The sequence below is a fragment of the Oncorhynchus masou genome, chromosome 3 (genome assembly GCF_036934945.1).
Source record: "Oncorhynchus masou masou isolate Uvic2021 chromosome 3, UVic_Omas_1.1, whole genome shotgun sequence".
In the NCBI taxonomy this organism is placed as follows: domain Eukaryota; kingdom Metazoa; phylum Chordata; class Actinopteri; order Salmoniformes; family Salmonidae; genus Oncorhynchus; species Oncorhynchus masou.
In genome coordinates, this window is record NC_088214.1 from 43,917,935 (window position 1) to 44,062,113 (window position 144,179).

The 144,179-nt window shown below is 43.3% G+C and overlaps 2 protein-coding genes across 4 annotated transcripts; one reads left to right on the forward strand and one right to left on the reverse strand.

The window, feature by feature from the left end:
- The first annotated feature begins 2,962 nt into the window (after positions 1–2,962).
- On the forward strand, positions 2,963–70,751 carry gng12a (guanine nucleotide binding protein (G protein), gamma 12a). 3 transcript variants are annotated; one of them, XM_064942266.1, is made up of 4 exons: positions 2,963–3,274; positions 67,328–67,375; positions 67,481–67,589; positions 67,823–70,751. In XM_064942266.1, the coding sequence occupies exons 3-4, from the start codon at positions 67,497–67,499 to the stop codon at positions 67,946–67,948; spliced, it is 219 nt and encodes a 72-aa protein (XP_064798338.1). In that variant the 5' UTR covers positions 2,963–3,274; positions 67,328–67,375; positions 67,481–67,496; the 3' UTR covers positions 67,949–70,751. The 3 variants fall into 3 exon arrangements, with proteins under 3 accessions (XP_064798338.1, XP_064798348.1, XP_064798356.1); XM_064942276.1 differs by lacking the exon at positions 2,963–3,274 and adding an exon at positions 9,255–9,276; XM_064942284.1 differs by lacking the exon at positions 2,963–3,274 and adding an exon at positions 64,436–64,596.
- A 2,683-nt stretch (positions 70,752–73,434) lies between these two features.
- gadd45aa (growth arrest and DNA-damage-inducible, alpha, a) lies at positions 73,435–75,972 on the reverse strand. Its single transcript, XM_064942296.1, has 4 exons — positions 75,796–75,972; positions 74,985–75,086; positions 74,628–74,841; positions 73,435–74,323 (listed from the first exon to the last, which is right to left on the reverse strand). Exons 1-4 carry the CDS (start codon positions 75,843–75,845, stop codon positions 74,210–74,212), a joined length of 480 nt encoding a protein of 159 aa, XP_064798368.1. The 5' UTR covers positions 75,846–75,972; the 3' UTR covers positions 73,435–74,209.
- Between the last annotated feature and the right edge of the window lie 68,207 nt (positions 75,973–144,179).

A 144,179-nucleotide genomic window follows, 5' to 3' on the forward strand; every position in this document is an offset into this window, starting at 1 on the left:
AAAGTTTCCAACACCTTGTAGAATGCCCCGAATAATCCAGGTTGTTCTGGAGGCAAAGGCGGTTCCGACCTGATTCTAAATGGGTGTACCTAATAAACTGTCCGTTGAGTTGGGTGGTTTATTTATTTGTTATTTCACCTTCATTTAACCAGGTAGGCTAGTTGAGAACAAGCTCTCATTTACAACTGCGACCTGACCAAGATAAAGCAAAGTGGTGTGACACAGACAACAACAGAGTTACACATGGAGTAAACAATAAACAAACCAATAACACACAAAACAAGTCAATGACACAGTAGAAAAAGAAAGAAAGTGTATATACAGTGTGTGCAAAAGGCATGAGGAAGTTGGCAATAAATAGGCCATAGGAGCGAATAATTACAATTTAGCAGATTAGCACTGGAGTGATAAATGAGCAGATGATGACGTGCAAGTAGAGATACGGGTGTGCAAAAGAGCAGAAATGTAAATAAAATAAGAACAGTATGGGGATGAGGTAGGTAGATTGGGTGGGCTATTTACAGGTGGACTATGTACAGCTGCAACGAACGGTTAGCTGCTCAGATAGCTGATGTTTAAAGTTGGTGAGGGAGATAAGTTTCAATTCAGCAATGTTGAAATGTAGGCATGTTGAATTTCACATTTGATTAGACATGTTATTTGACCTTGTTTCAATGTTGAAATGTAGGCATGTTGAATTTCACATTTGATTAGACATGTTATTTGACCTTGTTTCAATGTTGATAGTAAAATGGTGTTTGAATAAACGTCATTGTTTCAACGTCATGCCGTCAACCTAAATAGAGGTATATTGAAATAAAATGTAAAGCCACGGTCCAATGATTCCTGCCTGAACAGTGACTCCTGGTATACTGCGCAAAAAAATAAAGGGAACACTAAAATAACACATCCTAGATCTGAATGAATGAAATATTCTTATTAAATACTAGTTGAATGTGCTGACAACAAAATGACAAACATTATCAATGGAAATCAAATTTATCAACCCATGGAGGTCTGGATTTGGAGTGACACTCAAAATTAAAGTGGAAAACCACACTACAGGCTGATCCAACTTTGATGTAATGTCCTTAAAACAAGTCAAAATGAGGCTCGGTAGTGTGTGTGGCCTCCACGTGCCTGTATGACATCCCTACAACGCTTGGACATGCTCCTAATGAGGTGGCGGATGGTCTCCTGAGGGATCTCCTCCCAGGCCTGGACTAAAGCATCTGCCAACTCCTGGACAGTCAGTGGTGCAACGTGGCATTGGTGGATGGAGCGAGACATGATGTCCCAGATGTGCTCAATTGGATTCAGGTCTGGGGAACGGGCGGGCCAGTCCATAGCATCAATGCCTTCCTCTTGCAGGAACTGCTGACACACTCCAGGCACATGAGTTCTAGCATTGTCTTGCATTAGGAGGAACCCAGGGCCAACCACACCAGCATATGGTCTCACAAGGGGTCTGAGGATCTCATCTTGGTACCTAATGGCAGTCAGGCTACCTCTGGCGAGCACATGGAGGGCTGTGCGGCACCCAAAGAAATGCCACACCACACCATGACTGACCCACCGCCAAACCGGTCATGCTGGAGGATGTTGCAGGCAGCAGAACGTTCTCCACGGCGTCTAAAGACTCTGTCACGTCTGTCACGTGCTCAGTGTGAACCTGCTTTAATCTGTGAAGAGCACAGAGAGCCAGTGGCGAATTTGCCAATCTTGGTGTTCTCTGGCAAATGCCAAATGTTCTGCACGGTGTTGGGCTGTAAGCACAACCCCCACCTGTGGACGTCAGGCCCTCATACCACCCTCATGGAGTCTGTTTCTGACCGTTTGAGCAGACACATGTACATTTGTGGCCTGCTAGAGGTCATTTTGCAGGGCTCTGGCAGTGCTCCTCCTTGCACAAAGGCAGAGGTAGCGGTCCTGCTGCTGGGTTGTTGCCCTCCTACAGCCTCCTCCACGTCTCCTGATGTACTGGCCTGTCTCCTGGTATTGCATCCATGCTCTGGACACTACGCTTACAGACACAGCAAACCTTCTTGCCACAGCTCGCAGTGATGTGCCATCCTGGATGAGCTGCACTACCTGAGCCATTTGTGTGGGTTGTAGACTCCGTCTCATGCTACCACTAGAGTGAAAGCACCGCCAGCATTCAAAAGTGACTAAAACATCAGCCAGAAAGCATAGGAACTGAGAAGTGGTCTGCGGTCACCACCTGCAGAACCACTCCTTTATCGGGGGTGTCTTGCTAATTGCCTATAATTTCCACCTGTTGTCTATTCCATTTGCACAACAGCATGTGAAATGTATTGTCAATCAGTGTTGCTTCCTAAGTGGACAGTTGATTTCACAGAAGTGTGATTGACTTGGAGTTACATTGTGTTGTTTAAGTGTTCCCTTTATTTCTTTGAGCAGTGTATATGAGGGGTAATGCACTTACTTGAGAACAAGTTGACCATCCAGTAGCCTAACTCTTATGTACCCTGCTTAGCCTTGGAAAAAAGTTGTTCAGCTGAGCTATCATGTCAACACATTGAGACATTGATGAGCTTCCATACTCACTTTTTTACACACCTAAATAGCAGTTAATATTTTAAATTAACTCCTATAACTTTTCTTACACAAGCTGTGTGTGAAAGTTAATTCGCCAGGAGTAAGGTTGGGTTTATGTAGGCTACATTGACATCTGATTTGCCCAAAGGACATCATTTTAACGTGAAGCTAGGTATACTATCCTTTGTCTATGGTTGATTGGCTCTTTGGAAGTTTAGAAGTAGTTGCCATTAGCCTTATAAATAAGATTCCAACCAGCCATTAGTGCTTAAAAAAGATGATATTGCTCTCTAAAGCCTTGGTAAACACTCTGTGTAAGAAACGCTATTGCACAGACAGAGGGCGCATAAGAGGCGGCAATAAATAAAGGAGCAGAGACCGCAAAACATAACATTCTCAAACATCCACTATGTTCCTTCCCACTATTCTGTGAATCTCCATTTCTCCACCCGTCACGGTTCGTTTGTTTTCCTCGCGACGCGGAGGAGAGCGTATTCCTACGCGCAAATAGGTGGAGAAAATAAAAAGTGAACGATATTGACTATAAGCGACAGCCAACACAGTGTGAAAGTGGCACCAGTTGGCATTCCCAAAGACCGTCGTTTGATCTGCTTTTCATAGCTGTCCCCATAGAGGGCTGTTACTGAGGGAGGTGTCCTCCTAGTTGGTGACGGTTACAGTAGGCGACACGGAGCCTGTACGTTGTCCTGGCCAGGTAAGTGTGTCGTGTCAGTCTACCTTGGAAGTCATAAGGGTTTATCAATAGGCCTATAACATTTACAGTTTTACGCGCTACAAAACGTTCAGAAAGATAACTGTTGCCATTCAAATGTTAGTCTTCATTTGTACTCCTGCGTCACCCATATTGACAACATAAAATATTGACATTGTTGCCAATTATGCGTGCATTCAGACATTGTGTCACATTTCTAGCGTGCGTAATATGCGCATAAGTTATTGCCGTGAGAATGGCATGCTATGATTTTGGGCGTCGACAGTAATCGCACTTCTGACCAAGAACGAGTTGCAATAGTCTAATTGTGTAATAGACACTGTACATTGTGCGGTTCATCTTTCCAATTCGTCTTTCGACAGACCATGCGGGGCGACTTGTTAGCGAACCATTGTTAATCATATGCATACAGTAGATCATCAGATCTCCTGTGAAAAGGCAATACATAGCCTACTGTACTAAACCAGTTAGCCGAGCAACCATTACATGGCATTAGTCGACTAAATTCAACTCCAAGAGTTACGATGGAGTTGAGCGGCGGCTAGTCTGGGCGGACTGGAGCTCCGACATCACATACCATTTATTTTGATCGATTACTATGGATTTCAGCACCCAAAGAATAACATGCAATATTGTCCAATTTACAGTCAGCACACACTAGTTGCAGCTCAACAACATCATTAATCGTGGAGTTGAGGTTAGTCGCTAACATGGCACATGACAGCTCTATGACGAATTCCACATTTTTAACCCATTAAAAAAAGTGCACGATTGCATGCTCTTGGCTTCCTAAGGTAAGTTTGACAGACCTGTGAGCTCAGTTCTGTCCAATGTGTATCTTATCATCACAACAACAGCACTGACTTTGCAGCCTGGTCTCATAGACGAGGCGGAACATAGTAACGGTAAATGCGTGCCTCTGAAATTAGTATGATATGTTACATTTGGTATGGTTACATAAGACAGATGGTTATTTATCTCAAAAAGGAAATAGGACGGCTGGTCGGGGTGGATGAGTGGGCGTATAACACAAACATGCAAGTTCAAATCTCATATGGACAACTTTAGCATTTTAGGTAATTAACAACTTTTCAGCTACTTTCTAATTTTTAGCTACTTTGCAACTACTTTCATTGTTAGCTAACCCTTCCCGGAACCTTAACCCTTTTAGCTAACCCTAACCGGTTAACCGAACTCCTAAACTCAACCTTAAGCCTAAACCCTAGCCTAGCTAGTTAGCCAGCTAGGCAGCGTTAACCACCTAGCTAGAATTCTTAACATACTGTATCATACGTTTTTCAAATTCATAAAATATTATACGTTTGCACATTCTTAACATAAAATACGAATTGTAATTCGTGAGACATCATACGAAATGGGTGATAGACATCCACAAATGAATACATACCATATGAAACGTAGCATATCATACTAAATGGAGTGTCTCAGATTTACATAGAGAATAATACGAAATGCTCTGAGACCAGTTTGGACTCTGAGATGGATGATGCAGCTGAATTATGGCCAGCACTGGAGCTCCTCTGCCAAGGCGTTTATACACAAACAATAACCCACTCTGTGTTCTCTCGCCCATCAAAGAGTGAACACAGGCACAGCATTGATCAGTGTTTAAGTTGAGGATGTATAGGCCTACATTATATCCTCTCACTCTGTGCCAGAAGACCAATGAGACCAACACATCAGTGTCATCTGTAATCACGCCCGACAGATTATCTCTCGAGGACGACATGTGAACAGTTTAATTCCAAAACGCTATTTATCCATTTTCAGAAATGTTAGTAAATTAGATTTTTTTGTCTTTCAAGAATTTATGAAAGAGACTTTTTTTTCTTTCTCATCTAATCATGGCATTGGGTTGTTCAATGACAGGCATGTACAGTTGAAGTTGGAGGTTTACATACACCTTAGGCAAGTACATTTAAACTCAGTTTTTTACAATTCTTGACATTTAATCTGAGTAAAAAGTCCCTGTTTTACTTCAGTTAGGATCACCATTTTATTTTAGGAATGTGAAATGTCAGAATAATAGTAGAGAGAATGATTTATTTCAGCTTCTATTTCTTTCATCACATTCCCAGTGGGTCAGAAGTTTACATACACTCAATTAGTATTTGGTAGCATTGCATTTCAATTGTTTAACTTGGGTCAAACATTTCGGGTAGCCTTCCCCAAGCTTCCCGCAATATGTTGGGTGAATTTTGGCCCATTCCTCCTGACAGAGCTGGTGTAACTGAGTCAGGTTTGTAGTTCTCCTTGCTCACAAACGCTTTTTCAGTTCTGCCCACAAATTTTCTATAGGATTGAGGTCAGGGCTCTGTGATGGCCACTCCAATACCTTGACTTTGTTGTCCTTACGCCATTATGCCACAACTTTGGAAGTATGCTTGGGGTCATTGTCCATTTGGAAGACCCATTTGTGACCAAGCTTTAACTTCCTGACTGATGTCACGAGATGTTGCTTCAATATATCCACATCATTTTAATTCCTCATGGTGCCATCTATTTTGTGAATTGCACCAGTCCCTAGTGCAGAAAATCACCCCCACAACATGATGCTGCCACCCCCGTGCTTCACGGTTGGGATGGTGTTCTTCTGCTTGCAAGCCTCCCCCTGTTTCCTCCAAACATAACAATGGTCATTATGGCCAAACAGTTCTATTTTTGTTTCATCAGACCAGAAGACATTTCTCCAAAAAGTACGATCTTTGTCCCCATGTGCAGTTGCAAACCGAAGTCTGGCTTTTTTTTATGCCGGTTTTGGAGCAGTGGCTTCTTCCTTGCTGAGCGGCTTTTCAGGTTATGTCGATATAGGACTCGTTTTACTGTGAATATAGATACTTTTGTACCGGTTTCCTCCAGAATCTTCACACGGTCCTCTGCGGTTGTTCTGGGATTGATTTGCACTTTTCGCACCAAAGTACGTTCGTCTCTAGGAGACAGAACGCGTCTCCTTCCTGAGCGAGATGACGGCTGCGTGGTCCCATGGTGTTTATACTTGCGTACTATTGTTTGTACAGACGAACGTGGTACCTTCAGTCATTTGGAAATTGCTCCCAAGGATGAACCAGACTTGTGGAGGTCTACATTTTTTTTCTGAAGTTTTGGCTGATTTCTTTAGATTTTCCCATGATGTCAAGCAAAGAGGCACTGGGTTTGAAGGTAGGCCTTGAAATACATCCACAGGTACACCTCCAATTGATTCAAACAATGTCAATTAGCCTATCAGAAGCTTCAAAAGCCACGACATCGTTTTCTGGAATTTTCCAAGTTGTTTAAAGGCACAGTCAAGTTAGTGTATGTAAACTTCTGACCCACTGGAATTGTGATACAGTGAATTATAAGTGAAATAATCTATCTGTAAACAATTGTTGGAAAAATTACTTGTTTCATGCACAAAGTAGATGTCCTAACCGACTTGCCTAAACTGTAGTTTGTTAACAAGACATTTGTGGATTGGTTGAAAAATGAGTTTTAATGACTCCAACCTAAGTGTATGTAAACTTCCGACTTCAACTGTATATCTTTTTTAGTTAACCTTTATTTAACTAGGCAAGTCAGTTAAGTACAAATTCTTATTTACAATGACGGCCTACACCGGCCAAACCCGGACGGCGGTTGGTCAATTGTGGGACTCCCAATCATAGCCAGTTGTGATACAGCCTGTATTCAAACCAGGGTGACACTTCAAGCACTGAGATGCAGTGCTTTAGACCGCTGCGCCACTCTGGAGCCTTGAGTAAGCCTTGAGGTGGTACCACCCAGCACATCTAGAAGTGAGTGTATTTCATACCGAACCCCACCCTTGAGATGACATAGAGGCACCTGATTTGAACCGCTAGGGGAAAATGGACAGATTTACTAAAAAATACCAAAATATATAACTTTTTCAACGAACTCTCAAAATGAAGACTAGAATTTCCGTTTCACTATAATATTTGGTTTTTGACGAAAATCCTGTTTTTTTTAAATATACAGGATAAGAACATTCCATTCCAGGTAAACAATGGATATATAGCATTTTGCATCAAAACACACGATTATTTTACACAGACATAAAGTAACCATAAATATTAATTTCTTGAAAATTGGTGGATATAGTGTTTTTGAAATAAACTCTTCATGTGCTCATCTGTGGCCAGAAAAAGTCCCACAAGATAAAATAATCTTATCTTGACCCTCAATCGGGAACAGACAGGCTGTCGCTGTTGGCATTGCCGCTGGCATAATTGTTTTTCTATGAATGAGGACGCTCTTCAGGGAAGGCTGTCTAGTCAAACCATGGCTTGTCTTGTCATAAGGCTCCCCAGCCTGTTCTTGGAATATCGGTCCAGTTACTGATAAAACAATTATTCTAAGAATGCTTCATTGTCATTCTAAGAATTTCCTGTAACTTCCAATTTGAGGTATTTATGACTACGTACAGTGGGGAGAACAAGTATTTGATACACTGCCAATTTTGTAGATTTTCCTACTTACAAAGCATGTAGAGGTCTGTAATTTTTATCATAGGTACACTTCAACTGTGAGAGACAGAATCTAAAACAAAAATCCAGAAAATCACATTGTATGATTTTTAAGTAATACATTTGCATTTTATTGCATGACATAAGTATTTGATACATCAGAAAAGCAGAACTTAATATTTGGTACAGAAACCTTTGTTTGCAATTACAGAGATCACACGTTTCCTGTAGTTCTTGACCAGGTTTGCACACACTGCAGCAGGGATTTTGGCCCACTCCTCCACACAGACCTTCTCCAGATCCTTCGGGTTTCGGGGCTGTCGCTGGGCAATATGGACTTTCAGCTCCCTCCAAAGATGTTCTATTGGGTTCAGGTCTGGAGACTGGCTAGGCCACTCCAGGACCTTGAGATGCTTCTTACGGAGCCACTCCTTAGTTGCCCTGGCTGTGTGTTTCGGGTCGTTGTCATGCTGGAAGACCCAGCCACGACCCATCTTCAATGCTCTTACGGAGGGAAGGAGGTTGTTGGCCAAGATCTCGCGATACATGGCCCCATCCATCCTCCCCTCAATACGGTGCAGTCGTCCTGTCCCCTTTGCAGAAAAGCATCCCCAAAGAATGATGTTTCCACCTCCATGCTTCACGGTTGGGATGATGTTCTTGGGGTTGTACTCATCCTTCTTCTTCCTCCAAACACGGCGAGTGGAGTTTAGACCAAAACGCTCTATTTTTGTCTCATCAGACCACATGACCTTCTCCCATTCCTCCTCTGGATCATCCAGATGGTCATTGGCAAACTTCAGACGGGCCTGGGCATGCGCTGGCTTGAGCAGGGGGACCTTGCGTGCACTGCAGGATTTTAATCCATGACGGCGTAGTGTGTTACTAATGGTTTTCTTTGAGACTGTGGTCCCAGCTCTCTTCAGGTCATTGACCAGGTCCTACCGTGTAGTTCTGGGCTGATCCCTCACCTTCCTAATGATCATTGATGCCCCACGAGGTGAGATCTTGCATGGAGCCCCAGACCAAGGGAGATTGACTGTCATCTTGAACTTCTTCCATTTTCTAATAATTGCGCCAACAGTTGTTGCCTTCTCACCAAGCTGCTTGCCTATTGTCCTGTAGCCCATCCCAGTCTTGTGCAGATCTACAATTGTTTATCCTTGATGTCCTTACACAGCTATCTGGTCTTGGCCTTTGTGGAGAAGTTGGAGTCTGTTTGATTGAGTGTGTCTTTTATACAGGTAACGAGTTCAAACAGGTGCAGTGAATACAGGTAATGAGTGGAGAACAGGGGGGCTTCTTAAAGAAAAACTAACAGGTCTGTGAGAGCCGGAAGTCTTACTGGTCGATAGGTGATCAAATACTTATGTCATGCAATAAAATGCAAATTAATTACTTAAAAATCATACAATGTGATTTTCTGGATTTTTGTTTTAGATTCCGTCTCTCACAGTTGAAGTGTACCTATGATAAAGATTACAGACCTCTACATGCTTTGTAAGTAGGAAAACCTGCAAAATCGGCAGTGTATCAAATACTTGTTCTCCCCACTGTACATAAGCTTTCATTGTAGCTTTAATTTTAAAACTACTAGTAGTAATTTAATTGTAAAACTAGTATTAGTAGTTTTATTTTAAAAGTAGTAATTTCATTTTCAAACTAGTGGTAGTAATTTCACATTGAAACTAGTGGTAGTAATTTCACTTTGAAACTAGTGGTAGTAGTTTCACTTTGAAACTAGTGGTAGTAATTTCACTTTGAAACTAGCGGAAGTCATTTCACTTTGAAACTAGCGGAAGTCATTTCACTTTGAAACTAATGGGAGTAATTTCACTTTGAAACTAGTGGTAGTAGTTTCACTTTGAAACAAGTGGTAGTAGTTTCACTTTGAAACTAGTGGGAGTAATTTCACTTTGAAACTAGTGGGAGTAATTTCACTTTGAAACTAGTGGTAGTAGTTTCACTTTGAAACTAGTGGTAGTCATTTCACTTTGAAACTAGTGGTAGTCATTTCACTTTGAAACTAGTGGTAGTAATTTCACTTTGAAACTAGTGGGAGTAATTTCACTTTGAAACTAGTGGTAGTAGTTTCACTTTGAAACTAGTGGGAGTCATTTCTTTGAAACTAGTGGGAGTCATTTCTTTGAAACTAGTGGTAGTCATTTCTTTGAAACTAGTGGTAGTCATTTCTTTGAAACTAGTGGTAGTAATTTCACTTTGAAACTAGTGGGAATAATTTCTTTGAAACTAGTAGTAGTAATTTCACTTTGAAACTCGTGGGAGTCATTTCTTTGAAACTAGTGGTAGTAATTTCACTTTGAAACTAGTGGGAGTCATTTCTTTGAAACTAGTGGTAGTAATTTCACTTTGAAACTAGTGGGAGTCATTTCTGTGAAACTAGTGGTAGTCATTTCACTTTGAAACTAGTGGTCGTAGTTTCACTTTGAAACTAGTAGTAGTAATTTCACTTTGAAACTAGTGGTAGTCATTTCACTTTGAAACTAGTGGTAGTCATTTCACTTTGAAACTAGTGGTAGTAATTTCACTTTGAAACTAGTGGGAGTAATTTCACTTTGAAACTAGTGGTAGTAGTTTCACTTTGAAACTAGCGGTAGTAATTTCACTTTGAAACTAGCGGAAGTCATTTCACTTTGAAACTAGCAGAAGTCATTTCACTTTGAAACTAGTGGGAGTAATTTCACTTTGAAACTAGTGGTAGTAGTTTCACTTTGAAACAAGTGGTAGTAGTTTCACTTTGAAACTAGTGGGAGTAATTTCACTTTGAAACTAGTGGGAGTAATTTCACTTTGAAACTAGTGGTAGTCATTTCTTTGAAACTAGTGGTAGTAGTTTCACTTTGAAACTAGTGGTAGTCATTTCTTTGAAACTAGTGGTAGTAATTTCCCTTTGAAACTAGTGGTAGTAAGGTAGTAATTTCACTTTGTAACTAGTGGTAGTAGTTTCACTTTGAAACTAGTGGGAGTCATTTCTTTGAAACTAGTGGTAGTAATTTCACTTTGAAACTAGTGGGAGTCATTTCTTTGAAACTAGTGGTAGTAATTTCACTTTGAAACTAGTGGTCGTAGTTTCACTTTGAAACTAGTAGTAGTAATTTCACTTTGAAACTAGTAGTAGTAATTTCACTTTGAAACTAGTGGTAGTCATTTCACTTTGAAACTAGTGGTAGTAATTTCACTTTGAAACTAGTGGTAGTAATTTCACTTTGAAACTAGTGGGAGTAATTTCACTTTGAAACTAGTGGTAGTAGTTTCACTTTGAAACTAGTGGTAGTAATTTCACTTTGAAACTAGTGGTAGTCATTTCTTTGAAACTAGTGGTAGTAGTTTCACTTTGAAACTAGTGGTAGTAGTTTCACTTTGAAACTAGTGGGAGTCATTTCTTTGAAACTAGTGGTAGTCATTTCTTTGAAACTAGTGGTAGTCATTTCTTTGAAACTAGTGGTAGTAGTTTCACTTTGAAACTAGTGGTAGTAGTTTCACTTTGAAACTAGTGGTAGTAGTTTCACTTTGAAACTAGTGGTAGTAATTTCACTTTGAAACTAGTGGGAGTAATTTCACTTTGAAACTAGTGGTAGTAGTTTCACTTTGAAACTAGTGGTAGTAGTTTCACTTTGAAACTAGTGGGAGTCATTTCTTTGAAACTAGTGGGAGTCATTTCTTTGAAACTAGTGGTAGTCATTTCTTTGAAACTAGTGGTAGTAGTTTCACTTTGAAACTAGTGGTAGTAGTTTCACTTTGAAACTAGTGGTAGTAATTTCACTTTGAAACTAGTGGGAGTAATTTCACTTTGAAACTAGTGGTAGTAGTTTCACTTTGAAACTAGTGGTAGTAATTTCACTTTGAAACTAGTGGAAGTAGTTTCACTTTGAAACTAGTGGTAGTAATTTCACTTTGAAACTAGTGGTAGTAGTTTCACTTTGAAACTAGTGGGAGTCATTTCTTTGAAACTAGTGGTAGTCATTTCTTTGAAACTAGTGGTAGTCATTTCTTTGAAACTAGTGGTAGTAGTTTCACTTTGAAACTAGTGGTAGTAGTTTCACTTTGAAACTAGTGGTAGTAATTTCACTTTGAAACTAGTGGGAGTAATTTCACTTTGAAACTAGTGGTAGTAGTTTCACTTTGAAACTAGTGGTAGTAATTTCACTTTGAAACTAGTGGAAGTAGTTTCACTTTGAAACTAGTGGTAGTAGTTTCACTTTGAAACTAGTGGTAGTAGTTTCACTTTGAAACTAGTGGGAGTCATTTCTTTGAAACTAGTGGTAGTCATTTCTTTGAAACTAGTGGTAGTCATTTCTTTGAAACTAGTGGTAGTCATTTCTTTGAAACTAGTGGTAGTAATTTCCCATTGAAACTAGTGGTAGTAATTTCACTTTGAAACTAGTGGTCGTAGTTTCACTTTGAAACTAGTGGGAGTCATTTCTTTGAAACTAGTGGTAGTCATTTCTTTGAAACTAGTGGTAGTCATTTCTTTGAAACTAGTGGTAGTAGTTTCACTTTGAAACTAGTGGTAGTAGTTTCACTTTGAAACTAGTGGTAGTAGTTTCACTTTGAAACTAGTGGTAGTAATTTCACTTTGAAACTAGTGGGAGTAATTTCACTTTGAAACTAGTGGTAGTAGTTTCACTTTGAAACTAGTGGTAGTAGTTTCACTTTGAAACTAGTGGTACTAGTTTCACTTTGAAACTAGTGGGAGTCATTTCTTTGAAACTAGTGGTAGTCATTTCTTTGAAACTAGTGGTAGTAGTTTCACTTTGAAACTAGTGGTAGTAGTTTCACTTTGAAACTAGTGGTAGTAGTTTCACTTTGAAACTAGTGGTAGTAGTTTCACTTTGAAACTAGTGGTAGTAGTTTCACTTTGAAACTAGTGGTAGTAATTTCACTTTGAAACTAGTGGTAGTAGTTTCACTTTGAAACTAGTGGTAGTAGTTTCACTTTGAAACTAGTGGTAGTAATTTCACTTTGAAACTAGTGGAAGTAGTTTCACTTTGAAACTAGTGGTAGTAATTTCACTTTGAAACTAGTGGTAGTAGTTTCACTTTGAAACTAGTGGGAGTCATTTCTTTGAAACTAGTGGTAGTCATTTCTTTGAAACTAGTGGTAGTCATTTCTTTGAAACTAGTGGTAGTAGTTTCACTTTGAAACTAGTGGTAGTAGTTTCACTTTGAAACTAGTGGTAGTAATTTCACTTTGAAACTAGTGGGAGTAATTTCACTTTGAAACTAGTGTTAGTAGTTTCACTTTGAAACTAGTGGTAGTAATTTCACTTTGAAACTAGTGGAAGTAGTTTCACTTTGAAACTAGTGGTAGTAGTTTCACTTTGAAACTAGTGGTAGTAATTTCACTTTGAATCTAGTGCTAGTACTTTCACTTTGAAACTAGTGGGAGTCATTTCACTTTGAAACTAGTGGTAGTAATTTCACTTTGAAACTAGTGGTAGTAGTTTCACTTTGAAACTAGTGGGAGTCATTTCTTTGAAACTAGTGGTAGTCATTTCTTTGAAACTAGTGGTAGTCATTTCTTTGAAACTAGTGGTAGTAATTTCCCATTGAAACTAGTGGTAGTAAGGTAGTAATTTCACTTTGAAACTAGTGGGAGTCATTTCTTTGAAACTAGGAGTAGTAATTTCACTTTGAAACATTTACATTACATTTAAGTCATTTAGCAGACGCTCTTATCCAGAGCGACTTACAAATTGGTGAATTCACCTTCTGACATCCAGTGGAACAGCCACTTTACAATAGTGCATCTAAATCATTAAGGGGGGGTGGTGAGAAGGATTACTTATCCTATCCTAGGTATTCCTTGAAGAGGTGGGGTTTCAGGTGTCTCCGGAAGGTGGTGATTGACTCCGCTGTCCTGGCGTCGTGAGAGAGTTTGTTCCACCATTGGGGGGCCAGAGCAGCGAACAGTTTTGACTGGGCTGAGCGGGAACTGTACTTCCTCAATGGTAGGGAGGCGAGCAGGCCAGAGGTGGATGAACGCAGTGCCCTTGCTTGGGTGTAGGGCCTGATCAGAGCCTGGAGGTACTGCGGTGCCGTTCCCCTCACAGCTCCGTAGGCAAGCACCATGGTCTTGTAGCGGATGCGAGCTTCAACTGGAAGCCAGTGGAGAGAGCGGAGGAGCGGGGTGACGTGAGAGAACTTGGGAAGGTTGAACACCAGACGGGCTGCGGCGTTCTGGATGAGTTGTAGGGGTTTAATGGCACAGGCAGGGAGCCCAGCCAACAGCGAGTTGCAGTAATCCAGACGGGAGATGACAAGTGCCTGGATTAGGACCTGCGCCGCTTCCTGTGTGAGGCAGGGTCGTACTCTGCGGATGTTGTAGAGCATGAACCTACAGGAACGGGCCACCGCCATGATGTTGGTTGAGAACGACAGGGTGTTGTCCAGGATCACGCCAAGGTTCTTAGCGCTCTGGGAGGAGGACACAATGGAGTTGTCAACCGTGATGGCGAGATCATGGAACGGGCAGTCCTTCCCCGGGAGGAAGAGCAGCTCCGTCTTGCCGAGGTTCAGCTTGAGGTGGTGATCCGTCATCCACACTGATATGTCTGCCAGACATGCAGAGATGCGATTCGCCACCTGGTCATCAGAAGGGGGAAAGGAGAAGATTAATTGTGTGTCGTCTGCAAAGCAATGATAGGAGAGACCATGTGAGGTTATGACAGAGCCAAGTGACTTGGTGTATAGCGAGAATAGGAGAGGGCCTAGAACAGAGCCCTGGGGGACACCAGTGGTGAGAGCGCGTGGCGAGGAGACAGATTCTCGCCACGCCACCTGGTAGGAGCGACCTGTCAGGTAGGACGCAATCCAAGCGTGGGCCGCGCCGGAGATGCCCAACTCGGAGAGGGTGGAGAGGAGGATCTGATGGTTCACAGTATCGAAGGCAGCCGATAGGTCTAGAAGGATGAGAGCAGAGGAGAGAGAGTTAGCTTTAGCAGTGCGGAGCGCCTCCGTGATGCAGAGAAGAGCAGTCTCAGTTGAATGACTAGTCTTGTAACCTGACTGATTTGGATCAAGAAGGTCATTCTGAGAGAGATAGCGGGAGAGCTGGCCAAGGACGGCACGTTCAAGAGTTTTGGAGAGAAAAGAAAGAAGGGATACTGGTCTGTAGTTGTTGACATCGGAGGGATCGAGTGTAGGTTTTTTCAGAAGGGGTGCAACTCTCGCTCTCTTGAAGACGGAAGGGACGTAGCCAGCGGTCAGGGATGAGTTGATGAGCGAGGTGAGGTAAGGGAGAAGGTCCCCGGAAATGGTCTGGAGAAGAGAGGAGGGGATAGGGTCAAGCGGGCAGGTTGTTGGGCGGCCGGCCGTCACAAGAAGCGAGATTTCATCTGGAGAGAGAGGGGAGAAAGAGGTCAGAGCACAGGGTAGGGCAGTGTGAGCAGAGCCAGCGGTGTCGTTTGACTTAGCAAACGAGGATCGGATGTCGTCGACCTTCTTTTCAAAATGGTTGACGAAGTCATCTGCAGAGAGGGAGGAGGGGGGGGGAGGGGGAGGAGGATTCAGGAGGGAGGAGAAGGTGGCAAAGAGCTTCCTAGGGTTGGAGGCAGATGCTTGGAATTTAGAGTGGTAGAAAGTGGCTTTAGCAGCAGAGACAGAGGAGGAAAATGTAGAGAGGAGGGAGTGAAAGGATGCCAGGTCCGCAGGGAGGCGAGTTTTCCTCCATTTCCGCTCGGCTGCCCGGAGCTCTGTTCTGTGAGCTCGCAATGAGTCATCGAGCCACGGAGCGGGAGGGGAGGACCGAGCCGGCCTGGAGGATAGGGGAAACTAGTGGGAGTCATTTCTTTGAAACTAGTGGTAGTAGTTTCACTTTGAAACTAGTGGGAGTCATTTCTTTGAAACTAGTAGTAGTAATTTCTCTTTGAAACTAGTGGGAGTCATTTCTTTGAAACTAGTAGTAGTAATTTCACTTTGAAACTAGTGGGAGTCATTTCTTTGAAACTAGTGGGAGTCATTTCTTTGAAACTAGTAGTAGTAATTTCACTTTGAAACTCGTGGGAGTCATTTCTTTGAAACTAGTGGTAGTAGTTTCACTTTGAAACTAGTGGGAGTCATTTCTTTGAAACTAGTAGTAGTAATTTCTCTTTGAAACTAGTGGGAGTCATTTCTTTGAAACTAGTAGTAGTAATTTCACTTTGAAACTAGTGGGAGTCATTTCTTTGAAACTAGTGGGAGTCATTTCTTTGAAACTAGTAGTAGTAATTTCACTTTGAAACTCGTGGGAGTCATTTCTTTGAAACTAGTGGTAGTAGTTTCACTTTGAAACTAGTGGTAGTAGTTTCACTTTGAAACTAGTGGTAGTAGTTTCACTTTGAAACTAGTGGTAGTAGTTTCACTTTGAAACTAGTGGTAGTCATTTCACTTTGAAACTAGTGCTAGTAATTTCACTTTGAATCTAGTGCTAGTACTTTCACTTTGAAACTAGTGGGAGTCATTTCACTTTGAAACTAGTGGAAGTAGTTTCACTTTGAAACTAGTGGTAGTAATTTCACTTTGAAACTAGTGGTAGTAGTTTCACTTTGAAACTAGTGGTAGTAATTTCACTTTGAATCTAGTGGTAGTAATTTCTTTGAAACTAGTGGTAGTAGTTTCACTTTGAAACTAGTGGTAGTAATTTCACTTTGAAACTAGTGGTAGTCATTTCTTTGAAACTAGTGGTAGTAGTTTCACTTTGAAACTAGTGGTAGTAATTTCACTTTGAAACTAGTGGTAGTAGTTTCACTTTGAAACTAGTGGTAGTAGTTTCACTTTGAAACTAGTGGTAGTAGTTTCACTTTGAAACTAGTGGTAGTCATTTCACTTTGAAACTAGTGCTAGTAATTTCACTTTGAATCTAGTGGTAGTACTTTCACTTTGAAACTAGTGGGAGTCATTTCACTTTGAAACTAGTGGAAGTAGTTTCACTTTGAAACTAGTGGTAGTAATTTCACTTTGAAACTAGTGGTAGTAGTTTCACTTTGAAACTAGTGGTAGTAATTTCACTTTGAATCTAGTGGTAGTAATTTCTTTGAAACTAGTGGTAGTAGTTTCACTTTGAAACTAGTGGTAGTAATTTCACTTTGAAACTAGTGGTAGTCATTTCTTTGAAACTAGTGGTAGTAGTTTCACTTTGAAACTAGTGGTAGTAATTTCACTTTGAAACTAGTGGTAGTAATTTCACTTTGAAACTAGTGGTAGTAATTTCACTTTGAAACTATTCTGTCTTCCTACCTTCCCGTTTTGGGCTGAAACTCTCAGGTTTGTGTACGAGGAAGGCCGAGCTTAGAGAATTAAACATCGTTTAGGGTTAGGCTATGTTTCTTCATACTGCAATGGATGCCATGCAATATTTGCTCGGTTGTTTGTGTGTGTTCTGCTTGCGAGTTCTCGTTGATTCAGTTTAATATTAACAGTCTTGCCAGTGATTCAAACGTGTGTGAACACACTCTCTCCAACTCACTTCCTCTCTTCCTCTCTTCCAGTCAGTCCACGTTTATGTGGGTGATTGATTAACCTTCTTTAGTATTTAAATCTCTCTACCACGTATCTAGTATTAGTCAGAGGATATGACTGCTCACTCCACAGCCTAATGCAATCCGCCAACTCTTGTCCCGAAGACAATATCATAATGCTGTGGAACATCAATAGCACCTTTTCAGTTGAGTTTAAAGTTTAAGTTTAAACTCAATTCAATAAATCCGACAATAGATTATTCGCCTTTATTAGTGCTTGCAAATCCAGAGTCACATTTCGTCTCACCCAAAACGATAGATTTGCCTAAGGAAATCAGTCAATTCAAATACATTAAGCAGGGCCTTATCTATAGATTTCAGATGAATGGGATACAGATATGCATCTGTCGGTCACAGATACAGTATCAATGCCTAAGGAATCAATGCACCAACAGGGTGCAGACAAAATTGTGTTATAACAACCTTTGTGCCCTGAGAGTTGTTTCTTTTTAGCCCCCCCCCCCCCCCCTCAATTTTATAAAGAACTACATATTACTTCACAGGAAATGACATATAATAGATAAACACATCGTCCTCTCTGCAGGATGCAGGAAGTGTGTCTGGACTGATATTTTAATCTGATTTGAATGAAGACCAAACGCGGGCTGCACTAACTGAGGGGTTGTCGTAGCAACTATCTGAGATGGGTAGAAGCCGACTTCATTTTTCCTCCTAATTTGTGTAGTCATCATCTCCGGCGTTTTGTAACATGTTGTGTTTCGTCCTTATAACCCCTGTGTGACACTGTCTAGTCTAATGTATTCTTCTTCCCTTCCTTTCTAACAATTTCTCTCGCTATTTCCATCAGCGACATGGGTAATACTCAGTTTTGGTCATGCAGTTTTGGTCATGTATTCTACACTGAACAAAAATATAAAAGCAACATGTAAATTGTTGGTCCCATGTTTCATAAAAATATAAAAGCAACATGTAAATTGTTGGTACCATGTTTCATGAGCTGAAATAAAATGTCCCAGAAATGTTCCACATGCGCAAAAAGCTTATTTTACTCAATTTTACTCTGTACATCCCTGTTCGTGAGTATTACTAATTTGCCAAGATAATTCACCCATTACATTACATTTAACCTCTTGAAACTCCCCATCCCGGATCCGGGATTGTGACTAAGCCTCAGGCTCATTAGCATAACGCAACGTTAACGATTTCTGAAAATCGCAAATAAAATTAAAATAATGCGTTTGCTCTCAAGCTTAGCCTTTTCTTAACAACACTGTCATCTCAGATTTTCAAAATATGCTTTTGAACCATAGAAATTGACTAATTTGTGTAAGAGTATGCAAAGCTAGCATAGCATTTTGTGTAGCATGTAGCACGCAACATTTTCACAAAAGCCAGATAACCAAATAAATAAAATCATTTACCTTTGAAGAGCTTCTGATGTTTTCAATGAGGAGACTCCCAGCCACATACCAAATGCGCAGTGTTTCCTGAAAGCGTCTGTGTGTAGGAGAAATCGTTCCGTTTTCTACATTGCGCCTGGCTACCGAAACGAACCGAAATGCAGTCACCTACAACGTGAAACTTTTTCCGGATTAACTACATAATATCGACCGAAACATGGCAAACGTTGTTTGGAATCAATCCTCAAGGTGTTTTTTCACATATCTCTTCATTGACATGCAGTTCGTGGAAGCTTGCTTCTCTCTCTGTGCCCCATGGAAAAATACTGGCAGGTGACTTTTGCGCACCAATTTCGGCGCAGGACACCGGGCGGACACGTGGTAAATGTGGTCTCTTATGGTCAATCTTCCAACGATCTGCCTACAAATACGTCACAATGCTGCAGACACCTTGGGGAAACGACAGAAAGGGCAGACTCATTCCTCTTGCGTTCACAGCCATATAAGGAGATCATGAAAGACAGAGCCTCAAAAATCCTTGTCATTTCCTGGATGCCAAGTCATCTTGGTTTTGCCTGAAGCTCACGTTAAAGGGCACGCACAGAGAAGATATTTGTATTTCTGGACACGTCAGAGTGTTTTCTTTCGAACAGTAGCAATTATATGCATAGTCGAGCATCTTTTTGTGACAAAATATCTTGTTTAAAACGGGAACGTTTTTCTTCCAAAAATGAAATAGCGCCACCATAAGTGTAAGAGGTTAAGTCATTTGGCAGACGCTCTTATCCAGAGCGACTTACAAATTGGTGAATTCACCTTATGACATCCAGTGGAACAGCCACTTTACAATAGTGCATCTAAAACCCACCTGACAGGTGTGGCTTATCAAGCAGCTGATGAAACTGCATGATCATTACACAGGTGCACCTTGTGCTGGGGACAATAAAAGGCCACTCTATAATGTGCAGTTGTGTCACACAACACAGTCTTGAAGAAGCGTCCACTAGAGCTGTTGCCAGAGAATTTAATGTCTCTACCATAAGCTGCCCAACGTCGTTTTAGAGAATTTGGCAGTACGTCCAACCGGCCTCACAATCGCAGACCACATGTAACCACGCCAGCCCAGGACCTCCACATCAGTCTGACGGAGGGCTGAGGAGTATTTTTGTCTGTAATAAAGACATATTCTGATTGTCTGGTTCAGGTTCTGGCTGACTTACAGTTCATATCAGAAAATCAGTTAAGCTTTTTGTGCGTATGTAAAATTCTGTAATCTTTTATTTCAGCTCATGAAACATGGGACCAACACTTCACATGTTGCGTTTCTATTTTTGTTTAGTGTAAAATACCCTTCAAAAGTAATTCTAAGATGTCCGTTAGAAAGGGGATGAGAGGATTGATGAGAAGACAACAAAGAACAGCGGGATAAGAAAAGGGGCTATTTTTGGATGCATGCAGCATTGTGCCACGTGCCGTAGCCGTGACCACGTGAGTGGTTGCCATGTAGGAGCTGTCCCATGCAGAGACCTTTTCAGTGGACGAGCTTTGTCTCCACCTGGTGCTCTCTCTCCCCCTCTCTTTCACGTACTGTACTTATGGTGAAGGAATGGGTCTCAATGAATTTACACATGCACTGACGCCACACACACACACACACACACACACACACACACACACACACACACACACACACACACACACACACACACACACACACACACACACACACACACACACACACACACACACACACACACACACACACACACACAGCTGTTATGAAACAATGGCATTTTCATTTAATTGAAGGCAGTCTATGGGAAGCTCAGATCAATCCCTGGGCACTCATAGCTTGGCCTTTTGAATGCATCCGAGTGAGGTGAGCAGCTGTGGATACTGAGGGTAACGCCAATGATAACTGATTGCTTGTCCAAATCCAGGGAGGGTGTCTTATTAATCATTATTAACTGGGTGGTTTGAGCCATGAATGCTTATTGGCTGAAAGCCGTGGAATATGGTCTGATATACCACGGCTTTCAGTCATTCAGCATTCAGGGTATGACAGAACATTTATTTATTTTAAATAAAAAATATATACAGTTGAAGTTGGAAGTTTACGTACACTTATGTTGGAGTCATTAAAACTTGTTTTTCAAACACTCCACAAATGTCTTGTTAACAAACTATAGTTTTGACAAGTCGGTTAGGAAATCTACTTTGTGCATGACAAGTAATTTTTCCAACAGTTGTTTACAGACAGATTATTTCACTTATAATTCACTGAATCACAATCCCAGTGGGTCAGAAGTTTACATACACTAAGTTGACTGTGCCTTTAAACAGCTTGGAAAATTCCGGAAAATGATGTCATGGCTTTAGAAGCCTCATAATTTGAGTCGATTGGAGGTGTACCTGTAGATGTATTTCAAGGCCTACCTTCAAACTCAGGTTCCTCTTTGCGTGACATCATGGGAAAATCAAAAGAAATCAGCCAAGACCTCAGAAAAATAATTGTAGAATTGTAGTCTGGTTCATCCTTGGGAGCACTTTCCAAATGCCTGAAGGTACCACGTTCATCTGTACAAACAATAGTACACAGGTATAAACACCATGGGACCACGCAGCCATCATACCGCTCAGGAAGGAGACGCGTTCTGTCTCCTAGAGATGAACGCACTTTGGTGTGAAAAGTGCAAATCAATCCCAGAACAACAGCAGAGGACCCTATGAAGATGCTGGAGGAAACAAGTACAAAAGTTTCTACATCCACAGTAAAACGAGTCCTATATCGACATAACCTGAATGGCCGCTCAGAAAGGAAAAAGCCACTGCTCCAAAACCTCAAAAGAAAGCTGCACATGAGGACAAAGATCTTACTTTTTGGAGAAATGTCTTCTGGTCTGATGAAACAAACATAGAACTGTTTGGCCATAATTACCATTGTTATATTTGGAGGAAAAAGGGGGAGGCTTACAAGCTGAAGAACACCATCCCAACCGTGAAGCACGGGGGTGTCAGCATCATGTTGTGGGGGCGCTTTGCTGCAGGAGGGACTGGTGCAATTCACAAAATAGATGGCATCATGAGAAGGAAATTTCTGTGGATATATTGAAGCAACGTCTCAAGACATCAGTCAGGAAGTTAAAGCTTGGTCACAAATGGATCTTCCAAATGGACAATGACCCCAAGCATACTTCTAAAGTTGTGGCAAAATGACTTAAGGACAACAAAGTCAAGGTATTGGAGTGGCCATCACAGAGCCCTGACCTCAATCCTATAGAAAATGTGTGGGCAGAACTGAAAAAGCATGTGCAAGCAAGGAGGCCTACAAACCTGACTCAGTTACAGCAGCTCTGTCAGGAGGAATGGGCCAAAATTCACCCAACTTATTGTGGGAAGCTTGTGGAAGGCTACCTGAAAAGTTTGACCCAAGTTAAACAATTGAAAGGCAATGCTACCAAATACTAATTGAGTGTATGTAAACTTCTGACCCACTGAGAATGTGATGAAAAAAATAAAAGCTGAAATAAATCATTCTCTCTACTATTATTCTGACATTTCATACTCGTAAAATAAAGTGGGGATCCTAACTGACCTAATACAGGGAATTTGTACTAAATTAAATGACAGGAATTGTGAAAAACTGAGTTTAAATGTACTTGGCTAAGATGTATGTAATCTTCCGACTACAACTGTACGTTGGTAACCAACTTAAATTAGCAATAAGGCACCGCTGGGGTTTGTGGTATATTGAAATATATATATATATATACCATATGTTGCATCGTGCTGAAGAACAGCCCTTAGTCATGGTATATTGGCCATATACCATACCCCCTCGGGCCTTATTGCTTCAATATAATACTATACTATTGATCACATAGTTAGCCCATAGGTTGTTGTTATTCAATTCAAAGACAAAAGTACAGTAAGCAGTGAAAACTCAGCCAAGATGCTCTATCCACTTAGACAATATGGTTTATAAGGACTTATAAACTGGGTGGTTTGAGCCCGAGCTATTTCAGTGGATGTTGCACACATTTCTACCAGCAAATGTGTTCAATTATATCCATGGTATGAAAGGGATAATTAACAAGGGGCTATGCATTCTATGCAAAATTTTCCATAGGATGCATAGCCCCTCCTTGATTATCCCTTCTCTGACACCATTTTGTAGGATTGTGAGAAGACTAGAATTAGCTAAGAGAGTGAAGGGTGGCTGTTTGACATAGCCTGCAGTCCATTTCCTTATTGTGCTATCTGGCAGTGTTTGTATAGTGATTTAGAACCACTGAGGTTGATACAGTGGATCCAATCCAAACCAAGGATCTCAGGAAGTGTGATATTCATTCCCTAAAGGCAGATATGTTAAACCAGTCTGAGGGAGATACAATATTGCTTCTTAATTTGTGGCTCCTGTCATAACAGTTGAGTCTCTCCTCCGGTGAGCGGCTCAGGCTAATGCCAAGCTAACGTCAACATCCTTCTGTGGTTGATATGGAGCTCTGGGCTCAGACCACGACAAGTGTCCTCGTCACTGTTCTAATGCTTCTTCTTCATCATGTTGGAAGACTAGGGCCAGGATTCAATATGAGGCGCGTTATAGAGCAACGCATTGCTCTCGACTTTGAAAGGTAATTTACGCTGAAATAAATGCGCAGCGTTTATCATGAATGCGATTTCGGAACCTCCTTGCTGTTTCGGCCTAGAAGTAGTGTTGCACCACAAGTTGCCAGGATAGGGCAGAGCCAATGTAGACTTGAACTGGGTACAAAGATAAATAAGTATGGTAGATTTCTAGTGAATACACAGCATTCCGGTTAGGATCAGTGGATATGCAGCAAACTAGCACAGCAAACATGAGGATGCCACACAAAAGTTCAAGTTAATCGCAATTTATTTAAAGAAATGTATATCTAACTAGGCAAGTCAGTTAAGAATAAATTCTTACTTCCAATGATGGCCTACACCGGCCAAACCCGGACGACGCTGGGCTAATTGTGCACCGCTTTATGGGTCTCCCAATCACGGCCAGTTGGAATATAGACTGGATTCAAACCAGGTTGTCTGTAGTGTCGCCTCGAGCACTGAGATGCAGTGCCTTAAACTGCTGTACCACTCAGGAGCAATAAGTACAACTACAGTCGTGACCAAAAGTTTTGAGAATGACGCAAATATAAATTTTCACAAAGTCTGCTGCCTCAGTGTCTTTAGATATTTTTGTTAGATGTTACTATGGAATACTGAAGTATAATTACAAGCATTTCATAAGTGTCAAAGGCTTTTATTGACAATTACATGAAGTTGATGCAAAGAGTCAATATTGCAGTGTTGACCCTTCTTTTTCAAGACTTCTGCAATCTGCCCTGGCATGCTGTCAATTAATTCTGGGCCACATCCTGACTGATGGCAGCCCATTTTTGCATAATCAATGCTTGAAGTTAGAATTTGTGGGTTTTTGTTGGTCCACCCGCCTCTTGAGGATTGACCACAAGTTCTCAATGGGATTACGGACTGGGGAGTTTCCTGAACATGGACCCAAAATATCGATGTTTTGTTTCCCGAGCTACTTAGTTATCACTTTTGCCTTATGGCAAGGTGCTCCATCATGCTGGAATAAGACATTGTTCGTCATCAAACAGTTCCTGGATAGTTGAGAGAAGTTGCTCTCGGAGGATGTGTTGGTACCATTCTTTATTCATGGCTGTGTTCTTAGGCAAAATTTTGAGTGAGCCCACTTCCTTGGCTGAGAAGCAACCCCACACATGAATGGTCTCAGGATGCTTTACTGTTGGCATGACACAGGACTGATGGTAGCGCTCACCTTGCCTTCTCCGGACAAGCTTTTTTCCGGATGTCCCAAACAATCGGAAAGGGGATTCATCAGAGAAAATGACTTCACCCCAGTCCTCAGCAGTCCAATCCCTGTACCTTTTGCAGAATATTAGCCTGTCCCTAATGTTTTTTTTTCCTTGGAGAGAAGTGGCTTCTTTACTGCCCTTCTTGACACCAAGCCATCCTTCAAAAGTCTTCTCCTCACTGTGCATGCAGATGCACTCACACCTGCCTGCTGACATTCCTAAGCAAGCTCTGTACTGGTGGTGTTTCGATCCCACAGCTGAATCAACTTTAGGAGACGATCCTGGCACTTGCCGGACTTTTTTGGGTGCCCTGAAGCCTTCTTCACAGCAATTGAACTGCTCTTCTTGGTGAGCTAATAAATGGTTGATTTATGTGCAATATTACTGGCTGCAATATCCTTGCCTGTGAAGCCCTTTTTGTGCAAAGCAATGATAACAGCACTTGTTTAATTGCAGGTAACCATGGATGACAGAGGAAGAACAATGATTCCAAGCACCACCCTCCTTCTGAAGCTTCCAGTCTGTTATTCGAACTCAATCAGCATGACAGAGTGATCTCCAGCCTTGTCCTCATCAACACTCACACCTGTGTTAACATGATGTCAGCTGGTCCTTTTGTGGCAGGGCTGAAATGAAGTGGAAATGTTTTTTGGGGATTCAGTTCATTTGGATGGCAAAGAGAGACTTTGCATTTAATTACAATTCATCGTATCACTCTTCATAACATTCTGGAGTATATGCAAATTCCCATCATACAAACTGAGGCAGCAGACTTTGTGAAAATTAATATTTGTGTCATTCTCAACTTTTGGCCTTGACTGTACTAAATATTATGGCTCTAGGCAAATGTAGAATGTTCACAGCATGAAATGCAATAAAAACTCTGCGCTTTACCTGGTTGTTCTCCAAGTTGCCAAGCAACAGCCAATAGTCTTTACCTTAATTTCACTTTAACAATGAAGCTCAATAAGAACACTAAAAGTCGCCCTTGCGGGAGAGTGGCATGGCAGCTTGGATCCCGACCGCTGGTTTCGTCTCCCTATCTACCTATCAGCCCCCGGAGCACACCATGTGTTCCTCTTTTAAAGGGAGCTCAATTACGGTGCATTCCTAAAGTATTCAGACCCCTTGACTTTTTCCAGATTTTGTCATTTTATAACCTTGTTCTAAAATTGATTAAATAATACATTTCCCTCATAAATCTACACACAATCTCCACAATGACAAAGCGAAAACAGGTATTTAGAAATGTTTGCAAATGTATTAATAATAAAAAACAGATACCTTATTTACATAAGTTAAAAAAATGTATTTCACCTTTATTTAACCAGGTAGGCTAGTTGATCAAGTTCTCATTTACAACTGCGACCTGGCCAAGATAAAGCAAAACAGTGCGACACAAACAACAACACAGAGTTACACATGGAATAAACAAATGTACAGTTAATAACACAATAGAAAAAAGTCTATATACAGTGTGTGCAAATGAGGTAAGATTAGGGAGGTAAGGCAATAAATAGGCCGTAGTGGCGAAGTAATTACAATTTAGCAATACACACTGGAGTGATAATTGTGCAGAAGATGAATGTGCAAGGAGAGATACTGGGGTGCAAAGGACCAAAAATAAATAAATAACAATATGGGGATGAGGTAGTTGGATTGGCTATTTACAGATGGGCTATGTACAGGTGCATTGATCTGTAAGCTGCTCTGACAGCTGGTGCTTAAAGTTAGTGAGGGAGATATGAGCTTCAGTGATTTTTGCAATTCGTTCCAGTCATTGGCAGCAGAGAACTGGAAGGAAAGGCGGCCAAAGGAGAAATTGTCTTTGGGGGTGACCAGTGAAATATACCTGCTGGAGCGCGTGCTACGGGTGGGTGCTGCTATGTTGACCAGTGATGGTGGTGACAGTGCTTCCTAGCCTCAGTGCAGCAGGCAGCTGGGAGGAGATGCTCTTTTTCTCCATGGACTTAAGTGTCCCAGAACCTTTTGGAGTTTGTGCCACAGGATGCAAATTTCTGTTTGCTTTCCTAACTGCCTGAGTATATCGGTTCCTAACTTCCCTGAAAAGTTGCATATCACGGGGCTATTCGATGTTAATGCAGTACGCCACAGGATGTTTTTGTGCTGGTCAAGGGCAGTCAGGTCTGGAGTGAACCAAGGGCTATATCTGTTTCTGGTTCTACATTGTTTGAATGGGGTATGCTTATTTAAGATGGTTAGAAATAAAGAATAACCAGGCATCCTCTACTGACAGAATGAGGTCAATATCCTTCCAGGATACCCGGGCCAGGTCAATTAGAAAGGCCTGCTCGCTGAAGTGATTTAGGGAGTGTTTGACAGTGATGAGGGGTGTTCATTTGACCGCAGACCCATTACGGACGCAGGCAATGAGGCAGTGATCGCTGACATCCTGGTTGAAGACAGCAGAGGTATATTTAGAGGGCAGGTTAGTCAGGATGATATCTATGAATGTGCCCGTGTTTACGGATTTGGTGTTGTACCTGGTAGGTTCATTGATAATTTGTGTGAGATTGAGGGCATCTAGCTTAGATTGTAGGATGGCCAGGGTTTTAAGCATGTCCCAGTTTAGGTCACTAAACTGTACGAGTTCTGAAAATAGATGGGCGGAAATCAATTCACATATGGTGTCCAGGGCACAGCTGGGGGCAACGGTGATAGACTTGTTTCTGGAAAGTTGAATTTTTTAAAGTAGAAACATGAATTATTTGGGCACAGACCTGGATAGTATGACAGAACTCTGCAGGCTATCTCTGCAGTAGATTGCAACTCCACCTCCTTTGGCAGTTATATCTTGTCAGAAAATGTTATAGTTAGGGATGGAAATTTCAGGATTTTTGGTAGCCTTCCTAAGACAGAATTCAGACATGGCTAGGACATCCGGGTTGGCAGAGTGTGCTAAAGCAGCGAATAAAGCAAACTTAGGAAGGAGGCTTCTCATGTTAACATGCATGAAACCAAGGCTTTTACGGCTACAGAAGTCAACAAATGAGATCACCTGGGCAATGGGAGTAGAGCTAGACTCTGCGGGGCCTGGATTGACCTCTACAGGGTAATGCTAAAGGCTATAAGAACTGGTCGTCTGGTGCATTCGAAACCGAGAGTAAAATTAGCAGGTTTCTGGGCGCGGAAGAATAGATTCAAGGCATAATGTACAAACAAGGGTATGGTAGCATGTGAATAGGGTGGAGGTAAACCTAGGCATTGAGTGACAATGAGAGAGGTTTTGTCTCTAGAGACACCATTTAAACCAGGTGAGGTCACCACATGTGTGGGAGGTGGAACAAAAGGGCTAGCTAAGACATATTAAGCAGGGCTGGAGGCTCTGCAGTGAAATAAGACAATAATCACTGACCAAAACAGCCATGGACAAGGCATATTGACATTAGGGAGAGGCATGCGTAGCCGAGTGATCATAGGGTCCAGAGAGTAGCTAGGTGAGCCGGAGACACGGTGATTCAGACCGCTAGCAGGCCCGGGGCTAGTATTCAGACCTTTTGCTATGAGACTCCAAATTGAGCTCAGGTGCATCCAGTTTCCATTGACCATCCTTGAGGTGTTTCTACAACTTGGAGTCCACCTGTGGTAAATTCAATTGATTGGACATGATTTGGAAAGGGCAACTGTCTATATAAGATCCCACATTTGAAAGTGAATGTCAGAGGAAAAACCAAGCCATGAGGTTGAAGGAATTCCAAGACAGGATTGTGTCGAGGCACAGATCTGTGGAAGGGTACCAAAATATTTGTCTGCAGCATTGAAGGTCCCTAAGAACACAGGGGCCTCCATCATTCTTAACTGGAAGAAGTTTTGAAACCACCAATACTCTTCCTAGAGCTTGCCGCCCGGCCAAACTGAGCAATCGGGGCAGCAGGGCCTTGGTCAGGGAGGTGAACAAGAACTCGATGGTCACTCTGACAGAGCTATAGAGTTTCTATGTGGAGATGGGAGAACCTTTAAGGAAGGACAACCATCACCACAGCACTCCACCAATCAGGACTTTATGGTAGAATGGCCAGACGGGTGCCACTCCTGAGTAAAAGGCACTCAGGACGATGATGGCCCCTGACAGAGGGCTGCCTTGCTTCTAGTCCTTAGGAAATTTTGCAGTTTTTCATTTTTTTAATTGTATTATTTCTTACATTGTTAGCCCAGAAAATCTTAAGTGTTATTACATACAGCCGGGAAGAACTATTGGATATCAGAGCGACGTCAGCTTATCAGCACTACGACCAGAATACGACTTTCCTGAAGCGGATCCTTTGTCCGCAGCACCCAGGCCGACCCAAAACTACGCCACCGGAGAAGAGGAAGACATATTATCTCCCAAGAGAATTATCTTTTGTTATTGTCACAGCCGTGTATATCCCCCCTCAAGCTGATACCACGATGGCCCTCAAGGAACTTCACTGGACTTTATGCAAACTGGAAACCATATATCCTAAGGCTGCATTAATTGTAGCTGGGGACTTTAACAAAGCTAATTTGAGAACAAGGCAACCTAAATTCTATCAGCATATTGATTGTAGCACTCGTGAAGGCAATACACTGGATCACTGCTACTCTAACTTTCGCGATGCATACAAGGCCCTCCCCCGCCCTCCTTTCTGCAAATCTGACCATGACTCCATTTTGCTCCTCCTGTCCTATAGGCAGAAACTCAAACAGGAAGTACCCGTGCTAAGGACTATTCATCGCTGGTCTGACTAATTGGAATCCACGTTTCAAGATTGTTTTGATCACGTGGACTGGGATATGTTCCGGGTAGCCTCAGAGAATAATGTAGACATATACGCTGATTCGGTGAGTGAGTTTATAAGGAAGTGTATAGGAAATGTTTTACCCACTGTGACTATTAAAACCTACCCTAACCAGAAACTGTGGATAGATGGCGGCATTCGTGCGAAAACTGAAAGCGTGACCCACCACATTTAATCATGGAAAGGTGACTGGGAATATGGCCAAATACAAACAGTGTAGTTATTCCCTCCGCAAGGCAATCAAACAAGCAACATGTGAGAATAGAGAGACAAAGTGGAGTCGCAATTCAATGGCTCAGACACGAGACATATGTGGCAGGGTCTACAGATTCTCACGGACTACAAAAGGAAAACCAGCCACGCCACGGACACCGGTGTCTTGCTTCCAGACAAATTAAACACATTCTTTGCCCGCTTTGAGGATAATACAGTGCCACCGACGTGGCCCGCTACCAAGGACTGTGGGCTCTCCTTCTCTGTGGCCCCGTGGCCGACGTGACTAAGACATTTTAAACGTGTTAACCCTCGCAAGGCTGCTGGCCCAGACGGCATCCCTATCTGTGTCCTCAGAGCATGCGCAGGCCAGCTGGCTGGTATGTTTACGGACATATTCAACTCTCACTATCCCAGTCTGTTGTCCCCACATGCTTCAAGATGGTCACCATTGTTCCTGTACCCAATAATGCAAAGGTAACTGAACTAAATGACTATCGCCCCGTAGCGCTCACTTCTGTCATCATGAAGAGCTTTGAGAGGCTAGTTAAGGATCATATCACCTCCACCTTACCTGTCACCTTAGACCCACTTCAATTTGCTTACCGCCCCAATAGGTCCATCGACGATGCAGTCACCATCACACTCCACACTGCCCTATCCCATCTGTACAAGAGGAATACCTATGTAAGAATGCTGTTCATTGACTACAGCTCAGCATTCAACACCATTGTACCCTCCAAGCTCATCATTAAGCTTGAGGCTCTGGGTCTCAACCCCGCCCTGTGCAATTGGGTCCTGGACTTCCTGATGGGCCGCCCCCCAGGTCATGAAGGTAGGAAACAACATCTCCACTTCGCTGATCCTCAACACTGGGGTGCATGCTCAGCCCCCTCCTGTACTTCCTGTTCACCCATGACTGTGTGGCCATGCACGCCTCCAACTCAATCATCAAGTTTGCAGACGACACAACAGTAGTAAGCTTGATTACCAACAACGACTAGACAGCCTACAGGGAGGAGGTGAGCTCTAGGAGTGTGGTGTCAGGAAAACAACCTCTCACTCAACGCCAACAAAACAAAGGAGATGATCGTGGACTTCAGGAAACAGCAGAGCGAGCACCCCCCTATCCACATCAACGGGACAGCAGTGGAGGTGGAAAGTTTTAAGTTCCCCGGCGTACGCATCACGGACAAACTGAAATGGTCCACATAGACAGTGTGGTGAAGAAGGCCGGGGCGAAGGTTCACCTTCCAACAGGACACCCACTCTAAGCACACAGCCAAGACAACTCAGGAGTTGCTTCGGGAGAAGTCTCTGAGTGTCCTTGAGTGGCCCAGTCACAGCCCAGACTTGAACCCGATTGAACATCTCTAGAGAGACCTGACGGAGCTTGAGAGGATCTGCAGAGATGAATAGGAGAAACTCCCCAAATACAGGTGTGCCAAGAAGACTTGAGGTTGTAATCGCTGCCAAAGGTGCTTCAACAAAGTACTGAGTAAAGGGTCTGAAATACTTAAGTAAACATAATATTTCCCCACAAACAAAACGAAACTGTTTTTTTGCTGCGTCATTATGGAGTATTTTGTTTAGATTGATGAGGGAGAAAAACATTTTAATACATTTCAGAATAAGGCTGTAACTTAACAAAATGTGGGAAAAAATCAAGGGGTCTGAATGCTTTCTGAATGCACTGTACCTTTAAAACCTGTAAGCAGGAAGACCAACATAGTCAATCACAGAGCACATTCAAAACAAATGCTAAACTGTATGTGTATTTTGCTAAGTATGCAAAATATGTGTGCAATACAATGTGTTAGTCATTGTATTAAATTAAGTAATTAATATGTTGGTGGTGCTGTCTATAAATAATTGCCCTGGTCAAAGGCACTTGTGTAGATCTGAAAAGATAGGATAGGTATAATTAATATGGCAGAAGTTCCACTTGGTGGGCAAAATGGGGGCAAAATGTAGCTTTTACCGTTATTGCTTCAAAGCCATCATCATTTTTGTCAGTGACATTTCATCCCTGTATACAGCCCTCGAAAGGGCCGCTTTCTCAAAGGTATCACTTCTTTAAAACATTGTCCTAACATTACTTTAAGAGAAAAATAGGTAATAATTAAATGAACACTTTATTTTCTTGAAGGTCCATTGCAGCCATTTATATCTCGATATCAAATCATTTCTGGGTAAAAATGAAGTACTGTGTTTTAAATTAAAATGGTTAAAAAAAGACAGAAATAGCTTCTTAGCAAAGAGCAATTCTCAAGCAAGAATTTAGCTTCGGCTGTCTGGGAGTGTTGAGGGGAAAGTTTGTGACGTCACCAGGCAAAACGCCATCCCACCAAAACAGGGATTTCAGACGGTGTTTTCAAACAGCTTACACTAAAATGGCATTATCATACATTTCACAATTCCACTATATTATTCCAACCTCAATATATATAAAACATACAAATATCATGTTTTTTGACTGCACTGGGCCTTTACAATCAGCCGGAATTAGCATTTTTTAGGTTAGTGTTGGCATGGCTCATATGAGGCAATTCCTCTTTATGGCCACTTAATGGCGCAGTAGACCACATTCCCACCCGTCTCACATTATCTGTGCAATGAGGCAGTATAAAACTTTCCTGCTGCAGTGCAATGTACCTTGCTTATAGTGAGATATAATATTTGGATAATACATACATCACTCTGATGTTGTGCTTATGTGAGGATTTGCTGCCTTAGATAACTGTCTCGTGTGCGTAAATGTGGATTAAAGAATGTAAATACATTAAAATCACACCTTAGACTAAATAAATACCGGAGGTAGGACCAGGTCCCTATTATTCGACTCACAAGCAAGTCACAAGATCCGACTATCAATTCGAGTCCCGACTAGAATGGGGTCGAGTCTCAAGTCAAGGCCAAGCCGAACTCGACCTAAACAATGGAATTGCCATGGAAATGCAAGGAGGAAAGGGCTGTCCAAAGTCTCCTCATTGCCCTTAGCAAAATTAGCATTTAGGCTATTGTTTATATGTGAATTTCACACTGATGTTGAGGTAAAAATCGGAGTATAACGCTTGTATCGATGTCGACCCCGATACGTGTTCAAGTCATCATCACCAATCAACTGCATTACAGTTAAAAACAACTTTGACTTCCACCACTGATTTATGTATGCTAGCTATGCTAACCAGTTTATATGAACATGAGTTAGCATTTAGCAGTCACTTCTAGACCTGAAAAGGGACAACTTCTTCATGTTATGCAGCGAAAACAGCCAAATAAACTCAGCAAAAAAATAAACGTCCCTTTTTCAGGACCCTGTCTTTCAAAGATAATTCGTAAAAATCTAAATAACTTCACAGATCTTCATTGTAAAGGGTTTAAACACTGTGTCCCATGCTTGTTCAATGTACCATAAACAATTAATGAACATGCACCTGTGGAACGGTCGTTAAGACAATAACAACTTACAGACGGTAGGCAATTAAGGTCACAGTTATGAAAACTTAGGACACTAAAGAGGCCTTTCTACTGACTCTGAAAAACACCAAAAGAAAGATGCCCAGGGTCCCTGCTCATCTGTGTGAACGTGCCTTAGGTATGCTGCAAGGAGGCATGAGGACTGCAGATGTGGCCAGGGCAATAAATTGCAATGTCCGTACTGAGACGCCTAAGACAGCTCTACAGGGAGACAGGACGGACAGCAGATCGTCTTCCACGTGTAACAACACCTGCACAGGATCGGTACATCCGAACACCACACCTGCGGGACAGGTACAGGATGGCAACAACAACAGCCCGAGTTACACCAGAAACGCACAATCCCTGCATCAGTGCTCCGACTGTCCGCAATAGGCTGAGAGAGGTCCTTACCAGAAATCACCGGCAACATCACCTATGGGCACAAACCCACCGTCGCTGTACCAGACAGGACTGGCAAAAAGTGCTCTTCACTGACGAGTTGCAGTTTGGTCTCTCCAGGGGTTATGGTCGATTTTCGCATTTATCGTCGAAGGAATGAGCATTACACCGAGGCCTGTACTCTGGAGCGGGATCGATTTGTAGGTGGAGGGTCTGTCATGGTCTGGCGCGGTGTGTCACAGCATCATCGGACTGAGCGTGTTGTCATTGCAGGCGGTCTCAACGCTGTGTGTTACAGGGAAGACATCCTCCTCCCTCATGTGGTATCCTTCCTGCAGGCTCATCCTGACATAACCCTCCAGCATGACAATGTCATCAGCTATACTGCTCGTTCTGTGAGTGATTAGCTGCAAGACAGAAATGTCAGTGTTGTGGCATGGCCAGCAAAGAGCCTGGATCTCAATCCCATTGAGCACGGGACCTGTTGGATCGGAGGGTGAGGGCTTGGGCCATTCCCCACAGAAATGTCCGGGAACTTGCAGGAGCCTTGGTGGAAGAGTGGGGTAACATCTCACAGCAAGAACTGGCAAATCAGGTGCAGTCCATGAGGAGGAGATGCACTGCAGTACTTAATCCAGATACTGACTGTTACTTTTGATTTTGACCCCCCCCCCCCCCCCTTGTTCAGGGACATATTATTCAATTTCTGTTTGTCACATGTCCGTGGAACTTGTTCAGTTTATGTCTTAGTAGTTGAATCTTATGTTCATAGAAATATTTACACATGTTTAGTTCATAAACTCACTTGAAAGTGAGAGGACGTTTCTTAATTTTGCTGAATTTATATCCAAATCGGACTTAGTAACCACATTCATGACGGATTTGACAAATATTCACTTTGCTACATCAGATTTGTTGAATGTGAGCCAATATGGTCAATGGAATGTCTGCTTTCCATTGACTCCTTTACCACATCTATAGGACACATGCCGCTTTCAAAACTCCAATCTCTGATTAAGTGCATTCAAAACAACTGGGAACACGTGACAACATGAGTTTTGACTGGGAAAAATTGTTTTGAACGGTCATCCAATGTGGAATTCCAAGTCAGAAACTTGGGCATCTTCCAAAACTAGAGCTTCTACTTCCCGACCTGAAGATCACTGATGTCATCATTTGACCTTGTTTTTCCCCGAGTTCCCAGTTGTCTTGAAAGCGCTAAAAGACACAAACCTGGATTATTCTCCTTTTTAATTTAACTAGTCAGTTAAGAACAAATCCTTATTTACAATGACGGCCAAACCCAGACAACACTGGACCAATTGAACACCGTCCTATGGGACTCACAAACACAGTCGGATGTGATACAGCCTGGATTTGAACCAGGGACGCTTCTTGCACTGAGATTGCACTGCGCCAATCTGGAGCAATATGGACAAAAGTTCTACCTCGAGTCTTGAGAATATTTATGTGAACAATAAACATCACGCCCACTGAGGGCGTGAAACAGAAATGTCTAAGTGTTGCGGTAAATGGTACGGGAATGATGAAACGCTAGCAATTATTGTAGGATTAGATGGAATATAGATTTCCCACATATGCATTTAAACGTGTGAATGCAACAGCAAGCGTTTCAACAAGAGAACAACGGGGTCTCCACAGGGGAGAGTTTCGAGAGCATAAGTGGAGACGCGTTTACGGCAAGCTTCATAAGTAAATGATCAATTGCAAGCAATTTTGACATACCAAAAGACCAGTAGGCCAAAGGTAGTAATTATTGGTTGACGCCCCTATGCTGGTGAGTTTGCAAAGTAAACAGTTAATATTCTAGATCACCAACATTTTTTGGAGCTGCATATTTATTTATGGCAATCCTCTCTCCCTACAATTTGACATTTGCGCTGCACCCAATCAGTTAGCTGTACAGCAACTCAGTAATCCGTTTGCTAACTCCTGTGTGGATTGACAGGTCCAATCAGATGGCCAAGTGTGCTTTTCACTAGCTAATCTGTTGCACTTTTTTTTTTTTGCAAAGGCGCTGCTGCAGCTACTGTCGCTGGCTGCGTGGAGAGTAATCCAGAGAGAATCTGTGCCACCAAATGAGTAACAAAACCTCGCCAGATAATTTTAAATCGTCAAATACGAGTCTTGAAGCTCCATGTCAAGTCTCTCAAGTTATTTTATTTTCTGTCAAGTCAAATTTGTGACTCAAATCCATGTCATTGTAATTCGAGTCCACAACTCTGCTAAATTTCCTATTCTTGAAACTAGGTTGCTTTGTTTGGTAGAGGACAACGTTATGTTAATGTGCGTTAAGTTCAATGCACTTAGTCAGTAGGGTAATAGGGTCCTCATTTGCAGGTGCATAGTTCCCTGTTAGCTAACGATGCAGTCAGGATGGGAAGTTGTGCATTGTGGATTTCGTTAACCCCACGTCACGTGTTACTATGGAAACAGGGACGAGGGGCTTTACTACATGGTCCAGGTGTCCTGACAATCCTTCTCTCCCTCCCTCCTCCTTCTGCCCAACTTGGCATTGCCAGGTGGGCTAACTTCAACCTTTACTGAGTATACTCATCCACTGCCCTTTCATACTGTTTTCTCTCTTATCCTCTCTCAAACACACACACACGGTAGAGTAGTGTGTGTCTGTGTATTATACAAACGACAGTTGGGCCACTGAGGTAAAGTTTACGCTGTCTGGATATCCGTGCGGCCTGGCGCCATTGAAGCCGCCCTGTGGAGTGTGTATGTGTCTCTCGCTTATTGATCCCACTATGCTGTCACCAGCTCTGATAACACTGTGGGTTGCTGGTGGATCAAACAGTGTGTCGTTTACTCTAAGAAAACATGTGTACACTGAATAGCAAGCCTATTGCTTCGTGGTTTGCTTGATAAAACACTGGCAGGTGTTATTTTCTATTCTAGAACTCAGACTGCCAATGATAACTTTCTCATGAAATGTGTTAGGCTACTGGCATTTTCCATTTTCTCTCTGTGATTTGAGATGTTTTGCGAGTGTTAAATTTAGCAGAAACAAATTGCATTTACCTGCGATTACCACTAGCAAATTTCCTGTCAGTTTGCAATTCGCCCTTTTTTGGATCCATATATTTTGATGGTTTATAGGTCTCCTTTGTGTAGGCTGTGTCAGAGTTGCATAAAAGGCTTCCTGTGATCTGTATCTTTGGGCCAAGAGTTATGTAGACTCCTGTCAGGGCGACACAGGAAGACACACCTTTCATAAAGACATCAACTCTCTCTAACATGCACAAATATTAGTATTGACACTGGCCTGTACACTACAGTATTTCTTAACCCGGTTTTCCTTATATGGGCATTTCCCCTAAGGGGCGGAACCTTTAGTGGGCCACATCAACTTCCTGCCAGAAAGGTAAATGTCATAGAGTATATATGTCTTCACCTGGGATGGGCCGATAAGGAGGAAGTGGTATAAATAATGCATTTTTTTTGATGACATTCAAATACAGGAAGTGCAAGAGTACATAGGGTGGCAGGTAGCCTAGCAGTTAAGAGTGTTTGGCCAGTAACCAAAAGGTTGCTGGTTTGAATCCCTGATCCCACTAGGTGAAAAAGTTGTTTTAACCCTAATTGCTCTGGATAAGAGGGTCGGCTGAAGTGACTCAAATGCACATGACAGGCAGTCAAGTTGATAAAAGCATGGGCAATGAAAGTGATACAATAATGTGCTGAAATTGAAGTGTTTCTTGTGCTGCCAATCTGCAGCGCCATCTTCTGTAAACTACTCTCTTTGTGGAGCTCAGGCTTCAGAATGTTCAGAATTGATATCAGTTTGAATTATTTAATTTCTTCAGAGTCTTTAAGGATGTTGACTGGCAACCCAAAATACATGAAAGGATAGTGGGTAATTTGTGGGTCCTTGTTCAGGCCTACTCAGTGGCCTTGTGGTTATGGCATCTGCCCTGAGTTTGGAAGGTTGTGAGTTCAATCCCTGGCAAAGTCATATTAAAGACTGTAAAAAAAAAATGGGCCCTGAGTAGTCTTTGCTTGACACTGAGCATTAAGGAGATGGATTGGGGCTAAGGACCTGTGCTAGCGTACTGTCCAGAGAGTGTACTTCTACATCAAGCTCCTGGCTTATGAGCTGTTTCAGCTCATGCAAGGCTACTTATGTTCAGGCCTGGGATGGTTTTCAGCATTCTGTGTCTAAGGTAAGAACTGAAACGGAGGTTTGTGTGAGAGAAGTGCCACTACCCTTTGTGCTCATTGGGCCCCAAAGTTGTCTCTTGTTCTGTGTTTGAGGTACAGAGGTGTCAGAGATGCAGACACTGATGTCCATCTCATCCTACACAAGTCAGGCACTGCATAGACATTCAGCCGCATTCAAAGTGCACAAAACTTTATTTGCAACTCATTTAACAGCCTAATAGAGTCCACTCTGCTGCCTTTGAGTGTGCTTGTACACTAGCACCTTATATTGGCCCAGTGTTAGTAAGTACATTTACATTACATTTAAGTCATTTAGCAGACGCTCTTATCCAGAGCGACTTACAAATTGGTGAATTCACCTTCTGACATCCAGTGGAACAGCCACTTTACAATAGTGAAGTAGACACTCACTTTCTGTGAAGGTGACCATCTTTAAACAAAACTTGCTCCATCTTTATGGTAGTGTGAAAGGTGCAGCCTTGACCACAGCCTCATGTAGTGGTGCAGAGAACAGACGAGAGCAAAGGGTTAGGGGATGTAAAGGGCATCATTGTGACAGATATCAGGGTGGTCTCTCCAGGAAGTGACCTCAGTTTGACCCCATGCTGTCCATCCCCACTCCCTTGGATCCCTGACATCACCGCAGGGGGGTGTTAGGAGTTGGGTTTGTAAGGCCTTTAGGTTGGATAGGAAGGATGGCAATATAGAAGGGAAATATTAGGTACACATTACAAAAACGATGCATGAAATCCTAGTAGTGCCAGGTGAATATGGGCTTAACATGAACTCTGAACTGAGGAATACCAACATAATTAGAACAAAGGAGCCATAGCATTTCGCCTTAATAGCAAACTGAGGGCATGGCTATAAGGGCATGGCTACAACAAATATCAACAACAATTTCAAAGATTACTTTGTTCATATGAGGAAGTCAGTCAATGGAAATAAATTAGGCACTAATCTATGGATTTCACATGACTGGGAGTACAGATATGCATCTGAGCATGCATGCATTTCTGTGCATTCAAATAGCCATTGCTAAAATGCAATGGTGTTTATTGCCCGTAGCTTATGCCTGCCCATGCCATAACCCCACCACAGGGCATTCTTCATAACGTTGACGTCGAACCGCTCAGCCACACAACACCATGCACGTGGTCTGCGGTTGTGAGGCAAGTTGGACATACTGCCAAACTTCCTAGAATGACATTGGAGGTGGCTTATGGTAGACATGAATATTAAATTCTCTGGCAACAGCTCTGGTAGACAGTCCTGCAGTCATCATACCAACTGTACACTCTCTCAAAACTTGAGACATGCTCCCGGGTGGCGCAGTGGTCTAGGACACTGCATTGCAGTGCTAGCTGTGCCACCAGAGACTCTGGGTTTGTGCCCTGTCGCGGCTCTGTCGCAGCCGGCTGCTCTGTCGCAGCCGGGAGGTCCATGGTGCGGCGCACAATTGGCCTAGCGTTGTCCGGGTTAGGGAGGGTTTGGCCGGAAGGGATATCCTTGTCTCATCGCGCACCAGTGACTCCTGTGGAGGGCTGCGCACAGTGCGTGCTAACCAGGTTGCCAGGTGCACAGTGTTTCCTCCGCTGTGTTAAGAAGCAGTGCGGCTTGGTTGGGTTGTGTTTCGGGGGAAGCATGGCTTTCGTCTCTCGAGCCCATACGGGAGTTGTAGCGATGAGACAAGATAACAATTTCATTGGATACCATGAAAAGGGGGTAAAAAAACTTTAAACATTGTGTTGCAAAACTGCAGTGGCCTGTCAGTGGCCCCTCTTTCTTCCCCCTCGCTCAAGTCTGAAAAGCAAATCCAAAAGCCTTCATCTTCCTTCCTCTGTGTCTCTTGTCCTCCATCTCAATGTCTGAAAAGCAAAATCTAAAGATTGTTTTCTATAATTCTGTAATATCTGTGTGATTTTGAGCAGGTGATGATACATTGGAAACTTCATGTGAAATCCACTTGAAAATGTCTTGACACATTGGTTGGCATTCCTAGGCCTACATTCTTGTTCTGTTACATTCTTCTCCTTTCACTCTCTGTTTTCCCTTAGTCAGATGTTACTGGGTTGAACTCTCATGACCTGGCCCTGCCCATTCCCGCTCTTAGATTCAAACAGTCCCTGGCCTTTCCTTGAACCTGTCATAAAATCATAAAATCAGAAACATGCCTTTAGCGTAGCAGCTGTGTAGTATCATATGACTACAAATGCAATGACGACATGATATTGCAGCAAATGCAATAGGGCTGCTCTTATATTACATTTCTACCTTTTCTTCATTGTGTTGACTTTGTCAGTGTTTCGCCTAGACGTTTGCATAGAGGCAAAGGCCCCTGGAGGCCCCTGAAGCAACTTTCATGGCTGCCATGCCAATAACCCAATTGTATTTTTTTAATAGGTGGGGGAAACTGTAATGGTAGGGGAAACACTTCTCGGAGTGACACTGTTTTCATGTTACACTAATAACTGGGGATTTACATTGATTAGGTCACAGTACACGCATGTCCTACAGTAACTCTTGAGTTATGACTCTTTCCTTTCATGGGATCCTCCTTGAACAATCCCTTTGCCAGTTAGAGCATGGCGCTACAATGTATATTGTTACGGGCTCCTGACCTATTTTTATTTTTTTTGCGCTGCTCTTCATGATACACTATGCAGAAATCGCGCCGCCATTTCTTGGCTGCTACAATTCTAATGATTTACCTCATTTCAGTTTGTGTGACAACTAGCAAGTATAGTGTAGAGAATCATTGTACCATTTACACCGTTGTGAAATATCTTTTCCATAACCAAAAATATTGTATTTTAAACTGTTTGAAGCTGGTGTACAAAACCGAATGTAAAAGAAAATAAAACTTAAGAGCGGGAACATGGAAATAGAGCACATAGAACAGATCTACCGCTTCTTAGAATTTGGTTGGGTTGCCCAATAAGTTACATATTGCAGCTTAAACCTTTTTTTCTACGTAATGTTTCCGCCATCGTTTCCTGTGACTAAAAAAACAGCGATCACCTTGACTTGGATAAAGATTTCTACTTCATTGAGTCGGAGGCTCAGGACAAACTGCTCAACCTGGATAAGGCCCTACTGCTCAACCTGGATAAGGCCCTAATCCCCTCGAAAAAGAAAAAGGCGGCGTAATAGAGGCTGACGTGCGGGCACCCTGACGAAACTACATCTGGGATAACATAAGCCGCCTCTACCCTCTGTTTTATTGGCAAAAGTACAATCACTGAAGAACGTACTGGACGAGCTCCGTTCGAGGCTAGTCTATCGACGGGAACCGAAGAAGTGTAATATCCTATGTTTCTCGGAGTCATCGCTGACCAAGGATATGGATAATAATAATACAGTACATCTAGCTGGTTTTTCTATGCACCAGCAGGACAGAATGGCAGTTTCGGGTAAGCTCAAAGGAGGAGGTGTGTGTCTCTTTGTTAACAACAGCTGCTGCATGATCTTTAATATTAAGGAAAGCTCGAGGTCCTGCTAACTTGAGTTAGAATACCTCATTATAAACTGAAGACCATACTATTTACCAAGAGTTTTTATCTATATTTTTCGTAGCTGTCTATTTACCACCACAAACCGATGCTGGCACTAAGACCACACACAACGAGCTATATAGACAAACAAACAAGAAAAATATCCAGAAGCGGCATTCCAGAAGCGGCCGGTGATTTTAATACAGGAGAAACAAAATTCATTTTACCTCATTTCTACCAGCATGTCACCTGTGCAACTAGAGGCAAAATAAACTCTAGATCACCTTTACTCCACACACAGAAATGCATACAAAACTCTCCCTTGCCCTCTATTTGGGAAATCTGACCATAACTCTATCTTACCGATTCTCGCTTACAAGCAAAAACTCAAACAGGAAGTACCAGTGACGTGGTCCAATGAAGTGGATGCTAAGCGACAGGACTGTTTCGCTAGCACAGATTGGAATATGTTCCGGGATTCATCCCATTCATCCGCATTAATGAGTTTAATCAGTCACCTGCTTCATTAATAAGTGCATTGACGACGATGTCCCCACAGTGATTGCATGTACATATCCCAACCAGAAGCCATGGATTACAGGTAACATCCACACTGAGCTAAAGGCAGGAGCTGCCACTTTCAAAGAGCGGGACACTAATCCGGATGCTAATCCGGATTCCGCCACGCTTTTCGACAAACCATCAAACAGACAAAGGGTCAATACAGGACTAAGATCGAATCCTACTGCACCGGCTCTGACGCTCGTCGGGTGTGGTAGAGCCTGCAAATTTTCACAGATTACAAAGGGAAACAGCCACGAGCAGCCCAGTGATTGGAATTTACGAGACGAGCTAAATGCCTTCTATGATCACTTTTCGAGGCAAGCAACACTGAACCATGCATGAGAGCACCAGATTTTCTGGAAGTCTGTGATCACTCTCTCCGTAGCCAATGTGAGTGAGACCTTTAAACAGGTTAGCATTCACAAGGCCTCAGGGCCAGACGGATTACCAGGGCGCATACTCAGAGCATGCGCTGACTAGCTGGCAAGCTTCTTCACTGATATTTTCAAACTCTCCCTGACCCAGTCTGTAATACATATGTTTCAAGTAGACCACCATAGTATCTGTGCCCAGGAACGCAAAGGTAACCTGTCTAAATGACAATCACCCGGTAGCACTCACATTTGTAGCCATGAAATGCTTTAAAAGGCTGGTCTTGGCTCACATCAACACCTAGACACCTTGGACCCACTCCAATTCGCTTACCGCCCCAACAGATCCACAGAGGACGCAATCTCTATTGCACTACACAATCTCTATTGCACCCTTTCTCACCTGGACAAGAGGAACACCTATGTAAGAATGCTGTTCATTGACTACAACTCAGCGTTTAACACCATAGTGCCCTCCAAGCTCATTACTAAACTATGGACCCTGGGACTGAACACCTTCTGCAACTGGATCCTGGACTTCCTGATGGGCCGCCCCCCAGTTGATGAGGGTAGGCAATAACACATCTTCCACGCTGACCCTCAACACCGGGGCCCCTCAGGGGTGCGTGCTTCATCCCCTCCTGTACTCCCTGTTCCCCCATGACTGCGTGGCCGACAAGATTTGGCACGGGCCCTCAGATTCTCAGAAGGTTATACAGCTGCACCGTTGAGAGCATCTTGACTGGCTGCATTCCGCATTCTGGTATGGCAAATGCTTGGCCTCCTACCACAATGCACTACGGAGGGTAATGCGTATGGCCCAGTACATCACGGGGCCGAGCTCCCTGCCATCCTGGACCTGACACCAGGCGGTGTCAGAGGAAGGCCCTAAAAATTGTCAAAGACTCCTGCCACCAAAGTCAAAGACTGCTCTCTTTGCTACCGCATGGCAAGTGGTACCGATGCACGAAGTCTGGAACCAACCGTACCCTGAAAAGCTTCTGCTGGAGCACGTAGCACACAAACCTAAGTTCACCATGCGCAATGTCAAGCGTCGGCTGGAGTGGTGTAAATCTTGCCGACATTGGGCTCTGGAGCAATGAAAACGCGTTCTCTGGAGTGATGAATCACGTGTCACCATCTGGCAATCTGACGGCCAAATCTGGGCATGAGAACGCTACCTGTCTGAATGCATAGTGCTAACTGTAAAGTTTGGTGGAGGAATAATAATGGTATGGGGTTGTTTTTTTATGGTTCGTGCTAGGCCCCTTAGTTCCAGTGAAGGGAAATCTTAACGCTACAGCATACCAAGACATTCTAGATGATTCTGCGCTTCCAACTTTGTGGTGCCAGAGGGCGGCAGAGACGGCCCTAGAGACTATTATTACACTCAGGTGTTTTCTATTTCCTTATTATGATTTCCCCCTTTAAAAGATGTGTGTTTTCTGTTCTTTCTGCAAAAGCTTGATTTCGGTTGCCCTGTGTGGTCGTCCCCTGAGTGAGTTTCTAGTTCTGGTGTTTGTTGTGTTACTGTGATCCTTATGTTATCTTTTCTCAGTAAAGTATTGCATTTATCCTTAATCATTGATTCCTTGTCTGGTCCATTCTTTGTACCTGGGTCCAACTTCACCACGTCAAGGTTCATACAGAAGTGATTTGTTGAGATTGTGTGGATGAATTTGAATGTCCCTAACTTCAAATCCATCGAAACACCTTTGGAATGAATTGGTACGCCGACTGCGATCCAGGCCTAATCGCCCAACATCAGTGCCCGACCGCACGAGCCAGTCCCCACAGCAATGTTCCAACATACAGTAGAAAGCCTTCACAGAAGAGTTAAAGCTGTTATAGCAGCAAAGGGGGGACCAACTCCATATTAATGCCCATGATTTTGGAATGAGATGTTTGACTTGCAGGTGTCCACATAACTTTAGTCATGTGGTGCATCTGCCTCAATTACCTTGTACCCCTGCGCATCGACTCGGTACTGGTACCCTGTGCATATAGTCAAGTTATCATTACTCATTGTGTATTTAATATTACTTTTATTACGTGTTTTACTTTTCTATTTCTTTCTCTCTGCATTGTTGGGAAGGGCCTGTAAGTAAGCATTTCACTGTTAGTCTAAACCTGTTGTTTATAAAGCATGTGATGAATCACATTTGATTTAGAAGATTTGATGTGTGGCGGAAGGCTACCTGACTCATTCAGAAAACTCCTCGAACTCTCATCACTTGTGTAATTCTTTCCAGCGTCCGCATGGCAGTTTTCTTTGTTCAGGCCCGCTTGGATATGTCGAAGCCGACAGATAATGGTGGATGATTCAGTCCATTTCGATCTTCAGTACCTGAGTACGCACAGAGAGCCGAACCCTGTCTCGCTATTGTCAACACACTTATTGAAATTGTTGCCTTTCTTCCTGCCTTTTTTTGTTTGTTGTTGTCTTTCCTTGAGTTTGTTGTAAAAGTGTATGAGATACTTTCCTTGTTTTAAAAAGTGTTGAAAGCAGCATCCCCTTCACTCCACACTCAGCAGCATCCCCTTCACTTTTAAAGCTAGGACTAGGAGGAAGCTTTACATACAGAACCTAACAGTCTAACGTTCTATTAGTGTGAGTTCGTTGAGTGTCTCTTCTGCTTTGATCCTTGCCACTTCCAGTGGTTTCAGAACATGACAGGTGGCAGAAAACAGATATCTAGTCTGCCTAAAGAGTTGAACTCTGAGCTGCAGGGGCAAAGGTCAACATACTATTGACACAGTTGATACAGATGTAGTATGTGCATGTTCTCAAACGTTCCTTGATTTAACGATGCCATTAACTCATGGTGGCAGTGCTGTAGTTTGAGGCATGACACATGTGCACTCTCTCACACATGCATACTGCTCACATGCACACACACATACTTACACAGCACACACGCATTCTGCAAATTTGTAAATAGGTAAATTAATTTGCTGCTTGCAGAGGAAATGGTGCCAACATGGAAATGTGTGCTTTTTGTTTTTGACCACCATTTGCCCTTTCATAGAGTGATGTTTGTTACTTTATCACTTTTCATTGTGAGTTTAGTGGCCCAGTGGTGTGCTTAGTGCACGTCTATTGATCTTATAATGATTGTTCTTGGCAGAGGCTGCAGCTGATGTTGTCTCATAAAAGGTGATGTGGACAGGCTACACTCTCTCTCTTTCATGTCCATCTGTAGTGAATGGTTTAATGGTTCCTTTATAAACATGTGCGAAAATGATAATGCACAAGAGGCTGTGGCATATCATGAATTTGGCAGGGGTTATGTTGTCAGGCAGAATGTTGTCACTAATTGAATGTTCCTGCTTGCTGATTGGCCAGGAGTGAAATATCAAAGACCCATATGGTGTGCTGATGTGCACTGAAGTCCTTTGTTGGCTAGCTCCTACTGTATTCCTGTCTGTCTTCTCCTCCCCTCTCAAACCTGTTCCAACTTTCTACTAAGCCAACTTCCTCTCAACATGGAAAATAAACCCGATTTTTATGACGCTCCCTTTGTTGTCCTCTGCTTGGTATGACGTGCGTATGCCATTATTCCTGTCCCTGCTCCCTCGCTCTCTCACCCCTAAACCTGCCCCGGATGGAGGGAGGAGGAGGGAGAGGGCGGAATGCAGGGTGCACCGTGGACCTTTAGCCTTGTGAATGCCACCTACTCTCTTTGGAAACAGTAATGTACATGAAGCTGGACTAGCTCTGGGAGTGGACAGAAAGAATACTTTGTTTATTGTTCCATACAGTCAGGGCTCTCTTGGGGCGAGAGATGGAGATTGGTGTTGAATTGTGAAGTATCACTCCGCCTGCATCATGAATAGCAGTATTCAGTAGAGGAGAGGCGAGAGCAAGAGGACACAATAGCTTTAAGTTTTATGGTGCTACTGTTGCTGGAGCAGATTTTGGCACGGAGCCTATGGCATCACGCATACAGCTCTAGTGCTTGCTTTCCCCCTCTGAACTCTATCTCTCTCTCTGCTCACTCTGTTTCAAACTCTCCCTCGCTCTTTCTCTGCTTCTCTCTTTCTGTCTTCACACTTATTCTATTTTTCACAGTCTCTACTTTGTTCTCTCCCACCTCCACCTCCCACTTTCCTTTCCCTCCCCTCTTTCTATCACTTAATCTCCTCTTCTCTCAAATTCCTCAGGTGTTATTTCTCCAGTCCTAACAACTTTCCCTGTTTTCACAAAAAAATATATATATATTATGATCATCTCAACTATTTGCTCCATTTTCCTGGTTTATAAGGCCTAGTTCTGTATATGCCTAGTTTTCAAAACAATGCCATTTGTTTTCCAAAGGGCTGTTTGGCATTGCTTTTGCCACTTGGCCACCGTGGCTCCTGCCTGTCACCCTCTTGCGTCTGTGGTGACGTCTTAGGGACATTATCTCCCATAAAGCCTCTGTTTGTTTTGGCTGCCTGGGACCTGATAATGGCCCCATTACTGGAGAATTAGGGCTCCTGTGCACTTCGCTGGAAGACCCACTGTCTGGAATCTGGATCCTACCCAGCTGGCAACTCCTCCTGTTCCCTGCTTACTCCACGGTCGCTAGCCAGTGTTCCTCTGGCCAGGCTATTTTTAGGACTGCTGCATGAGGCTATTGGTGCTTATGTTGTCATCACATTGGCTGGGTTCCCTTTCAGTCAGTCAACTTCGGTACAACATACTATGGGGAGTCACACTGTTGCGACTTCGCTTGAAGGATCTACAATCGCGCTTGACAAGACCAATGAAAACTACGCCTCGTTGGTAGCCCCACCTTTCACGGGCGATAAGCGTGAGGCTCGGATTCATTCGTTCAGTTATTCCGCTCTTCACCTCGGTGTGAACAGGAATGATTCACCCTACTTAAACAAACAATTGGAAAACTCGATGGTCTTATATTGCGCCAATTAAACTATCCCATAGTGGTAGAGCGTGCTCACTCCCTGGATGTTGTGTGCTGAAGTTTGTATTTGCTTCCTTATCAAGAACAATTAGTTATTCTTCAATTTGCTGGAGGAATGAGTAAGCTGGCTAAGAAAACAACCAAGATGACGATGGCTAAGCCGGGTTCAGTGTCGAGAACATGCCCCCAGTTATGCTGTTATACTAGTTCTCTGAAAGATATTCATGATTTGTGTATAGTTTCTCTTACCTTGGAACCCGCTTAGGTGGCCCTCACTCTAACCAGTCTGTGGACGCATTGCCATGTACTGCTTGCAAACTCCCTGAAAAGACTAGCAATGTTGACGAAGCTTGGAGTTACCAATAGTGACTTTCCTTTTTCCGGATGTCTGTGCCTTGGCTGGGACCGAGGTGCAGGAAGCGGTGAGGGAATTGGGGCAATGTTCAGAACAGGTGGAACTAGCATCCCAGCAGGGAGATAGTGACCCGGCTAGTTAAATAGAGGGCCCAGGTTCGGAAGATGACTTGGTGTCTCTGGACAGCTCCGGGGGTTTCTCGGGTGATGAAGAGCTTAGTTCCGGGGCAGCCTCATCTTCACGCTACGGGATATAGAGGGGGCAGGGCTGGTGCACACGCCTCTGGTGTATGGCAAGCTATCTGGTTACCTAGCCCTGTACCTAGCCCATGGCAATGCATATTCTATGCTCCCTAACAAGCACTGTCACTTTTTGGCTGCTCAGCTGGATAAGGTGTATTGTGCAGAGGGGGTGGCTGCCCGATCACTGTCATCTGTCACTGTGCTGCAGGTTTACCAGACAGAATTGCTGGAGGAGCTGGGCACGGCTTTGGCCAAAGGTAAGCCCCACACAGAGCTCCTGGATGAGATCCATTCTGCGCATGTCCTGGTGCACCGCTCTGGCCCTCGGGAAGAGCATGGGCGCTACTGTGGTGGCACAGCATCATCATTGGCTGACACTTTCGGAGGTGCCATAGAGGGACAGACAGATGTAGCACGATTAGCCGATTGCTCCCATTGGGTTGTTCGGCCCTGGAGACTATGCAGGGGCACCTTCCAGAAGGCCGACAGGCAGAGCTCCGCCGGCCAATCGGGATACGTCACGGATGGTCGAAGCCCCTGAATCCAGAGTGGATGAGGATTCAGGCGAACGTTTGCATCTAAATACATTGTTTCAACCCAATTGTTTTCGAGTTCAACATGTGAGTTCAATAAAACATTTCCCCAGAAACAAGGTTATAGAGAATGGTGCCGATTTTAAATAAAAATACATTTAAATGATTTCACACAGTCCACGAGAGGGCATCATGCCCCCTCAGATGTCACTTTATGGGAGACTCACTGCCTGCTCCGACCAATGGCGCGCCTGTGTAGTGTCACCCTGGGTAATGCTAACAATGATGTCGGGTTGGAGGCTACAATTCAGGATGGCTGGTACAGTCTGTATTTCCCAAAAGGGACGGGGTTATGCGCCCCATTCTAGATATGCGTGCCCTGAACAAGCATCTCAGAGTTTGTAAGTTTAAAATGCTCACAAACCGGCGGCTGTTACGGTCCATGTGTCCCGGCATTGGTTCACCACCTTCGACCTAAAGGATGCCTGTGCCCATGTACCCCAGTCACATAAAGTTCCTGAGGTTCCATTACGAAGTGATAGCTTGTCCCTCGTGTCTTTTCAAAGGTGGTGGAGGAGGCTCTGGCACCTATGAAGGGCCAGGGGCTGAGTGTGTCTGGACGATTGGCTGAGAGCAGCAAGGGAATCAAGCAGTGTTACACACATCCAGGCTGGTGTTCCATGTTCAGTCTCTAGGTATTATTGTAAACCAGCTGTCTAACCCCATTGCAGCGCATTCCATTCCTGCGTCTCAAGAAAGACCTATGCGTAAACCACGCTTTTCTATGAACGGACAGTATGTCCGGTTTCCAGCTCTGCTTGGCCCAATTTTGATTGGGGTGCACAGGAAGTTTTTGCAGGTTCCTGCTTCTACTGGGGATGATGGCTTTCCCCTGGGACTGTTATTGATGTGGCTGTTCCAGTGTTGGGGTGTTAACAACATGCTTGGATGCATCTCACCACCTAAACCGGTTGATTTCAGATGTCCCCGACATGTCTTCGATAATGGCCTAGTGGAGGGATCCCTGGCTACTGTCTCAAGGGGTTCTCATTGGCCAGGTGTTGTCCTGCAAGGTGGTCATGACAGATGTGTCCCCCTAAGGCTGAGGTATGCTGTTCGAGGGTTACTCAATTCGGGGAGTATGGATGTACCATCAACAAGCAGGAGGGGACTCGGTCCCTCCCCCTTCTCACATTGGCTCACTTCCCATTGCTGTTGCTGTGGAGCAGTGTGCATTTCCTCTCAATTTGAGCAATGCATGTTCCTGGTTGGCTCTACTTGGGTATGGATCTGCTATCTGCGGGGGGTTGGTATCTTTCTCAGCAGTGGAGGCTACATCCCTGAGTAGATGCCCAGATATGGAGAAGGTCCGGCAGGGCCGACATAGATCTTTACGCATAGCGAGAAGACATGCAGTGTCATCTATTTTCCTCAATGAAGGACCCGAGTGCCCGGGTGGGAAAGTACACTCTGGTTCACCAGTGGCCTCGGACCCTCTACTCATTTCTGCCAATGGTTCTTATTCAGCCCACATTGTAAAGGGTGCACCCGGAGGGCTTGTCATTGATTCTTGCAGCTTCCTGTTCACAGAGATCATTTTGCATTTTAGATGGGGACCCGTGGCAACTTCAGTTGTGCAGGGACCTGTTGCCCCAGGCGCACTGGCAGGTTTGGCACGCAAGGCCAGAGATTTGGTTCCTATGGGCCCCGAGAGGGCCAATCTGATGGCTAGAAGTTTACAATGTTATGCAATGTTATGCTACCATTCAGTCTGCAAAGGCACCCTCCAGAAGAGAGCTGTCTCCAAATAAGTGGCACGTGTTTGAACTCTCGGGACAGGATTTGAACCTTGAGTTCAGTGCTCTGAGAGGGGCATCCTATGTTCCTACAGGAGCTTTTCGAGCAGGGTGGGAATTCTCCACACTAAAAGTGTACATGGCCTCTATCTCATCCTTTCATGTGGGAGTTTACAGAGTCTCCCTGGGGGCTCACACCCTGGTTGTGTGATTTCTGAAAGGTGTACAACGTTTCAGACCAGTCTTTTAACCTATTTTGCCCACGAGGGACTTGGCACTGGTTTTGGAGGCACTCTGTGCAGGTCCCTTTGAGCCTCTGGAGTTGGTTGCATCTGACGATCCTCCCCTACAAAACCTCCATGCTCATGGCTTTGGCCTCGGCTAAACGTGGGACATCCACCCGTTATCCGTACACCTTTCCTGTACTCAGTTCGCCCCGGGCAACTCTAAGGTGATGTTGTGTCCAAATGCGGCCTTCGCACCGAAAGTCATGGCTACGTCCTACACGTCCTTCGTCTTTGAGCTATTTCCCTTTTCACCTCCTCCTTTTGCTTCAGAAGAGCAACAAAGGTTACATGCCTTGTGTCCGGTGCGAGCATTACGCACGTACGCTGAACAGACACAGGGTATCCGGTTGTGTGACCAGCCTTTTGTCTGTTTTGCTAATCCAGCTCGCGGAAGGCTGCTCGCTAAGCAGCATCTCCCCCACTGGATTGTGGCCGCTTGCTGCTATCTCCCTGGCATATAGCAGCAAGCGGCAAGTGTTACCTAGTGGTGTACGCACCCACTCCACCAGGGGTCTGGGACACCGCCAGTGATGCGGAGACTCACTTTTTCACTTTAAAATGTATGCCAAGCAAAAACCATTGAATGCAAAGTGTATTCAGACCCCTTCACTTTTTCCAAATGTTACGTTACAGCCTTATTCTAAAATGTATTAAATTGTTTTTATTCCTCATCAATCTACACACAATACCCCATAATGACAAAGCAAAAACAGGTTGTTAGAAAGGTTTGCAAAAACTCAAATGGAAATGTGACATTTACATAAGTATTCAGAACCTTTACTCAGTGCTTTGGTGAAGCACCTTTAGCAGCGATTACAGCCTTGAGTCTTCTTGGGTATGAGGCTACCAGCTTGGCACACCTGTATTTGTGGAGTTTCTCTCATTGTTCTCTGCAGATTCTCTCAAGCTCTGTCAGGTTGGATGGGGAGCGTCGCTGCACAGCTATTTTCAGGTCTCTCCAGAGATGTTCGATCAAGTTCTGCCTGGGCCACTCAAGGACATTGAGACTTGTCCCAAAGCTACTCCTGCATTGTCTTGGCTGTGGGCTTAGGGTCGTTGTCCTATTGGAAGGTGAACCTTCGCCCCAGTCTGAGGTCCTGATCACTCTGGAGCAGATTTCATCAAGGATCTCTCTGTACTTTGCGACGTTCATCTTATCGTTCCTGACTAGTCTGCCAGTCCCTGCAGCTGAAAAATCACCACAGCATGATGCTACCATCACCATGCTTCACCGTAGGGATAGAATTGGCCAGGTGATGAGTGGTGTCAGGTTTCCTCTAGATGTGACGTTTTGCATTCAGGCCAGTTCAATCTTGGTTTTATTAGACCAGATAATCTTGTTTCTCATAGTCTGAGAGTCCTTTAGGTGCCGTTTGGCAAACTCCAAGTAGGCTGTCATGTGCCTTTTACCAAGGAGTGGCTTCCATCTGGACACTGTACCATAAAGGCCTTATTGGTGTATTGCTACAGAGATGGTCTGGTGGCCACTTCTAGGAAGTGGTGGTTCCAAACTTCAATTTAAGTATGATGGCAGCCATTGTGTTCTTGGGGACCATCAATGCTGCAGAAATGTTTTGGTACCCTTCCCCAGATCTGTGCCTCAACACAATCCTGTCCCGGCGCTCTATGGACAATTCCTTCGACCTCATGACTTGGCTTTTGGTTTTTGCTCTGACATGCACTGTCAACTATGGGGCCTTATATAGACAGGTATGTGCCTTTTCAAATAATTTCTAACCAATTGAATTTACCACAGGTGGACTCCAATCAAGTTGTAGAAACATCTCTTGGATGATTAATGGAAACACAGCCAAGGGTCTGTATACTTATGTAAATAAGGTATTTCAGTTTTTTAAATTTGCAAACATTTCTAACAACCTGTTTTCGCTTCATCATTATGGGGTATTGTGTGTAGATTGATGATTTATTTATTTTTTAAATCAATTTGAGAATAAGGCTGTAATGTAACAAAATGTGGGGAAAGCGAAGGTGTCTGAATACTTTCAAATGCAGGGTCAGTCAGTTCCAATAGCATATTTACAATGTGCAGGGATACTGGAGTAATGGAGGTATAGGGGTAAGGTGAATAGGCATCAGGATATATAATAAACATTCTGTCCTTTCCTCCTTGTGATTATGGTCTTGTGATGTGGGGCAGGTGCCTGCATTCCCCTTCACTGAGGTCATGGAGAAGAAACTGTCAGTTGACACAAGCTATTTATAACTCAATTCCGTACATGGTTCAATGGGGAAATTCCATTAGGTTTACCCCCAACACTGAAGCAGAATTCTAGTGCAATGATTCAATGGCCTTAAATACCCCTTCTCCACACTCAGGGAAAAATGATTCTGCATATAAATGTAGTTCTTGTGGAAGACCATGACAACAGTGTGTGTACGGTCTCTAGTGCCCTGTTAAAATATTAAACAATGCACTTCCTTTCTTGAAGAAATCACTGGCTGGAATGATGAAAGGTCAGAACTGTTTGCATTTATAAGATGCTTAGGCCTACATCAAGTAAAGGGTGAACAAGGATACATTTTTTACAAGTGGGTAGTGCTGAGCAATTCACCATGTATGTCAGTTATTTTTTTGTTTTTTAACAACTAATTGAATTCCATTTCGTTACGTTTTCTTCTGTGAGCTCAATGCGCACATGCGCTGCAGTTTATCCTGAGATAAATCAGATCATGCCAGTACTGTGCGATGTAGTAGGGAGATGTAGTTTCCAACAGGCTACTGTGTTCTACTGTGTTTCTTTTACGCCCGCTACATAAGAGACAGAAGATTGCTTGATCAAGATGGGATACATGGAGAGCAGTTGCTTCGCGATGTATTGGTATTCAACAGCCATAAAAGTACATTATAAGTTGGCGATTCCACCATTCCAATATTTTTGGTATCTCATTGTTCTGGCAATTCTAACATAGGAACTTCATTGGGTGGAAGGACATTTAAAATGCTGAAATTGGAAAATGTAGCCCCCTTTTAGAACTACAGATGAAGTTGGAAGTTTACATATACCTGAGCCAAATACATTTAGACTCAATTTTTCACAATTCCTGACATTTAATCCTAGTAACAATTCCCTGTCTTAGGTCAGTTAGGATCACCACTTTATTTTAAGAATGTGAAATGTCAGAATAATAATAGAGTGATTTATTTCAGCTTTTATTTCTTTATTTTTTCTTTATTTCATCACATTCCCAGTGGGTGAGAAGTTTACATACACTCAATTAGTATTTGGTAGCATTGCATTTAAATGGTGTAACTTGGGTCAAACATTTCGGGTAGCCTTCCACAAGCTTCCCACAATAAGTTGGGTGAATTTTGGTCCATTCCTCCTGACAGAGCTGGTGTAACTGAGTCAGGTTTGTAGTTCTCCTTGCTCGCACACACTTTTTCAGGTCTGCCCACAAATCTTCTATAGGATTGAGGTTAGGAATTTGTGATGGTCACTCCAATACCTTGACTTTGTTGTCCTTACGCCAAGCATGCTTGGGGTCATTGTCCATTTGGAAGACCCATTTGCGACAAAGCTTTAACTTCCTGACTGATGTCTTGAGATATTGCTACAATATATCCACATAATTTTCTTTCCTCTTGATGCCATCTATTTTGTGAAGTGTACCAGTCCCTCCTGCAGCAAAGCACCCCCACAACATGATGCTGCCACCCCCGTGCTTCACGGTTGGGATGGTGTTCTACGGCTTGCAAGCCTCACCCTTTTTCCTCCAAACGTAACGGTGGTATTATGGCCAAACAGTTCTATTTTTGTTTCATCAGACCAGAGAACATTTCTCCAAATAGTATGATCTTTGTCCACATGTGCAGTTGCAAACCGTAGTCTTGGTTTTTGGCGGTTTCGGAGCAGTGGATTTCTTGCTGAGCGGCCTTTCAGGTTATGTCAATATAGGACTCGTTTTACTGTGGATATAGATACTTTTGTACCTGTTTCCTCCAGCATCTTCACAAGGTCCTTTGCTGTTGTTCTGGGATTGATTTGCACTTTTCGCACCAAAGTACGTTCATCTCTAGGAGGCAGAACGTGTCTCCTTCCTGAGCGGTATGACGGCTGCGTGGTCCCATGGTGTTCATGATTGCATACGATTGTTTGTACAGATGAACGTGCTACCGTCAGGCGTTTGGAAATTGCACCCAAGGATGAACCAGACTTGTGGAGGTCTACAATTATTATTTTTTTTGGAGGTCTTGGCTGATTTCTTTAGATTTCCCCATGATGTCAAGCAAAGAGGCACTGAGTTTGATGGTAGGCCTTGAAATACATCCACAGGTACACCTCCAATTCACTCAAATGCTGTCAATTAGCCTATCAGAGGCTTCTAAAACCATTAAATTTCCTGGAATTTTCCAAGCAGTTTAAAGGCACAGTATGTAAACTTCTGACCCACTGGAATTGTGATACATTGAATTATAAGTGAAAAATTCTGTCTGTTAACAATTGTTGGAAAAAAGTCTTATGTCATGCACAAAGTATATGCCCTAAAAGACTTGCTAAAACTATAGTTTGTTAACAATAAATTTGTGGAGTGGTTGAAAAACGGGTTTAAATGACTCCAACCTCAGTGTATGTAAACTTCCGACTTCAACAGTATAATGTACATGTCTCCTGTAAGATCATGTGATCTGTGAACCGTACATGATACAGATAACATCTTGGTGTCATTATACTCGTTATAGTTTTCTCTCAATTATGAAGTAAGATTCTAGATTCTGAAATAAAAAACATGTTCATTTATTCAACATGCAAAATATAAATATCTCAAAAGTACTCTTTTTGATTATGCTCATTTTAGACATCTTATTTGTAGAATATACTCTTCAAACACCGCAAATGTCCAGAGTGGCTCTCAATCATGGGTTGTAGGTATCATTGCATACGAGAACATTATATTTTCTCAAATGCGTATATTGTTTTGGATCATAGTTGTAGATTTTATAAACAGAGTTCACAAGGATCAGAGCTCAGTAAATGTGTTTTTTAAAAGTAGTTGCCTTCCTAAAACATAAATACATTCATACTAATTATATTTTACAGTCAAAATTGCAAATAGATTTGTCAAAAGAACTAGACTGCCTGCAAAAGATTAATGTAACCCTACTTTTCTCTTGAGTCCAAGCAGACAAAAGAAAAAGTAAGTCTGGCTTTAATAATCCCAGTCGATGATACATTTTCTTTACAGTCAGTAGATCATGCTGATCAAACTTGGAATTACAAACAATTTCATGCACATCAAATGAAATATATTTTTTCAAGCACATTGCGTGCAGGATTATTTCCTCAGTATCATAACAATCCAATGACATGTATTCAATACAAAGGCTGGTTTGCTCATTGTTTTGAAGACTTTCCAATGGTGCACAGAAACACAATCCACAACAGAAGTAAGGGAAGGTGAATACAATGGAGAGAAACAACTGATATGAATGTATAGGCTTCAATCTACACCAAAGCTCTATAATGGCTAGGTTTCCATCCAATTGCTGACATGTTTTCGTGCAAATATTCTTAAATCCCGTTTTTCGCTTGTTTTCATGTACTGAATAAATATCTAAAGTCTCAATCATGGGTTGTTGGTATTATTGCATATGAGAACATTAGAGTTTCTCAAACACGTAAAACATTTTGGAACAATGTTTTAGATTTTCTAAACAGAGTTCACAAGATCCCGCCATGTCGAGTTTCCATCACATTTTCAACTCTACTGTTTTGGGACACAAAAGCTGTTGTGTTATTAGTAAATGTGACCACTCTGGTCTTGACACCTGTGCTCTAGCCAACAGCTCACAGATACAGTACAGAAAAGCTGTGCGGGTAGGAGGTTATTATGGATAATATGTTTATTTGTCAAACGACAGTCAAGCATCGATCATAATGTCACCAGAATCAGACTCTCAATATTTATTGGAAAGGAGCATCAAGATCAACGTTCACCACCCTGTGAAGTTCATCGTCAGTAATTAAATGTAGCCTAATAAACTGCATGATTTCCTGAGTCGTAGTGGGAGGACCACACACCAGATCATCGCGTGACATATCAATATTTGCGCTGCTTCTTAACACACTGCTCGCTTAACCTGAAACCCTGCCTGCACCAATGTGTCGGAGGAAACAAAGTTCCACTAACGACCGAAGTCAGCTTGCAGGTGCCCGGCCCGCCACAAGGAGACGTTAGAGCTCCTAAAGCCCCCCCGGCCAAACCCGAACGGAGCTGGGACAATTGTGCTCCGCCAGGCCGTGGGTCCCCCAGGCACAGCCGGCTGGGATCGAACCCCCGGCTGTAGTGGCAACTCAGCGCTGCGATGCAGTGCCTTAGACCACTGCACCAGTGGGAGGTCACGTTATACATTTTGCCGACATTAAAAGATCCCACCATGTCAAACAAACAAATTATCTGTCGGCGTTTGTAAAATTATACAGAAGCTTCCTGTTTCCGTCAATGATGTCCTAAATTATTTTTTTTAGTCAGTATGACTTAACTGGCATAAAATTGTGGATGAAAATGTGGTTAGTATCGAGGATGATGTCTTATGAGTTACCTAAAGTGACTTAAAAGTACTGATTGCCGGAAACAGGGAACACAATTGCACACATTTCTCTTCTGAGGGAAACAACGTATTCAATTCTGTGAACAAAACACTAAACAGTGAATTTTGTATTCACTGATGACATTTTTATTTAAAGTTTTGCATAAGTTGTTATAAGATATGCAAGTCAGGTAATTAGGCAAGAAAATTATCATTAGTTCTGGAAATGTATTTAAGCATTTGATCATTGCTGTTCTGCTAAACATGTTTCCACACAAAAATTGCTTGTATGCGACTGAGAAACTGTATTCAGCACATGTGAAAAAGAACATTTGATTTGATTTATTCGCCTACGAGATATCGTCATGCCGAAGATTCTACGACAGCAATGTTGAATGCAGAAATAGTCCAGCTAACAGGATAACATTTCTTCCCAGAGGTGGGCATTCTATCTCTAGAGGACACTTTTATGGCTGCTCTGTCAGTAAAGACTCAACATGGGTTGAAGAGTGCATGGAGCAGAAATGAGCCTAAAGCAATTACATGGGAATTTGGGATTTGTCGACTCTTCTGAAATGAGTTCAGTCTAGAGGCAGCTGTCTAGACAGGGCTGTGTTGTGCTGTTGGACCAGAGCTTGCTGAGCATTGGGTGAAACCTCTAAAAGCAACACGACTGTTTTTTAATAAAGAGCGCCTGTGTGCATGTATGTCTGGAGGTATGTGTGGACAAGGAAATGACTATATGAGTACAGTACTGGACAAGTGTCTTTTGTGTGTGTGAAACAGAAATATATCAAGTAATCTTCCGTAGTCGGTGGAGGTAGTTCGCTGGCATAGCTTTGCATGACGAGCCACCTGGTCTGAGACCTGAATACTTGTGGTGTGTTATGGTGGCTTCCAGAGATAATATCAGGACTTAAGGTCAGCAGGCTAACATGGTCTTGGTGTGGCTGTACCAAGAACACAGGCCCTTAATGATTACCTTTGACTCTCATTTGCCACCAATGCTAATACCAGACTGGGTGGGGTCACCCAAGCTAAGTTGTCTCTGGAACCATGCCCTCTTCTTTGGGTGGTGCACTTTTTCCTCATCTTTTACCCCAGAACTGACGTCACCAATGTCTCACCCCTGCAGCTTTTTCTCTGTGAACTACTAATGGTACAGCTCAAATAACCACTAGGTTTATGAAGTTACTGAACTCTCACTGCACTACATTCTTCCAAACACTGGAACCTTGTGACTTGTCTGCATGATCTAATCTTTCTATTTCTAACATCCACCGACTACTGTTCGAGTTGTCCGAGCTATTCGATTGGCCTAGGTGTCAAAAGGGATCCAACAGAAAGACTGGACCAGTGCAGTCTCAACCAGTGTGCATGACAACAGTTGCTTGGCAAGCTAAAGGCTGAACAACTCCGAGCAGTTTTTCTGGTGGGAATGGAATGATGTCATCCTCTCTAGCTCCTCAGTGCCTCGATGTTTCTCACACTTCAACAAACACAAGCTCCTACCATCAGCAGCTTTTCTGTTTCTCTCTCTCATCGACTCGTAAAACTATCCTACTTTACTCAGCAAAACCAATGGTCTTTTATGGTGTTCGGTAAACTGGGTAACGAAGTGAACACAACAGAGTGTTTACTGTAAACAAGTGATTGCCAGCGGGGCTGCTCTTCTATGAACCACAATGATGGTGTTGTAGGAGAAAACGATTTTATTTTATTCACAGACTCAGCTGGAAAATGCTCATACTGGCAAAAGAGCACGGCTCGACTGGTGTGAACAGCTACTTTGAGCTTTTCCCCTGCAGACAAGGGAACTCCTGCAGCAAACATACAGCTGTAGGATCTTAATTTGAGACAAACTTGCTACAGCAGGAAAACAACACTGCAGCAACAGAAAATGTGAATTATTATGTGGATTAGCATTAATTAACCATTTTTTGTAGGGGTTGATACATTTTTAGTAAGGGAAAATCAAGTTTGAAATTTCAAATAGGAAATTATAAACTTCAGAGGCACTTTTAAACCTCAAGTACAGTACCTGTTTTAAGTGTCCTGCATTGTAGGAAAGTTCACATTCAGATCTCACATCTGTGGAGTGAAACTGAAGGTATTTCTCACCCTTTGCCTTGATGACAGCTTTGCACACTCTTGGCATTCTCTCAAGTGTGCCTTGTTAAAAGTGAATTTGTGGAATTTCTTTCCTCAATGTGTTTGAGCCAATCAGTTGTGTTGTGACAAGGTAGGGGTGGTATACAGAAGATAAGGTAAAAAGTGCAGTTGGACTTTCAAGTGCAGTCGCAGAAACCATCAAGCGCTTTCTCACAACCAGCTTCATAAGGTAGTCATCTGGAATGCATTCCAATGAACAAGTGCAGTCGCAGAAACCATCAAGAGCTATGATGACACTGGCTCTCATGAGGACCGCCACAGGAAAGGAAGACCCAGAGTTACCTCTGCTGCAGAGCATAATTTCATTAGAGTTACCAGACTCAGAAATCAGTAATTAACTGCACCTCAAATTGCACCTCGCAGAGTTCAAGTAACAGACATCTCAACATCAACTGTTCAGAGGAGACTTTGTGAATCAGGCCTTCATGGTTGAATTGCTGCAAAGAAAACCACTACTAAAGGACACCAATAAGAAGAGGAAACTTGCTTGGGCCAAGAAACACGAGCAATGGACATTAGACTGGTGTAAATTTGTCCTTAGGTCTGATGAGTCCAAATTTGCGATTTTTGGTTCCAACTGCCGTGTCTTTGTGAGACGCAGAGTAGGTGAATAGCTGATCTCCGCATGTATGGTTCCCACCATGAAGCTTGGAGGAGGTGGTGTGATGTGTGGGGGTTCTTTGCTGGTGACACTGTCTGTGATTGATTTAGAATCCAAGGCACACTTAACCAGCATGGCTACCACAGCATTCTGCAGCGATATGCCATCCCATCTGGTTTACGCTTAGTGGGACTATCATTTGTTATTCATCATGACAATGACCCAACACACTTCCAGGCTGTGTAAGGGCTATTTGACCAAGAAGGAGAGTGATGGAATGCTGCATCATATGACCTGGCCTCCACAACCACCTGACCTCAACCAATTGACATGGTTTGGGATGGGTTCGACCGCGGAGTGAAGGAAAAGCAGCCAACAAGTGCTCAGCATATGTGGAAACTCTTTCAAGACAGCATTCCTCATGAAGCTGGTTGAGAGAATACCAAGAGTGTGCAAAGCTGTCATCAAGGCAAATGGTTGCTACTTTGAAGAATCTAAAAACACTTTTTTGGTTACTACTTGACTCAATATGTGTTATTTCATTGTTTTGATGTCTTCGCTATTATTCTACAGTGTAGGAAATAGTAAAAATATAGAAAAACCCTTGAATTTATGTGTCTAAACTTTTGACTGATACTGTATTTAATTTTTTATATGCCATCACTATTAAATCAAGAGTAGTCTGATGGGTGACAATATTAGCCTATCACTTGTGAATGATGCCCAGCTTAAGGCAAGAAACAGTACATGCCTTTTTTTAGCGATAAAAAAAAAATCTTAGTCGCACAACTCATATAGCCTAGCCCATAGGCCTATTTGTATTTGATAAGGTTTGTATCACAACTAAAGTGGCCAAATAACTTCACAAAATGAAGCACATTAATCCGCACCGAGTGAGTTCCAAGTTTGGGGAAGATAATTTTCACCATAAAAATGCACCTTTTATAATAAAAGCATTACATTAATAATCACATTTGCGGTCACTTTTGAGAAGGGTGTTGTCCTGCTAATGGCATTTGCGGTTATACCCACAACTGTCCCAGACTTTGCTTGGAATATTTATTTCTTGCACAGAATAGAATAGGTCAACCTTTGTATTATGGGGGATAGTAGGTTGACATAGGCTAGTGTTTTTGCTGTTTGTTAGTCCTAATCATATTGTTGGCTGACGAAAAGTGAATGTGGACAGTTCTTCCAATATCTTCAATATGCACCTCGGAATTGGATAAGGAAGCTTGCAGTTGCATCCCTGATGTGTCTGTCTTCACTTGCAGCCTGTGAGAAAGACCCGATCACATGATGGATAGTCATGTGAGTGAGAGGTGCTTCGTAGCACGCAGCCGGAGAAGGGAATTCTAATTATTATATTCAGCCCAAGGGCACAACGGCCGCTGGCCACAAAAGGCATGGGTGTATTTAGGGCCACACAAAGGGCATGGGTGTATTTAGGGCCACACAAAGGGGATGGGTTTATTTAGGGCCACACAAAGGGCATGGGTGTATTTAGGGCCACACAAAGGGCATGGGTGTATTTAGGGCCACACAAAGGGCATGGGTGTATTTAGGGCCACACAAAGGGCATGGGTGTATTTAGGGCCACACAAAGGGCATGGGTGTATTTAGGGCCACACAAAGGGCATGGGTGTATTTAGGGCCACACAAAGGGCATGGGTGTATTTAGGGCCACACAAAGGGCATGGGTGTATTTAGGGCCACACAAAGGGCATGGGTGTATTTAGGGCCACACAAAGGGGATGGGTGTATTTAGGGCCACACAAAGGGGATGGGTTTATTTAGGGCCACACAAAGGGGATGGGTGTATTTAGGGCCACACAAAGGGGATGGGTTTATTTAGGGCCACACAAAGGGGATGGGTGTATTTAGGGCCACACAAAGGGGATGGGTTTATTTAGGGCCACACAAAGGGGATGGGTGTATTTAGGGCCACACAAAGGGGATGGGTGTATTTAGGGCCACACAAAGGGGATGGGTTTATTTAGGGCCACACAAAGGGGATGGGTGTATTTAGGGCCACACAAAGGGCATGGGTGTATTTAGGGCCACACAAAGGGGATGGGTTTATTTAGGGCCACACAAAGGGGATGGGTGTATTTAGGGCCACACAAAAGGCATGGGTGTATTTAGGGCCACACAAAGGGGATGGGTGTATTTAGGGCCACACAAAAGGCATGGGTGTATTTAGGGCCACACAAAAGGCATGGGTGTATTTAGGGCCACACAAAGGGGATGCTGCTGGGAAATGCGATGCATTATCAAGTGCTTGTCAACTTGTGAATGAGATACTGATGAATCGTGTACAGCCTGCGCAAATAACAAAGCAGAGATCACGCCGTTCATGCAATGCTTTTCAAATCATCGTTAGTGTCGCATCATGCAGCCTTCAATGTATTATTAATTTAAACATATAGCTCAATGTTTGTATCACAACTAAAGTTACATAAATAACTCTAAATTCAGCATATAGGAGTACCTGTTTCTTTGTTAAACACTCAACACAGAATAGCCACATGTGCACACTCCCTCAAATAATTTGGAGGAAATATAATTTGTATTTTACTCAGCTATGTTCATTTTACTCAGGTACGTTCAATTGTATTCTTCATACGATAAAATAATATTAAATAATGCCAAATAATGCCAAATGCCAAAAATGTCTGCTAAATGAACTAGTGTAGCCCATAGCCATATATGCTATTCTGTTCTTCTGAAATAGACCACATTTTACTGTCAATTAACAGTTATTTGCTTGACAATCACAGGCTGACCACATTTCATGACCGCCACAGCCCTATCTACTGCCAATGTTTGTCTGTCGATTGCATGACTGTGTGCTCGACGTTATACACCTGTCAGCAACGGGTGTGGCTGAAATAGCCAAATCCACTAATTTGAAGGGGTGTCCACATACGTTTGCCATGTGTAGATAATCCTCTAAGAAAATGAACCTCATGTCTCTATCATAATCTGTTCAAAATTTATTGGAGTTTTACCCTTGTATGATGGCCAAAATTTGTGTGACTAAATCAAAAATAAGGAAAATTGCACAGCATCGCATCAGCTAGGCTGGATGCTGTGCGAGAATGAACTACCTAACAGGCTCGTTTTCCCGTTCAACTCGTCATCCTTCTTCTCAAAGACTTCTCACAAAAACAAGCATGTCTCTGTGAAATGTCAACGGAGCATTGAGCGTACCGCAAGCTTTTTATCTTCAAAGCTTTTTAGATTTAATTCAGCTCGTCATGCAAATGTTGCATTTTGCGACCTGCAGGAATAACTTTGAAGACTCCCCTTACTTGCTCTGACTTTGCTGATATCTACTTTATTGAGAAAATGTGTACTTACTATGAATGTGATAAGTGGTTGTCCCACTTAGCTATCTTCAGATGAATGCACTAGGTCGCTCTGGATAAGAGCGTCGGCTAAATTACAAAAATGTAATGTAAAAAAAAAGTGTTTTATAATGTAAGGAAGTGATATTTCATCACCAACGACAACCTAATATATGTGAATCGTAATACTCTAGCTAGCCAGCTTGTTTAATAGCAAAAAATCACCTAAAACTAATGTTATCAAGCTAGGTGACTAACTGTCAATTCTTCATGGCTAGCTTGCTAGCTAGTTAGCCCTACTGACTTGATCTATGCACAAGCCCATAGTAAGAGAATTGTAGGCAGGTAAACATGCCAAAATTAACACAGTATATATTTAATAGCATATCAAATATTGTAGTAAGGCAACGTATGAGCTGTGAGAGTTTATTTTATTTAGTTTAAGCAAAAAATAATGGGTAGATGGGATACAGCTTTTGTCAGATTTGACTTTTTGTAGCAGTTTAGGAGAATTTACACAGCAGGATAGGTGCTCCGTTTCGGATAGTTTGATTTGGACTCATTCTCCGACCCTCCTGTGCTCCAATGTGCGTGTTCGGAGCACGGTAATATGCATATTGAAAAACACCCTGTGTGTGTGAGGGAGAGACCGATTTTGGCTCGCAGCCCAGGGCTTTGAACTCAAAAAAAGTTCAAAGAGACAGACTTCTGTCTAGACTCCAAATATCGCGCCATTACACTGTTTCCATGCAAAAGAGGAAACTTTGGCGTCACCACTTGTTTGGCAGACGCCCATAGCCTCACACGATGTCTTTAGACAACTTAAATGAACACATTTCAATAAGCCATAGCCTTCTATAGATATAATCATGATGACGTTAAATGATTTTTTTAAAACTCCTGCAAAAATGTTTGTTTATAAGTGCTGGCGTCAGGCAAAGCTGTACAGCTGCACACATATTGTCAGAGGTGTCAAGTAATATGCTGAATATAATATAAGTAATTTAGCAGATGCTTTTATCCAAAGGGACTTACAGTCATGCATGCATTTTACATATGGGTGTTTCCGGGAATCAAACCCACTATTGTGGCGTTGCAAGTGATATGCTCTATCAACTGAGCTACAGAGCCTATTCAGAGCAAACTCTATTCTTTCTAGTGACTCACAAGGACTCCCAAGCATTGTGCTTGGAATGTAATGTTAATTAATAGCGTGTGTGTGTGTGTGTGTGTGTGTGTGTGTGTGTGTGTGTGTGTGTGTGTGTGTGTGTGTGTGTGTGTGTGTGTGTGTGTGTGTGTGTGTGTGTGTGTGTGTGTGTGTGTGTGTGTGTGTGTGTGTGTGTGTGTGTGTGTGTGTGTGTGTGTGTGTGTAAGGTACAGTAGAATAGTGGGCCTGCTCTATTCTGTGCTGTTGGTGGTCCTGTTGAGGTTTACATATGAGGGCTGGAGGGTGGTGTTGGGGGGACGATGGGGTGGGCTATGTTATGGGGTGGTCCTCTCTCTGATCCTAGACGGTAGAACTACTGTATGATGAAGCCTGTGTGGCCCCATGCCTTGGAGTTACTGCAGGGGGATGGGGGTGCCCTCCCAAAGTCAATTAGGATGGTGGTGTTGGTTGGCGTCAGATTAGAGGCTTGCCAACCTGACTCACTTGGGCAGGTCTGAAAACTCCCTTTCACTACAGGCTGGTTGAACTGGTCTTTCGAAGCCACAGAAGAGTTTCTATGGTTCGGGGGCGACAGTTAATTCAGGTACCATCGCTGTACGAGGATTCAGTATCCAAGACCAGCTTACCTCTGCTACACAGCCATTTGGTAAGCTGGTCCTGTATATCATATTCTGTTCTTTGTAAGCATGCACTGTGAACTTCTAGGAATTTCAGGTTGAATTTAAATATTGCCAAGTGACAGCCAACATCAACTGACTGCAGCTCTATCAGAATCAGCAGAACCCTGTTCGACCTAGGTAATGCAAGCACTGTCTTCCTTTAGGGACAACAGAACACAATTAGCTAAACTGCTCTGGCCTACATTTCCTTCTTTCCAAGAACAGGAAATAAATATCTGGACGCTGTTTACTGCTTCCAGGAGGGGTCTTTACTTTCGCCAGTGATACCCTAACGGTGTTCTTTAACTTGTTGACTGTGAATAGGTTGCTCTGAATATTACACAATGAGTCTCTCATTGTGGTTTCTAAGGAGACCAAGGATGCTGGAGTAATTGATTTTTTACAAGGAATAGCTAGTCATTTATTACCAGAATATGTCACAAAATATGGTATCACGCTTTTGTCCGAGGAGGATGCAACATACTTTTCTCCTCTGGTCATTGACTGTTCAACTCTGTTAGCTTGGGTCATTATGTCAGTTAAACACCAGGAAATGACCCAGCAAAAAACATTAGGTGGGAAAAGGGAGTTTTTACCGCTCAGAACTCTTGGCCAGAAGAGTCTCCGGAAGAGTTAATAAGAAACAAAAGTGCATAGTTTTTTTGTTGGTTTCAGATGGATTTATCTTCACTGGTATGCGGGGTTGGCAGAGATTGAACTTGTGGCATTGACTTTTTTTTTTTACATTGGTTGTATTGTACACGGAAAGCTACATCAAGAAAGTAATTGATAGTATCTGACATATTTATTGCAGCAACAAAAGCTTTGAAGTTCTATCCTTATTGTCTCCCGCTTTTTCCAATGAGCTATTTATGCTCCGGAGCGTCATGCTTTAATCAGTCAGGCCAGGAAACAAGAGTCCTCCCTCCTTCCTGGACACTAAGAGAGATACAGTGGACTCCTGTTGTAGCATCAAAGCCCTCAGAAGAGACCACATCCTGTTGGGCACAGGGGTCAAACAAAACAACCCAATCACTCTAACCAATGGAGGAACAGGAGAGCTTGACTCCCAGCTCTGGTCCTGTGCACACTTTTGTATTTTGATTGTTACGTTGTGTGTATTTGCATTCAAATCCTTTACTTATTCTATGCATTTCTTTACAAACTCTCCTATGACATTCTGAAGACTGCACTGATTGCAGACGTTTAGTTCTTACATTTCAGTCTGCAGTAATTCCTCGACAGTGTGTTTGGAATAGGAACACACTGTAGGACTGTTAACGTTGGATGCTGATTGGCTTAGTTGAGGATTTGAGTAACACCAACGGTCTCAGCTTATAGAGCACTTGGAATGAGGCAGACCTTTTTTTAATGGAGGTAGTGCTCCATTTATGTGGGCCTCTTTATTGCACATGTGATGTTTCTGTTTATTACACAATATATTCTGCCGAAAGGTTTCCTGTCTCTGGCAGTAAAATATAAAGTGTGTGTGTGTGTGTGTGTGTGTGTGTGTGTGTGTGTGTGTGTGTGTGTGTGTGTGTGTGTGTGTGTGTGTGTGTGTGTGGGGGGGGGGGGGGGGGTGAAAAAGACACCGAAACCAGAGATCCCAGGAAGCCGAGTAGAGGATGTGTCCAGGCGTGTTCCCATCGTCCCTGTAAATGATTATCAGGAAGTGGAATTATAGCTCAGAGAGAATGTCTCCTCCTAACCAACTGTGAACTTCACCCCACTGTTCACGACCACTCAGGACTATGCTCTCTACTTTAGATCCGCTGCTCTACTTTGGTGCAATTAAACTGCCTTCTCTTATGTAAAGGGTGCCGAACAGAGCAAAAATATATTTTGCTCAGTTTGGCAGTTTCCACCACCTTACTTTGGGGCAGCTGCTCTCGGCTTGTGTGTGTGTGTGTGTGTGTGTGTGTGTGTGTGTGTGTGTGTGTGTGTGTGTGTGTGTGTGTGTGTGTGTGTGTGTTTGTCTTAATGGTTTGTACTACCGACTCTGGCGTTGTGTGTCTCTGTGCACAATGAGGAAGCCCTTGTGATGTTATTTATGGGAAAAAGCCTAAGAAGAGAAAGTGTGTGAGCAGAAGCCGTTAACCCTCATGTTTAGCCTTGTTGCAATCAGCTGCTGTGCCTCTTTAATGTCTCCTACCACTGAAACATGGGTATATCATGCAAAGACATAATGGAGAACTGATTGACATCACGCTTTGTTGACACAACAGTAACCCTCCTCCACAAAAGCCACCATCTCACTGTGCTCTTTCGTTCTATTATTTGTTTACTGTTATGGTCCCTTTGCCGACATATGATTGCTTTGTTTTGACATGCTCTACCGTACGGTGATTTTTCAAGTGGCTGGCAAAGTGTCATAACTGCTTCTCATGTGTCAAAGATGTGTTGGTCTTTACCGTCCGATTTGTAATCTGGGGCAAGATGGAGGGCGGAAATGTTTTGTCCCAATGCTTGCTTCAAAGAGAGTGGTCATGCTTTTAATGAAATGATTGCAGGTTGATTTAGGGCCCTATTCAGTCCATATAGCAGAAGTCCAGCACTAAAGCCCAATTGAAATTGAAAGGCCATGTTCCCGCGTTCAGGGTAAACGCTGCATACGTCGGTTCAAGCGGAAATTACCTTTACATTCCTATCGCGCAATCTGTCATGCTTCAGCCATACAGATTGAAAAGAGCCCTTAATCAGTTTTTTTTGTGTGTGCAGGTTTTTTTCCCAAGACTCAATAAGGTTGGATTTCAAGTCTTTGACTAGGTAAGTGTTGTCCAATTTGTCTATATATTTTCAGTACTTATATTTGTGTTTTTTCATTATACGTTCTATTCTATGAGGCACTTTTGTTATACTTAATGCATATAGTGGTGTGGAGGCCAAGATGTCATCGAAGATGCCAAGCTCTAACAACATAGCCCAAGCCAGGAGGACAGTACAACAGCTGAGGATAGAGGCCAGTATTGAGAGGATAAAGGTATGGTATGCTGAAAGTTAGACTGAGTGGAAAGCAGTGTTGAGTAACAATGAAGTACATTTTCTGGTCCTTACCTAATTGTCTCCCTAAATGGACACCAACTTGCAGCTAAGGATGATCTGTTGTCAGTGAGTGTCTGTGTACGCGTGCTTGTGGGATGGGTGTGTATGTGTGAGACTCCTGTGTCGGCAGAAACCCTCCCATTCACACTCTCATGTCTCTCTGTCCTGTAGGTATCCAAAGCCTCTGCGGACATCATGCACTACTGTGGCGAACACGCCAAGTACGACCCTCTGCTCATGGGCATACCTGCCTCAGAGAACCCCTTCAAGGACAAAAAGCCCTGCACCATATTGTAGTGAAGACTTTTTATTTATCTGTTTGCTTCTTAATGTTGCCTGTATTTTATTTTCCGGGGAGAATTGGGATCTAAAACCACTGCTCATCCATCAATCTTGCCTTAAAGCCTGTAACATTTCCCTTTAATGAAAAATGCTGTATTTTATCACTCAATCTGAACTTGCCATAGTTACATACATAACATACAGTAAACAGTTAGAATATACACTACCATTCAAAAGTTTGGGGTCACTTAGAAATGGTACATTAAAATAACATCAAATTGAACTGAAATACAGTGGAGACATTGTTAATGTTGTAAATGACCATTGTAACTGGAAATGGACGATTTTTAATGGAATATCTATATTAGCGTACAGAGGCCCATTATCAGCAACCATCAGTCCTGTGTTGCAATGGCACGTTGTGTTAGTTAATCCAAGTTGATCATTTTAAATGTCTAATTGATCATTAGAAAACCCTTTTGCAATTATGTTAGCACAGCAGAAAACTGTTGTTTTGATTAAAGAAGCAAATAAACTGGCATTCTTTAGACTAGTTCAGTATCTGGAGCATCAGCATTTGTGGGTTCGATTCCAGAAACAAAGAACTTTCTTCTGAAACTCGTCAGTCTATTCTTGTTCTGATAAAGTAAGGCAATTCCATATTAGAAATTGCCAGGAAACTGAAGATCTCGAACAACGCTGTGTACTACTCCCTTCACAGAACAGAACAAACTAGCTCTAGAAAGAGGAGTTGGAGGCCCCGGTGCACAACATGGTGTTTATACTTGCTTACTATTGTTTGTACAGATGAACGTGGTATCTTCAGGCGATTTGGAAATTGCTCCCAAGAATGAACCAGACTTGTGGAGGTCTACAATTTTTCTTCTGAGGTTTTGGCTGATTTCTTTAGATTTCCCCATGATGTCAAGCAAAGAGGCACTGGGTTTGAAGGTAGGCCTTGAAATACATCCACAGGTACATCTCCAATTGACTCATATTTTGTCAATTAGCCTATCAGAAGCTTCTAAAGCCATGACATAATTTTCTGGAATTTTCCAAGCTGTTTAAAGGCACAGTCAACTTAGTGTATGTAAACTTCTGGACCCACTAGAATTGTGATACAGTGAATTATTAGTGAAATAATCTGTCTGTAAACAATTGTTGGAAAAACGACTTGTGTCATGCACAAAGTAGATGTCCTAACCGACTTGCCAAACTATAGTTTGTTAACAAGAAATTTGTGGAGTGGTTGAAAAACAAGTTGTAATGACTCCAACCTAGGTGTATGTAAACTTCCGACTTCAACTGTAAATATTCCTTTAAAAATCAGCCGTTTCCAGCCACAATAGTCATTTACAACATTAACCATGTCTACACTGTATTTCTGATCAATTTGATGTTATTGGAATGGACAGAAAAATGCCCTTTCTTTCAAAAACAATGCAATTTCTAAGTAACCCCAAACTTTTGAACGGCAGTGTACATTGGGACATTGACTGTTAGAGTCTGTCTGATTTAGCTCAGTGGATTTAGCCATGGTGTCCATCCATCACTTTAACAAGTCTGTTATTTGTCTTCAATCGTATCTGCTGTCATGTCTGTTACAATGACCGTATATAATGTATTTTAGGCTTTGGAGTCAGGGTTGGGAAATTTGACTGTATTATCTTCTCCCCATTGACTCATGCTGTTTATTAATAACTTCCTGGTTTAGCAGGGAGTCACCTGGGTTGTCAGTGACCAATGGAGGAAGTAGACATCATCAGAGCCGTCTATTAATGTAAAGAGCAGAAGTGTTTGGTTAGTGCAGAGCATATGTCAACTCAATGCCAATTGTCGGATAGGAAACTGCAATGTATTGCTGAGGCAGGTCATTCACCTAGACAACCTTAGTATACAGCACTCCTCCCAGCCATTAAACCAGGTGTTACATAACCTAACACTGTGAGCCAAGTCGCCTTACATATTATTTATGATAGAGATCATATAATTAATGTATAGTTTGGTATTTTAAAGAGGTACAAGTATTCCGTTGGGAGAGACCATAGAAGATGCATCAGCTGGGCGTGTGGGTTGTAATTAACAATGTAATAAATGATTTTCACTCCAACCATGTGCACTATATCATGTATTCAAGGCTGACCCCAAAGTCCAGAGATAAGTGTCCTGTTGAACAGTAAGGAATAGAATGTGCTGTATGTCTATCAGCTGTTGGGAACATGTCCCCCGTGACAAATCTACATGAAACTAACCAGCTGTATCTGTGTAGTTAGCACCTACGGGCTGGAAAGTACAATTATCTTTTGGGAACAATGAATCTTTCTGTGCTGAATTGCAGTGATTTCTAACTGAATCGTGCCATCGTTATGTCTACGCCTTGTCACTAGTAAAAGAGAAACAAAAACATGTCTGATTGTACTTACCTGGTGCTACTGTTTGTATTGTTGGTGTTTGCCTCCCTCCTCTAAAAGGTACTTCATTAGTCATAAAGGTCTTGAAATCAGAGACAAGGAAACCCAGTAATCCATTACGAATTCTTCAGCAATGACAATTGTATCTCGACTATGTTTCTCTCTAACAATGGGTTTTAATTGCCACAAACTTAGTACGCTAAATCAGGCTACCGTTAATTTATGTGCCATCACCAGATAATTCTGATTCAACCAGCATACCAGAAATGGCCTTAATGTACCTTTTGGGAGACTCTTACGTGACCCTTGTGAATCTGGTGGATTAAAGACATCTGTATGTAGCTTTATTCTCTCTCTGCCGTAGTACAGTTGCTCCTACTGTTATTAAACATGGTTCTATCATTGCACCTTGTTTTGTCTGCCTCTTTGTTGCTTTCTCGCGTAACATGCTAGCTTCCCTCAGGGAAGTATTTTTTCATTATGAGTCTGACGATTTGTACTACCTCATGTGCAAGAGTACATTGTGCCCATTTACGTTAAGATAATCTAACAATGAATCTCAGAAAGCGTAATATTTAAATGTAGCATCCAATGTCACTCAGATCAGAAGGGAATAACATTCAAATTAAAAGGGGATGCAGACCAAGCTCATCTATAGGACTCCCACCCACTCAGCAGTTTGGCTCAGCTCCAGTCATGTGGCCTAAAGAGAGCTACTGCAAGTTATCTATGGCCTAGCCTTGCTTCCTCCCATTGCGTGGGTTCTAGCGGACATGTATTTATACCTTACCATGAAGAGAATAGAATAGGTCTTGGCTCATGGCCATCTGGGCCCAGTGAACAGGAGAGAGCTAAACATAGAATGTAACGAAACCCTTGTTTCCGCTCTCCGAGAGAGGAGGAGCTATTTTGGGGATTTGTCAGCATAGCCTGAAGCTTGTTGCCCTTGATTTTCTGTCCTTATCTTTGGGCAGCTGGTGGGGAAACATGTTGTTTTTCCACTATGAGGAAAATGGTGGATGGCAACCAAAAGAGACATCTTAGCTATGGTTCCCTCTTGCAGCTTGGAAAGCTAGGCACAGTTTTACCATCTCACAGTGGAAGCCTTATGGCACAGTGTCGTGCACAAGCCTGGCTGCACAGTAGCAGTGTATTGATATCAGCTCGAAGCAGACATATCAGCCATGAAGCACACAGTGTAATCCTGGTGAGCACAATATCATTGTGTTCCAGGGCGACCCTGGTGTGCACATTGCTTAGGCCTGGCAGGCCGACTGACCGCGGGCCTCCCTCTGTGAAAGCTTGGCAGTTACAGTGTCAGTGTGTTGGAATGTGCTGATGTGGGGGATGCGGGGAGGGGCGGGGCAGTGTCAATCCAATCTCTGCACTGTTGGCAGTCCCCCCCCTCCGTGCCAACCATGGCATCAAATCTACTGGCTACTACCAACCAGTGCACCCTCATGGTATTATAACACTGTTGTTACACAAGTTATTCAACTTTTGTGCTTGGTTTGTTATTTTTCTATAGAGATCTACACTGTTATTATTGTATTAGTAGTGTTCTTTGTTGCGTAAGTGTAACACGTTGAGTGTCCTGTAGATGTAAAACATTGTCTCAAGACCTCCCCCCCAGATACTTTGAGTGGAAAATATGAGTCTGATGAATATGAAATCTGTCATTACCTGAGTCTTTATTGCCTTATACAACCTTCTAAAATGTGTGTTGATTGTGATAACCTGAATGCACAGGGGTACCCAAGGAGCAGGTTGGGTAGATACTAAAGCATGGAGATTGTCAAATCCTTTGCTTGAACTCCTCCAGTAACAGCATAACACTTACATCAACCCTACCCTAATTATATATAATAAAAAAATAACCTTTCCCCTACACCAACACAATACCACATGACATCAGTGTTAGAATCCTCCACCGGTCGGTCACAAACATAAGTTACATCAAGGTAATCTTCAACACAGTGTGGTCGGGAAGGTCTACCCAATACGGTGTTATTACTATATAATATACAATATTATTAATAAAAATATAGTAGAATCCATTTAAAACTTATTTTTAGTTTGTGCTACAAAAATAAAACTATATAAAAAATAAAAAAAATCATTGAGCTATGGAAATATCTAGAGTTGTTTTATATTTTTTAACAGTATTCCAAAAGGTTCTTAAAGCCAATTACAATGAACACACAACAGCGAAATATCCTTCTCATGTGGAAAGAAACTGGGTTGTGTTCTGCAAAGGTGACAAGCTCTTCTCGTGATCATAATGAAACGGGGGTAAGCCTGCCTTACATGAGCTCTGACATCATCCACACTCGACGCCAGCGTCACATGTGAGCATGTCACTCAATAGCAAGTGGAGGAAGGAGTGGGTGGTTTACACAATCTGCACCCACTGCATTCTCCCTTACAAAGCTTTACAAAGACTTCCAGTCATGTGTCCTCTAACACACCTTCCCTGTGAAAGACGAACCGGCTCAAAAAGCCTTGCTTTTGCATGAGTTTACACTATTACCTACCCCAGCAGAGGTGTTGTAATATGTTGCATTGTATGTAATATGTCCCCACTGGCCCATACACTATTAGTTGAAGCCGTGAACTTTGTTCCTGTTTCCATTCTTCCTTTATTCACCTGAGCACTCACTATTGTCTAATTCAATAGCTAGTTTTGCATGCAAGTGAAAAATCAAAGCATTTGTACCGAGCAGAATCCCGGATTGTCAAATGTGCTGCAAATGTGCGTGCAGTACTTTTCCTAGTGAGGCGGCAGGCAGACGTAATGCATTCAAAGAGGTATGCAGAAAGGGCACTCAGCTCAATCATGGGCTGAACTCAGGACGGGTGAAAACCGTTCGGGATGAATGAGCTCGGCCTTGCTGACCCAAGCAGAACAAAGAGTGGAGTGGAGGGGGGCTATTGTCACCCAGGGATGAGGATGTCACAGAGTCCATAGAGGCCAGTGTGACCTCCATGATCCACACGTGATTCCCTATACAACTGTCAGAGGGGTCAAAGCTCAACTAGCTTGGTTACATTTCCAGAAATGAAGAAAAAAAATGAATGAGGACCATCAAGTTCTGGCTCCAAAAATACTTTTTATTGACAACAATAATATACCTGTGTCTTTACAGACAATTGCAGAGAGATAATGGTATAAAAATTGTAAACATAAATACATTTAAATATCATAAGAAATAACTTAACTGTAAAAAAATAACTATTCACTTGTGTAAAAAACTGTTGGCAATGGAAACACTGACTGAATGCATAGTATCTTCACTGTTCATTGGATATTTAGCCCTTCCCTTTTTAAATAATTATATAACAATAGTAAAGACAACATCAACATTGTGAATACAAAAATACAACAAGTCCAGTGTTTCTACAAGTGCTCTGTTTCGGCAAAAAGAGAGGCCTTGGTTGTCTTAACAACAGTGGCTACAGAAGAGCTCATCTTTTTGTTTCTCTCAATCTTTTAAGTCCCCACAAGGTGAAGTGCTCTGCCATACATGATTTTATCTTTCTGTACAGTGTGTCCATCTTCCGTTAAAAAGCACAGACGTCGGTTTCGGTCTCGTGACTGAACATAAAAAGTGCCTCGTCATTTCGCCCTGACTGCCATAGCTGATAGTTCAACTCCACCAGACCCAGTGGAAATCCACCCCATTTTGTATCCCATCTAGATGGCTGGATCTGATCTTCTTTTTTTCTTCTCAAAATGCTTTATTTTGTGGTTGTTTGTCTTCTTTTTCCTCCATCAGGAATTTTCCCAGGGTAGTGTGTCCATCAGGGATCACTCTACTCCCGTACAGAGAGAGGCCTTCACAGGTCTTGCTGTTGTGGGGACCCTTCATCGCTCAGGGAGGTTAATGATGGGTACCCACTGGTCCATGCACCGGCTCTCCCTGCAGAAGCGGTTCACTTTGCTCAGGGCTGGGTCTTTCCAGGAGGAGGAGTGTGGGCTCTGCAAAGACAAGAGAAAAAGAGAGAGAGTCAATAGTTGCAAAAGTATCCTAATGCTTGATTTTATGGCCTGCAATAAAATAGATAAACACCTGGGAGTTTCAAGACGATGAGCAATTCAAGTTATTTCCCCTCAATGAAAATTCCACAGAAGTCATTAGTAGCAAGAGTTGTTCGGTTACAGGACACAAGGAGTGAGTAATTAGTGGGTGTGGGAATGTTCTGGCATGTCCAGAGAGTGTCTCATGTGCCCCAGTAAAAGAAAATAACTATATAAGATGAATAAAATGGAAATAGATACTTACAGTGACCAGGACACAGTGCAGATCCATGGGCTCTCCCCCCTGTGTCCCTCCGCCGAGGATCTCTGCCAGACGCCTGGTGTTGTTCACACGCAGGATGCTGATGTCATTCTCACAGCAGAATGCCTGGATCAGGGTGAAGTGGATCTGAAGGGCCACGTCCTTTACATCCTCGTCATCTGTTGCCAGGATGCACAGAACCACATTATCTGGATCTCTAATGATGAAAGTAACAGATATGTGGTTAGTAACACAGTAACAGAACATGAAATTGCAGACATTCTAAACAAGCATGCATAGACAAAAACTACATCATTGGAACTTTGAACTCTCATTGGTTTTAAAGCGTAGCCTACTTACACATTCAGTGATTTTGCTGCTTCATAGACCCCTACTGTAATGCATCCTTGGGGTAATGCTGATGAGAGAACCTCTTCCAAGGCTTTTGTCACTGTATCCATCCTAAAACAGAGAAAATAGTGTATTATTAAAACGAACATCAAACTCACATCAACTTTCACATATGCATGGGCAAAGCTCAACTTATTGAAAAGGAGGGTATGCCAGGGCTCGTCTATCTGACCTGGCAGACGAACGTTACTGCCAAGCGCAGGAGCTGGCTATCGTGTCCTTACGAGGATTAACGTTAGCTAGCTAGCTAGCGTAGGTAGTTCTGTACCTTGACCTAGCTGCGAGGCCAACTGACTGATTTGCAAGTTCAAACTCTGACACCGCGTTTGTTTTTCGGTGCATGTCACTCCATAATTGACAAAACTCCTAATTGTATGATGAGTACAAAGATAGTCAATTACACTGAAGTTTTAAGTTCAGGTCAAAAGTGTTTCCCTAAAATTACCTGACACCGGCGTTACAGTGTTAGGCTAACTGCAGATTGGCTGGCCGGAACGCGTCTCGTGAGCTCAACAGAAAAGCTGGCGTTACATATTCGAATACTGCAAATACTTCAACAAAGCCAACTAACCAAGTCATAGCAACGTTGTCAAATGACTTAGACAACATTACAGAAGTTAAATATCTGAATAACAATACACCGAAGTTTTCAGCATTCATTTTGAAATGTTAATGCTTGCATTGCTTGCCAAGTTCAAGTGAAAAGAGAGCCATTTGCAAGTTGCACTGGCATTGACGAAAGCGCTTTAAAGTAGTTTACCTTTCTGCAGAGTAATCCCCACTTAGTTCCTCAAATGTCATTTTGCACATGAAATCAAAATCGAGACAACAATATTTCTTGCTGATATGTCACTGTTAGTGCGGGTGAAGTTTTGACACTGAAGCTACTCTGTTTATCGCTGTTGGAAATGAGACAACAACCGGTGTCCACAGATAATATCGCAAGAACAATGCAAGTGCATAGGATAATGTCAAATATTTGCATACTTAACATCATTGGCCACATGCTAATTTACTAAGATCCTTTCTGGGTGGGGAATGGCTGTAAATTGAGTGGCAACAGTAATGAGATAATCTGATTGGAAGACGATTTTAGAGAGGCGTGGTTTCTCTCCAGCTGTTGCAGCTACAATATGTGAGGTGCTGTGCCTCGTTAGGAAACCGGTCAAAATGTGTTATTCAAGGTCAATTTAGTTATTCAAAAAATGAATGAAAAAATACATTTCAAAAGTTTGAAAGAAATGCTTTGACTGTATCGCTATCTGTCAGTGCATTTGTGCATTTTGTAACAAGCACACAACACACACATACACAAACGTATCCAAAGGGTCTAAAGAACGATGACAAGTAAAAGAGAGCGGTAATCAAGTGACAAGTTCTCCAAAGTTGCCCTGAACTACTAGGCTACTCTGTATGCTAAACCATCATAGAATGATATACCATGTCTGTCGAGAAGTCAACTTCATAAACCAGAAAAAAATACGTTTATCAATTGTATTATCGAAAATGGAAATGGTCTCCATATGATGACCTGATCACCTGTATTTTGCAAGGGAAATTATGCAACCTCACCTGTTATGAGAAAGAGCCGGGTATGGAGACAAAGCAACGAGACGCTACCGGTTTCTGATTGGACAGTCGGCAGAGCGTGCAAAACCGCTGCTCCTGGAGGGGAAAGTACAAACGCATGGCGCGAGAATGGTGACAAAGACTTTGCGAGGTAAGTAGGCTGGCCTATGCAAGCACGAAGAAAAATATGAGTCAAGGAATATGAGGCCTACATTTCAGAGGCCCATCTTCAAATAGGAAAGGTGAAAAAAGTATATTATTCGGACTATTTTATCTTTAACTAAGATGAGCTGGGAATTATGGTTGTCAATATTAATATATCGGTAATCTTTGGTATGATGGCAATATAAATACAATTTACCTTTCAGGATCAAATGCAGTGCTTCTTCTCGTTGACTACTTTCTCCCTATGGGAGTGTTGGCTTACGGCCTCTGACAAGAGATGTTATGCCCTCTGACAAGAGGTCGTGCCTTATGGCAGAGGTGACAGTGCACACGTTCCATTACTACATAGTTGCTGGTTCCCTCCTCAATCACCATATAGGTGGCAACAGTGGGATAATGGCCAGTGGTCTCTCAGGCTTTTGTTTCTCAAGACACAGTGGAATAGTATTTCTTCTATGTATGTGGGTGTCCAGTCTAGACATCTGCTTGTAGGTCTGGACTGTTATGTCACAGGTAGTAGAATCCCGCTCCTTTCCTCTTCACAGCATCTTTACACATTTGTATCTACATTTGGCATAACCAGCTTCTTTTATGCTTTTTAGACAAATGCATGCCTGGAAAAATTAGTTCCAGTGGTACCAAATGTAATTTCATTGCCCTCTGCTGAGTTTTCAGGGGTATTTCTCTCCTCCAAACTCGGTTCCTCTACGGAGCTGACAAGAAAAATCTGTCGTTCTGACCCTGAACAAGGCCCACTGTTCCAAGGCCTTAATTAACTGACTTTCCTCGATAAATAAAGATCAAATAAAATAAACATGGCGCCAAGGAAGCTCAGAGGGCTGAACAAAACTTGAAGGTGAGTTAAAACACGATCTTAAAGGGGCAATCTGCAGTTGCTACAGTGCCTTGCGAAAGTATTCGGCCCCCTTGAATTTTGCGACCTTTTGCCACATTTCAGGCTTCAAACATAAAGATATAAAACTGTATTTTTTTGTGAAGAATCAACAACAAGTGGGACACAATCATGAAGTGGAACGACATTTATTGGATATTTCAAACGTTTTTAACAAATCAAAAACTGAAAAATTGGGCGTGCAAAATTATTCAGCCCCCTTAAGTTAATACTTTGTAGCGCCACCTTTTGCTGCGATTACAGCTGTAAGTCGCTTGGGGTATGTCTCTATCAGTTTTGCACATCGAGAGACTGAAATTTTTTCCCATTCCTCCTTGCAAAACAGCTCGAGCTCAGTGAGGTTGGATGGAGAGCATTTGTGAACAGCAGTTTTCAGTTCTTTCCACAGATTCTCGATTGGATTCAGGTCTGGACTTTGACTTGGCTATTCTAACACCTGGATATGTTTATTTTTGAACCATTCCATTGTAGATTTTGCATTATGTTTTGGATCATTGTCTTGTTGGAAGACAAATCTCCGTCCCAGTCTCAGGTCTTTTGCAGACTCCATCAGGTTTTCTTCCAGAATGGTCCTGTATTTGGCTCCATCCATCTTCCCATCAATTTTAACCATCTTCCCTGTCCCTGCTGAAGAAAAGCAGGCCCAAACCATGATGCTGCCACCACCATGTTTGACAGTGGGGATGGTGTGGTCAGGGTGATGTGCTGTGTTGCTTTTACGCCAAACATAACATTTTGCATAGTTGCCAAAAAGTTCAATTTTGGTTTCATCTGACCAGAGCACCTTCTTCCACATGTTTGGTGTGTCTCCCAGGTGGCTTGTGGCAAACTTTAAACGACACTTTTTATGGATATCTTTAAGAAATGGCTTTCTTCTTGCCACTCTTACATAAAGGCCAGATTTGTGCAATATACGACTGATTGTTGTCCTATGGACAGAGTCTCCCACCTCAGCTGTAGATCTCTGCAGTTCATCCAGAGTGATCATGGGCCTCTTGGCTGCATCTCTGATCAGTCTTCTCCTTGTATGAGCTGAAAGTTTAGAGGGACGGCCAGGTCTTGGTAGATTTGCAGTGGTCTGATACTCCTTCCATTTCAATATTATCGCTTGCACAGTGCTCCTTGGGATGTTTAAAGCTTGGGAAATCTTTCTGTGTCCAAATCCGGCTTTAAACTTCTTCACAACAGTATCTCGGACCTGCCTGGTGTGTTCCTTGTTCTTCATGATGCTCTCTGCGCTTTTAACGGACCTAAGAGACTATCACAGTGCAGGTGTATTTATACGGAGACTTGATTACACACAGGTGGATTGTATTTATCATCATTAGTCATTTAGGTCAACATTGGATCATTCAGAGATCCTCACTGAACTTCTGGAGAGAGTTTGCTGCACTGAAAGTAAAGGGGCTGAATAATTTTGCACGCCCAATTTTTCAGTTTTTGATTTGTTAAAAAAGTTTGAAATATCCAATAAATGTCGTTCCACTTCATGATTGTGTCCCACTTGTTGTTGATTCTTCACAAAAAATACAGTTTTATATCTTTATGTTTGAAGCCTGAAATGTGGCAAAAGTTCGCTAAGTTCAAGGGGGCCGAATACTTTCGCAAGGCACTGTATATACAGTAATGTTGATTTATACATTAATTATATGTACCCGTTGATTCAATCTGTATCGTTGAATTTACAGATTGTGCGATAGAAATGTAAAGGTAATTCAACGGTTACGGTGAATACAGTCTCCACTAACGTGGGAACGTTGCCTCTACATTTCAATCACGCTAGAACGCTGTATTTCTGCAATATGCATTGAATAGAGTCCTTGCAGAATATAACTTAGAAATGTCTCATGAATTTAGTTCAACTGTCGACTCGTACCGCATCAGAACCCAAAATATAAGCTTGTTTGTAAACAAAATAAATGTAAACTATTATAGCCTCAAAATATGGTTAAAAATTCAATTTTGATATCACGGATTGATGGTCAGTTTCTCCATCCATCGCTGTCTATGAATCTGAGAGTGGTTACATTTATAGCCCCCCATCCCTCAGGTTCTTACCGAAACATGGCAGGGATTACGCTGTGTTATTTTTTAAACTGCTTTCATGGTTTTTTGTTGGACTTTAGTATCTTGGTCACTTGGTGTACAAAGCAATATGATGACAGTTTAGATTTTTTGTTTTAGAATTAAATGTATTTTCTTCTAGATCGACAAATGTATAGTCCTTGAAAGTTGGATCCTTTCATTTAATGTCCCTTTTTATACTCCAGGGGGAGATAGAGCTTCATTGATCATAGATCAGCATGGAGCTCAGTTCTAGAAAACAACTTTGATTTTGGCCTTTTGATGCCATTAGTTTGTCTCAGAGAATATTCAGCACTACGCTTCAAGCCTGTCTATACTTTAATATCAGGTAGCATTAGGTTACACATTTACACATGACTGTTTTATCTACTATATCAAGAAAAATATATATATTTAAAAAAAAGTATTTTACCAAGTCATGTTACCCGTAGACTGTGTAGGTTAATAATATTATACCTATAATAGTATTTTTAATAAATATGAATTATTATGCTTTTTTTCTAATGCCGTCCCACTAGAAATGGTAAAACATTTGATATTTTCCAAAAATTCACACCCTAGAGTCGTGTATACAGTCAGTGTTTATTTTGTGACTGCCATTGTGGGATATTGAGCTGCCCTTATTTTACATGTGAAATGCATACAATCAAAATATGACAGTATATCATATTAATGTAATTACTGAAGGGAGCCCATGCAAGCTATATCAAACTTAAAGCTTTTATGAGTCTAATGAAAAAAATAACCCCAGGGAGTGTTTTGTAATGGGCAAAAGCTCAAAGCTCCTCTCTCTAAGCAGGGAGCAGTAGTAGCTACAGTACCCTTGAGGAGCCAGCGGCCCCATTCTTACTTTATTCTCTCCTCCAGCCCGCAGCCTGGAACAAGGGCAAGGTTAACGCTGTGGCCTGGAGCCTACACCAGTCCACACCGGAGAGAGGGAGCCTAATGTACTTCCATACAGGACCATCAGATGATAAATCACTATTGTACAGCACAACCGCTTCCGCCTCAACTTGTGTTATATTAGTGGTCGGCTTAGACTACTCCTGAAATGGTGTTTTAAGGGCTTCATAAAATTAGAGACGAAATTAAGTTAGGGAAACTTTAAAAACAATTAAATCAACTAATTCAGCCGAGGAGTCACATACAAAGGTATGTAAAAGCAACACAAAAAAACGCTAAACAAACACAAAAACCTATTTCTCCAATTAGAGCTGCTTGTACAAAACAAATGAAAGGTGACATGCTCAAGTGATACTGTATAAGCACATTATTAAGTATACATACATCAAGAGAAACAAATAAAGATGGGTTTAGGCCTCAATCAAGAAAAATACAAGATGAAACATTTATCTGTGAATTATGTGTCTAAAAATGACCTCAACATAATTTGATCAACTATGGCTTTAATACAAATCGAATTCAAACATTGTAACTCCATTCAGCAGTAATAAACTTCCTTTTTGTTGCATTAGTAAGATGGTGCCACACAGAGGAAAATGGAGCGCGGCGCGGAAGTTGAAGGGGATAGGTTTGGGTGACACCCATGATAAATGCATCAGGTGCTGACACCACTATCGAAAATAAAAAAAATATACCTTTGTCTTGTCACAGTAATCCTAATCTGTTTGGTGATAGGGGTACATTAAAACGATAAGCGAGAGGAGGGGGAAAACACATAAAAGAATGGGACCGCCAGTCGAGGATGATAAATGTGGTCTCGGCGAGAGAGAATCCGTGTACGACATTTCCTTCTAATGGCCTGATTGCTCAATTAATTCCATAGCTGGTTCTTTTGCAGCCCTCTTTAATGTGTAAACAGTCATATTTCCTCCCAGATTAGTATAGATACAGGCTGACAGTCTGCACTGCTCAAGGTATTTGGGAGGCATAATTCATTCATAATGCCACAATACGCCCCATCTATCATCTCAGGTTTTTTCTCCGCCACCTCGCTCCCTCTTCTCATTCCCAGCTCCTGGCTCTTTGGTAAGGAGGGGCCCGGCCTGGGCCCCGTGTGTGTGTGAGGTTGGAAAGTGGGGTGTGTGTGTGTGTGTGTGAGGTGGTGTGTGTGAGGTAAGAGTGTGTGGGCGGTGGTGCGTGTGCATTTTGTAGGGTGGGGGGGGGGTGTAGAGAAGGCTGGGAGGTCGGCAGCTTCTCTCCCACTGATGTATTAGCTGGCATATGCAAGCGATGAATTACCAGGCGAAGGGAGTCAATTATCCACTGTAAAAGAACTAGTGACTGGTCGCCCCGGTGGCCCCAGGGCCCCTTTTCCAATTCAAGGAATGATTTCCCAAAGAGTGGGAGAGGAGAGGAAGGAGCATGTGAGGGGGAGGAAGAGGAGGAAGAAGGAGGGAAAAGAAACGACCCGCGTCCCCTACTCCACTTTCTTCACCCTTCGTTCTCTCCACTCAAATCCAGAACACGGGAAGCTGTGTGAAAATGCTATATGCTATTATCACCCCTTCGGAGTACATAAACCCTCACTTATGATGGATGTGTATGGGATTTGGAATGGATTTAGTCAAACAGCAGCCATTACCCCCTCTTACCTATTTCTCTCTTCTTCGTTGTATTGAAATTGGGCCCCTAGTTGATCTGGCCTGGCTATTAAAGTAGAATATTTGAGTAGTCACACACACACTGTCCCTCGTCACCTTGCCATGTAATGTTTGGTTGGCCACTGATTTCTCTAACCTCTTTTTAGAGGCGAGAGGAATGGAGGGTAGGGAGCGTTACTCCATCCGGACCCTTTTTGGATGTACGCCAGTGCAAGAGTCCCTGCCGCTGACTGACACAGGTGACACTTAGGGAAATGAGGTCATTAGCTGGATTTACAGGGGGTTTTGATAGCTGGGTAATGGGTTTTAATGATAGAATTGAACATACAGAGCCACCTGGGACAGACAGCGTGTACAGGCAGACAGGTCGTTTAATAAAGTGAGAGAGGAACAGAGTGTGGAGGAGAGAGATCAGGATGGAGAGAAGAGAAAAGGAGAGAGAGAGAGAGACTGTGTTTGTGAGAGTATGAATAAGGAATGTGGAACAATCCTCAGCACTGAGCTCTGTATCAGAAGAAGAGGAATTGTGATTGACTTTCCAAGTCAGATAACCGCCTTCATTTTCAGATCCCCCATCTGTAAAATAAATTGACTTTGTACAGTATGTGTAATGGTCAAATGTGCACACCATCGGCAGTAGGCATATTCAAACACACAACAAACCGTGAAGTTTTATACGTGTCATGAGTGTCTAAATTACAGTACAGAATATGCATTACTTTACCATGCCGTTGAGGTACTCTTCACCAAAAGTAAACCACTTGTTGATAAGGATGGGTATGACTTCCTTTATCAATTGTATTATGAACAGTAGGGCATTCAAAGAAACTCAACTCATTTAAGAGAAAAGAACACAAGCCCAGAGTCTGCAAACGCAGCCAAGTCCTAGAGTTTTAAGTCTTCAAGTTAAAACATTTCAAATGGAAACAGATAATAACAAAAGATTCTTAAGTTATAAGAGAGGATGCGGCCATAAGCCTGACCAGAATTGCAAATGAGTTAAACAAACAAGTGACAGATATAATACTAAAACAAAGGAGACTGGTATCCAGTATTTAAGCTGCATAAAAGCTGCCAGTTGGGGTGGGTATTAGTGCTGTAACACTTTATTTGAACTACATTATGTGTACAAAAGACAGCAGAGTTATATAATACACAACCGTGTAACTATCCATGAAAGTTAAAAACATTTACTTTCAATGCCATGAAGTATGTTTACTATCAAACAGAAAACTTGGGTACAAAGTTGTCCAACATACATTTGCATTAGATTTGGAAAAGAGGTCATGTCATTTTCATTCACATTAGTGTATGAAAGAGACTATTTTATACAGACCGCCGTTGGGATAAAAACAGTAGTGGAAGTGGAGGATCTACGTATACAACCTCTGACCTCTATCCCCTACAGAGGAGAGCCTTCTGATTGGCCAGACTGCCTCTCTCCTCAAAACCCCAGGATTCAAATCAGGGCCGAACAATCCAAATCCCGTCTTGGAGACCGAGAGCCACATTCATGCAGCCCACCGACTGTCGAGCGCCACGAGGCGAGAGGAGAAGGACCCGAGAGGATCGGTGGAGAGAGATGAAGCCAGTTTGCCCTGGGCTGGGCTGCTACCAAAAGAGGTTTTCTTTGTAAGAGAGAGAACAAGGACTGACCCTAGTCCACAGTGGATCTTTTCCTATATTGTATCATACGTATGTGTATCAGCCATACCACTAATCGTGAGGAAGTAGTCAAAGGTTTTTGCAAGTGTTATCTGTTACAAGTCCAATTTAAGCGCTAAGATTCTGTGACAGAATGCTTGTATACCACCTACTGAATACAATAGGCTATTACCTGGCTTCCCCCTAACTACCGCACCTGTGATATTTCTGTAAAGTAAATACCTGAGCATTACAGATCTGAGCAATCCAGCAACAACAGAAGCCATGCTGGTGGATTATCATATCCCTCTGTGCTCAGGTAGTAGGAGGTGCATTGACAATGGGAGTTATGATTATTACTGAGGCTGTGGGAAATAGCTCTGCTACTAAAAGAATTATGTTTATCAACATGTGTTCACTATTCACTCAGGGCCACATGGTAAGATGCCCTCTCACAATGCATTTACAGTATGTGTTTTTAAATGGAGCAATTTAGTAACACTTTATGTTGGGTTCATAAAGCAATGTGTTTTTCCCGCCTCTATCTGTACAAGTATGCCGTTGGACTAGCACACACACACACACACACACACACACACACACACACACACACACACACACACACACACACACACACACACACACACACACACACACACACACACACACACACACACACAGTGTTTTCCTACCAGACCAGCGGAGGCAGTAATGGCTTGTTGAGCCGCTATTAGGTCAGGCCCGGGGGCCAACAGGAGCCATATCTCAGAGAGTATTGACCAGCTCGGCGGCCCCTCCCCAGCCCTTCCTCCCCCTGTCCCTGATCCTGTAAAGTAATACTCGTGTCAGGGAGGTAATTATCATTGATCTGCAGCAAAAGGTGACACATTTCACTGTTGCTCCGCTCGGTGATTCATCCTCTGTTGTGGTTCGCTGCCCTGTTGTTACAGTGAATCTAGGGTCTGGGTCTTCTTACTAGTGATTTGTTCAGTCAAAAGAACAAATGTTTCGACTCATTTAGTTCATTTGATTCCGTAATGCCCAGAGCATGCAGACGCAGGACCTCCCTACTTATACTTCAGCGTCCCCCTTACCGGCAAACGATGAACTGAAAACTTGAAAGAGTCATGATTCTACGAGCCTCTCGTTCACATGTTGTTCACTGTTGTTCGCATGTTGTGACTGAGACTTGTAAACGTGTGCTTTAAACAATGTACATTTGTTGATTGCTAGGCAAACAAATGCGATTATTTCTTTGTACATTTGAAACGAGGCCTAGGTATGGCCACGGAAGAGACTAGATTTTGAACGACTCTTGGCGCAATGCTTTGCTTGACTGCCGTGAAGGTGATAGGTCCAGTCATTCCCGAACTGCAGCCTCCCCAAACGATTCATTCTCGAGTTTGAGTTTGTTGAGCAGAGGCTGTGTCCCTCATCACATTCAATTATTAATTAATTGCGGTCATTCTTGCACCATGCGATCAATTATCAGTTGTAACCATGTATTTTTCTTCTCTATGCTCATGTTGTGTTTTCCTGCGACCAGCAGTAGCAGGGCAAATGAACGCGAGTCACTCAGAAAAACGAATCATGACTCTCGAGTTGGTAAAAAGAGTTGTTCAAAAAGAACGAATTGTTCGCGAACTGCACATCACTACTTCTCACATCCTGCCCAGCTTTAACTTGACCTTTAACCCACGGGAGGAGAGAGAGGATTCTGATGGGCTTTTGGACTAGTTAGTCTACTCATACTAGACGAGTTGGTTGTTTAGCAACAAAACAGACGCGTTGCGCACGCGGGAAAAAGAAAACATAAATACTTTTGCTCATTGAGCACTAGTTGTCTTTCAAATACAATGTTACAGTTGTTGGTTAGCTAGCTAGCCATTTTTTTGCCATTTTAGCATATACTTGACATTGACGTCAAAACACCTCAAAACAAGACATGGTATCAATAACAATATACTACGAGCTGAAAAGAGTGTCTTGTCATTGTTGCTAGCTATCTGCCCATCCAGTGGGTGCATTGTTTTTCTGAAGTTGTCAGCTATGCTGTCAATACAGTACCTTCAGAAAATATTCACACCCCTAGGTTTATTCTGCTTTTTGTTTTGTCAACAGCCTGAATTTTAAATTAATTAAATTGAGATTTTGTGTCACTGGCCAACACACACAAATTGTGTTTTTACACATGTTTACAAATTAATAAAAATGAAAAGCTGAAATGTCTTGAGTCAATAAGTATTCCACCCCTTTGTTATGGCAAGCATAATTAAGTTCAGGGGTAAAATATTGCTTAACAAGTAAAAATAAAAAGTTGCATGGACTCACTCTGTGTGCAATAATAGTGTGCAACATGATTTTTGAATGACTACCTCATCTCTGTACCCCGCACATACAATGATCTGTTAGGTCCCTCAGTCGAGCAATGAATTTCAAACACAGATTCAACCAGGGAGGTTTCCCAATGCCTCGCAGAGAATTGGTAGATGGGTAAAAATATCACTTTGAGCTTTGGGCAGAGCTATTCATTACACTTTGGATGGTATATTAATACATCCACCCAGTCACCACAAAGATACAGGCGTCCTTCCTAACTCAGTTGCCAGAGAGTAAGGAAACCGCTTAGGGATTTCATCACGAGGCCAATGGTGAATTAAAAACAGTTACAGAGTTTAAACAACCCTGGGCCAATTCGGCTCCTGAGTGGCACAGCAGTGTGAGGCACTGCATCTTAGTGCTTGAGGCATTACTACAGACACCCTGGTTCAATTCCAGGCTGTATCACAACTGGCTGTGATTAATGGCTGTGATAGGAGTAAACTGAGGATGGATCAACAACATTGTAGTTACTCCACAATACTAACCTAAATGACAGAGAGAAAAGAAGGAAGCATGGACAGAAAACAATATCCCAAAACCTGCATCCTATTTGCAATAAGGCACTAAAGTAAAACTTCAAAAATTGTGGCAAATAAATTAAATGTTTGTCCTGTATACAAATGTTTGGGGCAAATCCAATACATCATTGAGTACGTCTTCATATTTTTGAGCATGGTGGTGGCTGCATCATGTTATGGGTATGCTTGAAATCGGCAAGGACTAGCGTTTTTATTTAGGATACAAATAAATGGAATAGAGCTAAACATAGGCAAAATCCTAGAGGAAAACCTGGTTCAATCTGCTTTCCAACCAACACTGGGAGACAAATTCACCTTTCAGCAGGACAATAACACAATGCCAAATATATACTGGACATTGAAAGTTCCTGAGTGGCCTAGTTACAGTTTTGACATAAATCGGCTTAAAACTATGGCAAGACTTGAAAATGGCAGTCTAGCAATGATCAACAACCAACTTGACAACTTTTTAAAGAATAATATGCCAATAGTGTACAATCCAGGTGTGCAAAGCTCTTAGAGACCTACCCAGAAAGACTCACAGCTGTAATCGCTGCCAAAAAGTGATTCTAACATTTACTGACTCAGGGGTGTGAGTACTTATGTAAATGAGATATTTCTGTATTTCATTTCAATACATTTGCAAAACTTTCTAAAAACATGTTTTCAATTTGTCATTATGGGGTATTGTGTGAGATGGGCGACAGAAAACAATCAATGCAATCCATTTTGAATTCAGTCTGTAACACAACAAAATATAGAATAAGTCAAGGGGTATGAACACTTTCTGAATGCATTATATGTCCCTTGGACAAAGGTCTTGGGTTTGCGGTCATGATTATGGCCATATTCAAAGGACAAATGACAGAGAATATTCCCAGTATGTTCCCAATACACGGTTTGTCATTTACATTTAAACCCAAAACTATTGTGGATTTAAAACTGCAATTAAATCCCGTTGAGTATGACGCCTACTAGCCTACTGCAAACCATAAATTGGACACCAGAACTAAACAAATCAAAGCAAGGAAACGTTTTGTCAGCCTCTTGGTCTTTTTGAAGTTCTCATCCCACTCAGCTGCTGGACCCTACTGGCAACAAGTCGACCAAGCCTCCACTGTGTCACATCATAACAAATTAGGCCGACAGTGCAACAGGGTGGGAGATTGCTACATTCATCATGGGAGAAATGGATCATGTCATCAACGTTGTGGAGCCCTCTCTGCTCCTGTGGGTCTATGGATGGAGCTGCTATATGGTAGAAAATCCAATACAGCTACAGGAAACTGCAGCAAGGTAAATTGTGTAGCAATATAGGAAACTAGATAAAGCTATTTGGCAAGGGAAATTTTGTTGGGTTGTAAAAAAAGACATGTTTAATTTTGATATACCAGAGTTACAGTGACTTCGGAAAGTATTCAGACCCCTTGACTTTTTCCACATTTTGCTGCGTTTCAGCCTTATTCTAAAATTGATTAAATAAATACAAAATGTATAAATCTACATACAATACCCCATAATGACAAAGCGAAAACAGGTTTTTAGAAATGTTTGTAAATGTATTAAAAAAACAAACAGATATTTACATAAGTATTCAGACCCTTTGCTATGAGACTCAAAATTGAGCTCAGTTGCATCCTGTTTCCATTGATCATCCTTGAGATGTTTCTACAACTTGATTGAAGTCCACCTGTGGTAAATTCAATTGTTTGGACAAGATTGGGAAAGGCACACACTTGTCTATATAAGATCCCACAGTTGACAGTGCATGTCAGAGCAAAAACCAGGCCATGAGGTCGAAGGAATTGTCCGTAGAGCTCCAAGACAGGATTGTGACGAGGCACAGATCTGGGGAAGGATACCAAAAAAATGTCTGCAGCATTGAAGGTCCCCAAGAACACAGGGGCCTCCATCATTCTTAGATGGAAGAAGTTTGGAACCACCAAGACCCTTCCTAGAACTGGCCTTCCTGGCAAAATTGAGCAATCGGGGGAGAAGGGCCTTGGTCAGGGAGGTCACAAATAACCTAAATGGTCACTCTGACAGAGGGAAAGATGAATGGAGCAAATTACAGGGAGATTTTTGATGAAAACACGCTCAAGAGTGCTCAGGACCTGTCACCCAAGCCTCACTTCAATTTGCTTACCGCCCCAATAGGTCCACAGACGATGCAATCGCCATCACACTACACACTGCCCTATCCCATCTGGACAAGAGGAATACCTATGTAAGAATGCTGTTCATTGACTATAGCTCAACATTCAACACCATAGTACCCTCCAAGCTCATCATTAAGCTTAAAGCCCTGGGTCTCAACCGTGCCCTGTGCAACTGGGTCCTGGACTTCCTGACGGGCCGCCCCTAGGTGGTGAAGGTAGGAAACAACATCTCCACTTCGCTGATCCTCAACACTGGGACCCCACAAGGGTGCGTGCTCAGCCCCATCCTGTACTCCCTTTTCACACATAACTTCATCAAGTTTTCAGACGACACAACAGTAGTTGGCTTGATTACCAACAACGACGAGACAGCCTACAGGGAGGAGGTGAGCTCTAGGAGTGTGGTGTCAGGAAAATAACCTTTCACTCAACGTCAACAATACAAGGGAGATGATTGTGGACTTCAGGAAACAGCAGAGGAAGCACCCCCTATCCACATCAACAGGACAGCAGTGCAGAAGGTGGAAAGGTTTAAGTTCCTCGACCTACATACAGTGGGGCAAAAAAAATATTTAGTTAGCCACCAATTGTGCAAGTTCTCCCACTTAAAAGATGAGAGAGGCCTGTAATTTTCATCATAGGTACACTTCAACTATGACAGACAAAATGAGAAAAAAAATCCAGAAAATCACATTGTAGGATTTTTTATGAATTGATTTGAAAATTATGGTGGAAAATAAGTATTTTAATAAGAACTTGCACAATTGGTGGCTGACTAAATACGTTTTTGCCCCACTGTATCACTGACAAACTGAAATGGTCCAACCACAAAGACAGTGTGGTGAAGAAGACAACAGCGCGTCTTCAACCTCAGGAAATTTGGCTTGTCACCTAAACCCCTCACAAACTTTTACAGATGCACAATTGAGAGCATCCTGGCAAGCTGTATCACCACCTGGTATGGCAACTGCACCGCCCACAACCGCAGGGCTCTCCAGAGGGTGGTGCGGTCTGCACAACGCATCACTTGGGAGCAAACTACCTGCTCTCCAGGACACCTACAGCACCCGATGTCACAGGAAGGCCCAAAAATATCATAAATGACAACAACCACCCGAGCCACTGCCTGTTCACCCTGGTACCATCCAGAAGGCGAGGTCAGTACAGGTGCATCAAAGCTGGAACCGATAGAAGCTGTTTTTCCATCTATCTCAAGGCCATCAGACTGTTAAACAGCCGTCATTAGCAAAGAGAGGCTGCTGCCTACATACAGACTTGAAATCATTGGCCACTTTAATGAATGGAACACTAGTCACTTTAATAATGCCACTTTAATAATGTTTTTATATCTTGCATTACTCATCTCATATGTATATGCTGTATTCTATACTAGCTATTGCACCTTAGCCTATGCCGCTCTGACATTGCTCATCCATATATTTATAATTATATATTCCTATTCCATTCCTTTACTTACATTTGTGTGTATTAGGTATTTGTTCTGGAATTGTTAGATATTACTTGTTAGGTATATCTTCACTGTCGAAACTAGAATCACAAGCATTTCGCTACACTCGCAATAACTAAAATAGCTGTGCAGCAACGCTCCCCATCCAACCTGACAGAGCTTGAGAGGATCTACAGAGAAGAATGGGAGTAACTCAACAAATACAGATGTGCCAAGCTTATAGCATCATACCCAAGTAGACTTGAGGCTGTAATAGCTTCCAAAGGTGCTGAGTACTGAGTAAAGGGTCTGAATACTTATGTAAATGTAATATTACAGTTTTTTATATATCTTTGCAAAAAAATCTAAAAAACTGTTTTTGCTTTGTCATTATGGCGTATTGTGTGTAGATAGATGAGGGATAATTTAATTAATAATAGAATAACGCTGTAAGGTAACAAAATGTGGAAAAAGTCAAGGGGTCTGAATACTACTCCGATTGCACTGACTAGTCTCCCAGTCCCTGCCGCTGAAAAACATACCCACAGCATGACGCTGCCACTACCATGCTTCACCGTAGGGATGGTATTGGCCAAGTGATGAGCGGTGCCTGGTTTCCTCCAGACGTGTTTTTTGCTCTGACTTGCACTGTCAACTATGGGACCTTATATAGACAGGTGTGTGCCTTTCCAAATCATGACCAATCAATTGAATTTACCGCAGGTGGACTCCAATCAAGTTGTAGAAACATCTCAAAGATGATCAATGGAAACAGGATGCACCTGAGTTCAATTTCAAGTCTCATAGCAAAGGGTCTGAATACTTACGTAAATCAGGTATTTCTGTTGCTTAACTTGAATACATTTGCAAAAAAATTGAAAACAATAAAATGCTAATTAATTACTTAAAAATCAAACAATGTGATTTTCTGGATTTTTGTTTAAGATTCCGTCTCTCACAGTTGAAGTGTACATATGATAAAAATTACAGACCTCTACATGCTTTGTAAGTAGGAAAACCTGCAAAATCGGCAGTGTATCAAATACTTGTTTTCCCCACTGTATATTAGTAAATCTGTTCACTTTACCAGTAGTATGTAAACATTTGGTGGCAGAGAAAGAAAGGAACATGCTGTGAGTCTGGTAAAAAATAATCTGCCGTATTGTGATTATTAGGCTATAGCAGTGTTTTATTAGTTAGCAAGGGTTTGAAGTAGGTGTATCTAGCTGTCTTATTTGTATTTGTTCATTGCCTACATTTCTTTCATAAACTATATTGGATACATGCTGTAGGTTCGAATCAACCCAAGATGATGAACCCTGAAGATGGGACAAAGGTGGCCTTGGGGAAGCCAGGTATTTTCAACCCATACATTGCCCCATTCTTCCAAGAGCTGACTGAGTTTGAATGAAGACCTCTAGTGAGGTAAGTACACACACACACATCTCGGTCTCTTAGTCTATTCTTGATTTTTCTATGCTTGTCCTATTTAAGGGTGAGAAGAGCTAGCAAATCAGAACTGAGGAGGAATGTTACGGAGACCCATGAGGAACACCTACAGTAATGCTGCGCTGAGTTCTCTCCCCTGCCCAACCCTGCCCCGTTGTTTTTCCCCCTTACCCCGAATAGAGTTGCCCCTGATCATAGATCTAGGATTGCACACAATTTTACCTCCATCTCCCTCTCTCCCTTTGCCTCTGCCCCCCCCCCCCCCCCCCATACGCACAATAACGTTAGATTAGTGTTGTAATGAGGCTCTTATTTGGTTACATGTGTGTTAACTGTTGTTACTTCTATTGTCAATGACGTTGTTCATTTGTTGTTAACGTTGCTACCAATTTCAATAACTGTATTTTACATACAGATATATTGTTTCCCTTTTATTTAGATTTCAGGGACAATTGCCTGTAAATGTACAGCATTCTCCTAGCACCAGAGTTGCCAGTTTAATACTGTAATTTTGCTTTACATCAGAGATGCTGTGATATATTTCAATGTACTATTTTCTCTATTGTAAAACATTACAGCATCCCTGTACATTTACAGCAGGGATGCTGTAATATGTTTTTTTACAGTAAGGAAAATATTACTGTGAAATATATGACAACTTTTAACAGGGAAAGTTTTACAGTGTATAGCTCTACTCAGTAAGAGAGAGAGGGAGAAAGAAAGAAAAATAAAGAATGAAAGAGAGAGGGAAGAGAGGGTGAAAACGAGAGGGAGAGGGACAGGCAATCATTTCTCTCTTTGCGGGCGGCAGAGCGGGGAGGCGTGCAGATGAAACCCCATTTTCCTCTGATTAAGTCCTCCGAAAATATTCCATTTGTCAGTGCCATCGTCGTGGCGACAGGCCCGGCCCGCGCAGCCAGCCGACTGTGTCTGTTGACTATGTAGCGCTGCGATTTACATCGGTCACTGACAACATCATCTCTCCCGCTAATGTCCTCCTTCACTCCTGTCTGCTAGGCTACCCCCCTCACCTCCCCACCTACTAAAACCTCCGCACCCCCGCCCCACCCCCCACTCCCCCCATTTCATCCCGTCCGTGGCGCTCAGTACCCCCCAACAGCCTATTTTTGTGTGATCTGCCCTCATTGCAAGGTTGACTGCTACCAAAGAGAGGAGCGTAAAGGGACCTGTCTCCGTCATAGTCATTTTCAATGTCATAAATTTCAATTTCCAATCTCTCTCCTTTTTCTCTCTCTTTCCCCCTCTCCAACCTTAGCCACTCTCCCCTGCTCTCTCCCCCTACCCCATCAGGGAATTTGTCGTTTCTCCCTCTCTCTCTCTCTGTATCTCTCTCTCACTCCCTCTCTTCTAGGCTACACACCTATTGCCCATTATCCAGTCTCGCTTTCCAAGGCTTTCGCCAAATAGAATGCAATTTCCCCCGGCCGCCTTTCTGATGATACCCAAATGAAATATCATTAATATTTTGTTTAAAAAAATTGAATTGCATCCCCTGATTTTTTAATATTGTTTTTTTCTCCTTTCCTTGCTCGTCGCGAGGTGAAGTGTTCTATCAGACCTTCGTGGCATGCGGCGGTCGCATATATGAGTTCCTTCAATAATGACAAGACCTGCCACCCCGCCCGCACCCCCCTAAACAACCAGATTGTAATACAAACAGGTAACTCTCTCTCCCCATTCAGTCCTTTTAAAAGGTCTTTAAAGTCGAAATGGAGACAGTGGTTGAATGCGTCTCGCTCAATCTGTCTGACTGAAAAAGAGATCGTACGTCCCAACTCCCATAGACACTGTCTCTCATGGCAAACACTTTACTCTGGTTTAGGTAGGCCAAGACCACAGATAGGTAGATAAAATGGCTGAGATTCCAACACTTGGTAGCAAAGACTTGTTTTTTGTTACTAGCCCCTTATCATCAAATGAGAGCCTTTGCCCTTATTGGATTAAATACACAATTTCATTATGTTTGAGGATGCCAGGTATGCAGACTGTCCATAAGTTCCCATAATGGGATGATTGGAGAAAAAAATAAACACTTCAAAACTCCAATCTCAGACTTGAATCTAAAACAGACTGTTTCAAAAATGCTTGCTATTTTGTTATAGAGGATGATTTCCTCCTGCTGAGGAGGATGAGCTGGCCAATCAGCGGTCTAGTCACATGAATATTTTTAATGACCGGTATACACCCACACAATTCTGTTGTTGGGGTACGTACACACCATTCCAACACAGAAATGCTGCTTTTTAACATACTTTGTTACCATTTTCTGGATTGAAAACTATTTCACTCACATTGCAATTAATTATAGGTCATATTTCAAAGAAACCTGAAAACACTGGACAGGTACTTTAAACCTGTTTTCTAGTCTGAGCCAAAGTAGGAGTTAGTTAGTCAGTTCCTCTTATTTCTACTCTGCTCATTAATCCTGTGTCTACAGGAGTCATAAAGACAATAAAGTGTAAGTTAACGAGACACAATAAAACAAAAACAAAGGATGGAAAAGAGAGCGAGAGGACGCGTGTGGAACGGTGAGAAAAGAACAGGAGCGAAGTTGTAAAATGTAATTTGGGAATGAATCAGCATCCATTAGGCCGCGGGGCCTTCTCTCGTCTGTTTCTTTCTCTTTCTCTCTCCATCTTTCTCTTTCTTTCACTCTGTTGCTAAATGTTCCTTCTCTTAGCATGGCCGCGTGGGTACTCATTGCTCACCCAAGCAGTGCCCGTTCGCCTGCTGTCTCGCCAGCCCGCTCCCTAACCAAACTTTACCCCCTGCCTGCCCCCCTCCCTCCCTCACCCTGCTCATTAGCATTCTATTAGCATGTAATTTGCATGCCTTCAATCTCTGCTCTGATTCTCACATCCTTCTCTGTTCTTTTTCTTGGGAGAACTTCCCTCGTCTGCTTAAATTATGCCCTGGCACTTGAAGGAAAGGAGGGAAGATGTGCTACAGTCCATATGCGTTTAAGTATGTATGTGTGTTTGTGTTAGATATAACATGGGTATCACCATTTTTTGGGTGGTCATTTCCTCCTCGTTATAGTCCAGACACTAAAAAAAAAAAAAAACAAGAGCAAAGTACAGTAATCTAATCTATAGGATTCTAGACCTCGACAACTAAATTCACAGCAAACCGATTGCCAGTCCTCTGCCATAATTCAAAATACTGAAGGAAAACTCCTGTACAAAGAGAGAATCACCATTTTCTTTTTGGCAGTGTCTGTCCACTCACTATTCATGCCAATAAAGCTCCTGGAATTTGAATGGAAGTGAATTGCGAGCCCTAAAGACAGACTAATTAGCCAGGTGAATGGAGGGGGCGGGGTCACAGCCAGGCAATTAGAACTAGTGACAGCCCATCCAGCACAGTGACAGCTAGGCCTGGGAGCAGTCACACTATCGGCTGGGTGACCAACCTCTGGCTGCACAGCATGGGGGAGATACCTAACTGCTCGGTTAATGCAAGTACAACTGGAACATGCAGTATCTCTCTTTCTCTTCACCCATTTCCTCATTCTCACTTTCCCTTCTTTTTCTGTGTGTCCTTGCTCTGACATTAGATTTCAAAAGCTTCATTTAATGCTTAGCTTGAGTAAAACAATGGCAAATTACAGTGGTGTAAAGTACTTAAGTGAAAATACTTTGACGTACTACTTAAGTTGTTTTTGGGAGTATCTGTACTTTACTTAACTATTTATATTTTTGACAACTTTTACTTCACTACATTCTTAAAGAAAATAATTTACTCTTTACTCCATACATTCTCCCTGACACCCAAAAGTACTCGTTACATTTTGAATGCTTAGCAGGACAGGAAAATTGTCCAATTCACTTATCAAGAGAACATCCCTGGTCATCCCCACTGCCTCTGATCTGGCTGACTCACTAAACACGAATGCTTTGTTTGTAAATTATATCTGCCATCTGTAAATTTAACAAACAAGAAAAGATTGTGCCGTCTGGTTTGCTTAATAAAATACATTTAAATGATTTATACTTTTACTTTTGATACTTAAGTATATTTTATCAATTACATTTACATTTGAAACTAAAATATATTTACAACCAAATACTTTTAGACTTTTCCTCAAGTTGTATTTTACTAGGTGAATTTCACTTTTACCTTGAGTCATTTTCTATTAAGGTATCTTTACTTTTACTCAAGTATGACGATTGGGTACTTTTTCCAGCACTGGCAAATTGAACAGAGAGCATGATAGCAAATTAGAATAGTTCCTACTTTTTCCTACTCTACAAATATCTAATTCTTTTAAGTTTAGAAAAAACAGCAATTAAAAAGGTAATTGCTAAACAATGTATGTTTACTGGTACGGTAATATGGTTGGCTTCTTTCAGTTCAAATCAAATGCTATTTGACACATGCAGCAAATTAAACTGGTGTAGATTTTACTGTGAAATTCTTGCTTGCGAGCCCTTCCGAACAATGCAGTTTAAAAATTACAAATATTATAGTAACACAAGAGGAATCAAATAAAATACACAACAAGGGAGCTATATACAGGGAGTACCAGTACCAGATCAATGTGCAGAGGTATGGTGTATCTGAGGTAGATATGTACAAGAATGCAGGAGAAAAGTTTATAGAATATCATTAGTCAAAATCACAACATGTTTCATGCTTGCATGCCAAATCCCTTGTGGGTAAGAGAGAGAAAGAGGGAAGGTGAGAAAAGAGGTGAGTGAGAGAGGGAGCAAGACAGAGAGGCTTCAGAAGAGGGGAAACAATCCATCTCTCTGACTGAGGGCTGAGCACCATGAGTGATGACATCGCTGTGTTGATATGATATTTGTGTTCTTTTATCAATTCAAATCACCCCCCCATTCCACATACACACACACACACATCTTCAGCCTCCACACATACACACGCACCCCATAGAGTCATCTGTGTGACAGACAGACGAGCAGGCACGGGTGGGCCCACTCGATGGCTCGCCTCGATCACCTGTGACAGTTTTGATTTGATGTCACTCCTTGGGCGCCTTTGTGCGGCACCTGTCTGAGCGGTTAAGAGGTAATTGTATGACATTAGGAGAGGGGCGCTCTCGCTTTGTCTCGCCGCCGCCACCAATGCGCCAAACTGGGGGGGAGGGGGTACAGGACGCAAGCGCTAGGCAGTTATAAATGTCCCCCATTTCCCCAACCTCTCCCTTCCCCATTGTGAAGCGTGTGTCGCCCAAGGGGGGTGGGGGGGGGTAGAGGTACGTGGGACAATGAGGGCCGTTAGTCCCAGAGGACTGCTAGCTATGTGGTGACATGGAGTGAAGACAAGGAGATGCACCTATAGATAGTCTGGTTATCCATCCTACTCACCGCCAGGGAACCCTGTCCTCACCCATGTAATACTGTATGTGGGGGGGGGGTTGTCTACGCCGTTAGCGAGTGGTCGTACGACGTCGTTTCCTATGAGTGTGTCACTGTGCATGTGGAGAACATAGTGTTTGTTTTGTACTGAATTCGACACTTTTTAGTCGAAGAAGTTCAGCGAGCACTTCACAAGTCAGTTTGTGTTTCTGTTCATATACCTCAAAATGTGGGGTTGGAACCCACCATTACCTTTCTTCACCACTTATACAGACCAACTCTTCCTCTTCATGTTGTGGCCCCTCCATTAGTGTGCATAGCATATCTCCATCTCGTCTCTCCACCACCATAGACCCTTATTCTAAATATTGATGACTGTCAATAGGCTGATGTCTCCTCTCCCCTGAGGGCAGACTGGCTGGTGATCTAGGCCAGTCATTAAGCAAAACACGGCGTGTGAACAAACATCTCTAATCACAACCTCTTAAAGACTCCTAATGAGTCTGAGCTAATTAGCCTGCCCAGAGTCAATCTTTTCTCTCCCCAATCTGTTTGCCTGCCTAATTTGGCTGGTATAGATTAGTGGATGAAGGGGGAAGCATGGCAGGAGGTGTTTTTGTGAAGGGGTGTTTGTGTGTGTGTGTGTGTGTGTGTGTGTGTGTGTCACTGGTCATTTGTCTGTCATTGATCCGAAGGGAAAACAAACAGCGCTTTCCTTATGCCACATGCCTTAAACCTGTGGTCTCTCTTTTTCGAGCACATTCCAAAATCCTCACCCACCATCTACTGTATTATCGCTCCAACTTTCTCTGGATAATGTTCTGTGCAAAGCTATGTATGTATCTATCCGCTGCCTCTGTTATCGATAAACGGCATTCCGAGCCACGACGCAACGTGACGAAATATCCCTCTTTCGACCTGTCTAGTTGATACCAGGCCCTACTCAGCCTCTCCTAGCAACCGGCTAAAACTCATTTCAATAATCACTGAATTCCCCCACCGTCTCAAAGTTTACCACTGAGAGAGCTTCAGGCTCGGGCTGTAATCCCCAAATCTGTGACTTAAATCTGCTAAGAGTCCCGGCGCTATTGTGAGGAGATTTTTCCCCTCGGAAGTCCAGCCATGATCCCACATTTTCCTGAGTCCTTCCACTATATTTCCCGACCGGTGTGGATTGCTGCAATAAACTCCAATCCTCCGTTGTTTTAAAAATCTATTTCAGCCTGCATTTCCTCCCCTGGCTAGCTGGTAGTGCTGCAGCAGTGTGGTGCTGAGGTACTTAGAGGCCAGCAATGAATGCTGCGTGAAAGACGAGTTGATCCATTTGTTTGTTATCTCAATCCGGGATTTGGAGAGATACAAAGCTGATTAGGCAACAAAAGCATATGGGGAAGAGAAAGAACACTTAGGTAATGGGTTTTGACAACCTATTTTGCATGGCAGAAAAGGTATCCTCTTTCTCGCCTTTCTCTTCTCCCTGCTCTAAATATGTTTGTTATTTTTTTTCCTCCACCAGACACTTTTTAAGAAGGGAGGGAAGGAAGGGTTAGGACCAGGAGGATGGAAGCATCTTTAGGGAGCGCTTGTTACGGTTTTCTTCTGGTGAAAGAGAGGAGGACCAAAACGCAGCGTGGTTATCTTTATAGATCTTTAATGAAAGATGAAAAATACAAACAATTTACAAAAAACCGTCGCATGAAACCCGACAACAGTCCTAACTGGTGCAAAACACAGAGACAGGAACAATCACCCACAAAATACTCAAAGAATATGGCTGCCTAAATCTGGTTCCCAATCAGAGACAACGATAAACACCTGCCTCTGATTGAGAACCACTCTAGGCAACCATAGACTTACCTAGAATACTACACTAAACACAACCCCATCAATCTACAAAACCCCGAGACAAGACAAACACATATTCACCCATGTCACACCCTGGCCTAACCACAATAATAAAGAAAAATCAAAATACTAAGGCCAGGGCATGACAGCGCTGTTCAGAAGTCTATAAAACAACTGTAATAAAAAGTGCCACATTTCTGCTTGACGAATGCGTGGTGGTTTTTTGCCTTCATTCAAACTTCTGCATTCCAGGGTGTGGGTATACTGCAGGCAAACAGATTTGTTTTGTTTTTTTGTCTTTGTTTTTTAACCTGTATACAATTAATGTATAATAGCAGGTAGCCTATTTGTAATTAATGTAATGACAATGCAATTGTCACGTCTTACCCAGGGGTGTAGTAGTCAGGCGGTTGTGCATCAGCTGTTTCTATCTTGTTACAGTGCCTTGCGAAAGTATTCGGCCCCCTTGAACTTTGCGACCTTTTGCCACATTTCAGGCTTCAAACATAAAGATATAAAACTGTATTTTTTTGTGAAGAATCAACAACAAGTGGGACACAATCATGAAGTGGAACGACATTTATTGGATATTTCAAACTTTTTTAACAAATCAAAAACTGAAAAATTGGGCGTGCAAAATTATTCAGCCCCTTTACTTTAGGTGCAGCAAACTCTCTCCAGAAGTTCAGTGAGGATCTCTAAATGATCCAATGTTGACCTAAATGACTAATGATGATAAATACAATCCACCTGTGTGTAATCAAGTCTTCGTATAAATGCACCTGCACTGTGATAGTCTCAGAGGTCCGTTAAAAGCGCAGAGAGCATCATAAAGAACAAGGAACACACCAGGCAGGTCCGAGATACTGTTGTGAAGAAGTTTAAAGCCGGATTTGGATACAAAAAGATTTTCCAAGCTTTAAACATCCCAAGGAGCACTGTGCAAGCGATAATATTGAAATGGAAGGAGTATCAGACCACTGCAAATCTACCAAGACCTGGCCGTCCCTCTAAACTTTCAGCTCATACAAGGAGAAGACTGATCAGAGATGCAGCCAAGAGGCCCATGATCACTCTTGATGAACTGCAGAGATCTACAGCTGAGGTGGGAGACTCTGTCCATAGGACAACAATCAGTCGTATATTGCACAAATCTGGCCTTTATGGAAGAGTGGCAAGAAGAAAGCCATTTCTTAAAGATATCCATAAAAAGTGTAGTTTAAAGTTTGCCACAAGCCACCTGGGAGACACACCAAACATGTGGAAGAAGGTGCTCTGGTCAGATGAAACCAAAATTGAACTTTTTGGCAACAATGCAAAACGTTATGTTTGGCATAAAAGCAACACAGCTCATCACCCTGAACACACCATACCCACTGTCAAACATGGTGGTGGCAGCATCATGGTTTGGGCCTGCTTTTCTTCAGCAGGGACAGGGAAGATGGTTAAAATTGATGGGAAGATGGATGGAGCCAAATACAGGAGCATTCTGGAAGAAAACCTGATGGAGTCTGCAAAAGACCTGAGACTGGGACGGAGATTTGTCTTCCAAAAAGCCAATGATCCAAAACATAAAGCAAAATCTACAATGGAATGGTTCAAAAATAAACATATCCAGGTGTTAGAATGGCCAAGTCAAAGTCCAGACCTGAATACAATCGAGAATCTGTGGAAAGAACTGAAAACTGCTGTTCACAAATGCTCTCCATCCAACCTCACTGAGCTCGAGCTGTTTTGCAAGGAGATAGGTAAACTGATAGACATACCCCAAGCGACTTACAGCTGTAATCGCAGCAAAAGGTGGCGCTACAAAGTATTAACTTAAGGGGGCTGACTAATTTTGCACGCCCAATTTTTTAGTTTTTGATTTGTTAAAAAAGTTTGAAATATCCAATAAATGTCGTTCCACTTCATGATTGTATCCCACTTGTTGTTGATTCTTCACAAAAAAATACAGGTTTATATCCTTATGTTTGAAGCCTGAAATGTGGCAAAAGGTCGCAAAGTTCAAGGGGGCCGAATACTTTCGCAAGGCACTATATGTCAGTCACTGACAGTCACTCACTCAATTAACCATGTCAGCTAACATTTTTTAGATTGGTAAATTAGTCTAGCCAGCTATCTAAACTTGTTGTAATCATGGTCGAATTACCGACCGGGGGCCACCATTTATTATGTTAGTCACTATCAGATATCATATTAAAAACTGCAAATTTTCCCCTCCGCCCAATGGCAAAATCTGTACAATTGCATGAAATGAGTGATTCAATTTCTAAATCTTCTCTCAGCCCAAGGCAAAATATGTAGAATTGCAGCAAACTTGATATAAACCTGCAATATTTTCTCTCCGAACCATGGCAAAATATGTAGAATAGCAGCAAACTTGATATAAAACTGCAATATTTTCTCTCCGCACCATGGCAAAATGTGTAGAATTGCAGGGAATAAGCTGTAAAACTGCTCACTTTTCTCTCCGCCCCATTGTAAAATGAGTAGAATTGCATGAAATGAGTTATAAAATTGCTCAATCTTCCCCTGCCCCCATGGCAAAATGTATAGAATTGCAACAAACTTTATTTATAACAAGGGGCCTCCCGGGTGGCACAGTGGTCTAAGGCTGTGCCACCAGAGACCCTGGGTTCGAGCCCAGGCCCTGTCGCGGCCGGCCGCAACCGGGAGGTCCATGGGGCGATGCACAATCGGCCTAGCGGGTTAGGGAGGGCTTGGCCAGTAGGGATATCCTTGTCTCATCGTGCAATAGCAACTCCTGTGGCGGGCCGGCTGCAGTGCACGCTGACCAGGTCGCTAGGTGTACAGTGTTTCCTCCGACACATTGGTGCAGCTGGCTTCCAGGTTGGATGTGTGCTGTGTTAAGAAGCAGTGCGGCTTGGTTGGGTTGTGTTTCGGAGGACGCATGGCTCTCGACCTTCGTCTCTCGGGAGTTGTAGCGATGAGACAAGACAGTAAATACTAACAATTGGATACCACAAAAAGGGGGTAAAAAACAAAAAACAAACCTGATTTTAAACAGCAAAATGTGTAGAGTATACACCCCCAGGAATTTGTTATTTTTTTTGACATTTACATTTTCTGACAAGCAAGGCACTTTAGATATGGTAATGTTCTTGTTTTCTTACTGTACTGTGAACGGCGTAGACTGGGAACGACGTAGAGTAAGGGATTTCTGAAAATTCTATTGCAATATCGAGTGTCAACATCTGTCTTTTCCAGGACCCAATTCTACATGGTATAGCCAATCGGAGCCTCTCAGCTTGTAGTTGGCCGTCACTGATAAACGATGGGGAATAGCAGACTGTTTGCCCTTCTGCAGGCTGCCTGCCAATGCATGCTTGTTGCAACCCGTGTTTTGACATCTCAATGGGAACTTGCCTGCCTGCCTGCCCGCCAATCTGAATGATGCCAAATACATTTGATTGACCACTAAGATATATGCTAACTGTGGATAACAGTCATTCAAGTTCAGCATAGCTACCTAGCAAAGTGATTCACATTTTTTGTTAGGTAACCAAATGACACCTGCATCTGCAGCAGTAGAACCGAAAGAAGATATGAAGGTAAAAGGTCGTCCTCTCACCCACTTGTACAATGACTGGACATCTTCCCAGCAGCTAGCTAACATTAGGTGCCGTGTTTAGCTTGCTAAATAAACAGCTACATAAATAGATAAGCTAGCCTATTAGCCCCGTTTTGACTGACTTGCGATCATTGCCCTTGCTAGTTTGATTGTATTGATATTCCCAGCCTTCAGTAACATTTGTCAGTTTTTGTCCACAATATTGATTCATTGAAACTGAAACTGCATCCTGAATGGCTGGAGGCAGCAACGTACCAGACCAGCTGTGCTTTACAACCTTATAGCAATATTTGTTAGACTACTAAGACATTTATTGGTGAATTGTATTAAACTGCATATCCATCTATTCTGCCAACAATGCCTTACTCTAAGTCATGGAATTTTGAATCAAATATAACCAATTTTTAAAACCCTGTAAAAAGTTAGTTTTGTAGCATAATTAGCATAGTTTCATATCTGCAAAGTAGTCAGTTCTACAGGGTGTATTGCATGTGGTAACTTCATGCAAGAGAGAGGCAGCCATGATGATATATATTTTTCATAATTTTGTAGAGTGGAGATTGATTGATTTCAGTTTGGCCAAAAACATTTAATTGACATCTAAGAGATATGAATATATATATATATATATATATATATATATCTAACAGATATGCTAACTGGATGACAATCGTTCAGCATAGCTACCTTAAACAGCTTTTAACTGTTTATGTTGATGATTATTATTACAGTATAATAACTGTATTATAAGTTGTAAATATTACATTAAGTTTCAAACCATACAGTATCTAGAGCAGCGGTAGTAATAATCAGACATAGGGGAAGTGAGAAAAATACTAGGAAATTAATCATTCAGTATATATTGTAATGTTTACACATTCAAAAGTCTCTCAGCCTATCACACAATGTCATGCAAATTAGTTGCTGTATGTGAGGATACGGGAGGCATGCTGAGAGAGTTTTTGGGAAGGCGTTTTGTGCGGCGGGTCAGTGCTGGCGTGCACTGTCTGTTCATCCAAATGCAATACAATTTGATTGTTTCATGGGAAATCAGTGTCCTAGACTGTTTACGCTAGTCAACAAACAACATGCGAGTTGCAAATTGATGACAGCGGTGGGATCAGCTTGTCAACTAGCTAACAGCAACTTGTGAGCTTGGCTAACTTTAGCTGGTTAGCTGTGTGGGGAAAATGGAGAGAGAAGTCGAACGACCCGGGAACAGCAATCAAAAACCACCAACCGACAGCCAGGTGGTGGATCAGCCGGATGCCATGGACAGCCGGATTGACCGGCCAGTGTTCATGCCAGAATCTTTCGAAGGGAAAGAAGGTGAATGGACTGTTTGGATTGAACAATTTTAGCTAGCAGCGCAAGTGAATGGATGGCGTGCGGCAGACCGTTTGAACTTTCTCATGCTGTTGCTGAGTGGAAATGTGCTGAGATTTTGGAGTACTTTACATCACAATACCAAGAGCGATTACAACAGTGTGAAAGTTGTTTTGCAGAGGCCTTCTGAGCCAGTGGAATCGTGCATTTTTTCAGGAAAGAAAACGTAAAGTGGGTGAGTGCATTTGTGACTCCGAGATTTAAGCAGGCTAGCTTCCAAGGGTTATACAGATTATAGTGCGAGCACACGTGATTTGCTGGCACGAGACCATTTTAATACACACATTGGGTGCAGTGAACTTCGTATGCACCGGCGCAAGGTAGTACCAAAAATGTTGGAAGAGGCAATTAGCATTGCTACAGAGCTTGATCAGCTAGATTTGCTGGAAAGCAAAGACACTGCACAATACAAAGTGCACGTGTGGGACAGGCGAGGTTACTCTGCCTCCAGTTGGAGACAATGTCAGAGTTCCAAAAGAGATGTTCGAGTCATTGTGTGAGAGCGTTGTGTAGTTGCGGACTGAGGTGCAGTATCTGGCAGCAAGGTGGCCACATCGGAGGAAGACATACCAAAGCAGCAGAGCGTTTCCAGGGTCTTCTACAGTAGCAACAGCGGATGCTGCCGAAGGATACCGACCGGACCAGGGGAGAGGGAGATCTAGGTTCCCCCGGAGCGACAGAGGACAACCTATGTCGACCAATAGCAGGGCCTGCTGGCACTGTGGTTGCACATTGCACATGAATCAAATCAAATCAAATGTATTTATATAGCCCTTTGTACATCAGCTGATATCTCAAAGTGCTGTACAGAAACCCAGCCTAAAACCCCAAACAGCAAGCAATGCAGGTGTAGAAGCACGGTGGTTAGGAAAAACTCCCTAGAAAGGCCAAAACCTAGGAAGAAACCTAGAGAGGAACCAGGCTATGTGGGGTGGCCAGTCCTCTTCGGGCTGTGCCGGGTAGAGATTATAACAGAACATGGCCAAGATGTTCAAATGTTCATAAATGACCAGCATGGTCGAATAATAATAAGGCAGAACAGTTGAAACTGGAGCAGCAGCACGGCCAGGTGGACTGGGGACAGCAAGGAGTCATCATGTCAGGTAGTCCTGGGGCATGGTCCTAGGGCTCAGGTCCTCCGAGAGAGAGAAGGAGAGAATTAGAGAACGCACACTTAGATTCACACAGGACACTGAATTGGACAGGAGAAGTACTCCAGATTTAACCAACTGACCCCAGCCCCCCGACACATAAACTACTGCAGCATAAATACTGGAGGCTGAGACAGGAGGGGTCAGGAGACACTGTGGCCCCATCCGAGGACACCCCCGGACAGGGCCAAACAGGAAGGATATAAAAGAAACGGTCCTTACATGCAAAATGACAGCGCAGCATGGGCTTCAACTACATGCACAGCTGACCAGTCCACAGCGAGGATTACTTCAAGTGTTGTGGGGAGTGGGGTTTACATGGAGTGCAAATTTGCTGACTACGAGTGTAAGGTCATGGTGGACTCGGGGGCCCAGGTTTCAATGGTACACAAACAGGTATGGCGAAATGCTACTGGAGGTAAGAGTGGTACACTGCAACCATACCACAGCACAATTAAAGTAGCAAAAGGACCGTTTCTCTCAGTCCTGGGTAGCTGATCCACAGTCATGAACATTGACGGTTTGAATCTGACTTGCGATTTTGTAGTTGCTAACGATGCAAACCAGTGTGCACTGATAGGGACAGACTTCCTTGTAAAATACGAGGCTGTACTTGATTTGGGAAAGAAAACATGTTGTGTTTTGGTGAAGCAGATTTAGTTGATTTTCAGGGGAGGAGTGAAATGTTTATAATTGTAAAATAATTGTAAAATTGAGGGTAAACAATAACAAAACTGAGGGTCTTCTTGAGCCCTATGTTAAAATCACTGATACTGTCACGGTTTTCTATAGGTGAAAGAGAGGCAGACCAAAATGCGGCGTGGCTATTACGATCCATGTTTAATAAAACAGAAGTAAACACGAATCAAATACAAAACAAACAAAAATAACAAGAAAACCAAAACAGCCTAACCCTCCAAGCTCGTCATCAAGCTCGAGACCCTGGGTCTCGACCCCGCCCTGTGCAACTGGGTACTGGACTTCCTGACGGGCCGCCCCCAGGTGGTGAGGGTAGGCAACAACATCTCCACCCCGCTGATCCTCAACACTGGGGCCCCACAAGGGTGCATTCTGAGCCTTCTCCTGTACTCCCTGTTCACCCACGACTGCGCGGCAACGCACGCCTCCAACTCAATCATCAAGTTTGCGGACGACACAACAGTGGTAGGCTTGATTACCAACAACGATGAGACGGCCTACAGGGAGGAGGTGAGGGCCCTCGGAGTGTGGTGTCAGGACAATAACCTCACACTAAATGTCAACAAAACTAAGGAGATGATTGTGGACTTCAGGAAACAGCAGAGGGAACACCCCCCTATCCACATCGAGGGAACAGTAGTGGAGAGGGTAGTAAGTTTTAAGTTCCTCGTCATACACATCACAGACAAACTAAATTGGTCCACTCACACAGACAGCATCGTGAAGAAGGCGCAGCAGCACCTGGAGGCTGAAGAAATTCGGCTTGTCACCAAAAACACTCACAAACTTCTACAGATGCACAATCGAGAGCATCCTGGCGGGCTGTATCACCGCCTGGTACGGCAACTGCCCCGCCCACAACCGTAAGGCTCTCCAGAGGGTAGTGAGGTCTGCACAACGTATCACCGGGGGCAAACTACCTGCCCTCCAGGACACCTACACCACCCGATGTTACAGGAAGGCCATAAAGATCATTAAGGACAACACCCACCCGAGCCACTGCCTGTTCACCCCGCTATCATCCAGAAGGCGAGGTCAGTACAGGTGCATCAAAGCTGGGACCGAGAGACTGAAAAACAGCTTCTATCTCAAGGCCATCAGACTGTTAAACAGCAACCACTAACATTGAGTGGCTGCTGCCAACACACTGACTCAACTCCAGCCACTTCAATAATGGGAATTGATGGGAAAGGATGTAAAATATATCACTAGCCACTTTAAACAATGCTACCTAATATAATGTTTACATACCCTACATTATTCATCTCATATGTATACGTATATACTGTACTCTATCATCTACTGCATCCTTATGTAATACATGTATCACTAGCCACTTTAACTATGCCACTTTGTTTACATACTCATCTCATATGTATATACTGTACTCGATACCATCTACTGTATCTTGCCTATGCTGCTCTGCACCATCACTCATTCATATCTTTATGTACATATTCTTTATCCCCTTACACTGTGTATAAGAAATTAGTTTTGGAATTGTTAGTTAGATTACTTGTTGGTTATTACTGCATTGTCGGAACTGGAAGCACAAGCATTTCGCTACACTCGCATTAACATCTGCTAACCATGTGTATGTGACAAATAAAATTTGATTTTATTTGATTTGATTTACTGGTGCAAACTAGCACATGACAGACATAAGGACAAATAGGACAATCACCCACAAAACCCAACACCAAACAGGCTACCTAAATATGGTTCCCAATCAGAGACAATGACTAACACCTGCCTCTGATTGAGAACCATATCAGGCCAAATACAGAAACAGACAAACTAGACACACAACATAGAATGCCCACTCAGATCACACCCTGACCAAACAAAACATGTAAACATACAAAGCAAACTATGGTCAGGGTGTGACAGTACCCCCCAAGGTGCGGACTCCGGCCGCAAAACCTGAACCTATTGGGGAGGGTCTGGGTGGGCATCTGTCTGCGGTGGCGGCTCTGGTGCTGGACGTGGCCCCCACTTCACCATAGTCTTTGTCCGCCACCTTGTCCGCTTCCTTGGCCTCCTAACTACTGCGACCCTACTATATAACCCCACTGGACTGAGGGGCAGCTCGGAACAGAGGGGCAGCTCAGGACAGAGGGGCAGCTCGGGACAGAGGGGCAGCTCGGGACAGAGGGGCTCTTCAGACTCCGGCAGCAGCGCCGGACAGGCGGGAGACTCCGGCAGCAGCGCCGGACAGGCGGGAGACTCCGGCAGCAGCGCCGGACAGGCGGGAGACTCAAGCAGCACAGGAGAGGAGGAAGGCTCTGGCTGGCTGGCGGTTCTGGCAGATCCTGGCCGACTGGCAGATCTGGAAGAGTCTGGCTGACTGGTGGATCCTGGCTGACTGGCGGATCTGGAAGATCCTGGCTGACTGGCGGATCTGGAAGAGTCTGGCTGACTGGCGGATCTGGAAGAGTCTAGCTGACTGGCGGATCCTGGCTGACTGGCGGATCTGGAAGATCCAGGCTGACTGGCGGATCTGGAAGAGTCTGGCGGATCTGGAAGAGTCTGGCTGACTGGCGGATCCTGGCAGACTGACGGTTCTGGCTGCTCCATGCTGACTGGCGGCTCTGGCTGCTCCATGCTGACTGACGTCTCTGGCTGCTCCATGCTGACTGACGGCTCTGGCTGCTCCATGCAGACTGGCAGCTCTGGCAGCTCCTTGCAGGCTGACAGCTCCTTGCAGACTGGCAGCTCTGGCTGCTCCATGCAGACTGGCAGCTCTGGCTGCTCCATGCAGACTGGCAGCTCTGGCTGCTCCATGCAGACTGGCAGCTCTGGCTGCTCCATGCAGACTGGCAGCTCTGGCTGCTCCATGCAGACTGACAGCTCTGGCTGCTCCATGCAGACTGGCAGCTCTGGCTGCGCTGAAAAGGCGGGAGACTCCGGCAGCGCAGGAGAGGAGGAAGGCTCTAGCAGCGCTGGAGAGGCGAGGCAGGTGCACTGTAGGCCTGATGCGTGGTGCTGGCACTGGTGGTACTGGGCCGAGGACACGCACAGGAAGCCTGGTGCGGGGAGCTGCCACCAGAGGGCTGGTGCGTAGAGGTGGTACTGGGTAGACCGGACCGTGCAGGCGCACTGGAGCTCTTGAGCACAAAGCCTGCCCAACCTTACCTGGTTGAATACTCCCGGTCGCTCTGCCAGTGCAGCGAGGTGGAATAGCCCGCACTGGGCTATGCAGGCAAACCGGGGACACCGTGCGCAAGGCTGGTGCCATGTAAGCCGGCCCACGGAGACGCACTGGGGACCAGATGCGTAGAGCCGGCTTCATGGCATTTGGCTCGACGTTCACTCTAGCCCGGCCGATACGCGGAGCTGGAATATACCGCACCGGGCTATGCACCCGCACTGGGGACACCATGCGCACCACAGCATAACACGGTGCCTGCCCGGTCTCTCTAATCCCCCGGTAACCACAGGAAGTTGACGCAGGTCTCCTACCTGGCTTCGCCATACTTCCTGTGAGCCTCCCCCCAAGAAATATTTGAGACTGACTCTCGGGCTTCCATCCGCGTCGCCGTGCTGCCTCCTCATACCAGCGCCTATCCGTTTCGTCGCCTCCAGCTCTTCTTTGGGGCGGCGATATTCTCCTGGCTGTGCCCAGGGTCCATTTTGTTTCGAGAAACCTACCAGCGTTTGTCCCCTTGCTCTTGTCTGTTCTTGTTCCTGTTTTCTAGTTTTTCCCGGTTTTGACCTTTCTGCCTGCCCTGACCCTGAGCAAGCCTGCCATTCTATACCTTGCCACACCTCTCTGGATTATGGACCCATGCCTGCCCTGACCCTGAGGAAGGAGAGGAGATTTGATTTCACTCGCCCGTCCAAGTATTCCACCTCTCCTCCGAGGCATTCCGGAAGTCCCCTACCGCTCAGTTGCCAAGAGAATCCGAGACTACCCGAGTTCCCCCGAAAGTCTCAGAGGAGTGCCGATTCACTTCTTCCCAAGCCTATGCAACTAGGCAGAGCTAGGCTGTCTCCAACTGAACGGTTATACAGGCTTCACACTAGGATTTGCCTGTATTTTGGGACTATGGCTAATTTTGTCTCCACCTGTCCACTAAAAGACCAGGCTCACTGGTTGGAGCAAGTACTGTGGTGGGCCATATGGATACATTTTCCTCTCCCCTTACTTGCACTCCTTTTCATGCCATGTTGCTGTGGGGGGACCTGTCAAAATCTCTCCGGGTATTCATCAACTCTGGGGCTGGTAAGAGCTTTATGGATGCTACCCTGTCTTCCGAGCTGGACATCCCCACTCAGCCCCTCTCCATTCCCATGGACGTTAGAGCACTCCGATGGGTGCTCTATAGGCCGGGTCACTCCCAATACCACCCCCATCAACCTACGTGTGTCAGAGAACCACAGGGAGACGATCCAGTTCCTGCTCATTAAGTCTCCTCAGGTTCTCCTTGGGATTCCCCTGGCTCCAGCAACACAATAACCTCATTAACTGGTCTGCTGGTGCCATCATAGGCTGGAGCCCATTCTGCCATGCCCATTGCCTGAAGTCAGTGCAGCTTGCCCCGGGACATCTTCCTGGAGGCTCAGAAGTTGGCCCGGACCTATCTGCCATTCTTGCCGAGTACCAGGACCTCCGGGAGGTGTTCAGTAAGGCCCGGGCCACTTCGCCGCTGCTGCACCAACAATATGAATGCGGGATTGACCTTCTCCCAGGAATCACTTCTCCCAGGGTCTCATCACGGTGAAGAACCGCTACCCGCTACCTCTCATCTCCCTGGCCTTCGAGCCGCTCCAGGGGGCCACCGTGTTCTCCAAGCTGGACCTATGGAACACCTACCACCTGATGTGGATACAGGAAGGGGACGAGTGGAAGACTGCCTTCATCATGGCCAGCGGTCACTACAAGTATCTGGTCATACCATTTGGCCTTACCAAGGCCCCTGCTGATGATCTCCACGACATGTTGAACCGAATCATCTTCCTCTACCTAGATGATATCCTCATCTTCTCCCGCTCCAAACAAGAGCACGTGCTCCACATCCAACAGGTTCTACACCACTTCCTGGAGAATCAGCTTTTTGTAAAAGCAGAGAAGCGTGAATTCCATCGCTCCACCATCCACTTTCTAGGTTACATCATCTCTGCAGGGAGTGTACAGATGGATCCCGGGAAGGTGAGAGCAGTGGTGGATTGGCTGCAGCCTGAGTCCAGAGTACAGCTACAACATTTCCTGGGATTCACCCACTTTTATCGTCACCTTATCAGGTTGCTGGATCGAATCCCAGAGCTGACAAGGTAGAAATGTGTTGTTCTGCCCCCGAACATGGCAGTTAACTCACTGTTCACTGACTTGCATAGTTAAATAAAGGTTACATCACTGTGCCTTCTTCTCCTACCGCCTCAACGCCATGGAGAGGAACTACGATGTGGGGAATCATGAGCTTCTTGTGGAGGCACTGGCTGGAGGGGGCAGATCAGCCGTTCATTGTGTGGACTGACCACAAGGACCTGGAATATCTCCGCACCGCAAGTGCCTCAATTCCAGGCAAGCTAGGTGGGCCCTACTGTTCACCCAGTTCAACTTCTCCCTCTCGTACCGGCCGGCATTCAAGAATGTCAAGCCGGATGTGCTGTCAGGCCGCTATAGCCCCACGGCTACTACCCTGGAACCTGAGACCATCCTTCCCATCTCGTACCTGGCAACAGCACTCAGCTGGAGAATAGGGAAGCAGGTTCGTGAGGCGCAGCATTCCCAGCCAAAGCTCGGGGGGGGGGCAGATAACCGGAAGTTTGTTCCTGATGCGGTCTGCTTCTCGGTCCTGGAGTAGGCCCACTCCTCCAGGCTTGCCTGCCACCCGGGCTCCCATTCGGACCCTGGCCTTTGTGTGACAATGCTTTTGGAGGCCTACCATGGTTCCTGATGTCTTCACATTCATCGCCGCTTGAATGGTCTGTGCACAGAACAAGACCAGTTATCGACTTTTGTTACTTCGACACTGTCTCCATCTGGGTCATACCTGAAACCTGATACGTTGCTAGCCTACAGGATTCTAACCAGCCGCCATACTCTCCAACCACAGCAAAGTAGGACATAGAACAGTTAATGCAAGAGCTGGGCATAGATTGTAGCCAGCTAACTGAGGTACAGCTGAGAGCTGTGAAGGAAATGATGGGAATGTATGTGGGAGTGTTTAGCACTGGTGATTTTGACTTGGGCTGCACAAAACTAGTCCAGCACATGATTGACATAGGGGACATCAGGCCTATCAAACAAGCGTTGAGGCGGGTGCCTGTTCATCTGCAAGCATAGTTTGACAAGCATTTGCAGGACATGTTAGAAAGGGGAATAGTTAACCCATCCAGCAGTCCATGCGCAACACCAGTGGTGTTAGTAAGAAAGAAGGGCTGCTCAATCAGGTTCTGTGTGGATTACAGAAAGTTAAATGAGAACACTGTTAAAGATGCATATTCACTTCCTAGGATCGACGAGACCTTGGAGTCGCTTGCCGGTGCTCAGTGGTTTCCCACTTTAGACTTAGCCAGTGGATACTGGCAAGTCGAGATGCACACCGAGGATCGTTGCAAAACTGCTTTTGTGACAAAGAGAGGACTTATCCAGGTCATGGGGTTTGGGTTGACAAAAGCAGCTTCCAGCATCACATGGACCTGGTTTTGGCTGATTTACAGTGAACAACATGTTTGGTGTACTTAGACGACGTCATAGTGTTTGGTCTTACATTCCAAGAGCATGTGAAGTGTTTAGACAAGGTTTTCAGCAGATTGGAGAAGACTATCTAAGTGCCATTTGTTCAGGTCGCAGGTGAGCTACCTGGGACACATCATCTCCGGGCTGAGGGAGTGTCCACTGACCCCATGAAAACAGAGGCAGTCAGGTCAGGGCCCCAAATGGTGTCATACTACAGGAGGTTCGTACCAAATTTTGCGGCTACGGCGGAGCCAATGTACAGATTGACAGATAATGGGGCGCAACGTGTGAAGTGGCCTTTCATGAATTCAAAGTCCAAGCTCAAAATAAATTGAAAAAAGAGGGTAGAGCAGCACCCTGTGGAGTTGCAATTGAAGCCAGAGTTTATGCCTTTCAAACAAGTGTAGGGGGCATTACATGTGAAGAATGAGGTGTTATGCCTTGAGAGTCAAAACTATGAGACAGATGACACCATCTGCAGAGGGGTTGTACCAGATGAGCTCATACATGAGATACTCACCTTTATCCACAATGGCAGAACAGGAGGCCCTGTTCACCAGTAAAATCAGAGCAAGATGTTATTGGCCAGGCTGGCAGAGAGCTATAAAGCAGTGGTGTAACGGCTGTGTGCGTTGCATACAAGTTACAGGGTCCAGCCCCCAGAGCACCCATATCCGTAGCGACCAGGGGCGAAATTTTGACTTTTACAAGTGAACAAAACACAAACCACTCCATGCGACCCACAATCAAATGGTGTAGTGGAAAGAATAAACAAAACTCTGATCAATATGCTGTCACTTTTTGTTGATGACAATCAAAGAAATTGGGATGAGATACTCCCATATGTGATGATGGCAGCATACAGGAGTAGTGTTCAATCTTCCACGGGGTTCGGTACTGAAATGACTTTACTGGTTGATGTGGTTATGGGAACACAACAAAATGAAAGGAAACAGTATGTCTCTCAGTATGTACAAAAGGTGCAAGGGTATTTAAGCACTGTAAGGGAAGCTGTAAAGAGAAATCACCTAAAAGCCACAGGTTAACAAAAGCAATACTATGATCTAAAGGTGACACTCCAGAGGTATGAGGAAAATGAATATATGTGGCTTAGAGTCTACCAGAGGAAAAAAGGGTTGTCACGCAAACCGAGAAAGAAATTCAAAGGTCCTTTCAAAATTGCAAATAAACTGTCAGAGGTGCTGTATGAAGTACTACAGTGTAATGGACTGTATCATGCTTTGGTACACTAAAACCAGCTCAAATCTTACTTTGGGGTTGTCTCAGAGCATGAGGTCACTGGCACGGGACAAGAGACTGAGTTGAGCCCTGACTCATTTGTGCCTAGTCAGACCTACGACCCCTCAAGGAAACAGGGTGCTCTGGGGAAAAAGCAATCAATGTGTTCAGTTTACGAAGTGGGTAATGTAACGTTCACACATTCAAAGGTCTCTCGGCCTATCACACAATGTTATGCAAATTAGTTGCTGTACGTGAGGATGCGGGAGGCATGCTGAGAGAGAGTTTTTGGGAAGGTGTTTTATGCTGTGGGTCAGTGCTGGGGTGCACTGTCTGTTCATCCAAATAAAATACAACTTGATTATTTCATGGGATATCAGTGTCCGAGACTGTTTATGCTAGTCAGCAAATAAATGTGCGACTTTCGGTGGCCTTTCCACATTATCATTCACAGTGGTATTCAGTACAGTAGGAATGGCCATGGCCCTAACACTAATTGGACTGTACCTATGGAATGCCGTTTGGGTCTTAGTGTATTCAAAAAGATACACATCAAATAACACTATTTGACAGGTCAAATAAGCTTGTTGACCAATTAGGACCTGAATATTACTGCACATCACATAATAATGTAACACCTTCATACATTTTTTACGTAGTTATTACACATTGATAACACTATGACTTGTAATTCATATATCTCAGCGATTCACCGATACGTATGCTAGCTATGATGCTGGTAAAGTTTTGTCATGAGCAGTTGCCGCTGTCGCACAACATAGACACACACACACTTCCCAAAGCTCTGGCACAGTGCTGGTCAGAAAAAAAGCTAGCTCGCTGTTGAATGCAAACAATGTTCTCCCCCCAAAAAACATTGCATTGACATAATCTGTTTCAGCAGCTATAGTTAACTAGCTAACTATCTAGCTTGGCGTCATCATCTAAAATGTTCGGTCAAGCCACACTAGCAATGCTTATAATGTTAGCTTGGGTAAACTAGGTAGCTGGCTAGCTTGTTTAGTTCATTATTTATTTATTTCCATGAACTGAAAGGGAAAGGGGCATACCTAGTCAGTTATACAACTGAATGCCTTCAACGGAAATGTGTCTTCCGCATTTAACCAACTTAGTCACATGGATTCCTAAATCATTGCTAAGAATATTGAAAATGATTTCAGTTTCTGGTCATTGCTTTCAGGCTGGTTGCATTGGTGCAAGTTAGGTACCAAGCTACTCCAGAAGTTGCCTAACACATCTATAATCAAATATATTTGTGACTTTTTCATTCAAAAAAATGAAGTCTAGGGAGACAGCCAAGCTCCAGTTTCCAAACTGTCATCAATGCTGACAAAATGCTTGATTATTAGTCTGTATTCTGACTAGCTAGGATGAATCAGGTGCACCTGCTTGGGATGTGGCTAATGTTAGCTGGCTGACCATGCTTTCTCCGTGGGGTCTGGTCTGGTTTCATTCTATAATCTAATTTTGTAATCTGTTCGGTCAAATTAAAATTCTACATGCAAAGACCCAAACGGCGTTCCATATATACCAGCCGCCCTTAGCCTTGTAAATGTGCTCATTAGTAAGTTAATATTCGTCTGTATCCTTTTCTCAAACAGAATTAGAATTTAAAACCTGTTTTTCAACAAAAGAAATCTCCAGAACACTGTAGCAAAATGTGTCTCCTACAATGTCAGCTTCACTCCTATGCCCCTGCTCTTACCTCTCCCAAGAAACCATTCAAGTGAAAACAATATTCAACTCCATCCTTGTTCTATGTTCTAAATTCCAAACAAAGAGCAGTAGACACTTCTTGGGTGGCACGTGTCTAAATGAAGAGCTTAGTGGTGACTCCTGCAATAATAAAGATTGGTGCACTGTGGCTTGGGATGAGGGCAAAGTGCAGAAAAACATACTTATTTGTCTTCTTATAGCTTTGGCATATCCTCCCCCATCCATCAGATATAACACTTGAGGTGCTTAGGCTACTTAAGCTGTAGAGAAATCTGAACTGACATGGATTATAGAGGGGCAAGGGTGATTAGGACTGCAGCGGGTGTGTGCATGTTTGTTTGAGCGTATGCATATTTTTGCGTGAGAATGTGTATGTGTGTGGACGCTGATATGAGTGTGTGTGTGTGTGTAGACATGAACAATCCTAGGTGTGGTGGATGGTTGGATGCATGGAGGGATGGATGAATAGATGGATGTGGAGAAAGAGAGAGAGAGTATCATTAATCCAGGCTTAGTGTGAGGAGGGAGGCCTTGGCCAGACGGCTCTACCGGGCTAGAGCTTAGGCAAGGCTGGGCCTCAGAGAAAGGCCTAAATGTTCACTTTAGCTCCCCGTCTTACTTCTTTCTCGTAAGCTCTTTTTCTAAAGGATCGCGCAAACAAACGAAGCCCCCCCCCCCCTGTCAACAACACATACACAAACTCTGCACATGCAAAAACACTAGCCCTTGTTAGCCTTGCACCCCTCTTTCTCATTCTCTCAATTTATGTCACTTTCTTTCTCTCGCTCTCTCTCTCTCTCTCCTCTGTCTCACAAAAACATATATACCTACATGCATACATATACTCATACCTCAGAAGGGATTTGCAGATAGAAATGGTATGTTATGATTTAACCATAGAAACAAGAGTAGAGTTTAGAGAGACATTAGTTTAGAGAATACAGACTTCTATTCCATGCTACTGTTGAAGAAACAGCAAAACTAAATTACATTTCATTAATGGTAACATCAACTCAAGTATTTGTTTACTTTTAGTATGATTGAGTTTAGATCTGAGTTTAAATAATGCTTGGGAAATGATCACAATTAATAGATTTTAGACAGAAGACATTATTTCATCAGGCTGTGGCACACATTTAGGCCTCGTAAATAACAAGTGAAATTACTCAGAATGATCGCCCCATGCTAGTGGCTGTTTATGAATACAAATTGAATTTCCAAGGCAGCCTTGTAGCAGTCATGGCTCATTTAATTTATTCCTTAATGAATATTTCCCCTTTCAACTCCGAAGATGGGAAAACATTTCAACACTAAATGAGACCCAGCTTTACAGCCAAATAGTTTTGTCCCAATGTTTGGCACAACAGCATTCTTGCCGACGTGATATTGCATTGTTGTTTCGGATTCAACATAGCTTTGAAGATAACTTTGCATTCTAAAAAGGAGTGTCGAACAAACTGTTCTGTCTCCGTCTTAATACTTCGTTAGACTGACCAAATTAAATCCTAAATGAATCAAATAAGACTCAAGACCACATGACTGCATGAATATCGACTTTACAGCATGGCACACACTGTCTCTTTTCCATAGTCCCACTGCAGTCACTTGACAAGGAATGCCGACACGCAATTCATGTATTACTTTCCTTTACTTTCAACCTAATAAATAGAAGGTGTACAGCCATTGTACAAACGTTACAAAACGCTACTGCAAAGTGATACAGCCCACTCAACTTGTGGTACAGTCGCATTGAACAGGTATAACTCTGGGTGATGACATCATCAAAGGGGAAAGGTCACGGTCAAGGCCAATGCCAATAATAACCATGAATACATGAATAGTAATCATACTATACTGCAGTACAATAACATATTCAATGTAATTATTTATATAGTGTCCACTATAACATTTCTCCCTCCTTAATTTCAATCTCCCCTGTGAGAAGAATCTTAAACATAAGATTAACAAGTAAACCACATCAGTGTTTTCTTTTCAACACTTTAGAACTGTTGAATGGTATAGAATTAGCTTGATCCCCTCTGTCGAAGATGCTTGGACCTTCTTTTTTGATATTTTCAGTGGTATTGTTAACAAACACGCCCCTATAAAGAAAATGAGAATTAAAAACAGTTTCAGCCCCTGGTTCGACTGTGATCTTGCAGAGTTACTCCACTTCAAGAATTGCATTTGTCGAAAGGCTTGGCACACATACTCTGGCTCTCGTTCAGACAAATGAGAAATAAGTGCACTCAGGCTATCCGGACAGTCAAAGTTAGTTACTTTAAGGAGCAGTTCTCTCTCTGTGGGTCTAACCCCAAGAAGTTCTAGAAAACGTTTAAAGACCTGGAGAATAAACCCTCCTCTTCACAGCTGCCCATGTCCCTTAAAGTTAATGATGTGGTTGTTACTGACAAGAAGCACATGGCTGAGCTCTTTAGTTACCACTTCAATAAGTCAGGATTCCTATTTGACTCAGCCATGCCTCCCTGCCTGTCCAACATTTCCTAATCTCCCACCACTTCTAATCTGACTGTCCCTGATGGTTCTCCCTCTTTTTCCCCTGCCCCGCTACAAAGTATCTCCTTGCAGGCAGTCACTGAGTTAGAGGTGCTAAAGGAGCTCCTGAAACTCGACCCCCAAAAACCATCTGGGTCAGATGTTTTAGACCCTTTCTTCTTTAAGGTTGCTGCCCCTATCATCAAGCCTATCTCCAACCTTTTAACCTGTCTCTCCTTTCTAGGGAGGTTCCCATTGCTTGGAAGGTAGCCAAATTATTTAAAGAGGGAGATGAAGCTGATCCTAACTGTTACAGGCCTACTTCTATTTTTCCCTGTTTATCAAAAGTGTTGGAAAAACTTGTCAATAATCAACTGACTGGCTTTCTTGAAGTCTTATAGTATTCTCTCTGGTATGCAATTTGGTTTCCGCTCAGGTTATGGATGTGTCACAACCTTAAAGGTCCTCAATGATGTCACCATTGCCATTGATTCTAAGCAGTGTTGTGCTGCTATTTTTATTGACTTAGCCAAAGCTTTTGATACGATAGACCATTCCATTCTTGTGGGCCGGCTAAGGAGTATTGGTGTCTCTCAGGTGTCTTTGGCCTGGTTTGCTAACTATCTCTCTCAAAGAGTGCAGTGTATAATGTCAGAAAATCTGCTGTCTCAGCCACTGCCTGTCACCAAGGGAGTACCCCAAGGCTCAATCCCAGGCCCCATGGGCTTCTCAATTTACATCAACAACATATCTCAGGAAGTAGGAAGCTCTCTCATCCATTTATATGCAGATGATACAGTCTTATACTCAGCTGACCCCTCTCCAGATGTTAAATGCTCTACAACAATGCTTTCTTAGTGTCCAAAAAGCTTTCTCTGCCCTTAACCTTGTTCTGAACACCTCCAAAACAAAGGTCATGTGGTTTGTGAGAATGCCTCTCTCCCCACAGGTGTGATTACTACCTCTGAGGGTTAAGAGCTTGAGCTAGTCACCTCATACAATTACTTGGGAGTATGGCTAGACAGTACACTGTCCTTCTCTCAACACATATCAAAGCTGCAGGCTAAAGTTAAATCTAGACTTTGTTTCCTCTATCGTAATCGCTCCTCTTTCACCCCAGCTGCCAAACTAAACCTGATTTAGATGACCATTCTACCCATGCTAGATAACTGAGACTTAATTTATAGATCGTTAGGTAAGGTTGCTCTCGAGCATCTAGATGTTCTTTACCATTTGGCCATCAGATTTGCCACCAATACTCCTTATAGGACACATCACTGCACTCTATACTCCTCTGTAAACTGGTCATCTCTGTATACCTGTTGCAAGACCCACTGGTTGACGCTTATTTATAAACCCCTCTTTGGCCTCAGTCCCCCCTATCTGAGACATCTACTGCAGCCCTCATCCTCCACATACAACACCCATTCTGCTAATTATTCTGTTAAAGGTCTCCAAAGCACACATCCCTGGGTTGCTCCCCAGTTTGCTGCAGCTAGCGACTGAACGAGCTGCAACAAACATTCAAACTGGACAGTTTTATCTCAATCTCTTCATTCAAAGACTCAATCTTGGACACTCTTAATTGACAGTTTGCGTGATGTATTGTTGTCTCTACCTTCTTGCCCTTTGTGCTGTTGTTTGTGCCCAATAATGTTTGTAGCACATTTTGTTCTGCTACCATGTTGTGTTGCTACCATGCTGTTATGAACTTGAGTGAAGACCCAAAAGCGGTTTTAACAGAAAACAGAGTTCTTTAATGAAAATACAGGAATGGCATAAATCCTCTTCCAACGTTGTCAGCGGAACAAAAAGAACGTTAGTATAGTGCAGGATGCTCCTGCCAGGCAGACTCCGACAGGACAGGACAAGGTGGAAGCAAACGAGACGACAGCTTGCTTCTGGCATCAAAAAACACAAACAAGAATCAGACCCCGAAAGTAGCAGGAACAGAGAAAGAAATAGAGACCTAATCAGAGGGGGAAGAGAGAACAGGTGGGGAAAGAGAGAATGAGCTAGTTAGGGGAAATGTAGAACAGCTGAGGAATGAGAGACAGAGAAGGTAACCTAAAAAGACCAGCAGAGAGAGAGAATGAAGAGAAAAGACAGGAACAGACATAACAAGACATGACAGTACCCCCCCCCACTCACCGAGCGCCTCCTGGCGCACTCGAGGAGGAAACCTGGCGGCAACGGAGGAAATCATCGATCAGCGAACGGTCCAGCACGTCCCGAGAGGGAACCCAACTCCTCTCCTCAGGACCGTACCCCTCCCAATCCACTAGGTACTGATGACCACGGCCCCGAGGGCGCATGTCCAAAATCTTACGAACCCTGTAGATGGGTGCGCCTCGACAAGGATGGGGAGGGACGAGCGGGGGCGCGAAGAACGGGCTTAACACAGGAGACATGGAAGACCGGGTGAACGCGACGAAGATAGCGCGGGAGAAGAAGTCGCACTGACAGGATTAATGACCTGGGAAATACGGAACGGACCAATGAACCGCGGGGCCAACTTGCGAGAAGCTGTCTTAAGGGGAAGGTTCTGAGTGGAGAGCCATACTCTGGCAACAATATCTAGGACTCTTGGTCCTACGCTTATTAGCGGCCCTCACAGTCTGCGCCCCTATTACGGCAAAGTGCCGACTGACCCCTTCCAGGTGCGCTCAACGCTGGACAAAAGCCTGAGCGGAGGGAACGCCTCGGCGAGCTGAGATGAGAACAGCGGAGGCTGGTACCCGAGGCTACACTGAAAAGGGGATAGACCGGTAGCAGACGAGGGAAGCGAGTTGTGGGCGTACTCTGCCCAGGGGAGCTGTTCTGACCAAGACGCAGGGTTACGAAAAGAAAGACTGCGTAAAATGCGACCAACAGTCTGATTGGCCCGTTCGGCTTGACCGTTAGACTGGGGATGAAAGCCGGACGAGAGACTGACGGAAGCCCCAATCAAACGGCAAAACTCCCTCCAAAATTGAGACGTGAACTGCGGGCCTCTGTCGGAAACGACGTCAGACGGAAGGCCATGAATTCGGAAAACATTCTCGATAATGATCTGAGCCGTCTCCTTAGCAGAAGGGAGCTTATCGAGAGGAATGAAATGAGCCGCCTTAGAGAATCTATCGACAACCGTAAGAATAACTGTCTTCCCCGCTGATGAAGGCAGTCCGGTGATAAAATCTAAAGCGATGTGAGACCACGGTGAGAGGGAATGGGAAGCGGTCTGAGACGGCCGGCAGGAGGAGAGTTCCCAGATTTAGTCTGCGCGCTCGACGCGCGTCACGTTCCCGAGTGGGCCACCAGAAACGCTGGCGAATGGAAGCGAGCGTACCCCGAACGCCGGGGTGGCCGGCTTGGGCCCACTGAAGAACGGCCGGACGAGTAGGAACGGGAACGAACAGAAGGTTCCTAGGACAAGCTCGCGGCGACGGAGTGTGAGCGAGTGCTTGCTTTACCTGCCTCTCAATTCCCCAGACAGTCAACTGAAACACGCCCTCAGGGAGAATCCCATCGGGGTCGGTGGAGACCTCAGAAGAACTGAAGAGACGAGATAAAGCATCAGGTTTGGTGTTTTTTGAGCCCGGACGATAAGAAATAACAAACTCGAAACGAGCGAAAAACAGAGCCCAACGAGCCTGACGCGCATTAAGTCGTTTGGCTGAACGGATGTACTCAAGGTTCCTATGGTCAGTCCAAACGACAAAAGGAACGGTCGCCCTCCAACCACTGTCGCCATTCGCCTAGGGCTAAGCGGATGGCGAGCAGTTCGCGATTACCAACATCATAGTTACGTTCTGACGGCGATAAGCGATGAGAGAAAAACGCGCAAGGATGGACCTTGCCGTCAGAGAGAGAGCGCTGAGAAAGAATGGCTCCCACGCCCACCTCTGACGCCAACCTCAACAACAAACTGTCTAGAGATGTCAGGTGTAACAAGAATAGGTGCGGATGTAAAACGATTCTTAAGAAGATCAAAAGCTCCCTGGGCGGAAACGGACCACTTAAAGCACGCCTTAACAGAAGTAAGGGCTGTGAGAGGAGCTGCCACCTGACCGAAATTACGGATGAAACGACGGTAGAAATTAGCGAAGCCCAGAAAGCGCTGCAGCTCGACGCGTGACTTAGGAACGGGCCAATCAATGACAGCCTGGACCTTAAAATCCATCTTAATGCCCTCAGCGGAAATAACGGAACCGAGAAAAGGGACAGAGGCGGCATGAAAAGTGCACTTCTCAGCCTTCACATAAAGACAGTTCTCCAAAAGGCGCTGGAGGACGCGTCGCACGTGCTGAACATGAATCGAGAGAGACGGTGAAAAAATCAGGATATCGTCCATGTAAACGAAAAACAAAAATGTTCAGCATGTCTTCAGGACGCGTTAACTAGTGCCTGAAAGACAGCTGGAGCGTTAACGAGGCCGAAAGGAAGAACCCGGTATTCAAAGTGCCCTAACGGAGTGTTAAACGCCGTGTCCCCCTCCCTGATGCGCACGAGATGGTAGGCGTTACGAAGGTCCAATTTGGTGAAAAACCTGGCTCCCTGCAGGATCTCGAAGGCTGAAGACATAAGAGGAAGCGGATAACGATTCTTAACTGTTATGTCATTCAGCCCTCGATAATCCACGCATGGGCGCAGGGACCCGTCCTTCTTCTGAACAAAAAAAAAAACCCGGCGGGGGAGGAGGAGGAGACTATGGTACCGGCGCGAGCGAAACCGACAAATAATTCTCGAGAGCCTTACGTTCGGGAGCCGACAGAGAGTATAATCTACCCCGGGGGGAGTAGTTCCCGGAAGGAGATCAATACTACAGTCATACGACCGGTGTGGAGGGAGAGAAGTGGCCTTGGAACGACTGAACACCGTGCGCAGATCGTGATACTCCTCCGGCACCCCTGTCAAATCCCAGGCTCCTCCTGTGAAGAAGAGACAGAGGAAACAGGAGGGATAGCAGACATTAAACAGGTTACATGACAAGAAACATTCCAGGATAGGATAGTATTACTAGACCAATTAATAGAAGGGTTATGGCGCACTAGCCAGGGATGACCCAAAACAACAGGTGTAAAAGGTGAACGAAAAATTAAAAAAGAAATGGTTTCGCTATGATTACCAGAGACAGTGAGGGTTAAAGGCAGCGTCTCACGCTGAATCTTGGGGAGAGAACTACCATCTAAAGCGAACAAGGCCCTGGGCTCCCCTAACTGTCTGAGAGGAATGTCTTGTTCCCGAGCCCAGGTCTCGTCCATAAAACAGCCCTCCGCCCCAGAGTCTATCAAGGCACTGCAGGAAGCAGATGAACCGGGCCAGCGGAGATGGACCGGAAAGGTAGTGCGTGATCCAGAAGGAGAGGCCTGAGTAGTTGCGCTCACCAGTAGCCCTCCTCTTACTGATGAGCTCTGGCCTTTTACTGGACATGAGGTGACAAAATGACCAGCGGAGCCGCAGTAGAGACAGAGGCGATTGGTGATTCTCCGTCCCTCTCCTTGGCCGAGATGCGAATACCCCCCAGCTGCATAGGCTCAGCATCCGAGCCGGCGGAGGAGGGTGGCAGTGATGCGGCAGGTGGCAGTGATGTGGAGAGGGGAGCAACGGAGAACGTGAGCTCCTTTCCACGAGCTCGGCGACGAAGATCAAACCGTCGCTTCATGCGAATAGCGAGAGCTATTAAGGAGTCCAGACTGGAAGGAACCTCCCGGGAGAGGATCTCATCCTTAACCTCGACGTGGAGACCCTCCAGAAAACGAGCGAGCAAAGCCGGCCTGCTCCAGTCACTAGAGGCAGCGAGAGTGCGAAACTCAATAGAATAATCCGTTATGGATCTATTCCCTGACATAGGGAAGACAGGGCCCTGGAAGCCTCCTCGCCAAAAAACAGAACGGTCAAAAACCCGTATCATCTCCTCCTTAAAGTCCTGATACTGGTTAATACACTCAGCCCTCGCCTCCCAGACTGCCGTGCCCCACTCACGCGCCCGTCCGGTAAGGAGAGAAATGACGTAGGCGATGCGGGCTGCGCTCCTGGAGTAAGTGTTGGGCTGGAGAGAGAACACCACATCACACTGAGTGAGGAATGAGCGGCACTCAGTGGGCTCCCCAGAGTAACACGGCGGGTTGTTGATCCTGGGCTCCGGAGACTGGAAACCCTGGAAGTGGGCGGTGGATCGAGGTGGAGTTGGTGAACCTGTCTTGTGAGGTCGGAGACTTGGACGGCCAGGGTCTCAACGGCATGTTGAGCAGCAGACAATGTGTCTGCCTAGCACGCTCCCTGGATCTCGACGGCGGAGTGAAAAGGGTCCGGAGCCGCTGGGTCCATTCTTGGTCTGATTCTTCTGTTATGAACTTGAGTGAAGACCCAAAAGCGGTTTTAACAGAAAACAGAGTTCTTTAATGAAAATACAGGAATGGCATAAATCCTCTTCCAACGTTGTCAGCGGAACAAAAAGAACGTTAGTATAGTGCAGGATGCTCCTGCCAGGCAGACTCCGACAGGACAGGACAAGGTGGAAGCAAACGAGACGACAGCTTGCTTCTGGCATCAAAAAACACAAACAAGAATCAGACCCCGAAAGTAGCAGGAACAGAGAAAGAAATAGAGACCTAATCAGAGGGGGAAGAGAGAACAGGTGGGGAAAGAGAGAATGAGCTAGTTAGGGGAAATGTAGAACAGCTGAGGAATGAGAGACAGAGAAGGTAACCTAAAAAGACCAGCAGAGAGAGAGAATGAAGAGAAAAGACAGGAACAGACATAACAAGACATGACACCATGCTGTGTTGTTATGTGTTGCTATCTTGCTATGTTGTTGTCTCAGGTCTCTCTTTATGTAGTGTTGTGTTGTCTCTCTTGTCGTGATGTGTGTTTTGTCCTATATTCATATATTTGAATTTGTTTTATTTTTAATCCCAGCCTCCGTCCCCGCAGGATGCCTTTTCCCTTTTGGTAGGCCGTCATTGTAAATAAGAATTTGTTCTTAACTGACTTGCCTGGTTAAATAAAGATGAAATATAAATAAAATATATAAATAAAAAAAGATTTAAAAAAATATATTAAAAAATAAATAAACTTCTGCTAGTGTTACTGTAAATGTAAACAAACAAAAAATGACAGTCCTTATTTGAGATGGCGGAGGTGCTCCTCCTCCGTCTCCCCTGTAACCAGGATGTTGTCCAGGGACAACATGCTACATAAGGGATCCCCTGCAGCAGATTGTCCTCGGGAAAATGGCTGGACTGGACGCCACTCTGAAAACCAAGCGGTTGTACCTGAACAAGCCTTTGTGCGTGTTGACTGTGACATACTCTTTTGAGTCCTCGTCCAGGAGGAGCTGTTGGTAGGCGTGACTCATGTCAAGCTTTGAGAATGTCTTGTCTCCAGCAAGCGTCGCAAACAGGTCCTCCACCCGTGGCAGCGAGGAAATCCAGCTTAGAGGCCCTGTTGATGGTGAGCTTTTAGTCCCCACATATAAGCACCGTGCCATCACTTTTCAGAACGGGAACGATTGGAGCTGCCCAGGGGAAGAACTGAATGGGAGTAATAATGTTTGTTTCCTGCAGCCGCTCCAACTCATCCTCAACTTTCTTTTTCATGGCGTATGGCACTGTTCTGGGCTTGAAAAAGCGAGGCTCTGCCTGAGGATCCACAAACAGCGTAACTGCAGTGCCCTGCAGTGTGCCCGGTTCATCTTTTAAAATCTCAGGGTACTTTTGAATGACATCCTCAGACACTCATGTGTGTTTTATCTCAACACAGTTCAGTTGTATTTTGTTGAGCCAGTCACGCCCTAGTAGACTAGGCCCATTACCGTTTACCACCAGGAGCCATGCTCTCGCTTAATGGCTGTTGTATGCAATGTCCACCTCCAGAGCTCCAGGCAATGGCATGGTCTCCCGGTGTACGTTTCTATACTGTTGGTAAGTACATTAACATATTCAATGTAATTATTTATATAGTGTCTACACAACAACACCCACAATACAATACATACAGTAGTGATGTCATACATTAAGGTTGCCCACAGGTGTCAAACCCAAACCCAGTACATGACATCCCTCCTTTTCTGGGAAATACATTTCCAGTTTACAAACATATCTATATTTTTTGGACCAAATGTTTATTTGTTTTGTTCTTTTTTTGTTCTGGGGTTACAGGTACATTATCCATTTTAAATTATACATGTATAAAATCTGTACCAATAGGCTGCCTTTCAGAAGTAAACAAAATAGTAAGAAATACATTCTGAGTTAATAATAAATAATACATTCAGTATAAACATGAAGAAAAAAAACAGCCAACATGTCTTCATGTTTTTTTACTCACATCTGTCTCCCTGTATTTCTGACAAAGTCGGAAGGTTAATGAAACAATAGCAAACATTTTTTACTTTTGGGTGTCAGGGAAAATGTATGGAGTAAAAAGTACATCATTTTCTTTAGGAATGTAGTGTATTAAAAGTAAAAGTTGTTGTCACGTTCTGACCTTAGTTCCTTTGTTTTCAGTCTTTGTGTGTCTGCACCAGACAGAACTGTTTCGGTTGTTTCTGTGTTGTTTTGTTATTCAGTGTTCAGTTTTGATTATTATTAAAAATCATGAACACTTACCACGCTGCACCTTGGTCCTCACCTTCTCCTTCATACGACGACCGTTACAGTTGTCAAACATATGAATAGTAAAGTAAAGTACAGATACCCCAAACTACTTAAGTAGTACTTTCAAATATTTTTACTTAAATACTTTACACCACTGAGAATGAGTCCAGCTAGCTCAAGTAAACAAGGGAATGAATTCCACTAGTGTTATACAGAATATATAATTGTTGAGGTATGCAGCATTCTAATTTGAAATGAAAATAGGGATTTTCAAATAAAGTTTTGCATGCATGGCGGGACCCACGAGTTCACTTTGATATCCTCTGCAATAACTATTCAAGATACTGGTGATTTATTGGTTCTTTGAGGTACACTACATTTTAAGTTGACAACAAAAGTATTATGATGAAGAAATCTTGACAGCGTCACATCCATAACGGAGAAGGTCACACCCAGAAAGGTAAATTTTCCTCTCTAAAGTATATATGACCATTTTTATATTTTCATCATTGTTGTTTTTGTGGGTGGCCAAACCTTACTTTCAAAGTGGCTATTCATATTTTACCCTAAGACTTTGAGATTCACAGACTTTTGCTGATGTGTCCATTCTCCCAAAATGCATTTCAATTTCAGTCACATCCATAACGCAAGTTTTGTTGTTCCATTACTTCAAAGTGATATTACTTAGAATGTTGTAATTTTTGTGTCTACACTTCCCCTATAGGGTTCTACAAATATACACATCAACATTTTCCTTTTTGCTTGATAAGTCAATTCTGGCTTTTTTTGTTGCTCATTGTGTGTGCAAATGTCACATCCATAACGCTGGAATTCACCATTACTGTCCATGACATCGGCAAAGGTGCGGATTCCACATTTGGACCATGTAATTTTTTTGGAGTGTTGAAATGCCTGGGCCAGGGGCTTCATAGACAATGAAAATAGCAGCGGTGAGATGGGATCACCTTGCCTACTACTTGTAGTTATTCTGAACGGAACAGAGCAGGTATTGCCTATTATTACCATGGCTGAGTGATTGGCATATAGTATTCTAACCATATTAATGATATTGGAGCCAAGTCCTATATGTTCCAAAACTGACCGAAGATACAGTATGACCATACTAGTCTATCAAAGATGTTTCTGCATCGAGAGATAGACCTGCCCATGGGGCTTTAGTTTCTGATATGCATGTAAGACAACGGAGGTTATCTGAGGATAATACTTTTATTACAGACATGCTTTGGTCCAGATGTACCAATTTGAGTAAGTAAGTTTCAGGACGACTGAAGTTTTGAAAATAGTTTAATGTCTGTGTTTATGAAAGATAGAGGGTGACAGTGAGAACACTGGGTGGTGTTCTTGCGTTTTTTGTTCTTACGTTTTTTTACTAAAAGCGAAATTAACCTGTTGAAACTCCCCATCCCGGATCCGGGATCGTGACTAAAGCCTCAGGCTCATTAGCATAACGCAACATTAACGATTTCTGAAAATCGCAAATAAAATGAAAATAATGCGTCTGCTCTCAAGCTTAGCCTTTTCTTAACAACACTGTCATCTCAGATTTTCAAAATATGCTTTTGAACCATAGAAATTGACTAATTTGTGTAAGAGTATGCTAAGCTAGCTTAGCATTTTGAGTAGCATTTAGCACGCAACATCACAAAAACCAGATAACCAAATAAATAAAATCATTTACCTTTGAAGAGCTTCGGATGTTTTCAATGAGGAGACTCTCAGTTACATACCAAATGCGCAGTTCTTCCTGAAAGCGTCTGTGTGTAGGAGAAATCGTTCCGTTTTGTACATCGCATTTGGCTACCGAAACGAACCGAAAATTCAGTCACCTACAACGTCAAACTTTTTCCGAATTAACTCCATAATATCGACCGAAACATGGAAAACGTTGTTTGGAATCAATCCTCAAGGTGTTTTTTCACATATCTCTTCATTGATATATCGTTCGTGGAAGCTTGCATTCTTCTCTAAATTCCATGGAAAAATACTTGCAGCTGACTTTTGCGCACCAATTTCGGCGCAGGACACCGGGCGGACACCTGGTAAATGTGGTCTCTTATGGTCAATCTTCCAATGATATGCCTACAAATACGTCACAATGCTGCAGACACCTTGGGGAAACGACAGAAAGGGCAGACTTACTCCTCTCGCATTCACAGCCATATAAGGAGACAATGGAAAACAGAGCCTCAAAAATCCTGCTCATTTCCTGGATGCCGTCTCATCTTGGTTTTGCCTGAAGCTCACGTTCTAGGGCACGCACAGAAAATATCTTGGTAGTTCTGGACACGTCAGAGTGTTTTCTTTCGAAAGCTATCAATTATATGCATAGTCGAGCATCTTTTTGTGACAAAATATCTTGTTTAAAACGGGAACGTTTTTCCCTCCAAAAATGAAATAGCGCCCCCATAGCATCAAGAGGTTAATGGTGTATTTACATCCCTTCCAAATGAACCTTTGTGAACAGCGGTTTTAATCATTTCAAGTAACAGTGGACCAAATTGGTTCCAAAATTTGAAATCAACCTCAGGAGGAATACCATCCCAAGGTGATTTTCCTTTATTCATGTTATCCAATTAGTTCATGGAGAGAGATGTGGGCTCCCAGCAAGCCGGCTTCCTCAGTTGAGAGAAGAGGAGTTATTATATCTTTTAAAATGACTCAATCTGGCTAGGTGTGGATTTACAATCAGAGGTGTACAAAAACAGATCATCTTTGGTTGATTATTTTTCATTCTGATAATAATTCACCCAGTTCAGATTCAATCGTTGCAATATCCGCTAAATGATCATTACTGCGAAGCTTGTTAGCCAGTAAATGACTGGGTCGGTTACCATGGAAGTAATGGTTGAGTCTAACTCGATGGATGGTGAATCTTGCTCTCTGTCTCATCAATAGATTTAGTTCCGTCTAAACTTTGAAAAGAGTAGTAGCTACCTGGTCTGAAAAAATAGTTTGTTGAGAATGCTCTAATGTCGTTAACAACTTTTCCAATTCTGATATCTTCTTTAATTGTGATTTATTCAGCCCAGATGCAAATGCAGTTGCATTGTTCTTAATAAAATCCTTAATGGCGTCCCATAAAATCAGAGGATCATCCATTTATTTTTTGTTAATTCACCGTATGTTCCCCGAAAGTAGGATTCTCTAGTAAGGACACATTAAAGCGCCATCTTGTGTCTATTTTAGGAGATTCTGAAATGTGTTTTACACTTTTAAACGTGTGGCCTATTTTCTGAACACTTCTTGTTTTCCACCTCATACATAGCATTACAGTAACACTCAGTTTCAATGTTCTTCTTTTACAGACATCTTACAAACCTGTGTTATTTCTTTTCAAGTAAACACAACAGTATGTACACATTACCAGTACATTACTTGTACCCTTTTTACTTTATCACAGACATTTTCAGTGGTGCTCTTTTAACCCTGTGAGGTCTGAATGTCTATTGAATGTCTGTTGGCACGGTGATGCCCTGGTCGGGAGCCTGAGTAACAGTGTTTCAAAGCCTGTACTGTTCTCAGCCCCCAGTGTTCCATCCTGCTCAGTGAGTGTTTCACTTGTGTCACTGATTCTGTACCTTTTCACGCATGTCATGTTCCTTATGTAGCGTGCTCCCGTTAGAGACTCCGCGCTCAACCTGTTTCCTGTTTCGCTTACAACTTTGTGGGGATAGAATGCTCACCAGCGTTCGTCTGCATACAGCTTTGACTTTGTTTTTCAGCTTCGCACCTCAATCACTCACCTCCAGCTCTGTTTGTGACTCTCGGATGTTTAGCAGTTTCCCCCTCCTCTTTCGATTGGAGAGTAGCTCGGCGGGACTCTTTCCTGTGGCGGCATGGTCTAAGCTTCTGTGCACAGTCACATACTTAGTTAGGGATTCCATTGCTTTCGCAAAATGTTTTCCTTTCAGTAGATTTGAGTTGCGAGCCTCGGTCAGATTTACAGGTCACAGGCAGTCCATGTCGCAGCTGTCCATCACCTTGTCTGTCGTTGGCGATTTCAGAATGTCATAGTAGCGACAGGGGCCCTATTAAGTCCATGAAAACGTCCTGCCAGGGACCATCAGGTAATGGTGCAGTTCTCAAGGATTCTGGTGCGTCAGGTCTGGTTACTGTCTGACAACCGTGGCAGGATTTGCAATGTCTCTCGGCTGCCCTTTCCATGCCTGGACACCAAACCGTGGTTCTGAGATGCTTCTTTGTGCCCACTGTGAAGTGTCCTTCATGAGCTAGTGAGCTGCCCTTTCCATGCCTGGACACCAAACCGTGGTTCTGAGATGCTTCTTTGTGCCCACTGTGAAGTGTCCTTCATGAGCTAGTGAAAGTGCTTGTGCATGTCGCAGCGTGTTCCGCAGAGAACTAGGTATCGAACTACACATAATACACACATTCATTCACTTGGGCCATAAACTTTACAGTTCTCAAAATGTCCACTCGCAATTGCGTTTATGTACCTCTCTCAGCTCTGGGCCTTTGGCTGAGGCTTCCATTACCTCTCTGGTAGTCAGTGCCTTTGGGTGTAGCGTTCACTTCTACAAACCTCACACACTCACCTGATACGTGTGAGTGTTTTTCCAGCTGTGCTGTCGCTCCCAGCAGGCATCTTCTCACCTCTGAGGCGTTCTCTGGCTCCCTGGCCTCCGTCACACTCTCTCTGCAGTCGGTCTGATAGCTTTGGACTCATCTACTGTTGGGATACGATAGTGGTCCAATAGCCTGTCCCATGTCTCAGCACGTTCTTATCTCATCCTTTGTATTTGGTACAATAATGACCGCTGTCTCTTTGCCAAGGAATGGTTTTTCATTTCCCTTGATTACAGTGAACTCTGCTTGCTCAGTTCTACTGCTGATTGTGATTTAACATTTGAATGCCCCCTTGACTGATAATTGTTAACGAGAACAATAAGAGTTCAGTTTTCTCTCTGTTGAAGGGACCACACTTAATTTTAACAGTCTTTCCTATGTAATTCTCATCTATCACATTGTTAGTTGCACCAGAGTCAATCAACATTCAACTCCCCCCAGACAAAAGGTAAGTCAATCTGACACGTCATTCTCATTAACAACAACTGCAAAGTCATATTGTTCCTCAATATGATTCACTCTCTGTCTCTTGGACCCCTTTGTGCGACATGCCTTTGACAAACGCTCCTTCCCATTGCGCTTGTGACACGTCTGCCCCCGTGCGGGACACTTTGCGTCTTGCCCAATGTGATCTGTGTGACCACATCTAAAACACTGTCTTTCGTTATTTCCCTCCTCCTTCCACTTTGAAGTTTGCACGTTTCCCTCCTTTTTGTGCAACACGATTTACCATCTCTGTCTCCGCCTTAACTGTCATTGACATGGCTAACATCTTCTCCTCGATTCTCTCACACTGAAAGGCTAGTTCCAATGTGCAGGTAGCGTTAGCCTAGCACCTTCCTCCAGTAACTTTCTGCGAAGATGATGTACATTTGCTAGGAATAGCATCCCTGATCTGATTCTCAGTGTCACCAGCAAAATCATCTCTTGCAGCCTGCCTAAAGTGAATGTTAAGTTGTTGTACAGTCTCACCTTCCATTTGTGCAATTCTCTGAAATGTTTGGCGGGCAAATGATGCATTGACTTGTGGAACGAAGTAGAGATTCAATGCTTTGATCTTGGCGCCATAATGTGTTGCCATCCCGGTCTCTGGTAGCGTTAAAAAATATCCTGAACATGGTCCAATGAGAAATAAAAGTAGAGATCTCTTCCTTTGATGAGTTGCATCCGTTGCTTCTTCGTCGAAAATTTGTCCTTTGCCATCGGTTTTGTATCCAGCTTTTCTCCATACTAACTAAACACACGTACATTTGTCAATCCTTGCAGCCATTGTTCTGTTTCCGTGTTAATACTTAATTAGACTGGCTGAATTAAATCCTAAATGAATCAAATAAGACTCATACCACATGACTGCATGAATGTCCACTTTACCGCATGGCACACACTTCCTCTTTTCCGTAGTCCCCCAATACAATACAACCAGCAGTGACGTCATACCTTAACGATGCTCACAGGTGTCAGACCCAAACATAAACTACTTTTTTTATTTGATTTCTTTAACCTTCATTTAACTAGGCAAGTCAGTTAAGAACAAATTCTTATTTACAATGACTGCCTACACCGCGGCAGGGTAGCCTAGTGGTTAGAGCGTTGGACTAGTAACCGGAAGGTTGCGAGTTCAAACCCCCGAGCTGACAAGGTACAAATCTGTCGTTCTGCCCCTGAACAGGCAGTTAACCCATTGTTCCTAGGCCGTCATTGAAAATAAGAATTTGTTCTTAACTGACTTGCCTGGTAAAATAAAATACACCGGCCAAACCCAGACTATGCTGGGCCAATTGTGCGCCGCCCTATGGGACTCCCAATGGCTGGTTCTGATACAGCCTGCAATCGAACCAGGGTCTGTAGTGATGCCCCTAGTACTGAGATGCATTGCCTTAGACCCGCTGCGCCACTTGAGAGCCCCCCCAAAAGTGTATGCCAACATGGGTTTCCAAACATAGCAAAAGGTGACCTTTGACTAAAGCCTATCTAAACAACCGACTGTAGGGGCAGCCCACATGATCTAACTTGTTTATAACACAACTTTTAGTAAGACACTTTTTCACTGTAATTCGTAAATACCCAGCTGCACTGTACATGAGCAGAGTTGGGAAGAGAGACAGGAGGAGAGATAGGGTTGATAGAGAGCTGAAGAGGTCTCATGCAACTGAAGCTACATCACTGACTGGCTAATAGAGACGCTAAGGCTACATCCTTTACCAGCTCATTTTATACAGATAATGTGCAATTGATCAGAGGCCTTGTAAATAATGCAGAACCGGACTTGGGCCATGAAGAGTATTTAATAGTATTGATAGACTAATCTGCCAAGGTGTATAATGTATTCAGTCACAAAACCCTCTGCCGCTATTGATCAAAGAGTGGGCTTAAACTGGAGTAGCTCAGAGTTTGGAAAATAATAAAATACACAATGTGACAGAAGAATGGTAGGATGAGAGGGGAAGAGGGTGTGACTGGTGAAAGGGGGTAGAGAGAAAGAGAGGAGAGAGCGTGAGATGAAGGGATGTGCTGTCCATCCATCCCCGGCTCCCCGTATCGCCGGGGACCACCGGAGGAGTAAAGATGTTAACGAGCTCATCGACAGCGCTGTCATACAGAGGAGAGGTCCATCAGGGGAATGAGACGCAGGCTTCTATATGTCCTGAGGTGCATTGTGGGAGGACACAGAAACTTTGGGGAGACAGATTATGCACCAAACACATCCATATCCACTCACAGGTGCCTGTGAAATGGAGAGGCATAGTTAAGAAGAAGAAAAGGTGTCTGCACACTATCACTCCTCAAAAAGAAAAGAGTTATAGCGCAATCAAAAAGACTATTAGCTCAATACGATTTCCCGTGTGTACCATTTGGTCTGCAATTCTCCAGTTTGTGTGCATTTTGTGTATAATGACTACTTTTCTTCAGTGTAATAACTGGAAAAGGCTATTTTCATATAAATTCCATAGGAATGCCATTACAATCGAATCTCTCCGCGGGACGTTCATAACACATGAAGCTGATGTGATTTACATGCACTTTATATTTCTCTTCTGTGGACATGAATTGTGATAAGGATGGTGTCAGAGCGTCTACTGGCAATTGACCTCAACATGATGAGACGAACATATTTATTTCAAAGTCAACATTAGAAAAAGAGCAATGAAATAACAGGTCATGTCAATACATTTTTCTTGTCCACATCTTATCAAATAACGAAAATCGATGTTGTTGAAGACATAATCCGGAATTATCAGGACTGAATGTCCACCAAAACAACTGACAAGATACCCGTCTTACTTATTAAGGAGAGACCATACGAGTAAATCTGTTATGATCATGACGAGGATCAGCGTTAATGAAGAAGAAAAACATGTTTCTCTCACCAGTAGTATGTATGTAGCCAGTCCAAGGCCTCAGATGTTTAGTCTGGATTGTAGAGGGATTTTTTGTTGTTGTCTGGATTTAGAGGGATTTTAAGGCGGCATGAGAAAACCACTGTTGCCAGTCTAATGCTGACACAGAAGCCTCAGCATATGCACAACAACTTGGGAATAATACCGTAATGTGTCCAACTTGAATAACAGATTGATGCCATAATAATATGTGACGAGACAATCAATGTGTTTGTCGCTCCAAAACGCTTCCATTGTGTTTGTACAATAAGGTGCCTAAACTCAACAAAACAATATACTTGAACACAGATGTTTTATACCATTAGTAATTACCCAAATGATGTGGATACATGTCAAATGTAATGAGTTCCCTCTACCTTTCATCTCAGAATATACCGATGGATAATCGGTTTAAATTTCATTTCCAATATTCTCATATCCATTTGAGCCCTCCCCTCTTAGCCTGTGACGTTCCCTTTTTGCATGAGAAAGGGCTTTCCAGCGCAAATATCAGCCTCAAGAATATTTATGTGGACCATATCTATTCATATGTGCAATATGTCAGAGCAGAAAATTCTAAGGTGGAAAAAATAAATTAATAAACTAACAGTGAAAAATAAATAGCTACAGTAATAAGGTTAACTATTTTGGCTTTTGATATTGATGTTTGCGGGAGGGCTGGCATGGCCCAAAATTAATAACAGTAGACCTAATGCCATTTGGGTACTTGGGAGTGTGTCCAATACTTTAAGTAATAGCATTAATGGCGAATTTGAAGGAGATTGATTTGAACATCAAACAGGACCTTAAAGGGAGCACTTCCTTCATGGCCGTGGGTTTTAGAAGTTCTGAAGTAACTTCCTCTCTGAAGGAAGGAAATCATCTTTGGCCAGCTCGGCTCAGCTCCAACCAGAACAGCCTATGCTGGGACTGGGGGAGTGACGCTTGTTAGGGAAAGGCCCAGAAGAGAGAGAGCGCCCAGTAAGTAAGGTTATTGGAAAATAATTAGCCTAGCCCTGGAATCAGCAGGGATATTAAGCCCACTGGGTCCAAATGTTGGCCCCTGGCCTCCTTTCTACAGCTAATTAAGTATGAGAAGGACCCATTAATAAGGTTTCTTCATATAGTGACTAGTGCAAATGCAAGGAACACCTTTTATTGAATTGCAGAAACTATTCTTTGAGTGTACATGGTAAAAATGGAGCTAATGTAATAATGAGAAGCTAGCTACACCTTTGTTTAAATGCTCTGGTCTTTTGCATAGTGAAATAATATGGGACAAGATACAGATCTAAACAGTTGGAGATGTTTCCTGATTATTTTGTAGGTGCGTATGGAGCACATGGGGATGTGTGAAACTTACTACTTGGTCTGAAGTGTCCCGACTTGCGCCAAAAATTTGCTAGCTTTTTGCGTGCTGCCGACTGGTAAGACACTTCAGAAGGAGGTCACCTGTGCAGAGGTCCAGAGTTCGTGCCAGATATGGGACGAATTGGGAGGAAGTGGCACTCACGAAGCAAGCAGCGTGACGTCCTTTACACGTACATTGTTGGGAAAAGTAGGACTCTTTGTTGTGGTGTGACTCTGTGGGTTTTCTCGTTTAGGCATAAGTCCTCCGTCCTCTCTCCTCTGTGACCAGGAAACTGAGGAGTGTGTCAATTAGTTAATAGGCAAAAAGACAGTCCTCGATAGCCTCCTTTTGTCAAGGAAGCACAAGTACATCCTACCTGAGTCCTTTGCAGAAGTGTTTTGAAATCTGGCACCCCCCCTTTGAATCACCTATTGTTCTCTCGAAGGAGAAAAGCATGCAAACATTTAGAAACGATATGCTGCTTAACTTATCCTTTTATCTATAAAATGTCTTGCAAAAATGTGTTTTTATCACTTTATACATTGATTTTGGAATGAAATGTAATTTACCTGATGATGCGCGATTGGAGAAAGAGAGTCTAATTTCATAAAAGTGCATTTTCGTCCACTTTCCCTCTCCTCGTTGCCTCTCTTCGATTACCTTTGACCTTTTTCAAAAGGAGGCCAGAGAGGACAGAGGAGAGAGGACGCAGGAGGTGAGCAAATCTAATTGATAAAAGGCCTGTGAGACTTTTAGGGCTCGATTCAATCAGATCCGCTCTAGCCGACATCTGCATGACAGTTGTTTTTCCGGTGTCAGGGGTGGAACTACGTTAGAGCTGTCTATTCCACATGCGGCTCACAGCATTATACCTTAAGCATTGGCTTCACAGAGTTGCATTAAGAGAAATCCCATGCAACCTTGTTTACAGATTCAAACACTGGAATGTGAGATTTAATATATATCTTAATTAGGCTGAGAGAAATCCTAATAATTTCAGTTTAATGATTTTAGATGGGTGTGACTCCGTGACAATGATCACAAGAGCAGCTGACTACCGACTTGACAGCTCCAATGCAGTTCCACCTCCGACACTGCAAAAACATCAGCTAAGCGGGTGATACTTAAGTTACTCACAACTGCAAACTCTGAAGAACTGAAAATGTCCCTTATATCGGCTACTATGGCAACTGTCCCTTAATCAAAAGCAGCTTGTGTTGAGCCTACTTTCAATGGCGCAGAAAGGGGGGTGGGGAGGGACTTATCTCTATGGATATTGGATACTCAGTTTCCTGTCATCCCTCTCCTCCCCTCCCTCCATCTTTCTCCTTCTCCAGAACTCTTTACTGTTCAAATCCCCCCAAAACCTTTTAGTTGTTCACAAACCCATAGAGATGAATATGTAACCTGGTCCCCACTCTCCCACTCAGTGAACGCCATCCCCAAGTGAAAAAACAACCCCTCACTTGTCAGCCCGGCAGCAGCTGCTACCTATACCCAGTTCTGGGGCTGCTCACGAAATCTAGCCCCAGGCTGTGAGGGAGCTGTGCAGGCCTCAGCGCCTAATCACCCCCTCCCAAGACAGCACTCATCAAGAGAGCAGCTCCAACAAATCAATCTTCCTCTGACAGTTCATTTAGACTGAATTAATTTGGAATTAGAGGCCATTACGGCAATTGGCAGGCGTGGATATTCCCCCAACGAGGGCTGTTATCCCTTCTTCTCGGAAAAGGAGAGAGAGAAGCCTTTTTTTTCAGATCGACTGGATAAGGTGTTTTCCAGCACTGCTCAGGGGCGCTGTGGGACAGATTGGATTTTCAGTTTAACAAAGTCATCACTGCTCTCAATCAACAGAGAAAGATCTTTTTTTTCTGTCTTCTAAATGTGTGTTTAATTAGGGTCATTGGTCTATCGACTATCAAGAGCCAATGTTTGAGTTTTTCCACTCAAAATGTTTGTATGAGCGTTGAATGAGAGATAAAGTCTGGACTTGAGGTGTGCAGAAATCAATAAGGCTCAATGAGGAAGTACGAAGTTCACAGGCTCAAAATGTGTATAATTTAAGGATCAATTCCATCTCTTATGACCGAAAATAACTTCTGGACATCAGGACTGCAATTACTCACCACGGACTGGCAGAATCCTTTTTTTCCTTTAACGAGTCCTACGAAGCCGATGCAAACGATGTACTGCTTTCTCGGGAACAGGCCCAGATCCATGTGGTTTGCGTGAAGAAGAGGAGGAGAAAAAGGGTCCGGAGTGCGGGCTGCCTTCTGAGAATTCGTAGGCGATCAAATAAACCCCTGCTTCCTTCCATTCTGCTAGCAAATGGGACAATAAAATAGATGACCTATGCGGAGGATTAAACTACCAACGGGACATTCAAAACTGTAATATCTTATGCTTCACGGAGACGTGGCTGAACAAGGACACTATCAACATACAGCTGGCTGGTTTTACGCTGCACCGGCAGGATAGAACAGCGGTGTCTGGTAAGACAAGGGGCGGTGGACTATGTATTTTTGTAATTAACAGCTGGTGCACAACATCTAAGGAAGTCTCGAGCTATTGCTCGCCTAAGGTAGAGTCTCTCATGATAAACTGAAGACCATACTACCAACCTAGAGAGTCACCCAGAGGCGGCGCTCCTAGTAGCCGGGGACATTAATGCAGGGAAACTTAAATTCGTTTTACCAAATTTCTATCAGCATGTTAAATGTGAAACCAGAGGGGAAAAAACTCTGGACCATCTTTACACCACAGACAGAGACGCATACAAACCTCTCCAGCGCCCTCCATTTGTCAAATCTGACCATAATTCTATCCTTCTGATCCCTGCTTATTTTTTTATTTTTTTTATATATTTTTTTTTTTATTTAACCAGGTAGGCTAGTTGAGAACAAGTTCTCATTTGCAACTGTGACCTGGCCAAGATAAAGCATAGAGACAACACAGAGTTACACATGGAGTAAACAATAAACAATTCAATAACACAGTAGAACAAAAGACAGTCTATATACCTTGTGTGCAAATGGCATGAGGAGGTAGGCAAATAATTACAATTTTGCAGATTAACACTGGAGTGATAAATGATCAGATGGTCATGTACAGGTAGAGATATTGGTGTGCAAAAGAGCAGAAAAGTAAATAAATAAAAACAGTATGGGGATGAGGTAAGTAAAATTGGGTGGGCTATTTACTGATAGACTATGTACAGCTGCAGCGATCGGTTAGCTGCTCAGATAGCAGATGTTTGAAGTTGGTGAGGGAGATAAAAGTCTCCAACTTCAGCAATTTTTGCAATTCGTTCCAGTCACAGGCAGCAGAGAACTGGAATGAAAGGCGGCCAAATGAGGTGTTGGCTTTAGGGATGATCAGTGAGATACACCTGCTGGAGCGTGTGCTACGGGTGGGTGTTGCCATCGTGACCAGTGAACTGAGATAAGGCGGAGCTTTACCTAGCATGGACTTGTAGATGACCTGGAACCAGTGGGTCTGGCGACGAATATGTAGCGAGGGCCAGCCGACTAGAGCATACAGGTTGCAGTGGTGGGTGGTATAAGGTGCTTTAGTAACAAAACAGATGGCACTGTGATAAACTGCATCCAGTTTGCTGAGTAGAGTGTTGGAAGCTATTTTGTAGATGACGTCACCGAAGTCGAGGATCGGTAGGATAGTCAGTTTTACTAGGGTAAGTTTGGCGGCGTGAGTGAAGGAGGCTTTGTTGCGGAATAGAAAGCCGACTAGATTTGATTTTCGATTGGAGATGTTTGATATGAGTCTGGAAGGTGAGTTTACAGTCTAGCCAGACACCTAGGTACTTATAGATGTCCACATATTCAAGGTCGGAACCATCCAGGGTGGTGATACTAGTCAGGCGTGCGGGTGCAGGCAGCGAACGGTTGAAAAGCATGCATTTGGTTTTACTAGCGTTTAAGAGCAGTTGGAGGCCACGGAAGGAGTGTTGTATGGCATTGAAGCTCGTTTGGAGGTTAGATAGCACAGTGTCCAAGGACAGGCCGGAAGTATATAGAATGGTGTCGTCTGCGTAGAGGTGGATCAGGGAATCGCCCGCAGCAACAGCAACATCATTGATATATACAGAGAAAAGAGTCGGCCCGAGAATTGAACCCTGTGGCACCCCCATAGAGACTGCCAGAGGACCGGACAGCATGCCCTCCGATTTGACACACTGAACTCTGTCTGCAAAGTAGTTGGTGAACCAGGCAAGGCAGTCATCAGAAAAACCGAGGCTACTGAGGCTACTATAAGCAAATATTAAAGCAGGAAGCACCAGTGACTAGATCAATAAAAAAGTAGTCAGTTTAAGCAGATGCTAAGCTACAGGACTGTTTTGATAGCACAGACTGGAATATGTTCCGGGATTCCTCCGATGGCATTGAGGAGTACACCACATCAGTCATTGGCTTCATCAATAAGTGCATCGATGAAGTTGTCCCCACAGCTACCGTACATACATACCCCAACCAGAAGCCATGGATTACAGGCAATATCCGCATCGAGCTAAAAGCTAGAGCTGCCGCTTTCAAGAAGTGGGACTCTAACCCGGAAGCTTATAAGTAATTCCGCTATGCCCTCCGACAAACCATCAAACAGGCAAAGCGACCATACAGGACTAAGATCGAATCGTACTACACCGGCTCTGACGCTCGTCAGATGTGGCAGGGCTTGCAAACCATTACAGACTACAAAGGGAAGCACAGCCGAGAGCTGCCCAGTGACACGAGCCTACCAGACGAGCTAAACTATTTCTATGCTCGCTTTGAGGCAAATAACACTAAAACATACATGAGAGCACCAGCTGTTCTGGAAGACTGTGTGAGGACTGACGGTAGATCTCCAAGAAGAGAGTTGGGCAGCCCTGGCCTATAGGGAGGAGGTCAGAGACCTGATTTTGTAGTGCCATGACAACAACCTCTCCCTCAACGTGATTAAGACAAAGGAGATGAATGTGGACTACAGGAAAAAGAGGACCGAGCAGTACAGTAGATCTTCATTCTCATCGACAGGGTTGCAGTGGAGCAGGTTGAGAGCTTCTAGTTCCTTGGTGTCCACATCACCAACAAACTAACATGGTCCAAGCACACCAAGACAGTCGTGAAGACCTTTTCCCCCGCAGGAGACTGAAAAGACTTGGGTTCTCAGATCCTCAAAAGGTTCTACAACTGCACCATCAAGAGCATCCTGACTGGTTTCATCACTCAGCCTCAGACTGCAAGGCACTACAGAGGGTAATGCGAATGGCCCAGTACATCACTGTGGCCAAGCTTCCTGCCATCCAGGACCTCTATTCCAGGCGGTGTCAGAGGAAGGCCCTAAAAATTGTCAAAGATTCCAGCCACCCTAGACATAGACTGTTCTCTCTGCTACCGCAAGCGTTACCGGAGCACCAAGTCTCGGCTTCAAAACAGCTTCAACCCCCAAGCCATAAGAATCCTGAACCCCTAATCCAATGGCTACCCAGACTATTTGCATTGACCCCCCCCCCCTGTCCCCTCTCTTACACCGCTGCCACTCTATGTTGTTACCATCTGTGCATAGTCACTTTAATAACTCTACCTCTACCTACATGTACATACAGTGCCTTGCGAAAGTATTCGGCCCCCTTGAACTTTGCGACCTTTTGCCACATTTCAGGCTTCAAACATAAAGATATAAAACTGTATTTTTTTGTGAGGAATCAACAACAAGTGGGACACAATCATGAAGTGGAACGACATTTATTGGATATTTCAATCAAAAAAAAACCTGAAAAAACAAATCAAAAACTGAAAAATTGGGCGAGCAAAATTATTCAGCCCCTTTACTTTCAGTGCAGCAAACTCTCTCCAGAAGTTCAGTGAGGATCTCTGAATGATCCAGTGTTGACCTAAATGACTTATGATGATAAATACAATCCACCTGTGTGTAATCAAGTCTCCGTATAAATGCACCTGCACTGTGATAGTCTCAGAGGTCCATTAAAAGCGCAGAGAGCATCATGAAGAACAAGGAACACACCAGGCAGGTCCGAGATACTGTTGTAAATAAGTTTAAAGCCGGATTTGGATACAAAAAGATTTCCCAAGCTTTAAACATCCCAAGGAGCACTGTGCAAGCGATAATATTGAAATGGAAGGAGTATCAGACCACTGCAAATCTACCAAGACCTGGCCGTCCCTCTAAACTTTCAGCTCATACAAGGAGAAGACTGATCAGAGATGCAGCCAAGAGGCCCATGATCACTCTGGATGAACTGCAGAGATCTACAGCTGAGGTGGGAGACTCTGTCCATAGGACAACAATCAGTCGTATATTGCACAAATCTGGCATTTATGGAAGAGTGGCAAGAAGAAAGCCATTTCTTAAAGATATCCATAAAAAGTGTTGTTTAAAGTTTGCCACAAGCCACCTGGGAGACACACCTAACATGTGGAAGAAGGTGCTCTGGTCAGATGAAACCAAAATTGAACTTTTTGGCAACAATGCAAAACGTTATGTTTGGCGTAAAAGCAACACAGCTCATCACCCTGAACACACCATACCCACTGTCAAACATGGTGGTGGCAGCATCATGGTTTGGGCCTGCTTTTCTTCAGCAGGGACAGGGAAGATGGTTAAAATTGATGGGAAGATGGATGGAGCCAAATACAGGACCATTCTGGAAGAAAACCTGATGGAGTCTGCAAAAGACCTGAGACTGGGACTGAGATTTGTCTTCCAACAAGACAATGATCCAAAACATAAAGCAAAATCTACAATGGAATGGTTCAAAAATAAACATATCCAGGTGTTAGAATGGCCAAGTCAAAGTCCAGACCTGAATCCAATCGAGAATCTGTGGAAAGAACTGAAAACTGCTGTTCACAAATGCTCTCCATCCAACCTCACTGAGCTCGAGCTGTTTTACAAGGAGGAATGGGAAAAGATTTCAGTCTCTCGATGTGCAAAACTGATAGAGACATACCCCAAGCGACTTACAGCTGTAATCGCAGCAAAAGGTGGCGCTACAAAGTATTAACTTAAGGGGGCTGAATAATTTTGCACGCCCAATTTTTCAGTTTTTGATTTATTAAAAAAGTTTGAAATATCCAATAAATGTCGTTCTACTTCATGATTGTGTTCCACTTGTTGTTGATTCTTCACAAAAAAATACAGTTTTATATCTTTATGTTTGAAGCCTGAAATGTGGCAAAAGGTCGCAAAGTTCAAGGGGGCCGAATACTTTCGCAAGGCACTGTATTACCTCAGCTAACTGGTGCCACCGCACATTGACTCTGTACGGATACCCCCTGTTATTAGTCTCACTATTGTTATTTTACTGCTGCTCTTTAATTACTTCTTGCTTTTATTTCTTATTCTTATCCATATTGTTGGTTAGGAGCTCGTAAGTAAGCATTTTACTGTAAGGTGTTGTATTCGGAGCATGTGACCAATATAGTTTGATTTGATTTGAATTCAATGTTCAAAATTAATGCAATACAAGAATACTTTTTTTGTGCTCCTGATTATTGACTAAATATAGCAAAAATGCTACCTTGGACTGGGCCGTTGCCATGTCACTCTATAGATTGGGGTAATGGGAGTTCTCCTGCTGAGTTTGCTTGGGGTTCACGACCTGTGACCTGGTGGTTTGATCCTTTACTGCCCAAGACAACTAAACTCCATGGAGACACCACTCTGAAAAGATAAACATCAGCTTCACGCCCAGGCTTTCAAACCACTTCACAAACACGCACATACAGTGCTTTCAGAAAGTATTCACACCCCTTAACATTTCCACATTTTGTTGTGTCACAGCCTGAATTTTAGACTACATTTCCATATTTTGTCACTAGCCTACTCACGTAATGTCTAAGTAGAATTATGTTTTTACATATTTATATAAAATGAAAAGCTGAAACGTCTTGATTCAATAAGTATTCAACCCCGTTGTTATGGCAAGCCTAAATACATTCAGGAGTGAAAATGTGCTTAACAAGTTACATAATAAGTTGCTTGCAATAATAGTGTTAAACATAATTTTTCTAATGACTACCTCATCTCTGTACACCATACACTATTATCTTTAAGGTCCCTCAGTCGAGCAGTGAATTCAAGCACAGATTCAACCACAAAGACCAGAGAGGTTTCCAAATACCTCGCAAAGAAGGGCATCTATT

What these genes read in the sequence shown, in the direction of transcription:
- gadd45aa (XM_064942296.1), bottom strand. Translation starts at nt 75,845, where the DNA reads ATGTGCAAAATGACATTTGAGGAACTAAGTGGGGATTACTCTGCAGAA. An exon ending in GGGGATTACTCTGCAGAAAG is followed by an intron (nt 75,087 to 75,795) that starts GTAAACTACTTT and finishes TCTCTGTTTTAG; the next exon opens with GATGGATACAGTGACAAAAG. An exon ending in GCAGCAAAATCACTGAATGT is followed by an intron (nt 74,842 to 74,984) that starts GTAAGTAGGCTA and finishes TTTCATCATTAG; the next exon opens with AGATCCAGATAATGTGGTTC.
- gng12a (XM_064942266.1), top strand. Translation starts at nt 67,497, where the DNA reads ATGTCATCGAAGATGCCAAGCTCTAACAACATAGCCCAAGCCAGGAGG. An exon ending in CCAGTATTGAGAGGATAAAG is followed by an intron (nt 67,590 to 67,822) that starts GTATGGTATGCT and finishes TCTGTCCTGTAG; the next exon opens with GTATCCAAAGCCTCTGCGGA.